General features: G+C 40.5%; 3 protein-coding genes and 1 long non-coding RNA gene across 11 annotated transcripts; 3 read left to right on the plus strand and 1 right to left on the minus strand.

The window, feature by feature from the left end:
• Nucleotides 1-35,075: 35,075 nt before the first annotated feature.
• On the plus strand, nt 35,076-37,070 carry MAP1LC3C (microtubule associated protein 1 light chain 3 gamma). The gene is made up of 4 exons (XM_037392080.1): nt 35,076-35,185; nt 35,294-35,349; nt 35,472-35,578; nt 36,553-37,070. Exons 1-4 carry the CDS (start codon nt 35,128-35,130, stop codon nt 36,761-36,763), a joined length of 432 nt encoding a protein of 143 aa, XP_037247977.1. The 5' UTR covers nt 35,076-35,127; the 3' UTR covers nt 36,764-37,070.
• Nucleotides 37,071-42,930: 5,860 nt separating this feature from the next.
• On the plus strand, nt 42,931-59,821 carry LOC119150512. The gene is made up of 4 exons (XR_005105088.1): nt 42,931-43,202; nt 44,658-44,746; nt 55,758-55,831; nt 56,097-59,821. It is a non-coding gene; the product is annotated as an uncharacterized LOC119150512 (long non-coding RNA).
• A 9,929-nt stretch (nt 59,822-69,750) lies between these two features.
• On the minus strand, nt 69,751-90,159 carry EXO1 (exonuclease 1). The gene is made up of 14 exons (XM_037392740.1): nt 90,035-90,159; nt 89,405-89,578; nt 87,079-87,198; nt 86,049-86,172; nt 85,136-85,273; nt 84,656-84,868; nt 83,205-83,392; nt 82,239-82,335; nt 81,419-81,635; nt 80,181-80,427; nt 78,520-79,006; nt 77,908-78,009; nt 73,561-73,754; nt 69,751-71,713 (listed from the first exon to the last, which is right to left on the minus strand). Exons 2-14 carry the CDS (start codon nt 89,563-89,565, stop codon nt 71,575-71,577), a joined length of 2,427 nt encoding a protein of 808 aa, XP_037248637.1. The 5' UTR covers nt 89,566-89,578; nt 90,035-90,159; the 3' UTR covers nt 69,751-71,574.
• Nucleotides 90,160-90,268: 109 nt separating this feature from the next.
• LOC119150212 lies at nt 90,269-105,658 on the plus strand. Of its 8 annotated transcripts, none has more exons than XM_037392549.1 (6): nt 90,269-90,495; nt 92,715-92,857; nt 95,410-95,480; nt 97,513-97,539; nt 102,065-102,206; nt 104,320-105,658. In XM_037392549.1, exon 6 carries the CDS (start codon nt 104,360-104,362, stop codon nt 105,317-105,319), a length of 960 nt encoding a protein of 319 aa, XP_037248446.1. In that variant the 5' UTR covers nt 90,269-90,495; nt 92,715-92,857; nt 95,410-95,480; nt 97,513-97,539; nt 102,065-102,206; nt 104,320-104,359; the 3' UTR covers nt 105,320-105,658. The 8 variants fall into 8 exon arrangements, with proteins under 8 accessions (XP_037248446.1, XP_037248448.1, XP_037248445.1 ...); XM_037392551.1 differs by lacking the exons at nt 95,410-95,480; nt 97,513-97,539 and adding exons at nt 98,187-98,285; nt 98,988-99,152; XM_037392548.1 differs by lacking the exon at nt 97,513-97,539.
• The last annotated feature ends 2,185 nt before the right edge of the window (nt 105,659-107,843 follow it).

A 107,843-nucleotide genomic window follows, 5' to 3' on the forward strand; every position in this document is an offset into this window, starting at 1 on the left:
TTTTATCTTCATTCCTTCCCTTAGCACTGTTTCAAAATCCCTTACCTCCCTGTGCTCCCTGAGGCTAGAATAATCCAGATGTCAGCACTGGCACTGCTGATACAACAGGCTGATAATAGTTGTTGTCTCTCCTGGTATGCTGTGGTCTGTCTTTTCTAGGAGCCAGACAACTAAGGCAAGAGTAAATTCAGTGCTGAAACACCTCTGAATTCAGATGCCAGTGAGACATAAAAGGTTTAAGCACAAGTATGTGAGTGCAGTTGTCTATAGCTCAGTGAGAAATAATCCAGAGCAGCAGACCCAGACCCTGGGGCTTTCCCGACCTTTGTAATGAGAGCTGGGGGTGCAGATCCAGCAGCCCCACAGAACTGTCACAGCTTCGCTCCCTTTTCTAGTTCCCTGCTGTTCCAGCTTTTCTTAGTCTACAGGACTTCTGAATGGCCGTCTTTGTTCCTAAGACTAGAAATCATATCATGCAGATGGAGCAAAGCCCTGCTGTGTCCGAAGCCACAGCGAAGGTTACGACAGCAGTCCTTAGCCCAGTCCAAGCTCTTGTATGCTGCTTAATCATGCTGCACTGTTGTGGCCAAGCACAAGAAGCTGGACTTGCTAACTATGAAAAGCTGGTGATAACTCCTGTGACCCGATAGCTCGAGGCCATACACAGACCCAAGTACCTGCCAGTGTGACATGTAATTCCCTCATCTTTATTACAGAGCTGCTGACCATGAAGCAACTAGCTCCCTAGTGACTGTAGCCAAGTAAAATCAATGAGGAGCAGGCATCAGCAGAGGACTGGAATAAACAGAACCACTTAAAAAGGAAGATATTTGACTGTAATGAATCTGTTCAACTGTGGAAGATGCATAGAAGGATTGAGATGAAGTTAATTGTGGTTCACTAGGTAGAGCTTCTTCAGCCTCTGCTTTGCTTTGGTACCCTGCTAGGTTGCACGCACAGCTGTATTAATGCATTTATACATTTAAGAGCCCTTATTCGATATGTCACTAACTGTTCCCTCTTTAGTTGCTAGAGGGGTGCCTTTTCTGTGCATGAGATCCTGGCTTTTGATAATTACTCTTTCTGACACGAGCAGGAGTTCCTCCATCACTCTATTACTTCTTTCAAAAGAGCTGGCACTTCAATACCTTTTTCTTTGCACCTTCTGCTAGCCAGACCCAATCTGATCCGTATGTAATTATTCGGGGGTGTGTGTGTAAAGAAGCATTACTACTGTGCCGTGAGAAAAGTGGAGAGCCTTCGTTCATTATGGAGCAGACAGCTGACGGTGACACAGACCAAGCAGAAGCTAGCCAGACATTTTATAGGAAAGCAGTCCATTTTATGCGCGGCAGTATGGACGGACCGTGAAGTCTCTTGTGCCACCTGCTGGCAAGCACCGCGAATTACAGCTTCCCAAGAACGGGGACGGTGTCGGCTCTTGGCTGGAATACGGAGCTCAGGTGCTCAGGTGCTGGAAAAACCCTGACAGCAGAGGTACGGAAGAATGTGCTGACACACCGAGCTGTGCAGAGACCCTGCATCCAGCAGAGCTCACATCCAGCAGAGCTTATCCACTCCAGTGTCTACACTCTGCTCTGCAGCATGCTGGCAGGATTTAGTTGCTCATATGAAACACTACAAAACCCAGAATTTTCTGAGGCCTTTGCAGACTTTGATTCCTTTCAGGCCCACGATCATGTCTGTGTGGTGTTCTTTGTTCTGGTGCTGCAAGGGATCAGGGCTTACCCTTCAGCTGTACAGCGTGGAGGGTTGCTTGCCTTTTCCCATTTTTCGTGTTTCTGTTTTGAGGTTATGCAGCATTCCCAGCCAGGATTTATCACAAGCTGAAGGAGGCCACCTCTTTTCATAATCTGTGCAGTATATCGTACTTATGTGTCACAGATCAGCATCTGAAACAGATAAATAAACAAGGGTGTATTATTAGCAAGTGCTTGATATGCTAGGACTTGGTCCAGAACCCACCAAAATTGTAATTTTTCCCTAGGAATTTTAAAAATGGTTGTACAGAAAAAAAAAATAAATAAAAATCAAGATTAAGTCTAACATCTGCTCAGTGTCTGTGACATATTCTGCCACTGAACTGTGTCCTAACTGATGAGCAAGTTCACAAATCAATGTGAAAAAGGCAGATAGAGGGTTGCTATTGGAACCTTCTCCTCCCTCTCCAAGCTGTGAGCTGGTAAGGAACACAGCCTTCTGGTTTGCAGCCCTCTTACCAGAAGGACCTAGTCATAGGAACTCATCAGAGAAAACTGACATTTCTTTGCTCTTCCTTCTTCTTAAAGTAATTTTTTGGCAAAGACATAAGATCATGAGTGATTACAAGGGGATAGGTACTAAGTGCTGTGAGTGAGGAGAGAGGATCCATGAGCAAGATTGTAGCAAGTAGTGTTTCCAAGGGTTATTGCAAAATGGCTTTCAAATATCCTTCTGCCACGTCTCCCTTTCTGATTTGTGACTGACTGAACTGAGCTTTGAGTAGCACCGAAAGGCAAAATTCAGCTTTACAGGATATAAGAAGAGGCAATGTCAGAGGAAGGGTACCAGGTTTCTACTTAAATTGAAGGAATATGCACCACCTGAGAGGTAGCAGAAATTCTGGTACACTGAAGAGCCAAGCTACTCTTTTTTTTTTTTTTTTTTTAAAGAAGGGATTATGTACGGATAATTTTGCCCCACATTACATTCCTCCCTCCCTACACACACATACCCAGACACAAAATCTGAACACCCACTGCCCTTTTGGTCCTCAGTTAGATGCCACTAGCTAGGGTTAACATCTCTGAATCCTTTTCTCCCCCATTGGCTGCACTGTAGCTCCCATCTTCCTTAAAATACTTCTTAGCCTTTGAAAGCTGTAGGTGGGCAGAACACAGCCAGCCAGAGTGTTTCTTCTCCTTTACTTTCACTGTCTCTCAGCTCACACAAAAAAGCTGGTGGCAAAGAGGAGGTGAGAGGGAAGAGCAAATTTGTCAGCAGTTCACATCTTTGTTCTTTACCTTGTCTTTCAGCCCATTCCTTCCTTTCCATCTTCTGTTTCTCACCCCCATCTACTAATAGGCACGTCAGTGGCCAAGGCTGAATGTCCTGTCATGCTCAGAAATGGTACTGAAGGTCACGGTCATTCCTGGGGTTGCCCACAATGAAGCAGTTATATGTGCTAAAGCCACGTATGTTGCTTTATGCTCCTTGCTCCTGCCTGTATCACAGCAGGATATCATTTCAGTAAAACTCTGTAGGTCAGCAGGAACAGGGAAGAAAGTCCTTATTATCTTTCTGAAGTTTTTGCTTCAAAAGCTCACTGGGGCAAGGACTATCTTTTTCATTACCTGACTGGGAGGAAGTGGCCTTGATTTCTCAGGCATCCTTAGACACTAAGAGCAAATACTGAACATTGGCAACCTTACAGCTGTGGGCAGCCAGAGACAGCAGATGTTCACCTCACATGACAGGTATGAAACATGTCCTCTGACCAAAAGTAAAATTCCTTGGCAGGAGGTAGCTGATGGCGAATGATCCCAGGAAATTAGTTTCAGGTGGAATTTAACCTAATGACTCCTGGAGAAATGCAGTGAAGGTGCTAAGACTTTCAAACTTGGAGCACCAGGTGGTTTTCTTCATGATGCATCTCACCAGCCACTTTATATCTGTGGTTTATATTTCTCTAGCTTTATTTCACTCATTAGTGTAAAATAAAATGTCTGACTGCTCTGAGCAGTTTTCCAAGAGGAGCTACTAACTGGATGGGAACAATAAAGCAGCTTGCTTATTTCTAGCATTTTATGAAGCTGTAGACTATTTCAAAGCCTATCGTGCTGGGAGTGAACCAGGCCACAACCCACTGCTCAACTGCTTGTGCTGTAGCAGGGTGGGACAAGATGATTGCAAGAGGCCCCAAATGATTCTGTGCTTCTGTGAATACCTGATTAAGGTATTTCACATTAAATTGGCTGCTCACTCAAATGCTTTCAGGTGCTGTTCCCAGCGTGGTAAAGCGGCGGAGAGCACAGACCCCTCTCCTCGGTGGGTTGGGGGAGTTGCCCCATGGCAGTGCCTGGCCGGCCCTCAAGGGAGGCCCTGGTGCGTGGCCATCCTATGTCACAGCCCCTCCGTGGCAGTGACTCCTTGCCCAGGGCCTGGCAGCTGAGGAGAAATAGCCGGGGCTCAGGCAAGCAGCGCCCATGGCCCCGAGGGCTTCAGCAGGGCAGAAGGGCTGGCACCCGCTGGAGCGGCAGCTGGCTGCTGGCCACCCCTCTGCAGCGCAGGCGTGCCCGGGATGGAGGCCTCAGTGTTCGCCTCTGCTGCAGTGGGGAAAGTTTGCTTTTGCTCTGTCTCCTGAACACTGCCTGGTGGTGGTGGGAAAGCAGCTTTGAGGAAAGGTCAAGAAGGAGGTTTGGGCCAGGTACAGTCTCCCCTCCGCAGCCGGTGAGGGCCTGGCTGGGGGGCGAGGGCCTCTGAAGGGCGCGGTGAGGTGCCCTGGGCCTGAGGGGAGCTGCAGCCTGGCGGGGCAGCGGGGCAGGCCGGAGGGGGGCTCTGGGGCTCAGGGACCCCTCCTGCAGGCCGGAGGAGAGCCCTGGGGGTCAGGGGACCCCCTCCTGCAGGCCGGAGGGGGGCTCTGGGGCTCAGGGACCCCTCCTGCAGGCCGGAGGAGAGCCCTGGGGGTCAGGGGACCCCCTCCTGCAGGCCGGAGGGGGGCTCTGGGGCTCAGGGGACCCCCTCCTGCACACAGGGTAGGGACCTGGTGTGTTAGGCCAGTGAGCCAAGGGGCAGCTGCCAGCCCAGGGTGGTGGGTACCCCTCTGCTGTGACCCTGTGGTGGCCGCATGGACCCAGCTACCAGGATGCAAGTGTTTGTGCCACGGTACAGACCCCATGAAAAGCCCAGCCCCATGTGTGCCTGGCCGTGAGTGGTGTCTGGCACTGGCACTCATGGACCTCTGGTTCTGGAAGGTTCTCTGCATTTAGCAGTTGTCACAGCAGTCCACAATACTCCTCTAACTTGGCACCTGCGCTCCAAATGTAATGGTAACTAACCGCACCCCCTCCTACAATTCCCAGCCTGGCCCAGCACACACTAGCCTTACTGGGAAGGCTGGAGTTTGTCTGCAAACTGTGGGTTTGAGGAAGTTTTGCAGCTGTACGTGACCCAGCCAGGCACTGCTGTGGGGTAGAAGCTGCTGTGGACGTGGGTGGTGGTACACAGCAGGGTACGGTGCTAGCAGAAAATCCACTGAGAGATCATCACTGGCTCAGGAAGGCCCTGTGTCTCTGGCTGTTGGAGACTGGGGTGTATTCAAGAAAGTATCACCGTGTGCATAACTTCTTCTGAAATTATTGCTGGGGCTCCACTTTTGGCCACTGTCAGATGCAGGGACTGGGCTAGAAGGACCTTTGGCACACGCTGTATGTGATTAGTCTTCTCCAGCATGACTGGTGCAAGGCAGTGAACTGCCTGCAGTAGAGCGGTGCATTTGATGAGGTGATTATTCAGCTCTTGTAAACATTCACAAGCACCACTGAGCTGTAAGTAAATCATGTTGGATGTCCCCCCTTCTCTGCCACATGCACTTGTGCTGTGAAGATAATACAAATTTCTGCGCCAGAGTCATAGCCTTGCTTAAAGAGACAGCGAGAGGAACCTCAGCTACAAGAGGGCAGCAGGGCTGTGGGAGATACAAAAACCATGAAAGAGAGTCCTCATAGCCTTCGGAGGTAGAGCAGAAGGCCAGTTCAGGCCTTGACTCACAGGGTGTTTTGCATTATGATTTACATACAGCATTCATGTTCAGTTCCTGGAGGAGGGATTGCCATCAGCAAAACACGCTCCCTTTAGAGGCTGCTAACCTTCAAGAAGTTGTATACTAACACTTGCTTCTCAGAAAACAGCGTTTCACCCAAACAGTTTGCCCATAATTTGAGAAACTAAGCAAGAGAACTGTTACAACACTGTACTAACACCAAAATATTTTTCCATTTTAGTAGCTCTCCAAACTGTTCTCTCCCTGAACACTACAGCATTTTTAATAGCCTGTGTGGATACTATCTATTGCAAAAGGGAAGGAACTATGTATGTTAAACCATATAGCACATCTAGTGAGCTGTGTCATACCTGTGTTTTGTAACATATGCCACTTTATAGACACTTCATAGACCTGTGTGACCCTTCCATGTAGAAGTAGTGTTAAAATAAGGATACTTAACCAAGCAGATGCTGTCTTTTAAGAGCTTTCTGATAAAACAGCTGAAAGCACTTTGGATATACGTGAGATCAAGACCAGGCAAAAATAGTCTATGCCACACTAGCAGCTGTCATGCCTGTATATCAGGAAATCCAGTTTTTTTCAGAGATAGCCTTGGAATTCCCCCTGAATTGTTACTGTATGAGAAACATAACCAAACTACAGTGCCAAACCAAAGTTTTACAAGTGAAAAGCTAATTAGAACATAAAACCTCCCACGGCTGCAATATTCATATGTACATTTTTATAAAAAATAAGGGAAAAATTGAATTTTAGTATTTTTGTATGTTCTTTTAAGACTTAATTTTCTTTGCTGTCTTCATCTCTGATGAAGCCGGGCAACAGTGAGTCACAATCATAAAATTTAGATTGTAAGATCACTTCAGAAGGAAAAGATTTGTTTACATAAACTAGAAGTAATAAGGGAATCTGTGCTGCTTATTTTCTAAGTCTGAGGCTCTGCTTTGCAGTCTGTTTTAAGGTGGAAGAAGAAAGGGGTTTTTTATAGATTTGTGTGTGCGTGCGTGAACAAGGACATTTTAAGGTATGTGAATATATCTTTCTTTTTTAAATTGCATTGGGGACCTTGAGATCCATGACAGAAGTGGTTCTCTCAAACTCAAGAACTAACAAAATTATACAACTGCAGTCAGTGCTGTACAGTAAGATGTGCGTTACCAGAACTATAAGGTACAATACCTCTTTTATCAGTGTGAATTGCTGCTATTTACAGACAACACAATGCTGGAATTGAGGCTCCTTGGTTCTTCCAGTGATGATAGATAAGGTCCGTCTACTAGTCGCTGTGCGTGGCAAAGTGTCAGGACTGAAGACACTATTAATTACTTGCATTAACACAGTCCCCAGTCATGCATGGGATCATTAGAATGGTCTTATTTTGGATTCACCACAGTCAAGAACCAAAGCTTTTGCTTTTTTTAATTCTGAGGGGCAGCATAGAGAACTGATGCCCAAATTTTTGAGCCAAACAAGAAACAGAAGGCAAAGGAGGAGATGAATGTGCCCAAGATGACTTAAAAAAGGATGCTTGCAGACATGCCTGACTAGCAGGGTTAATTCATGTGCAGTGTGTGCTGCATGTACCTACGCACATGTCCTGGAGTGCTCCTGAATTGCCCTGGGAAGATGGTGGCTGGGAGCGTGCTGCCACTAACAGATATTTTACTAGACCTGCTACCGGCTCCTTCATTATTCCCAGGACTAAAGGTGCCAGGAGCAGGTTATAGGCCAAAATAATTATTCCAGGGAGTGATAACAAGCTCACAGGCCCCAAGTCTAGCCCATCAGTACAGTGAAAATTTGTCAGAGGTCTAGGCTGCGTTCCCTGCTCTCCGAGTTGCAGTCCGTAAAGGGGTCTTGGCACCGCTATGATGGACATAGCAAAAAATACATCCTCTGCACTATTCAGTGGTAGCGGCACAAAGTGTGCTCGTCTGTGTCTACTGGCAGGAGAAACTAAGCTGCTTTAACAGTGCTGATACTCACAAAGCTTTTGGGTATGTGCAAGAGGAATGGGGCAGGTCGCACTTCTCTGAGTCACCTCGACAGTCTGTGAACTCAGAGCTTGCCTACAACAGTGAATACAACAGTTCAGATTTGTAAAGCAAATTTTGTTTGCTTTTTTGTGCTTTCAGTGGAATTTGTTTGGCAGTGACAGCTAGCTAGGATGTCTTTAAATGGCACATAGAACTGTAGAGAGCAACATTTGAGACTATGGCAATAAGCCCTTTTCCTACATCAGTCAATTCCGAGCCTTCACAGTAGAGAGTTATGGCTTCTGAGAATCAAGTAGTTTTCTCTTCTGCAGCTGTATTTGTCTCTTTTTCAGGTGGTTTCACAGTTAAGCAGGATTTCTTTGCCTCAAAGCCACAAGCTTTTCTTCTTCCCTTTTTTATTTCAGTTTAATTGCTCTCTGGATTTCTGAGGCTTTCCATTTTTTGAGATATGTGTCAACAATTCATATCCTTGGGATTCTTTTTTTGATTTTGTTTAAGGATATTGTGGAAACTCTCCCAATGCTGTAAAAATAATAGCAAAATCCTTATTACTCAGCAATCACTCTGGAAGAACCATTCTTTTGATTGTGCACCAGAAGTTGAATATTTGATGGTCCAGTGCTAAGGCCTAATGAAAAGAGTGCAAAGGCTAATGCAGAGGCCAGTAAGAGACTTTATGGGGCAGGAGCCCTGTCCTAGCTTTATCACATTGCAATGCTGGATGTAGATAGAATCCCTAAAACCAGAAGTGAAAGGCCAAAAAAACCCCATTCATGAGAGAAAGCAAAGGAAAAATCTGGATTTACATTCTGCTTTTACAGAAGGTCTCACTCATCCTATATGTGCAATCAATTATTCAAATAATTTGTTGACAATTTATATAATTATTTCTAATTAATCTTGATTAGACTGCTGGAATTATGTGATTACATCTAGATGCATGCATCATAAATGCAGGAGGTGCAACCTAGATGAGGAGGAAATGTCATCTTGTTTTTCAATTTATTCATTTGTGCTAGTTAAAAGGACTCAGGAAGGTTAATTTACATGATCCTAAACAGAGGCTCACTGAACTTGCCTTTATTACATTTCTTTTTGTAAGTTAAGTAGTAGAACTTAAATCTTCAGTTATGGAGACAAGAATTCACTGTGGGTTTTGATATTTAGGAGGGCTAAGAAACACTTTAGAGTTGTGTGATTGACATGCAAGTAATGTGACTACAAAATCAAGTCTGTAGTGCTAAGGTAAGTAGGAGAACATAACCATTGAAATAGGATCCGTTAATTCAAAATTAATTTGGTTTTAATCCGTTTCAGAGCCTTTGCCTTCCTCATGATACAAGTTTAAATTTCCCGTTTCCTTCTGTAAATTCAGCTGTGTACTTATAGTTGTTAGCATTTCACAATGACACTTTGTTTGGAAGGTCTTGATATGTATTAGGTAAGATACTGAAATGGGTATTTTGAACATCGTTATTAAAAGCCATGACAAAGCTACTGGGTTTGATTCTACTCCAGCTGAGAATAGTTAAATCTAGGAGTGATTGCTGAAGTCAAGTAATTCTGCAAGCAAAGTACAAAATTTATTATAAGGGTCTTTGATCAAGCCCATTTTTTATTAGAAATCTGCATTGATTTTAATGGCATTGTATCTAAGATTACATCTTCTTACGTGAGAGGACACTGCATCTAAACAAAATAGATCCTGTCCACCAGCAGTTTGCACTATTGGGCAAATTCCTACTGAAGTGGGCAGAAACTCACTGCCAATTTAATTCAAGACTGGAAGTATCTCACAACAAATTATTATTGCAGAAAAATCCAACTGGCTAGATAAGCTTTTGTTAATACTTAAATCACAAATATATTCATAGGTTTTATTTTTTTTGAGTTAACTAGAAAAAGATCACTTTCTGTGCATTTACAAATATATAATCACATTTTCATTTGTATCAACTTTTATTTTAAGTGTGTCAGGCTGCATAAATGAAGCCCACCAGGAAAGAGATCAAGATAGATAAGACCTACTGAAACTCCTTCTGCATTGTCTTTCCTCTGGAAGCCTTGCCCATGTTTACAGCTGCCTGATCATAGTACTTACCTGTCTAAACAGAACACGTTAAGTCAAACCGTAATGCTTTTTCTGAAGACAGAAGCCAGTACTACACCTGCTGTGATGCTAGAGTATCAGGAACTGAAGAGCGAAGAAGATTTTTCTACCAGAAGTTTTGACATGCTAGAAAATGGTTGTGCGACCTCTGCTGAGAGAGGAAAGTTCTCAACAGTTTCTAATGCTTGGAGTAATGAAAGCTTAGTTGAAAAGCACTCTCTGCAAACACGCCTCTCGCTAACTCATGCTGACCAGGAAGACACAGCATCAGTTTCAGGAATCTCTGAACTTCTTAAGGCTACTGAAGAACCTCAAGCACAGATTTTAAAACATGATCTAGAGATACCACCTCAAGCCAAAATCACATCAATACCACTTTCTTCTTTCCCACATAAGATGCAGCAAATAATGTCAGACAGAGCTAAAAATGTCTCTGAAGTAAGGCAAGCTACAGAACTACCAACTGTAACTTATGTATGGCCAGTACTCAAGGTGGAAGAGGCTTCCAGCCCCTTTTGGGACAATTTTCCAAAGTCTTCAGTACTAACCAGCCCAAACTTAACAAGACACTGTTCTAGGCCTGGTGTAGTAACTGAAGATATGAAGTGTTCCCAAATAACCCCAGTGAAACAGCTTGCACAAGAAAAGCTAGAGATAGCACGAACATATCCTCTTGTTGTAAAGTCATCTAACAGTGTTGTTTCAGGAATTTTAAAATCACTGACCAATATCAAGAGGGAGGATTACAAGAATATGTTATCATTTTCATCTGTCAGTCCTATTGGAGAGCAACTGGAAATTTCTCTCTTTAAGGAAAACGCGGTAGTGATATATAATAGGCAAGCCTACCTTCTGTATGTAAGGAGGCGTGAAGCTCTGTCACAAAAAATGGAAATACATGGCCATGATATGTTGCTTAGGAAGACCACGGTTTGGCTCATTACATGTAGTGCTATGCATGACGTAACGACCAAAGTTCTACATCCGCTGCTTTCAAGACAGTATGTTGTAAAAGAGAACATCAAATGTCTTACAACCTTTGCTCCCCTTCCACACCAAGGTAAAACTTCACATGGAACACATTTCTCTTCAGACGGGGTGACTACCATCTCTCAGCCCAAGCAATGCTCCCCTTCAACTGGGAAAAGACAACAGGTAGTAACCTCTGATGATTAGTTGAGTGCCTATGTATGGATAGTAAATTACTTTCCTCTTAGATATAGCTGAAGGCAAGGTGCCTTCTTCAGCCTATTTATAACAGGACAAGTGCTGTGAAAGATGAGTAACCCAGTTTTGATTTCACTTTTGTGGAGAGGCCAAACACAACTCCAGTGGACACAATCACTGTAGAGTAAATCAAAATAAGGCTTGCAGGTCTTTAAGACTTTACCATTTAAAAGGAAAATATAATTAAATAATGCTGAGAAAAAAATCCATCTTGTGATATATGAAGATTCTTTGAGTCTTTGAAAAGGACAAAAGCACTGCACTTAATGGGAGCAGCCTGTTTCTATTTAGAAAATAGCAGAACTGGGTTTATTACAATGGTGAGATATTTCCCAGGTGAGGAGGTGGGGGTTCTGAAAACAGCTGATGAGTGCCATCATGATCAAATTTTAAAGTAACAGTGAAAGAAAAGAGAAGGGCTGCTTGCAAGGTCCCTCCTTAATTAAATTCTCCTTGCAAAGCCACATCGCTGAAGTAGAGGAGAAAGTAGAAACAAGCTGTGAAATTAATCTGGTGTGGGAGGAAAATGGCTATCCATCAGATGGTCAAGTTCTACTCTTTCTTATTTCAGCTCCTCAGCAAGATTGCATTCCCATCCAAAGAAGGCTTGCAGAAAAGAAAAGAGAAAGATGCACGTCAGGAAGAAGACAAAGAACTAAGAAAGAAATTTGGTATTGTTAGAGATGTAAGAGTCTGTCTGAACAGGGTAAGTCTCCCTGAACTTACAGAGCCATCTGCACTTAAATGGAAGTTAACCAGCAGGACAAAGGAATGGGGAAACATGCCAAAGGTACTTAACTGTCCATAAAGGAATGTAAAGTATGCATCACCTTGAAGTGTTCATTATGCATCATTAGCACACTTTTCATAAGTTTTAAGTGTTTAAGCCCCCATCATAAAACATTTTCTATTTGAGAAGCTTGTGATGTTTATAAAGAATCACTTATGCTGGTATTTTTTATGTTGGGGCTATTGGTGGAGTCTGGAAACTGACTCTCTTTGCAGTCTACATTTGCTCCATTACATTCTGTTATTTTCTGCAGGTTTTAACTAAATCCTCTGGCAAGAATAGCGGATCTCACTAAAGGTAGTTTTTACCATAGTAAGTAAGATTTCAAACGGGAAAGCAGTTCTTCATTCAGGGAGAGGGAGATCTCTGCTCTTTTCATCTATAGTTCACATCTCTCTAGTTGCACCATGCCCTAATGAAGTGCATCTTTTTAATATGTATGTTTAAAATTATTTCTGATAACTGTTTAAAAAAATATGTCTAAATGCTCTGAAATAACACACATTTAATTTATGGCATCCTAGATAAATATAATGGCACATCAGAATTTCTATATATCTCTGTATATATACAGTTGTGTCCCTTTCAACAGCACGCAGAGTCATCACAATTGAAGTGGGGGTAAGAAATGAAACTACTATATATATTCACATTTTCCCTAGATGTGAAAGTAGTCAAGCCCAGACCTGTTTTAAGTAATATTTATTTAATCTACTCATTTGACAAAGACACTAATTTTGGAGCTTATCTTAAAATCTCCAATTCAGTAATGTGATGAGCTCGTGTTTATATTGATATTGAACATGATGGGTTCTTTTTATGATCTCAGTACTATTTGCTGTAATATATTTGCCTACCTGGCCAATGTGAGGCCATTGCGTGAACAGCACCAGAATCTCCTTGTGGACAGGAACAACAAAGTCTCAGTGTAAAGCACATTTTTGTTTTTCTCCTACACTGTCCAACCTAGATGATTCTTTTTGGAAAGCAAATAAATTATGGATTAAGTGATAGTTGGCTGAGGGTGTAGGCATTAATTGTCACACACTGGATCCTTTTTGTTTAACAGCAAACTGCCACTTCAGCCAGTTTTGCCAAAGAGAAGAACAGTAACTGGAGCAATCTCAAAGGAGAAGAATAAGTACATTCAAACCAGAGATGCAACACTGCACAGACCATGGAAAAGGGGGGAAGAGTTATTCTATGCATTCAGTGTGAGAGTCTAAAGAACGCCACACATCCTGCCAGACCTTCTTTTGGGAACAGCACTGAAAAAATCCTGTGCATTTAAGATGTCCCAGATGAATTTTCCCAGAGCAAAACTTTACTTTCTGTTTAGTGACAAGCCTTATCTGCAGATACACCAGTTGTAAATGAAACATCAAGATGAAAAAGGAATGTAAACAAGCTTTCAAAATCCTTGAAGAATGAGAAATGTCAGTGGAAGCAATACATAAACGCAAGCAGCAGAAGTGAAAAATGGTTCTCACTGCTCTTAAGTTACAAAACTTCAAATCAGTATTTGTGGGAGTGGTTGTTTGTTGTGCTTTGTACTGTGCTTCTGTTCATTGAATTTTAAAAAATCATCTCAGTCATTAGTTTTGCATTTAGTATTTTGAAAACACTGGTCATTTCTTCTCTCAGAACTTTTTCTATTGAGTGGGTCCCTTCTTACGGCCTGACTGTGTTCTCTTCACTAGTGGAAAAGTGATGGAGTTAGCAGGCTTCCACACTTGTGGGAGAAGCATCACCTGGTACATACAGAGAAACAGGCCCCCAGTACTTACAGCTGTTTGTTGTTTAAAGACCACTCACCAGAAGTCTTTACATAGATGCCTCTGGATTACTTATTGCATTAAGTGACACTATAGCTTATTATGTGTTATATTATAATTTCAGAAAGTTGATGTTTAAGTGGCAGGAATTTTACAAAGCTAAACCTTCCTTCTTATTTTTATTGTGGCTAACAAAATCCCAGTATAATAAAAACCTAAGCCTGCTAGTTTATTCCTCATCAAAAGCTTTGCCTCCAATATTCATATCTTGTGGCACAATGAAGAAATTGGCAACAATCTTTCTAACATAAGTCTTTAAATGTGATATCATTAAAATCTGACATACGGGCAGTTGCCTAAGAGAGTGTACCATGAACAGACAGAGGAACAGCCCTCCTTCGGTGGGAGTTTGCCCGTGTGGAGGCTGTGAGGACCACCTCAGTAGGAAAATAACAGCAGAGAATGGAGTCAGAGCTCTTCTCTCTTGGGGACAGCTGGCCATCTGACCAGACAGTCTCAATCTGCAATTGAAATAAATTTCAACTAATAACCATCTACCTACAAAAGACTTCCAAAAGCACTGAGTCAGGGATACTCACTAAAAATAAATTATTTTGCTTGAATGCCTGGGTTGTAAAGTAGGCAGTTGCTAATGCATGATTCTGAGTTTGTTTCTTACTTGGCTGCTGCCCCAGATTATTTGCTGCTAGTAATATGTTACACATGCCTGGTGACAGAGATCTTCACATTTGCTTTAAGGCTCGAATAAGTATTGTTATATAACATAATGTGGAAAAGTCCCAAACTTGTGTCCCTTTAAAAGTGGAGGAAACTTAACTGCATCCAACATCAATTTAAGCCAACAGAAATTCTCTAAGAGCAACAATACTGTATGGAAGCATACAGTGCACAAATCCGGGCAGACCATTTCAGAATTCCAGGATATACCACTGGAAGTAGTTTTATAGCGTCCTCTTGGCCTGTCAGTCTGCCCCATTCTGTGCTTGTTTCTCAAAGCTGATGTTCTTGGTACGTGGAACCTTGGCAGTTCAAGGCTATTTCACACTACCTCTTTGATAAAGGGGAAGATGTCTGTTCTTATTCTGCAGATAAATTAGTAATCGTTAATAAACTAGTATTTCTCCTAGATCTGTCTGTTCTCTCTTGGTCAGCCTGTAGCACTAAACTTCCAATTCTGTCAACTAAATGTTAAACCAGCATCACCCCACCTTCCCATGATCTCTGAGGAAGGTCTGCTTTTGTTGTCCCTGAATGGGAACATGATCGGCGTGCTCTCAGCATTCATGAAAATATACTATATCTTTTTGTGAAATATTTCAAGGCCAGGTAAAGCAAAATTGGCCAAAGAATATGATGAAAGAGCACAGGTAATAACTATTCTTTTTTTCTTCTCTCTTTCAATGAAACATCCATTGTAAGAAAATTAGTTGTCATTTTTCTAAAGTTTCTTTCCCAGTAAATATACCAAGGCAGATGCTTATGGCAATCAAATTTTGATGGTGCTTCTTCACCTATCCACATTGCCATTTCTCAACATGTGTCCCAAAAATAAAATAGGATCGAATACCTATGGAAACATTTCACATTTGGATTTACCCTACAACTGTTCTACACAGATGCTTCCACTTGCTAGACTTCAGCTACCAACTGTATTATTGGTAGATCTTATTAATGTTGTTATTGTGACTGCCTTTGTGATGTTTTCTGCTACCGTGTCTTTTTCTTTGCAGATTACATTCACTTTGTTACATTCTGTCATTTTATACACTCAGTGTTTTTGCAGTTAGAGTTATTCAAGTAATAAAAATATGCAGTATCTTCTCTAAAGTGTTGTTCCTTATTTCTGTCTTTCTCTGGTTTGCATTCCTTTCATGAAAAGTAGATTTATGATTTAAAAGAGGTTATGGCAGTGGGATTAACCTACAATTGTCGAATCTTGCTGAAGGCCCTTAAAATGCAAGTGCCTCTTGCTAAAGGGAACATCTGTGCAAAATGTTTTTGGTTTATACGCAAGATTTACAAGATGGGTAATAGCTTTTATCAGAGTAACTAGAATATCTAGAAAAACAGACAAGCATTGTATCTCAAAGTTGAATGCAAAGTAAGTACAATTGGTAAGGATATAATTAAATATATATTACCTAGATGATTCAATGTATAAAAAATAGTTTTCAAAGAGCAAAGGGGTTGCTGGTGCAAGAGAAACATGGTGAGTAGGTTATTTCCAGAGAGAAAGAGAATGACAGATATTGGAAGACTGCGGATAGTCGAGATAGGGGAGTGAGAACTACAACATATCATGAATGGCACAAACAAATGATGACCCAGAAATCATACTGTAACACAAAACCAGTACCTAAATTGTTTACCTGATTTTGGTATCCAGTACATTACTAATTTTAGTGGGTGGTAGTGTGTTTCATCAAAAGGCTTATGCTCAGTCCCATTGCCAAAGTACACAGGAGCTAACGGCAGATGTAGTCACATACCTTTGCTGGGAGCCTAACAGGCATCCTGGGGGCAAGAGTCCTTCATTTTCATTCACATGGTGACAAAGTCGAAAATGCTGGCAGAAAAAATAATTGCAAAAAAGAAGTGTTTTAAGACTGAGAAATACTTTTGTTCTGTTCGAGAGGTTTGAAATAATGTGCTGATTATCCTGACACCACAATTCTGATATAATTTGCAGCCAGAGAAATGCTAGGAGCTTGCCAGCTTGGGAAAACAAGAGAGTTCAAAGCCTGATGAGTAATAGGGGGCGAAGTTGTATGGAAAAAAAAAAAAAAATCACGTACATGACAGAGGAAGGTGAATCACTGACATCTTATGTACTGTGCTCAGTATTTGGCCTTTTACATTTTCAAAGGAAATGTGCACTCCACCAACAACTATTCTGTTTGCTTCCAGGAGTGGCAGAGCAGTGGCAGGGGCACCTTCACCAGGGTTTTATTTGCTTCCAGTAAACAAAGACCAGCACTCATGCTCCTGCTACTCTCTTCTGCTTCTCAGAAGCCTCTAGTTAGAATGTTTTCCACTATGCTGTCTCTGCCATTAAGCTTCCAGATAAGATGGTGTATGCATCAGTGGAAGGATTTATAATAAAATAATTACAAGAGTAGGAGGAACAAAAGTGAAAGGAAGCTTTCTAGAATTTTTACATTGACAGCTTAAGTTTCCAGTCAAGTACATAATAAATGAAGCATTTACACTGCGTAAAATCAAGATTAACTCTGTGGATTTCTTAAATCAAAATGTCGTTAAATCAAAAATTCGTAATGTGCCGTGGTAACGTCTCATGTATCTGCTTTCATTTACTTGCCTGTGTTTATGACTCCAGTCACAAATATTCCCAAGTCAAAAACCGTCTGAATCACTCCCGAGACCTCCATATTTGGGGAGTTACCGGTGATTCAAAATGAGACATTAAGTAAGTTCTTCCACGTAAACAGTTACCTCTGATTAGCCAGCCAACTACTAGAGCTGATGTTCACCACCTCTTGGTGCTAACTTGCTCACATGTGGTTGTTCTGTGCCCCAGCATCTCAGTACCCTGCAGGCTGCCTCTCCTCCATCACAGTGCAGGAACTCTTCGTCTGTATGTGCCTGGTATCCTTCCCACTGTGCCTACTTTGCCCAAGGGCAATGGGTGGCCTTGGCTGCAGGACATGAGTTTGGATTTGAACCACTGCATTGCCACCAGGATCTGTCATGAACAGAGTTGGATGCCAATTTTTCCGATGCGCAGGGACAGCATTACTGCCTTCTGCCATGAGCTGTCATCAGGACTTTGCCATTACTGCAGTCAGGCAGTGGCTCTCACCTGGAGGTGCCACGTGAAGCCCAGATGGTTACTAATCGGTTTGGGGTGGTCAAGTCTCTCGTAAGTGGAGCAGTATTTTAGGTCTCCATGGCTATTCTCCAAACTTTTTTCATCCAAACAGCACTTGGGAGCCATTCACGAAGGCACCCAAGCCTTTGAGTTCTATGGCTACCCAAACTGCAGTGGGGTCAGCGATGTTTCTCCATGTGCTCAGTGCCCATCTCTGGGCAACTATGACAACTACAACCTCTCCACTGCCATTGCTTGTTTTAGCACATGGTTGATTTATCATTATTGATTTTATTATCATCATTGATCTTAATAAGCTTCACCAGAAGGATGCTTGATGTCCATGGCTCCTGCAGCCGTAGCCTCAGACTTGAGGATGTTAATATCTTCTTTCAAAACAGAAATAGCCGTTCTTGGCATTTTCATGTCTGTTTGCACTGTGAAAACTGCCCTTTACCCCCATACAAGTGGCTGGGATGGTAACTGTGTCTGAGATGCTACATCTCCTCACAGATGGGTGTTCAAACATGCTGTGCATTCAGATCCAGAAGTGGGCTGAAGGAGAATGTGCTTAAACAGCAACGCCTTTTCCACTGGGTGAACGCAAGGGCTTCACTAAAGGGGAACATGTTTCCAACATTCCTCTGTGTCATCTTTCCCTGCTTTAGAAGGTGGGTTGAGGGATGCCCTCCTGCAGCCTTAGTGCTTGTCTGCTCCACTCGGTCTCCATGTGCGTCATTCAGCCTATTGTCCTTTAAACAAGCATGGTTATTCTGAATCTCTTCTCTGGGCTTCAGCTCAGGGCCCTTTTTGGCCTTCATATGTACTGCTGTGAGCCCATGCTGATGACCTGCTTCAGGAAACCCATGAAATCTTGGCCATGCCTGGGAGGATGCCCAAGGTGAGGAGCAGCTCAGTAGGTGGGCTCTTCAGTCCTTTCCTTGGAAGCTGACAGCGTCCCCATTGGGGGTGGGAAGTTTGACAGGGGTTAGGAAAAGACTGATTTGGCCACGGAAGACTGAAAGATGCCTACCTCTCTCAAGTGAGATGAGAGCTTCTGTACCACCACCCACACACCTCTTCTCATCTCTGGCTGAAACCGTTGGGTGAGGTCTGCCAAATTCCTGCCTCATGATGGGCAGTCAGCACCCCACAGCCCATGACCTCTTCACCAGGTAGTGCTCGCAGCTAGACCTTTTCTGTCCCAGAGAATATCTTTGTTCTCCAGGTGCGAAGCACTTAAAGGCCAAGTTCTCTACATGACTATCACCTGTGGGAAGACTAAAAACAGTTCAGGGTGACTGGTGCCCTTCCACTTTCCTGATAGGCCATCAACACCTCAGCACACCAATGGTTTGCTACCCCATAGAAAAGACAGACACACACAAGGGGGTTTGTAGGTTCAGTTAAAGGCTTTGAGTTTGAATGGCAGGAATGCCTCCAGCTGAACCGTCTGCCAGCGAGCTGAAGTGTTGAGACAACACAATTTTATTACTTGATGAGCACAAGATGGCTGATACTTTGTGAGAACATACACAGGGATAGGATCTCAGGGACCCATCAAAAACTTTACAAATCATGAACTGTGGAATAGAAATATGCTAGGAATGGGGAGGATCTAATATAGCCAGCAAGCTGAACTTTGTCCTATGGGACTTTGTCCTATGTCCTCTGTCCTCTCCCACAGGAGCTACCATCATCATTTTTCAGGATCTTGCTCTAAGAATTGCTGATGTGGTGTCAAGGAGAGCCAAGGTCTGCCCTCTGACCTGCTGAGCATTTTGAAGCCAAAGAGCACCTTTAGACCACAACTTTGATCATTGGTTTATGCGCATTTAAGGGGGACTGGGAGGACAGTTTATGATGCAATGAGATGTTCTGAGGAAGATTTCTTCTGCAACTCATAGCTCAAAGGCTGTTCCCTTTGAAGATTTGTGACACCTTGCAGTCAGACTGGTGGCATGAAGAATCCAAATTCTACCAGAAGGCTCACTCATCCCTCTCAGATCCCACCCCGAAGACAGGTATGAAAATGCAGAATGCTTACCTGAGCTGGAGTGCTGGCACAGGGAGCCATGGGCATGGGCCACAGTAGACAGTGGGCTTAAGAAGCGTCCCTGGATAAAACCCTGTCTGGAGCCTTCTGCGTGGTGCAGGGAGGGCACTGGGGGGACAACTCTCCTCTCGATTTTCCTGTGCAAAGATCCTAGGACTTAGGGCACAAAAGTCCAAGTGAATGAGAATTAGTAGCATCCAGGCAGTTAAAAGCTACATAACAAATTTTATTCATACCAACTTCCCAATTTTGTTCTCAAATTTAGGTGCGTTAAATGTTAATGGGAAAGTATACTACAGACACCCCTTCATCACTCATTTAATAGGCACAACAGAATGGACTTGTAAGCTACAGTTACAAAAATTTAACTGAATTACTTTCTCAAACCAACTAAGCACAGTAAAACAGCTGACAGCCAGTCTGAAGTTTGGAGGTGGAAGATAAACTCCTTTAATACCCTCATTAGCAGTGCTGGGAAGAATGAGTGAATTGTTTCCTTGAAACTTGCACTAGCTAATATTATACTGCATTCTCTATGGTGACATTTAAAATACACACGGTGTATAATAAACAAGACCACCTGAAAGTTTGGTGAGGGAGAAGACAGACCTGAAGAGCTACCTGGTAATGTGGTAGAATCTGCTGTCATGTAAGAAGAGGCTTAAGACAGGAGAAACCAGGTGAACATTTATTGCCTGTGTTACATGTGATGTGAGAGTGAAAGACCTAATCTTTGCTTCTAGCCTACACACTGTATAAATCTGTAAAATTGCCATATATGTATTTTGTGGACTTAAAAATCTATCTAGGCTTTTGACAGAATAAATTCCCTTCCAACCACAGTAGTCAGACTATTTGTTTCTGGAACTATATAACACCATCTGTTAAAATCTAGTCTGACTTTCCCAGCGATTTAGAGAAAAACAGTGTTAGGAGACACATTAGTAATTTAATGCAGATAATTCCCTTCTGCACTTCCCATTAACATCAATCACTATAGTCAAACTCTTTTGTGTACTGAAACTACCAAAGTCAAGAAGCACAAACATCCTGAGTTCAGAGGAGAGGATCCAAGGTTCCCGTTAGAGCGGAGGACAGCCAGGAAAGGGGGTTTCCTGCTAAAGTGAAACTTCATCTTTTTCAGAATTTGGTTTCAGTTTGAATCAGATAAAATCTTTTTTTCTTCCCGGTCGTCCAGTCAGCAGGAAGCTGCTCAGACACTGGAACAGCTCAGCCTCCATCCTAATACCAACAGCAAAGGCAGGTATCGGTGTCACTGAAGGCTGGGGCTTCCCAGACTCCCTGAATCCCTGGCCAGTCTCCCAGGGGCTGGCAGGCAGCTGTGGAGAGGGAGAGGGGGTTGCCTCAGGACTCTAGACATTTAGCGAAAGTTCACCGAGTGCAAGAAATTTTAGTCTCTAAGATGGGGAATCTATCAAATAAAACTTGTTGTGAGCGAGAATCTTAAAGATAATCTCTTCATCTGGAAGCTCTGCCTAAGGCGTCGGTTCTCACAACATGAAGGAGAAGGACGGTGGGTACAGGACCCGTGTCCTGCAGTTGCAGTAGCACTGACAGCAACGGGAACGGAAGGTTCAACTCACAGGAACTCCCACAATGTGCCTGAGTATCGGGAACCTTTTCCTGGTCTCCCTTCCAGCGTGACGTCTAGAGAGGGTGGCTGAGCTTCAGGGGGATGCACTCCAGAACCACTGCCCCTCGTACTGCACAGAGACATCGTACTGTTTCTTTTGCCCCTTCACAAACACAAGCATCTTCTCCACTGCTCAGGCTGGAAACTGTGGCAAGATGCTCCTTCTGTACGGTGTGCGTACGAACAAGTGGGCTCTCTCGCACTCAGCTGATGCAAACAAGAAGAAAATACAAATAATATCCCCTCCCCTCATTAAAACAATTACCAAAATATATAATTCTCTAACAGGTTTCAGCTGTTCTATTAAAATGTATATAATTTAAAATTATCTATTTGAATATAATTCAGCTATATTATTTTTTGAGATGTAAACGATTTTTTTTTGTTTAATTAGCAGTCCATGTGCTCTGTGGTAAGAACATTACCCTTTAGTATCAGAATAACGTCCTGCACATTGCTGACTTCTCCCAACACAGAAATGAAGCCAGGGAAAATCAAAGGCATTTGTTATCTTGATCGAGGGACTCAGAAATATTGCAAGATGATACTTCTAGTGCTTTTGGACTTTCCAGTGTTCTCTGGAAAGGGACAACTACCCTGCTGGGTAATTATCCTAAATAAACCATGCCTGAACCTTAGGCTGCAGCACATTCATCCTGTGCTGTTTCAACTTGGATCTGACATGCCGTACTGGGCAAAAATCATTTTGCGCTATGTCTCTTAAAGACCTTCATATAACCTTCTGCTAGGCAGACCTTCTACGGCCCTACTTTCTACTGTCAGCTGATAGAAAAAAATATTACTCACTGCATGTTTGGAACCCAGATCAGTCTGGAGCACTTTTGCATTTTGTTCATATCTTTCTGGAGGTGCAATGATCACAGAGAATAAACTTCCAGCTTCTAAAATGTCTTCTGCCTATGAGGCAAACAAACCAACGTCCCCTGGAAGTTTGACAGGGCAAGACTTTCTGCACCAAGCCAGAGGGTGACTGAAGCTTTTGGAGTTTACATTCTCTTCACGGTGTGGTTATGGTGAGAAAACAGAATTACGAAAAACTACACCATCTCCCTCTGCAGATGTGCTCCTTGGGTGTCTGAGTCAGCGCTGCTAATGTTATGGAAACCTCAATACCACCCCCATTTTTTTTTAAATAACCCTGAAAGGCTAATCAAAGAGTGCACAAAAATCTTTTCACTTGGGCACTCAGATTTAGAAAACAGAGGCAATACCCTTACCTAAATCAACAGTTGTATCTGGGAGCTGCAGAACAGCAGGGCATGCTGTGAAGAGGCAGGCCACTTTCTGTTGCTTAATTTGATCATCCAAAGTAGAAAAGATAAGATTAGTGGGGTTTTTTTCACACTGCAGAGGCATTTATAAAGATGAGTGGTATGTCAGACTGGGTGAAGAGAGGATGGTTGTCCTTTCCTATGGTACCGGAATGGAGGATCGTTGCCTGAAACTACTAACAGCCAGAAGGTTCAGAATAATGACATAGAGGTGGTTTCTCACACCACGTGTAGCTAAATTGTAGGAAACATTGTTAGCATCTTGTTGTAGATACTTAAGTATATAGCAGCACAAATTCAAAAGGCTGTTGGACAGTTTAATGGAAGTACATCTAAGGGTATCAAACATTATTCCCAGCTTGGGAAATTATCGCACCTCAAACGACAGAGGATGAACAAGTATCGTTTAGCCCCATAGTCTCTTCTTGACTTTGGTCAGTAATGGATGCATAATTTAAATACAGTGCATTTATACTAGCTACGTATGGCCATTTAACTGGCCACAACCAGAAAGAGAATAGGGAGGCTGGGCTGAGGTTCAGGCCTTGCTGCATGAAGGCTACTGCTACCACAGCAGCACAGCTGGGGGAGAGGAAAGAGAGAGGAACGGACCTGCCATCAGCACTGAACGGCATGTAGGTCAGCCAGGAGCATCACTGATGTGCGTGATTTACGCAGCTCTGGTATCACAGTGGAAGACGTTCTGACCACCAGGGATGTAAATTAAACATTGGGCTGAAACACAAAACGCAATGCAAAGTAAACCCTTAACTTGATGAGTTTTGCTCTTTACTCTTTTGCTAGGTGTCTGAACAGATATCAGTCTCCTTGATTTATTCATTATTCAAAGCAAAATACCTAGTCCATAATGCAAAAGGTACATGCACAAGTCACCGTGTGCAATTCTGGTTTTTAATGGAGAGATAGCCTTCTCAAAATCAGTTTTCCGTAGAGAATATTCATAGGATTTCCCCAATTCTAAGCATTATAAGCAATAGTATTTCAAGATATCAAGCATATTCCAAATGAGAACAAAGTAGTATTGTGCTAAACACTGCCCAAAGTGCAAATGAAGCATTTGGCACCTCTCTCCTGTGGACAGGTTAAAAATCCCACCAGAAGAGAAAGAGGCTCCAAAGGCACCCAGAAAGGCTGCAACACATCTAGGAAATTAACCCAGAGTCTCAGAGTGGAGCATTTACACAAGCAAACCTTTCTTAGAGTAATTCTCCACTGGTAGAAAAAGTGTGATTTTGTAACTATCACTGCATAGTGCCAGAACAGTAAAGCCAGCTCACAGCCAGCAGGCTGCCTGGGACTGGCCCAGGTTAGTTACCTGTACTTTCAGTTCTGGGAAAATTAAAAATAAACAAAAAAGAGCCACACAAAAATGGCAAAATGCCCAGCTCGTGGGGTTTAATGGTAAGAGTATTTTCACCAGCATTTACCAAACTGCACTGCATTGGAGGCTGTGTTGGCATGGGAGAGGAGAGGAGGTTTCATGTACTCGTATCCTGATGATGGGACTTAACTCTGCAAAGGACACCGAGGCACTGAAAAAGTGACACTGAAAACAATAAAGGGTGAAACATTCTGCTTTTGTTCCTCTGGGCAGAGGCTTGCTCCGGCACCGTCTATACCCTGGACCAAGTGTCCCACCACCACGCTGACGATCTACATCACGGTGACCCGCCCTGACATTTTGATTTTCTTAACACATGTCTGTTTTCATCGCAGCTTTCTACACGTTTTGATTCTGCTCCTGTTCAGGAAAAAAATGCCCTCAAAGGTAGTTCTGCTTGATCAAGATCTCTCCTGAGAAGAGACTTAAGGCTTTATGGAAGAAGAGGATCCAGACTGGGCAGTTGGCTCCCTAGCTCTTCTTCTGTGAATCCAGCTCAAGTAATTTTAGTTAGTGACTCTCTCGCCCCACTTCGTTTACTTTGTGACATTAACATGGTGCTAGATGCTAACTCACCGCTCTGGGGACATATGTTCGAGAGGCAAAATATGCAGTCATCTTTAGGCGGTTTGCCACCATCCTTCACCAAGCCCATTGCAGAGACAACTGCAGAAAGTTAGGTCAGAAAGCAGATTTCAAACCACGTTACACGAGGGAAACAAATGCTATCCAGGAAAGCTTTTACAGGTCTAAATTATAAATGATTCCTTGGAAGAAGTTTTATTTTGGAGAAGCGTTTGGTGAGATGCTACATTTGACCACAGACAGCTGGGCTGTTTAATCATTTAGTATCATTTACATCCATAGCAACTGATTTAATCCACTGTGTATATCTGACTACAAACCTTCAGTGAAAAAGAAGAAATAACATACATATATACATGTCTCTGTGTATAAGTAGATACTGTAATTGTATGTATTAATATATGTTTATATAAACTACTATACACACAAAGAGCTGCAGTGTCTGATATGATTACAGCATCTCATCTTACAATAAAGAAAATACAACACCATTTTTTGACTCAGTTCACTGAGGATACAGAGATTTCAAAGACAAGAAGAGTTCTTATGTTAATAGAACATTTCTTTTCAGCTTTTGCACTTAGCAATTGCATGGAGCTAATGCTACATAAGGGACAGGGATGATTGTCAAGAGTGAGTCTGACTAAATTGTTTTGATTGTCCACAGTAAAAAGATGATGCAAATGAATGCCTCAGCTGTTACAAAGCTAGCTTGGTTTCCCAGTAAGCTCTTAATGATATTTGTAAATACACTTCAGTATTAGAATTCAGAATTTCAGGAATATAGTATTCAACATAATTCAGCGTAGCACGATACTGCCCACACAAATAAAGGTAAGTAAGCCAGCACATGAAGAACTAAAGGAAAAGGTAAAGCTATTTGCAGGAGAGAATACTATAACATAGAAATGCACTTGATGAAATATTTAAGGATATATTGAAACAGAATAAGGAGAACAACTCTTGCATTTTCTTTCTAAAAGTTCAGTGTGTCCTTCTACAGTCAGATCACAGCCTTGAAGCTGTTTGATTTGAAGGGAAAATCACAGCCTATAAGCAGAGCCAATTTTAAAGATGAACGCCTCTGGCTACTGAGCCCAAGAGATGCCAAGTCTTTTAGGTAGCAGCATAAAACATCCATCATACTCCTGTAAGCAGCCAAGTGTGCATATGAGGGGAGAGGATTTACATTTGCCAGAAGGCTTCATGCCTGCCTGCAACCACTAGTGGGCTAGTCCAGTGGTCCCCTCTTGAAATTTAGGATAAGGTTGTCCCCTGCGAAGGATCACTGTTTTCTAAGTGTGGTCCAACCTTATGTTTGAGAGATACTTTTAAAAGCTAGAGAAAAAAATTACAGCTGGTGCTGGCCCTCTCTATCAAAAATAATGCTGCTTGGGGGAAACTGCACAGCAGAACTAAGGTGGCACTATCCTATGCATTTGTGCCAATAGTCTTCATTACAGACAAATTGATATGAAATATTGACAATAAGGAAGATCCATATCAGGAACCTAGTGCTGAACAGTCCAGATACAAGTTCTGTGAGTCATTTGATCCTTAAGTATGGGCTCCCTGAGGTTACCAAGAGGAGCCATTCGATACTCCCCAATTGCCATCTATCCCATTTACCTGTGCGTTTATATAGGCTGGGACTTTCACCAGGTCTCAGATCTGCTGCACTTAATCTTTCATTTAAAACATGGAAAAAATCCTCTTGATAGTATTTCCTATGCAGGATTCTTATTCTGCCGAGAGTCTCCCCTTACAAAGACAGGGGTGTCTGGGCAAAGGCCAGTCTCTGTTGCTGGCAACAGCTGTATGGCCACAGTCACCAACAATCACAGTTGTAGATCTATTTGTGCCTTCAGCTTTTGCCTGCTATACTGTGAAACTAGCATAGCACTGCTTTTCAAGTCACTGTTTGAAAGAGGATAGAGAACCTGAAAGCAAATAGGTAATGAAAGCCTTCTGCCTTCCAAAGCAGCTAGGTCTGCTCAAGAAGACAAAAGGCAAGACAGTGGCACGAGCTTTGCATTGCCAACACAGTCAAAAGCCCCCTCCTGCATACTCCATTTGTGGTTTAAGAGCGATTCATCCTGTTGTAAACATTGCTCACCGCAACCACAGTACTGCAAAGGCCGGGAAGAATGGGCTTGTCTACTGCACACATATTAGTCACACTAAAGCCTATGGATTGTGCAACAAGCCAGTGTTTTGCACTTTCGGGTTCACCACTCTGACCCCTGTTAACTCTCTCCCATCCCACCTGTATCTTACGCATACTGTTCCTCAGTGCTTCATTATAAGTCCATTTCCCATAGAGAAAAAAAAAATAAAAATAGCCTTGTACTGCTGACTAAGCTATACAAGCACATTCTGTATAACAGTTTTAATCCAAACTCAGGTTAAAGATGCAAGATAGGCTGGATTACATTGGTATGACCTATTGTGACAATTTTACTTGACAGCACTAAGGAACTGAGCAAACGTATGTGGTTTTGGGCAGAGGAAATCTGGCTGCAAGAGAACTGGGGCAGAACTCAAGCCTGTTCCTATGTGGCTGAGCTCCTTGGAGAGTATTCACAGTGCCTACTTCAGGTACGCAAATCAAGCACTCAGCATGGCCAACACAAAGGGAAGGACTCACGCAGAAGACAGCTCAGAGCACTGACACTGAACGGACCTCTGAAAGAGTTTCCTCTCTCTATTGACCACATACAGAACCTGAGAAGGCTGGACTCTGGACTCAGTCATCTCCACTTAGATTTCTGAAGTGGATTATTTTGAGCATCTGCTAATGTAGACGTCCAGGCTATGACTTGCAGCAATCTCCTATCAGTCCAAAGGACATAGCAGCATTTTTGTATTCAATAAATTGTTAGCGTTTCTACATGATTTTGTTCAGGCACACGAGTAATCACTGAGCTCCACCACACATTTGTTACACAGCTAAGTATATGATATGGCTCAGGGGCTTGGCCATGGTTCCAGGACTTGTTTAAGATCACACTATTCAGTAGAGGCATTAGGAATAGTTATCTAGGCAGCCCTGTTCTAAAATAGCTGAGCAGCATCCCTCTTACATCCACTAATTTTGGTATTTTTCCTAACATCTTACAAAAATCCCTAAAAAAAGGATTTCTAAGACAAAGTAAGTCTTGAATTTGTAGAGCAGGAACTTTATCTTTCCCTTATACTTACACATTTTTTTCTATCATTTTGGACCTCTCTTAAGTCTTCGACATTTCTGCTGCAAGCATCTAGAAGGACTTCAAGTCCCGAGACCACAGTTTCTGAGTACCTAATGTGAGCACCTGAAGCTTTTCATTAAGTGCAGGACAACTTCCCAGTAGGGCTCAGGTCTCTTTAACCTGCACCTGGAAAGGGAGGTATCCAAGGGTCCCAGCCGCTCCTGGAAACTCTGTGCATTGCTCTCCTGGTGAGGCATACTTTCGACCCCAAAGGAGCTCCAGTCTCTTGACCCTTCTGTCAGGCATTCCAGCAAGATGACAACAAAGCTGCCAGCTTCATAAGGACATGCTAAACCTATTTTTAAAATCCTCTGCTCTCTGTCAGTTATAACACCCTTTTTGAAGGTTAAAATAGAAACCAGTTTCCAGCATCTACAAACCAAAACCCAATAGTTACTTTTGGCACCATCTGACACATTCTTGGCAGACTCAACAGGGAGGGCAGGAACAGGCTGGACATAAAGCCACTGACACCCTATCTGAAAACAGCTCAGCCATACTGAAAAAAATGCTTTAAAATGCTATATAAAAGGAAAACCTCTTTGAACAAGTTTATCATCATATATGGACAAAATGTAACTTTTAAACCAATTTTTGCAGAGCACGGGATGCTGTTGCCTCTCACCAAGGCACAAGCACTGAGATCTGTACTCATAGCAGGAGCACTACACTAAAACCAGCAAGATAGAATGCAAATGTGCTACCAAGTCAAACAGCAGACACATTAACAGAAGAGGAAAATTGTGTTCCCAGAATTCCAGCCCATAACAGACGTCAAAAAGAGATTTATTCAAACAGATGCTCAGTAAATTCTAATCAGAGTTAAATTTGGAGCTTTTCCCTTTTTATCATGCCTTTGCATTAACTGTTGCTGTTACGCATGTGAAGTACCAGCAGTCCCTTATAATGAGCAAACATGCGCACTCTCCTAAAAATGCTGACGATTCAGCGACAGCGCTCATTAACCATCATTAACCAGGCCCAATCCCACAGAAGGACCTTGTTTTAGAGAAGCTCTGAGCAGTGTTATTCAGTTATTGCTAGCTGTAAAGCAGCCGTGACTATGGATAGCTACGATATTTTACAAAGGGAAATTCATTACCTGAAGCACTATACCTCTTGAAAAAACTTTCTTGTCCATGCAGAGGAACTTTTCTTCAGTTTCTCAAAAAAGTGACCAAGGAAACTGCATAGCAGAACATCATCAATTCTGTTTCATCTGTAGATAAAAAACATAATACATGCATCCTAGCAACAATAACAAGAGAGCAGATGATGGGAAAGGAGCATCCAAATATTTTTTTCCCCTTTTTAGCATCTTTCTAGACTTTGAGCTCAGCCCCTGCGGGACAGAAAGCTGGCAAACTGCTGGTATAGCAGCAAATAGAAAATCAAAGATGCACTTGCAGGGTCCTTGACCAACAGATTGCCAGCTTATGCCAGCTTTCCTTAAAAAGAGGCACTGATTTTTTTATTATTTTTTTTTCACATCTAGTTAGGATCTCCAAGTTGAGTAACACTTGCAGAAAATTACTGGGAATCCAGGTATCAAATTATTCTCAAATTTAAAATGCTAAAAAGAACCATGTGGACACTTCAAAACTGCAGAGGCTACCTCACTATAGCTCAGCCTACTCAGTGCTCTCAATATGGTTGAAAATTTAATGAATTAACTTGGGAGAGGTCTTAAAATCTTTAAATGGAAGATAGAGCACTCAAGAAAAGCAAATTAGTGCACTTGAAACCAAAAACTAGCATAAAGAAACTACTCCATCATAATGAGCTGAACACCAGCAGGACAGTAAAGGTAAGAAAGAGAGATCAAAGGAGTCTGTTCCTTTTGAGGAAGAGATATTTTAAGCTCAGAATCCCAAGCTCTGGTACAAAACAGCCACATAATCTCTCATGTAAAAGCAACAGAACTCATTTCTAATCCTTGTGGCTACACCAAAAAGCTATCAGAGGTATGATCTACATTGAAGATAAGAGTTAAAAAATCAGGAGACAAAGAAAAAGAACCAAAAGTACAAATAAACACTAGCCAGTCAACCCAGAAATACCACTGGTAACTTTTAAACTTATCTCAGCATTTTGAGAGAGGCTTAGTTTGTGATCTGAGTCCTATTAGCAGATGAGTTTGGACCATGAGTCTGAGATACAGGACGAAGCGTCCCCTAAAACGTAAGAATACTGCAGCTAGCTTGTTGGTATAAAGACTTACAAATTCAGAAAGCTAGTTACTGGCACACAACTACTTCAGGCTCAACCATGAGTGTGGGTTTGTATCTGCGTCACTGGAGGGCGAACAGACAGGTTCAGAGACGCAGAAGGGAAGGAGGATGCAAAGGATTCCCTGTCTGTAACTAGCCATGTTCAGGGAGCGTGCAAATATCCAGGATGGCTTTTTTAAAAGCCATTAAATTGGCTGGCTGAGTCTGACTGCTTGAGGGATTTTCAAACCCTTTGACTTGCCTATTTTATTTTCACTTATAGACAACCCTCATGAAAGCACATATTCAAGATAACTGTGCATAATAGTGCAGAACTTCATGGGCTTTCTCAGTGTGACAAATAAACCTTCATTTTGCCAAGTCACATTTTTTCCCCAGAACATCATCCTGCAGTTTCACTTCCTATTCAGTTTGGCTGCTTAAATAAATAAATCTCAGTCCCTCTAGCACTGTATCATTCATATTTAAATTGTTAGTCTACACATAACTGTTTTGTGCCTTCTGCACTTAATCTTTCAGCCTCTCTTCCTCACATATCCACTTGTGTTCAGGCTTATTAAGTGCTGGATGGAATCTATAACCAGAGCAAAGCCCTGCTTGTCATCCAAGTTTTGCTGCACTGGAATTATACTCAGTAGCACCTGCATACCGACGTGAAGAAAAGCTGAGCTCAGTTTATGGCATACTGGAGTGCTTTTCACCATGTAACAAGTGGAGCAAATCTCTTCCACTGGAACGTGAATCACTCCTAATGCCATCCACATTTTTACATTTACTGAGTTTTTCTCTTGACTAAGTCTGACCCTCGGGTTTGCCTTCGTGAGGCGTCGCACTGTTCAGCTAGCTTGGCAGAACAGACCAACAAGCTGCAGCCCAGCTTCAGGCTGGGAGCCCTGCCTCCTGCTCTCTGGCAGATAAAGCTTTGGCAATTTAAAATGCCCCTGCTCCAACCCTACCGATGTGCTGGGTGTCACAGCAGGCGTGGACACCTTGGTCCTTAATGCGCTGTGCATTAACCAAGCCGGGGATCAGCTCTGGGGCGCTGGCACGAGTTGCCCCTGCTGGGGGGGCAGCCCCCAGCTGTGAGGGGGCGGTTCGCTGTAACTGTCATGGCTTAAATTCCACCGGCTTGGGAGTCAGAGCTACCGGGTCAGTCTTACTCCTTAAACCTGACAGGGCTTCTAACCATGAGGGTATGGGAGCACCGGAGCGCTTATCCCTCTCTGCTCAAGCACTCTGCCTTTTATAACTTATTTTTCTTCTTGCAACAGTTGCTGGACAGCTTTGAAAATGTGCTTTAAGTATGCAGCATTCAGCTGTGTAAAGGTAGCTGAATAGGGATTCTCTTGTTTTTAAATACAATCACATATAATATATTGGTGTTTATTTGTCTACCTTTTTTTTTTTTTTTTTTTTTAATTCTGTAAGAGGCAGGGTGGTCCTGTGATTAACTCAACGCGTTTGTGCTCCAAAAATGTGGAACCAGTGTCATTCATGTCATAGTCTCCCTCATGAAACTGTGTTCAAAATGTTGCACACATTCTCTGCATTTTGGCTTTTTGCAGCTGCTGTGACTACTTCTACCTCCTTTTATCTTGTCGGGGAAATTCAGATTTCAAGTTCTTCAGAGCAGGCTTGGTTTTTTTCTGACCTGCTTGTATTTTGCTTAACACGGGGCGACTTGCTTATGCATACAGACCTGGACGATTTGAATGACAAATAACTACCAAACCAGAACAATTTGAGGAAATGTACTTTTTCTAGCTCTTCAGATCTTTTCTGTAACACTGATAAAGACTTTTTTCTGAGCAACGTGGCCATAAATGAAACAGAACAGTAAGAAAAAGGCCTTACATTAGAGCCCTTTCATCACTCTCCCTAATTCCCTACCCAACTTCCAAAAAATGCAGGAATTTGGGATGAAAAAAAAAAAATATGCAAGAAACAGAGTAAGCAGTGAAAACTCCTGAAAGCCTAAAATGAATTGGCAGGCAGAGCAGTCAGATTTTAGAATGGACAACTCACATGTGCTAGAAAATCTATGAGAGAAGCAGCCCCTCACCTAGTCAGGAAGCAAAGCCCTCGGTTATGACCAGAGTCCCTTCTCCCCTGTGGCAGCATCACGCATTCCGACTTCAGCAATATTCCTGGGATAAACCAAGTTGTTTGTCCTTTCCCAAGAAGTTCCTACCAGCTTATTTCAGACTCTCTTCATGTACTGTACTTCTGTCTTTCACAGGAGTTCCCTCCTTCCTACTGAAACTAAAACTCCACAGAATCCTCAGTTTTTGGACACTCTATACCCTCCTGTCCAGGGAAAACAATTCCCTTCCTAAACCACCTTGAGGCTACAAGACAAGATTTTTAATGTCTTCGGGTGGAACAGGAGGATGTGAAGGACATGGTGTTTCTTTGCTGCTTTTACATGAACTTCTTTTGAGCCAGACTCTGTATGATTAGATCCGTGAGGCTGGGATCATCTCAGTGTAGAGGCAGTGGATATACCAGCATTCAGTGACACGGCTGCAGACCCGGGGCTTTGGAAGAGGCTACGAATGTGGCAGTGAAGCTGGACCCGATAAGATATGCAAGTCCAAGCTTGTGCTTTAACGTTCAGGGACTCGCGGGACTCCAGGACTCCTATGAGTGTAGTCTGTGGACATTCAAGCAGGTAAAAATAGGCTAAAAATTCCCTTTGGTGCTTCCATTTCTATTTCAGCAGAGTTCTCCGAGTACTCCATTCTTTACACAAAATTGCTCTACAAGTTCCTTAATTATGTGAGAAAACCTTCCAAGGGAAAGGAAAGAAGGAATAAATTCCACATTTAGATCTGAAACTGGGTACTTCCATGCAAGAGCAAGTGCAAATGCTTAGCACATTAGACATCCCATTCTCTGCCTCCAGAAAATGTCACACATTTACATTATTAGTTAGCACATGCTAACTGAAGCCTGGGTTTGTGCTCACTCTTAGCTCTCACAGATGTTAGGGCTGATCACTGGGTCTGCTGGGAATTCTTTTTCTTTGGCTGATCCTCTTATCAGGTTTTCATTTTTCTCTCTAGCAGCTGCTGTAGAAGCTTATGGTTATGAAAAGAAACCCTCTTACTCTGGGAGCAGGGCTGCTGATGTCTGTACAGAGCCACACTTTTGTACTTCATGTGCAGCGATAGGTGACACAGAGAGCAGAGCACTGGTGTGGCACGTACCAGCAGGTCATAGAGCTTTCTACTGGATCTACTGGGCAGAAACCAGTGCAAGAACTGGTCCACTTCCTGAACAGCTTTGGGAAGCCCCAGGCTGACCACAACTCCAAAGACACACACTGTGATCCTTCTGGCTCCTTCAGGCTTTGTTCATGTGCTGGACGTTAGGTCTGTACCGTTTCTTTCCCCTTCAAGTTATTCTTCTATTCCTCTTCAGGCCAGTCCACCCTGCTTCTTCCCTCCTCTGCATCCAGAGTCTTCCTTCTCCAGGCTCCTCTTCCAGCCAGCCTCTCCTCATCCGGGCTCCCTTTGTCTCCTGGGGCCTCTCCTTGTCTCTTCTACATCCAGGGTACTATCTCTCCTTCCTCTGCTTCTTCCAGGTCTCTCTTCATCCCCTTAGAGCTACTTAGCAGGACCCAGCCACAGCTGCACATTATCCACGTCAGCCAACCCACCGCCCCTGAAGCCAGCCCACAGCTGTATATTATCAATGTTAATTAACTCAGCTTCATTCCTCTATAATTCTTCTACAGCTTCCCCAATCTGTCACCCCACCTCTGCCTCACAAGCAGACCCCCTGGGCTTACCTGCCCTGATGCAAAGGTCTGCTTTTGAGAAGGGGTTGTATCCAAACCATTCCAGTGTAGGCTCAAGTCCCCTCTCCAAGTTCAGAGCTCTTGCTCCTGATCCCCTCAAAAGCAAAGATCTTGTCTTCTCTGCAATTAAATTCGTAGTGCCACGTGGGGGAGCTTGTGCTGTGACTAAAGCTCGTCACTTCCAGATCAAGAGAGAAGGACAGCTCAGCAGCACTTCAGCCACTGGGAAGGCTGTTTTGGAAAGACTGGTTGAAAATCCTGACACATGGATGCATAGTGCACACGCACTTTAATAAAGGTGATCCTTTCCAAAGTGATCGTAGGTGACAGCCATCGGTTTTGCCTTGAAAAAGCAGCCAAACCCATAGCTCATAAAATATAACTCTCAAACCTTAGCAACTTCCAGTTGCCCTTAGCCTGGCAGATCAAGTAAAATGAAACCCACTCTATTTTAAAGGGATGAGCAAAGCAAATGAGTATTGGGGATCAATTCCAGCCACCCAACGAGATGATTTTTACACACAGCAACCAGCCTTGAGTTAACTTGACTCCTTGCTGAGCCTTGTTTGGCCGCAAAGCCATCCTGACAGCTAAAGTAAAAGCAGGTGAACAAGCAATCCAAAAGGCAGGGAATCTGTCTCATCATATTTGGCATCTAGATGGACCTGAAGTCTGCTTGGAAAATCACAACTGTGCCTTAGAGACAAAAACAGAGTTAAAACTCACCTCCCAAGTCATTCAGAAAATAAGCAATCCGGTAGCCTGAGGATATGAAAAATGTAAATTTTTTACTTTTTATTTTTCTAAAACCAAAGAAGTAGTTTGAAAGCAGTTTATAAGTAGGAAGAAGGTAACTGGCCTTCTGAACCGTCCATCTGGAAAGGGTAGACAGATGGAGACGGTCCAGCCTTGAGCTGCACCCTCCAACCACCCCACAGGGTAGCCAAAGACCTCTCAGAAAGCATCACATTGCCTTGCACGCAAACCATCCCGCAGCTGGGGTCATCGCCACCCGCGGGAGCAGCGCAGGAGAAGGATGCTGCTAGGATAGAGGGCGGCGGGCGCAGCAGCAGCACACCGCGCCTCCCCTTGGCGGCGGCGAGCGGGCAGGGGAAAAGGGGCGAGGGGAGACCGGAGCGCCCGGGGGCTGCCTGCTGCCGGCAGGGGCCGGCTCGGCACGGCACGGCACGGCTGAAGGCACGGCTGAAGGCACGGCTGAAGGCACGGCTGAAGGCACGGCGCAGCACGCCGGGGCGGAGCCTGCGCCGGCACCATAAGAGGCGCAGGGCAGCAGCGGCATCCCCGTAGCACGGCGGCGGGAGGATGCAAGCGATGCCCGGGGCGCCGGCGGCCAGGCCCTTCAAGCTGCGCAAGAGTTTCGGTAGGGGCTGCGCGGCGGCGGCGGGGCTGAGCGGTGCTGGTGGGCTGCGCGGTGCTGGTAGGGGGGGGGCTGCGCGCACGCGTAACTCTTGTTCTCTCTCCCGCGCAGCCACCCGGCTGGAAGAAGTAGCAGGAATCCGGGCGAAGTTCCCAACAAAAATCCCGGTAAATCTGAGTTTTGTTCTGGGGGTTGCTGCCGCTCTTGACAAACGTTTGGAACGACTCCCTAAAGTGTGGGAGTGGAAGGGGGGGACCTGGATGTTTTCTGTTTTTCTAATTAAACCCAGGTAATTGTTGAGAGATACCATAAAGAGAAATACCTTCCTCTCCTGGACAAAACCAAGTTTCTGGTTCCCGAGGAGCTGACCATGACACAGTTCATAACCATCATCAGGTATGCAGTGTTGCAGTGGGGCTGGTGCTGCCCTCCCAGCAGGTACTTTCTGGTGCTGTGCTGGAGCATCTGTCTTATCTGGTGGGGAGGAGGATAAAGGTGTTAGCACCGGCTTCCCTCTCTTGTAAGGCTTTAAAGAAAATCAACAGATGTTTTCACAGGTGCATTTGGGGGGAGGAGGGGGAAATGTGATTTATGCTTTTTTGGATCCATAAAGTCTCTTCCCCTAACCGTAGTGAGTATATACTAGGCTCCTGTTCTGCTTTCTTTGTGCCTGATGAACTTGCTGCTGGGGCTCTGTGCTTCTGTTCTGCTTACAGCTGTCACTGCCTTGCTCTCTTACTGTGCCTTGCTGAATTTGCTCAGGTTCAAAGTAACTCTTAGGTGTGAGTGACATGAAATGTGCTTCTGAAGTTTTCTTTTGTAAAAACACTACAGGGAAAAGTCTCCCAAAGTGCTTAGTGATGTTCTCTGAGAAAGCATGAAAGCTATGTGCTTTCAGCATGTTTTTTAGAGTATGGAAAAGATTTCTCTAGATGTTGTGGAAAAGATGCTTTTGGCTCTTGGACAACTTGGGTCCTGATCCCCATATGTAACATCTCTGAAAAGGACTCTTCTTTTGAAGATAGACTTTATAATAAGTGTAACAGACCATGCTGGAATCCTTTACTACAGCTGTACTGCAGAAGCTTTTTGTTTCTACTCAGCACTTTCACCCTGCTAATTGGGAGCCCAAAGCCCAGCCTCAGTAGCACTCATGGTCTAACAATGTAAGCCTTTCCTCCAAGCACAAGCCTTTCAGCTTCCAAACATACATGCTAATGAAAACGTTAAACCACATCATGACTTTACACAGCATTTCTTGTACACAGTTCATGCAGCTGCTCAGCCTTATGTCTTTCATAAACTAAAGTTGAAATCTTACTAGATTTGCTAAGGCTTAATCCTTTGTTTCTCCTCCCTTCTTCAATTAGAAGCAGGATGGCTCTAACTGCTACACAAGCTTTCTACCTGCTGGTGAACAACAAAAGCCTAGCCAGTATGTCCTTGACAATGGCAGAAGTGTACAGGGACTACAGAGATGAAGACGGCTTTGTGTATATGACATATGCTTCCCAGGAGATGTTTGGATGCTCTTTACTCGCTGCTCAAGGGGAAAACTACAGAATGCCTTCAAAAACTTAAGGCTTGGTCCATGTGCTGCAGCGAAACCGTTTGCTATGAATCATGCCTGTGACATGAACCTTGGAGATGCTCCTTCCAATGGGAGCTCTTGAGCTCTGTAGTAGGGAGTTATGACCCAAAAGCTGGCAGGACCAGCTCAAGGCAGAAATGGTGGTACACTTTTCCTAGTTAATAATTTGGATATATATTTTTATATTTGAAGACACTACAGGGTTTTTTTGGAATTGTATCTCCACTTTTGGCAATATCAGTCTTTGTTATGTAACTGATTTTTAAGGTGTCCTTAAAGCCTAAGTCTAAGAGTAAAATAAAGAAGCTTTTAAGTATTATGTTGTATGTTAGTTTTAATCTGGGGAAAGACTGTAAAAGTCTGTCTAGGAGAAGGTCCTAGAATGATTCTGGGAATTTGAACTCAATACCTCTTGAATGAAGCATTGCTTGCACAGCTCTTGAGTTTCTCAATGCCAATAACAAGAGGTCATAGAGGAGCAAAACCATACCTATAAATGGTTCTTAAGTTAGATACCTGAGCTGCAAGATTAAGCAGACTGTGCTAGAGCAGGGTTCAAATGCAGTGTTAGGTTTAACACCTGGGTAAACTACTGTCAGCTGTTGCAGAAAACACTGAATATCTGTGATACAGGTAACTACTTGTTTAAATAAGCAAAACCAACTAGTCGTCAGCATAACCTAAATGCAGATAGCATGACTTGAACTGTAGTTTAATCAAGTGCTCATCTGTTCTTACTACTAAATTCTGCCAGTCTGGCTGCTGTAGATAAACTGTCATGTCCATCCGCTAAAGCACCTGCTTGTCAGTTCCCCTGAGGGACTCAGTGAGCCTCTTCCACGGATGGATAGAGCTATGTCACATACCTGGTGATTAAGAGGTGTTCCAGTGCCTCTAGAAAATGTCAAAACTGTCATGTAGTGAGATACTGATTCATCTCAACATACAGACTTGGTTCCTAAACACCTATTAAAGGAACACTTGACAAGAGGCTTAGTCTGAAGTATAGCTCAAGCTATCTTTCCTGGTTTTCTCATATGTGAGGAATGTATTGGGAAGTTGTAAGTGTTCTGATTGTGCATGATCAACTTAAAACACCAGGTCACTTAAAAATCTGTCACAGTAGGCAGTTAATTAATCAACATCTGGCAGCCTTAGTTTAGGATTGGTCAAATTGTTACAATATGATGCAATCCTTCTGTGCAGTACCAAACTGATCTGCAGGATGATTAATGTAGGAATTACTAGACTGCAAAGAAAGAAGTGTTGACAGTATTTAAATTATGCATAAGGAAGGAATGTGTGTGTAAGCTCTTTGCAGTGGGTCTCTTGCAGTAACAATCTCTTGAACTTAAAGCTCTGAGCAGACCTGGGTTCAAGCCTCTAAACTAGGGGTTTTAGAGGAGTACCCTCTTTAGTGAAGACAGTGTTTGCCAACTCATGTTTCATGAGCTGAGGAACAAAGAAATCATTGACCTGACTGACTCTGTGGAAAGGCTAAGGCTATGTCGGTATAGGTTATGAAACACGTGGGCTTTGGGATCCCAGAATCAGTTGCTTGGATAGATTTCACTTATGCTTGTAATGGAAACAGTTTCCATTGCACAAATTGAACTCAAATAGTCATTTGTTACCAGCCCTCAGGGAAGCAGAGACACCTGCTTGGCAGGAGCACCACACAGCAATGCTGACAGCTGTGGGAACCTTGGGTAGGGGGAGCATGGGGACACCTCACTGTGTTCAGCTCTTTTGCTTCTCTAAGGGCTGGGCTTCTATTTTTGCTTCATTGGCTTCTCTGTTTTCCTGTCTTGTGTGATACTTGGTACATGAAAAGCACTACAGATTCTTGGCTGGAGCAATTTTATGTCTAACGGCCAACTTTCTTTGGTTTGTAATGTAGTGGCTGAGGTGTAAGTGTTGATCCCTCCAGCATTTACTGACATTAGGCTATGATGTCTAACAGGCTGAGTCAAGGACCAGCCAAAAAAAGTTACACAAGGAGAAGGTCAGTTGCAGGTAAAGAGCATCATTAAAGCCTGGTTTAAACTGGCCTGCTGAACCTAGAAAGAAGTCCCGTGAACTGGGAAAACTTCACCATTGGGGTAATAGTAACAGAGTTGCCATTCTACCAGGTGTTAAAGCAGATAGGACTAACCTTTGAATACAGTTTTCAAAAGCCTTAAAATAATAAACTACGAAATTAGATGTCCAAATAATTAGTTACCCTGCTCGTGGGTTGCTTTAGTATCACTAGAGGCTTTGGATTCAGCCTATCAACCCTTGAAGTGCAGGGAACAAGGATTAGAAAAGAAGCAAACAGAAAAACTTTGCTCTGAGTAACATAAGCAACTGAGATAACTGCAGCTACTTCCAATGCAGCTGCTGTTGAAGACCTAATATTTGCTCGAGCAAATACCTATTGATTAGAGACAGGTACATAATTTTTTGCAACAAAGGACACCATACTCTGGTAAGTAAATTCTATAGTTCTTCCCAACATACCCCCGATGTAAAAAACATAGCAGAGATGCCACTTGTTTGTAAAAGTATCTTGATTTCTGAATTACGATATGGACGTGTGTTCTTTAATATCCAAAAAATCTAACAGAGAAAAGGAAACATTCTGAGGATACTTCTGTTTCTGCCATAGACTACCGACTGAATCCTGGAAGGTACTTGGTGCTTTGGCTTCAAAGTCCTTACGTATGTACGTGTTCTGCTGAAGTAACTCGTTGGATTGGGTCCACAGCACTCAGCCCCATTTTCAGATATAAACCCAATGAAACTAAAAGGATACTGAATATAAGTGTGGGATGAGGACTGAAATTGCCCTTGCTGTTGAAGTCCTGTGTTTGGGTTATTTTGTTTGGTTTGGGGATTTTTGGGTTTTTTTGAGTATTGTCTAAAATAGAGTACTGGGGGAGTTGTGACTTTGATATAGCCAAGTGGAATCATACAGGAAAGAAAAAAAAATAAGCTCTGTTTTTGTGAGTTCACCAAGTACTAAAAAAGTTATGTTAATAACCACAAATACTGCTGGAGTTATTGAAAGGGAAGTAGGAAAGCAACTAAAATCTGAGGCTGTAACCTTGCTGCACAAAAATGATATTTTAATGAAACATGCCATTCCGTTCTGTAATGTATGCCTGCACAGTGGCGGCTCTGGGAACACGATCACCTTCTTGTTTTCAAGACTTGAGCAAACTTCAGTCCTGAGGGGCATGCTGTGGGCTGCGTGAGCTCTGAATGCTCATCAGGGCAACTGGAGAAGAACACAGTAGCAATTCAGAAAACCACTTATAAGCTCTTGGTTTAGTTTTTAAAAAAAAATGTCTTAGCAATGCATTTGAATTTCAAGTGGGTAGAATAATTTTTTTGTGTGTGTGTGCCTGCTAAGACTAGAGATTCATCTGTCTGTACTTTCCTTGCTACAGCTGATGTCCTACAGCCATCTACAAACACAGCTACAAGCTGTGTACCATGCTTTATGGAGTGCAAATTGACGTTTGTTGCTGCAAGGCAAACATGATAACCTCAGCTTGGGCTTTAGCACATAAGCAACAGCAGGAGCTTTCCAAACTGTTTGAATTTAAAAATGACTTCACATTGTGTGTGGGTAGAATAAATAAACTAATGAATGGGGATACTAATCTTCTCGCCCAAATACTGCAGGCAACAAGTCTTGTGAACATAGATGGGCTATTTATTGTTTTCCCCATGCTAACTACTTCCAGATGGTGGCAGCTTCAGGGTAAAAATATTTAAAATGATACACTGTTAAACACACTAAGTGACAGACTGGTGTCCTCCTCTTCAAATGAGGCTTTTGTTCGCTTATGTAAAATACAATATATTAAGAAGGTCAAATGAAATAATAGGACAGAATATAACTTTCAGCTTAAAATTGCATTGCTGTATTCCCTTTTCAAGAAAGTCCATATAAAAACTAGGGGAAGAAAACCAAAAGACCTAACAGAGAGAGAAACTATCTTCAGAATGCTGGTTTTTAACTTACGGACTATGAAGTGGAGGGGAACAGTAGAAGTGTTTTTGTGGAAAAACTTCCAGGGGATCCTTGAAAGGTGGTTGAGAAACGCAGTGTCTATATGCTACAGTACAACTATGTACAAAACTTCTAATGGCACAGACGCTCCCCTTAAGGATCACTGTTCCAGAAAGATTTCTAGACAGCTCTCCTGAATTGTAAAATAACCTATTCTTTTTCTGTGGTTTGGATCATTTTCAAACTTTAGAGGGGGAAAAAAAAAAATTCTGCCTACTGAGATGTGCTTAGATTCTTTAACCTTCCAAAGATGTTTTGTAAGGGTATAATGGCAGCTGTAGCCACTTCCTGCCCCCCCCCCCCCCCCCCCCCTGCCCCGATGTTTTAGGTGCCCCTTAAGAGCACAAGTTTCCTAGTTATCTGCTACTTGTTCCTATACAGTCCACAACAAGGAAAAGCAGTTAGGTCGTGTAATAAATAATGGCCTGGCCCTAGTTTAGAGGAACATGAATATAATTTTAATGAAGGTGGGTAACGCCCTTAAGGCTCACCTCCAGAAAGTCATCATCTTATCGCTCCCTGCCTCTTCTTTTCTGCCTAACACTTCTCTTGTGGCCATAATGTTCCTGTGGCACACGGCTATAGCAGCATAGCCTGGGTGGGTTTTGAAGAACATATAGCAAGCATCGATGCCAGAGTGAAAAGCAGTGCTGTCCCTGCCCCTGCAGCAGCAGACTCAGTGGGGAGGGGGTGTGCCTGGCTGGGTGCACGTGGAGTTTCCAGAGCAGGCTGGGGCTGAGGAGGGGCTGCTCAGGCCACTCAACACTTACATCATGTCCGGCAGAGACTGTAAAGGGCCTTTATGAGTATGCCTGTGATTTGTTGCAGGGTGGGCTTGGTCCATGGCGTTTATTTTTGCAATACTCCAAGACCCTGGCTTCGCTTTCTTTCTGTAACAAAAGCACGGTCTGGATCTTCATCAGGCCTTCAGCCCAAGCCTGTTACACGTCAGAAAGGTGGGAAGGCTTTCCATTACAGTCCTTGGGTGAAGCAAAAAGAACCGGGTTCATCTGCTGTCGATCGAGACATCCCAGGTAGACCTGAAGCTTATTTCCCGTTCTCAAGAACAGAGCCAAGACTTTACAGCCTGCCAGATGGATTTGCAGGGAAATCTTTAGGTCAGCTAACTGGTGGGTGAGAAGAGGGGATGGAGGGCCAGGGGGTTAAGCGTGTGCATCAGTGCTTCCACCCAAAGCAGCTGCAGCCACGTATTCTTCCCAAGCCTGCCTGTGACAGCTTGGAAAGCCTGAGCCTCAGTGTGACCTCACTAAGGCAACTCTTACACCATTAGCTCACAAAGAGAAGTTATGAGAAAGAAAACACGCACGCACATGCTCACAGATGGAGGGTGGATATAGCCTTTTCCTGAATAAAAGCGAATTCCGTCAATGGAAAAAACCACACGGGAGGGTGCTGAAAGGAAGACATGGCAAGTAAAGGAATTCTATTCTTGGCGCTGGCACTACTTCACAAGGCGACTTGGCCCTTATTCTGAGAACTTAAAAACTTAATGTCAAGTGATGGGTATGAGCATGGTCTCTGTCTGACCCTCCTCCCCTAAAATGCTGCATCTATGGTCAAAAATTAAAGTCAGATAGCGATATGCACTGCATACTTGAATGCTGACCGGCTGAGGAAGAGTAACTCATTTTCCAGCAGCTTGATACATTAGTCACCAACAAAATAAAACAGCCATCAATAGGAAAAACAGCTGCTGTGCTACAGGTGAGGGCAGGATCACCAGCTTAGTGCAGAGGCATCTGTGCTGTCTAGACTGTCAGGGTAACTCAACCATTGCAGGGGTTATGAAGATAATTTTGCTGTTCAAAACTATATTGGCTCTGTTATAAACCTGTCAGAACTGTCAAGAGAGGCCTCAGGCGAAATGCTGCATTTTCCTAGGAGGCAGCTGGATTTGGTTTAACCCTCAGCTCTTCCCAGCCATCCTCATGCTCACTGACTTTTGTTCCCATTCTTTTTTGGAAAGGGACCAGGCCTTCTGTGTTTGCAGAACCTGGTACAAATTCCAAGATTGCTGAAAACTATAATAATATGCCCTTAGTTGCCATGTAACAAACTTGTATGAGAATTCACAGCTGTTCTGTTATTGTAATTCCAGCCTGTGTTGGAGCCACAAAATTTGGCTGTGCCTCAGTCTCTCCCAGGCATCTAGCCCTCTGTCAGCTCTGGAGCAGCAGTTTAAATGGGATGGCTGAGGCTGTTACTGCTGTTTAGGTAGCTCCCCCCTTCCAGTGAATTGGTTGAGACAAAAAAGGTGTCACATCCCTCATGAATCAGCTGAAGAACAGCTGTGGCGTTTAGCCTTGCTCACCAGAGTGAACTATTTTTGCTACAGGCACAACAAGGTAGGTTAATGGGAGCAGCTTAATTTCATGCCACAGCTCATCCAGCTGATTTTGCCATGGGAAGAGGAGGAGGAGGATGCCTCACATGAGCTCATCTGGTGGCAGGCTGGTAAGGGGTGACAATCTCCAGGAGGGGGTTGGTGCAGAGGGGGGGTTGTTACAAGAAACTGAGGGGGGGAATTGCTGCTGGTATAGGTGGCTGTTGAAGGTTATGTGGGTCTGCAGGCTGGGCCATATCAGGACCTTCAAGGAAGGTTTTCTTTGGCTCTGACATCCAAGGCAGCTGGCCCATTAGGCAAGTGCTGAGCAAGATTACTGTCATGTGCTTGACAGAGGAGCCTCCTTTATAACTCGGTGAATAAAGAGAGGGGAAGACCCTGCTACAATTCCCTTTTCTCCCCGTCCCTGAAGAGGCTGAGCCCCACACTGTGCAACCCCAGTAGCTCCCACCTCCCTGGACCCAGCACAGAAAATGAACATTGTGCTTGCTAGAAGCTTGGGCTTTTGTAGGTAAAGCCCAGAGCAACAGTGGAGGCGTGTGGCTAAGGGGCTTGTATCCAGCCCCCAAACTAGACCCCCAGCCTACTTTTCCTTTCTGAAAATAACTACCCAACTGCAAGATCTGTGAGAGGCTTCAGTTTTACTAGTGGAAAATTTTGGCAAAACCCTATAAAATAAATGAAGCATTCCAGCAGAGGCTGGAGCATGCACTGAATACTGCCTGGAGCCATAGAGGCTGTGGAGCTAGGCTACCATGTCAAGCTTACCAGTCACAAATCATAGGGAGAAGCACTTATCCACAGGAGGTGGAGAGAAGAAGGAAGGGTCAAGCACTGTAGCAGACATGAAAGGTTTTATGTTTAATTTTCTGGAAAGATTTTCTTCAAAATATGGTTTTGCCAAGTATCTTGTTTCCCAATTCAAACTGCTGTTATTTTTTTCCCATCAAATTAATTTCACTTATGCTGGTTTGTCAGGAGGGAAAATCCAAATCTCAACTTATTTTATATGAGGGAAAAGATGAATTAAAGAAATGCTGTTGACTATACAGTTACACCTGTGCGACAGCCATAAAATTGCAATAGGTATATGGAAAACGTGCTCGGTAACACAGAAAAGGCAAAACAGGGGTTATTCTATGCTAGACATATCTCCTAATTTTAAAATCAGGTGGCACTTTCTGCTAATTCTTAGCATAGGAAGTTTTGTGTTTTGGGGTTTTTTGGATGCATTTCAGTTCCATATAAATGAGATCCACACACTTTTGGTAAGGCTATGATTTATGATCTTCTATTAGTGAATTATATGTTAATTGCAATACTGTGTGACAAGCTATAATACAGCACCTTATGGCACGTTACAAAAAACAGAGCATGGAGGTGCAGCAGGGAGCACTTTGCCAGCGCATGGAGAAAGTAAATCTGTAATAATTCATAATATTTTTTTATGCACAAGATCCAGAGCTGGCCAATGGTAATATGCAGAGTGGACACCCTACATGTATTTTTCATCAAAGAGAACAAGAAGTGAGGAAAATGAAGAAGGTGAGTAGTTAGAAAAGATGTAATTTATCAAAACGTCTCTCCAAAGTGCTGTAAATAAGCCAGCAGAGTTCCTGCAGGCTGAGGCTGTGATGCCTTTTTCAGAGCCTTCTCTTCCCATTAAAGCCTGTCTTGAAACAGTAGTGGCTTTAGGATTATGGCTTATTACTCACACAGAGCTCAAGAAATGTGTTTGGATTCTCATTTGGAGGAATAAGCCTGTCTTAAAGTTAGTCTTGACTTCCTGCATTTCCTGTCTAACTTGTCTATTGAGTCATTAGGTGATGACCTCATTTGGTAATTCAGGAAAAACTGTGGAAGAAGACTCCAGCAGTAAGCTCCTCTGCTCCTTCCACAGCTGTTTCCAAAGCACTCTGTTTATGAAACACACAAAACCTATACACACACACACACACACCATATGCTGCTGAAACACAGCCTCCAGTGAGGAGGGGAAGAGCCAAAACTACACAGTTTCTAAAACAAAGGGAGAAAAAGGGAAGAAAGTGATACATGGCAATGGAGTGAGGCTCTTGTTATTAAAAGTGCCACGTGACCGTGCTTCAAGGCATCCTTCAACACTTAGCATGAGGTGGGACAGAGGAGAATGAGGACGAATGGCTGAAACACAGTTATAGGAAAAAATCCACCTCAACATGTGCAACAGAAACCACACATCCTGACTGCTTGTTGATAATTATTTTCTTGGTGCAGCAATCCACAGCTTGGTAGCTAAAGCAAATACTTCTTTAATAGGTAATTACTTCTTAGTTCTCCTCGTACTTATACAGAGACACAGAAACTGTGTCCTACTCCATCTTTTCTGTGTAACTGGAGCCAAAGCTTAAAATGCAGTATTAGGGAAGGGTTGAATAGTTTCTTTGAAAGCACTTTGGCAAACTCAAACTAGGAAAAGACACAGCACCAAGCCACTAGCCAATTTTGTAGAGTCACAAAAAATAGTTTTGAGAATTACTTACCCATCAGCAGATTTATCTATGAATCACAGCAGAATTTTACTGAAGTAAGTAAGAAAATACTAAATCAAGGTTTCCTTCAGTATGTTTGCAGACAGAAGAGCAAGAGTACAACATAACTTGTCTATGCACGAGCTGTGAAGCTCAGTAGGTTATTGCTGGTAAACTCTTCAGAGGATGTAACAGTCAAGGTAAGAGGTGAGAGAGTCATGCTGCAGACTGATTCTTTTATGCTGTATGTGTTATCTATCTGTTAAGAAACCTTTGGGTTCTGAGATTAATACAATAAGGAGTACAGATAGCAGTGACAGCACCTATATTCAGGACATTTGAAAAGAAAATCCTTTGGACAGGCCAGTATTTTTCTCTACACATGTATTTTCTGACCCTTCAACTAGGTCCATGAGTACTCTTCATTGTATTTATGTAGTTATCAAAGTTAGTGTCACACTGAAGTCTGCAACACTACCTTAATCAATAACTGTATGAGATTTTTTTGAGCAATGCTGGATTATTCAAATAATAAAAATAGGTGCTTCAAAGTTATTCTTGGTCTAGTTCTGGGACATTAGAGGAAATAAATGAGATGATTAACAAAAAAACATCTACAGCAGGCCAGAATTCAAGGCTCAGACAGATCTCAGTGCTCAAAATATAAGTGTCTTTCCAGCTAATGAATCTGGCCCCATTTCTGTTTTACTAATTTTAAACAAGAGAATAATTGAACAGTGATTCCAAAACTGTAGAAGTGAAGTTCGAACAAATCCTGGTGCTTTGTGGGATTTGAAGGGAACATGCTAAATTTAATCAGCCTAAGCATCTTGTGTCATGGTTGCTAGTACACCTGAATACTTACGTCTACCAGTAAAGGAATCAGTGATATAAAAATCATGCTCAGAATCACACTTAATAATACTTTTATTTATACACATTTTCTTATTTCTGTCATATTCTCAGGAGTGCACCAGTTTTGGCTCCAGAATAAATTGCTGAAGATCTCTTTATTTAATTTTGACTATCAAGTGGGAACTCAGCATTTTATAAAAAACTATTTTTATAAAATACTGGAAAGAGATGTTTTCTTCATAACTAACTCCTTGATTACTTTGCACCAGAAGTCATGATTGCATTGCAAGAGAACACAAAGGAAATTATACATGTTGGAGGTCTTTCTCCTGACTAAAATTTTAATCATCTTCTTGACGTCATGGAACTTTACAAAGGTTTAATCAATGTCAGCTCCTGCCTTTTTCTTCTTAACCCTGTTTGCTTCACATCTGGGTTTAATCTCTGGTTAAACAAATCAGAATTTATGGAGCTTACCACACGAATTGAGAAGCTTCTTCTCTTATCTCCTTGTCTGCATATGAAGTATTTGCTAATAGAGCTGGTGCTCATCTATCACCCTTATTCCCTATGCCCTCTAAACAAATAAAGACATAAAACCAAAGGCAAAAAATTTCCATGTAATAGCTAGTCCTGTGTATCTTGTGGGTTTTGGAATAAGAAACATTAAAAAAAAAAAACCAAAACGTTGGCCAGGTTTTTTCAGGAAGAGTGAAGAGGGCTCTCATGAGTGCCTGAGCATTGTTCAAGAGGGATAAATGCAGAATACTCCGTTTGAACAGCAATAATCAGCTGCACAAATACAGGACAGAAAACAAGTGGCTGGTGGCATTTCTTCTTACAGGAATCTATGAGATATACTGAATCACAAGCTAAACATGAGTCAACACTATCATGCTGTTGTGAAAAAAGCAAACACCACATTGGGGTTTCTAAACAGGAGCAGAGCTTGCAAGATGTGTGAAACAAGCCGTCTGCCGTACTCAACAATGGTATGGCTTCAGCTGCAGTAGTGTGTGTAGTTCAGGCACTGCACTCCAAGAAGAATATGAACTAGATGAGAATTCAGAGAGTAATGACGATGAGCAAAGGTTTAGACTGTGCCCTATGACAAAAGATGCAAGAATTGAGGCGGTTTAGCCTCAAGAAAAAAAGGCTGGAAAAGGGACATGATATCCCTGACATACAAAAGGCTCTTTGAAAAGGAGAGGGAAGAATCTTTGCTTGTTTACATTGGCTATTATGAGAGGTAATGGGCTTAAATTACAGCAAGAAAACACTAGGAAAGCTTCCTATATGAAAAAGATGATAAAATGCTGTGATAACTTGCCTGGAAAGTTCTGGAGTGTCCATCTCTGGAAGATGAGTCTAAATTAACCCTGCCATGAGGCAAGGGGAAGATTTCTGGAGGCCCTTTCCCAGTCCTTGTTTCCTTTGGTTCTATGTTTTCTATTAAAACATCTTTGTTCCTTAGACATGGAAACATTTTCCTTGGTAGTGAAAGTTCTTAGATTATACTGCTGAACCGCACACACTTGTGTAATCACAGTGAAGGTGATGCAAATCTGTGGAGGGCATATGGGATCTTCTTATATTCTTCTTTTCTCTGAAGAAAAAGATAAGCCCAATAGATCATTGTAACATAGGGTGAGATGTGTTCCAGGAAAGCTTCCCGAATACTGACAGTCGTCACCACGCTGGGACTTCAACACTGGGGTGCGCTAGCCCCACTGCTTCTCCCGTCCTGTCTCTGTGCTCAGCTTCCTATATTTTTCATTTGCAACAGTGCCTCAATCAAGTTTACCACTCAAATACTTCTACATGTGTGCATGAGTGGAGCAAAAGTTGTGAGGGGTACCTGAGAAAAGGTTTGTGACACCATATGCTCAACTCCTACTGTCATGTCCAGCCCCTCTATGCCAAACCGACAAACCGTCTTTAAAACAGAATATTAATGCCAATGTGCCACAGAATACTTAAGTATTAGACAGGGGCTTTCTAGACCCTGCCCACCACCTCATAATGTGCTTCATCTGAAATATGGAGCCTCTCTATTTGGATTCTTGAATTATTCAGAAAGAAACACAACAACACAACTGTTATCAGATTAACTATGGCTGAGATGTACCAGACTAGTTAATATTTTACAGAGCAACAAACAGGGAATGAATTCATGAGCAGTGCAGATTATCTAAATGGTTTCCAGCAGCTCTATCAAAAACTCAACCTTTTCCACAGTCACCCCAGACCTCTACAACTCTCTGTCTGGCTTCTGGTTTGGTATCTGCCTAGTTCCTCAACTATATTATATATCATAATATTTTTTCCCCACTTTTCTATTTCTAAGAGGAATTTCATCCTCTGTTACTTGCTATAAAGTAGAGACACTGTGGGTTAAGTTTTATTGCCATGTGTGTTTGCCTGCGTGTGCATCTAATGCCTAAAATCTCTTTACAATCACTAGGCTGAAAACACGCAGGTTAACTGAAACCAGGTTTTCTTCACATGTCGCTACTTACCACACACAAAAGATGTACAGGCTACCTTACTTTCATGCAGTTACTTTCATAGGTCTGCTTTCAAAAAGTTTATATGGATGCAAGTGTGTGGGTGTGGTTTCAAAACAGCATGAGGTGGTTTAAATCCATGCTGCTGCTGGCAGTGTTAATGCCTGAAACTAACCTGACAGACCCCAGGTCCACGATCCAGCTGATCTCCCAGGAGGTCGGCAGAGCCCCTACAACTGGGGAAACATCTCTGATCACTTGGCCACACATGCAAGTGAATCCTATGATTAAGGCAAATTTTATAACTTTGTTGAAGAAGTAAAGTTGAAGAACAAAGTTATGCTCTGACTTTCCAAGGGTCAAATGGCAACTACGATTGCTGGACCATGAAAAAGGCATTGTTGGTATCACTTAAGACACTTGGAAACTCAAAAAGGACTAACCAAAAGCTAATATTCTGACAGTATTTTGAAAGAGTAAATGAATTAACAAAGGTAAACACACACCTTCCAACCTGACATCAGTAATGGTAGGACATACCAAGAACTTGATTAACGGAGCTTAAAAGGAGATTAATATTGATGCTAACGCATTTGCTGAAAATATATCTTGTCTATCAGAGTGTTTAATATGATTACCATTCAGGATTAAACAGGTATTGTTATTAACATGTTAAAGCTTCCACTTAATCTGTCAGATGTCTGCCTTGGTTACACAGCATTTTGACTATAGGAGCTAGAAAAATGCACTAGCTTATAAGCAGATCTCAAAAAAGCTCTTGAAAATTGGGAAATCACCACCAAGGAATTGTACTTCTAATTCAGTTCTGTATAGCCATGTGTCTAGGCCTGTGCTATTTTTAGCACAGCATTTTAACCAACAATCTAGAAGAAAAACATCCATCTTCCCCACCATAAATTTATCACTGAGAAAGCCTGCAGATTTCTCAGGGAACAGTGATAAAAAGTGAAGGGCAGGTCACTGGTACTTGGTGATGTGAAGGTGAGAACATACAGTGGTAACATAACAGCCACGTAAAAAGCCCGACTAGAGCTATAATTACAGGAGATGATCCTGGGCCTTGTCTTGTAGAAGAACATGAGAATAATCATATTATGGTAGCCACCGTGTGTGGCCAGTCATCAAAAAAGGTTAATACAATCCTTGGACATGTGTACAGGGAAAATAATTTTCATCTGACTTCTGCACCTGGCACTGGAATGGCTGCTTTTATGTTCAGCTTAATGCATACAGTTCAGGATTATGTTGCATCTTGGAGGAAGTTCAAAGAATTGCCAAGAAAATGAGTCAAGTATTGGAGGGTGGGGGTGGAGAGAGAGAGGTATATTCCAAGAACTCAGCTTATATATCTTACTTAGGACACGGATAATAGATAACTAAACTACTCTTTTTAAATCCTTCATAATTTAGGCAGGAATTGTTGATAAAGGGTTCTTCAGTCCAGTAGATAAATGTATGACAAAGTCTGATAGGTAGTTATTGGAACTAAATGAAGCAAGACTATACACAAAGATATTTTTTTGTTTGGTGAAGGTAACGCATGCAGGATTTCTTGAAGGTGAAGGTAATGAATTCAGAAACAGAACAAGAATTTGTTAAATGCAACAGTGGATTTTCTCTCTCCAGGAGTTTTCAAATCAAGATTGTATGGTTTTTGAAAAGTGATCTTTAGTTCAACCCCTTAGTGTCAATGAAATCTTCACAGCTGTTCTATGGTAAGATAACTTGACCTATTTGAAATCTAGCAAGAAGAAAATGGAAGAAAGAGATGGAAGAAAGGAGAAAAAAAAGGAAGAATGAAAAGAAATACAGAGTTTTATTGCATAAAGACCTTGTTTTGATAAAGGTCTCTCTATCTACTACAGTTTTGATGGTATCTTCCATTCCCTTTCTTGAGCCAACATGCAACATTGTTATACACGTCAAAGAGCAGAAAGAGTTCAAGCACACAGCTAGCTGCATTAGATGGGCTCGCCACTTGTGCCCTGCTGGTATAATCTGAGGTGTGATTTGGCATTCTCTCCCAGTCATGGCTCCAGAGGGAGACTATCACTCTCCTACTGCCCAGATACACTCACGTCTGAAAGCTGAGAGGAAACAAAGAATGTTTTGCCTTCACGTATTAGAATGACCTTGGGATCATCCAGAACTGGACATACATCATTTAACATTTCGATTTTCTCATGCCAGCTGCAGAGACTGAGGCTGGCCTGGCGTGTGAAAATACATGGGTTGGACAGACAAACTGAAGGGAGAAGTTCTATGTCTTTCCTACTTAACAGCCTGTGGCTACTCAAATATGAAAGATGGTACAAGTGTTGATTTCATACAAAGAGCAAAACATGTTTGTTTTGTGTAAGACTATTTCTCTTTCAGACAAAACCAGCAAATATAAGCTGTCCAGGGGAAAATGTAGTCTTTTTCCATTCATGACAATCCTGTTTATCACCTTTTAAACACACAAGTCCACACACAGTCACAGCCATATGCTCTGTTCCTTTTCTCTGACAGCTTCAGTGTGGCTGTTTTGCAGTTGCATTGCGTGAACTCCTCACAAGCCACAGAACCATTAGCTGAAATACAGAAGCATTAACATCCTTTCACAGAAGGAAGATTAGGGAAGGAATTAAAAGACAGGTACCATGCTTTGATGCTCACGATGCAAGACTATCTCTTGCATCCCTAGAAAAGACCACTCAACTAGTCTGGTTGTCTCACAGACACTAACATTTAGAAGACACACAAAACTGAATAATGGTCAAGATGAAAATTCTCCCTACAAGTGGAACCAGAAAAAAAGAAAGAAAGCCTCCTGAAACAGCTATTCCCTTGAAGTTCTGGTCCATCACTCTCAGATATAAATTCTCTTCAACTACAACTGTAATTCTTCACATGTTCACCTTAACATCTGTTTTGTTCCTATCCACAGATTTCTCTTTATAATATTCTTGCTACTTTCAAACACATATCCTCCCTGATGGCACTGGATTCACCAAAGTGTAGTGAGGCGCACAGAATCTTGCTGTAGCTAGAGTGGAACAAACACAAATCTCACTGCTCTGACTTCCAAGCTAAGCCCCAGTAATGAATCAGCAGAATACCCCCTGCCCCTCTGAGTCCTGAAGCTGATCTGCTGTCATCCCCCCCAGCTCCTCCCTTCCAGCTTTCCTCTTTTCTGAATCTTCCAGATAACTCCCAGCAGCTGTCTCTGCCTGCCTACACATGGAAACTTTGCCCTACGTAGAAAGCAAAACGTTTAATGGAGCCATGGTAGAAAAGACAAGTCAGTTTTAACCTAAAAGTAGCAGACGCTTTGTAGCCCTGTATTTTTGAACTACTCTGTAAGCTCAAAGAATCTTGGGTATTAAAGTTTGCTTTGGTTTGCCCTCTATGAGACATCAAATCTCACTATACTGTATTAGCGACAGCTGCTATTCCTGGCCTTATTCCACTCTCAAAATGTTTTCTGTCTTGAACCATATGTTTCACATATAGTTATTTAAAGAGTTTCACTAGCTAAGCCTGTTGAGATGAATCATCCCTCCTGCAAAGGTGTCGTGGGATATGCAGCAGAGTAATAAGAACATTAACTTGGTTACATAGCATAAATAAAATCATACATGTCAGTTGTGCATTGCTGTGATAGAAAGTGATGCAAATTAAAAGAAATCCTAACTGATGTGGAATAAGCTTTCCCAGCCCGGATTACCTAAGAGGCAGGGAAGATGTATCTTTAAACTACAATAGAATTAGGCTGGGTTTGTGCATATTAATTGCAGAGGCAGTGTCAAACACATCTCTGGATTTAACTGCTGATGTCTACAAGATTCTGAACTATTGTTTCTCTTCCTGCTCCAAAACTGCCAATTTTGCTGGCTTAGGGGGAAATAACCATAAAAACTTTATCTCAATCCCTCATTCAAGATGGCTTTTCCTGAAGATCTCTTATTCAATTTAACTGTTACCTACAAAGGATTTTAGAACATCTCCAGTGCAGTTTATAGTAAAGAAGCTTTTATGCATGCTTGTCCTTTGGCAGTATGAACCGATACGTACGAATAGATTTCTATTTTCTTCATGTCTACCTTTTATTCTTGCTCTCACCACATCTTACTTACTATGAAAGATGTAAACTTTATGCCAGAGCAGAACTCCAGCTTCTCTTCCAACATAAGCATCCAAATCAGCTGACAAGAGCATCATGCTCCTCCTCACACCTAGGTCTGTCCCAGGCAATCTGGAATGCCTTCCTTCAAGGGGCTACTGCATGTTCAGCCACAGTGGAAGGACTTCCCTACATCAACTCCAAGATGGTCTCTGGGCTGGTGGCAAAAGCACTTTCAACAAAGGTGGCAGATGTGTATCCTGATCTTTTTTTGTGGGCTATGATTACTGATGTAGCATATATGATAGGTATCCATCTCCACTTCTAACTGTGAAACTTTGAAAGAGAGATCATAAGCGATCTTCATGCAGAACTTGGGATGTATGACAGCTCCTCCCATTTCCTGATAAGGTGCTCTCCAGCTCTAGGTGCTTTTTTCTCTGAATTTCTGAGAACATGGTTATGCAGTTACTTCAGTTCACTATAAATATACAATGCTCCATGAAGGGGCAATCCTACCCACCTTTGCACCCTTGGACATTGCTGCTTCTTTGTAAGAACACTCACTCTTTTTGCTTCCTCAATACTAGTTTTCAGACAGATAACGTTCTTTGGCCTGATTCAAAGGATTGCTGTGTACACACTAGAAGCAGGACACAGAAAGCAGCAGGGAAAAGGCAGTGGCTTACTGGAGAGGAGGAGAAAAGACAAGGCCAATCTTTTCTGGCAGCAGTGCAGACATCTGCTTGATTAAAGTAACCCCATAACAATGGCCTAGGATGCCTTCTTATGCAGTCTAGGAAGTTTAGAACAAAGGCTAACCTAGCATTCTGGATTAATAAGGCTGGATTTAAAGTCTGGTCAAGCTAAGGCAAAAGGTCCTTTTCTAGATCTCTCCTTCATATGTTGTGAGTGCTAGACAACATCACTAGAATGCATTGGTTTGATCCTTTACCTGCCTCTTTATCCAAGAAATGTCACCTTTCCTAGACATTTTTGGAATGCCCAGCTTTAATGCAATGTATTCAAAGAAAGACAGCTTGTGAATTTCAAACACCGAACAATTACAAATAATGTTTTGTTTGAAAAAATACAGTCACTAAGGAAAAAAAGAAAAGAAGATATATTTCTGACTGAAAACAAATCTGCGAGACTTAACCATTTTCCAGCAAAATGAGTCCACTTTCAGCAGGCCACTTGCACACAAACAAAAAAGACATACGCACACACCCCACAATCTGTCATTCTTACCATCTTTTTCAGGGGTTGTTTTACCTCAGAGTAGCTGCAACAGATGCTTTGTGAGCCAGAATCTCTGGTCCATTCAAGCCAGGTTCTAGGCAAGCCTGGTGGGTAGAGCCAGGGTAGGTCTGAATGACACTCAAAGTCCCCAGGTGCTGCAACTGCTCAGGATACAGGCCAGCCCCTTGATTAAAGAACAGCTGGCTGATGCCTGGTTTCCCACAGTCCTGAAGTCCAAACATTAAATCTGCCCTGAAAAAAAACCAACAGAAAGTGTGTTCTTTCAGAAGAGTTCTATGATAAGTAATGGATTCTCCTGCAGCACAACTGGAATAGACTACTCAATGTACAATGCCACATCTATTTTTGGAAAATCACAGATGGAGCCAATTGAGTGATCTCACTGGCTAGTAATTTCTTTGAAATACTTTATCACATACATGAAAATACACTGCATTACATCACTTCAGAAGTCATCTTTGTTTTCTTTTTAATTAAGTTATAGTATTTTCCTTGATGTTTAAACTTCAGTATGTGTGACTTCAGTGGCATCATAGAAACCATTGGAAATAACTCTTTTTGTACCTACATACTCATGTAGTTGCCCAGCACTGCAGAAGATAATTATATATATGCAATATTTAGAGGTTGACCGACAGGTATTTAGGAATTATAGAAGATGCCTAAGGCTATTTCAACCTCTTCATCTCCAACACACATACAAGCATACACACATTCACATCTGAAATCAATATCACATATGGGAGACTGAAGCCTTCCAAACTGAAATTAGTGGCATTTAAATAAGAAACCCACAAAACCAAATCAAGAATTAATGCTGATTGCTAGAGCGTGCCAGCATTTCACAACAGATATAAATGTGGTATGTTTAACATTTTTGTGCTCATTCTCCTGCAGGGGCAGCTGAGGAATGTTCAGACGATCTCAACCACAGCCATATTAGGATAGCATTAGGTACACGTCTCAATTGCAGAAGCAGTTTTATAAGTTATACTCCAGACAATGGAGGCGTAGACATATAACTCACTGAGCTGATGCATTCTTGTGCGTCGTCCATTCATTTAGTATTGTACAGAATAAACATGCATCTTTGGTCTCCTGCTGAAATGCAACTGTTTTCCAAGAATATTGTTTTATCACCCAAAGCTAGAGGCAAGCAGAACTTTCAGGGCCAGGAGAGAGGGGTAATGAGATGAATGTTTGTTCCTGGAGTTAGGGCTGGGGTGAGTTCTAACTGGTTGGACATCCTTCCTGCTGGCTTTCACACATCTCTGTTATTCTATCCCCCTGTTTAGGTTTTCTGCTGCTGAACCTAAAATACATCAAGAGAGACAGTGATGTTCCTAGACCTCCTAAAAGATGAGTAATGGTAAGTTTATAGTCATCCTTACAAACTGAATTTTTGGGGTTTATGTGTTTATGCCATTCCTTTCTGACCATCTGTGACCCATTGGAAAGTAATTTTCAAGGTGCTTTCAGATGATTTCAGGAATGCTGTCTCCTTGTTACAGTGCAGGATTTGGATTCAAGGTACCCAAGTGCTGTTTTTGACTCTGACACTGGTTAACAAGAGAGCAGCAGCTAATCCTTTCAGCCCCAATCTTACAATTGTTTTATGCTTGTTTTTAAATGAGGATGAAGACAGTACTGCTGACCTCTGTTGCTTTGAGATCTGCTGCTGAAAACTATAACAGCTAGAATTGAACTGACTGCAACTCAGAAGTTACTTCCATTACAATTGTATGTGTCACAGTTACCATATTCTGTCAAGCTGGTAAATACTCCAGAAAACTTGCATCCTTAAGGAGATAAGAAGGTATGGCATAATACAACACATTAGGCAAAATACGATCATGATGCGATAACTTCATCTACCTGCCATGTCTGAAGGCTTCTAGTAGCACCCTGAGTAGGCAAGTCCAGCTCATTCATCTTTTCTGACTAAATGTATTTGTGACTGACTGGTAAGTGGTCTCTTCCTAGATACCAGGTCTCTAGAAGCACAAAGTAAATGCGAGTAACACAAATACTATGAACTCATCAGCACACAGGAAGTATAAAGTTCCAAATTTCAGCTCAGAAGGATATAAGTTTAAAATGCCCTTTAATCTTTAAGTACTTTTAATGTGCATATCTAATCATAATCTCCCTGATTGCTTATAGCTTGTGTACAGCTACAGTAGGTACTCTTCAGTGGATTTGTTATTTAGATCTCTAGAAAGGAGTAGGAATGGATCAGAAAGATAGGGCTGAAAACTCAACTTCAAAGTATTCGAAATTATTTAAAGATGATTGATATAAAAAGGAAAAATCAATTTCCTCATAAACATAGAAAGAATAACTGATTTGAAATTCTCTAAAACCACACTACAATTCTGGAAATATTAATAGAGCAGGGATAGGAAGAGGCCCAGACCTTACAAAGAATTAACAGCTATGACTGTGAGCAAAACTAATGCTTCTATTCAGTGGCCCACACAAAGACAATATGCAATGAAAAATTGGGATTGAGCCATTACCACCCTGCGAGATTTTCTTGCTGGTCTGAAGAGTGAAATGAAAACCTGAATGAAAATAGAATGCTGCTACTTATAATGTTGATGCTAAATATGCTGAGCTTCAACTCAGTTGCATTCAGCAACTAGCATCCTATGATCCCAAGTGGGCATGACCTACTGCAGATATTTGTTTAATATAAAATCTTGAGGAGATTCTAGAATTCATTGCTAAGTTTTCAGAACAGACCTAGAAGTTACAACTAACGTACAGAGTTTACTTGCGCTTCACATCTTTGCCAGATAGTGGCATTTAATTTTTAAACTGAAAATGAAATTTCGCCAGAAAACTTTACTGAGTCCTTAATCAATCTATTCAAGGAAAGTTACTTTTAGCAATAACATTGAATCTCCCCTGCTGCAGCACTTTCATTACTTCTTTTCCAATCTATAGTTTCTATTTTCTTCTTTGCAGAAACATTGCTCGTGGTTATGGGCTGACATCCCATCTTCCCTTAGCCTTCTCTTTAGACTAAACAATGCCAATTCCTTCCACCCTACCTCATGCTCCCTTCTAGACTGTTGCTCATTCTTTTTAGCCCTTTCTGGATTGTCTCCAGCACATCTACGTTTTTCTTAAAGTATGGTGCCCAAAACAGTACTCCTTGACACTCACCAATGTCATGGAGAGCACAATTACTTTACACACCTTGCACAGAATATTTGTACTCCAGGATCACTGTTTTGTTTCAGTTTGGCAATACTTGGTTAGTACAGGGAGCTTCTTTATTTATTAAACTGAAAAGGTATATTTGGAGACAATCTTTCTTTGTGAAAGCTAGGTTTCAGGTATAGTGTTGTGATCAGGGTCTTAAGGCCAGAAAGTTGTAAAAATTTGTTTTACTTTATTACAGGGCACACTAGAAAACCAGGAGTTAGCTCTGATTTACTGTAAAAAATGGTCCCTATTTACATGGTTTTCAGAGATGTATGGCAACTGTCCTATTTTGTGCTTTAATAAAATAGCAACAAATACTACCTAGCTTTCTAGACAGACACAGGTAGGGAGTTGAGAAGAGCTTTGCCTATGAGTATCAGGGATATGCACACTATTACAAAGTATAAAGCCTTGTTACCTTTATGTACCTTTGAGCTGAAACGCTGTTTCATTAAAGTTAATTGCATTAGAGTTAACTCAGATTTCACCATTAGCGGTAAGGCTTTCTAGGTAGCAATTTGTTGTTTACTACAAGTCTAAAAAAAGAGTCTTAGTTAACACTCTGTAGACACTAATGTGTAAATGTGTATCCTAATAATTTTTCAATAACTGATTACCCCCCCCCCCCCCCCCATTACTTCATTGTGTTTCCTTAAATTGCATAATAATTAACAAAGAGAATTTGGTACAAATCTTATTGGGACTTGCTAACAAAACATGAGGGTTAATCCCTGGTCTGAGAGAAGGTAGGAAGGATGTAGAACAGTACTAATGCTCCAATTGTAGATAACTTACTCCTTATTCTTCCACAGTTTTCTTGCATGGTATGAGCGAGTGACTTAACTATCATACGTCTCCTTGTTTTTCATGAGCTAGTTAAGAGAAACATTCTTATATTCCTTCCAAAGTAAACTTTTTTTTTTGTTTATTGTTGGACAAATTTCTGTCCAACAATAAAGACCAAGCAACTCTGTTGGTTATCTTCACGTTAAAGTAGATTATACCCACTTTGGTTTCAAGAATTCATTAAATTCAGGGTTGCAGTAACATTAAAATCCTATGCTCTGGTCAGTATTTTTAAACCAAATTTCAATTAACTTTAAAGAAGAAAAAAAAAAGTAAAAGCACACCCACTGGCAGAGCTTAGCTGAATCAATAAAAAGCACAAATAAATACCACCATATCTGTACCAGTGTGAGTTTTGCATACTCAGTTTCTGTTGTTAAAATATGGTTTAAAACACAAAGCTTTTAAAGCTTTGGGTAACAGATAAGTTATGGTAGTCAAAGTTTTAAGACAAGTACAGATAATTTATCTTTTTTAGTGATTTGGCTGCCATTCTGGTATTTCCTCAGCAGAAATAACATGTAAGGCTTCCCTTTGTTGCCCTAGCCCTCCATTTTAAATTTATTCCTATATTAAACCACCAAAATTTGTTTTGTTTCTTATCTGCTTTTTAAGCCAGCAGTGACAAGTGGAAAGAAGGAATTTTGTGAAATTTCTGGAAAAGTTAAAACAGTCTGCAGTAGCAATTTTCCAGAAATGAAGGATTGTTTGGCATGTCTTCAATGCAGTCCACAGAAGATTTTTGTAATTTCCTAGGGTATAGATTATTATTCTAATCTTGTTTACCCAGCCTTGAAGTTCATTCACTAATGTAATTGTATCCAAAGCAAAAACACTGCCTATTGAACTCTACAGCTATTAATTTCTGTTTTCATTCACTCTTTTCTTTCAAGTTGTAGACTTGCTTAGTAGTGCTGGTCCAAAATTGTAATAATAATTTCAGATATACTTATTCTAGCTTTCCTCTGTTATAGAAAAAGAATAAAATTTGTCTGCAGTCCCACATTTATTTTCGCGTGCAGAGTCATACAGCTATAATAAACACTAAGAGACTCCCAGACCAGATGCCAGAGAAAGTTCCATTGTACTCAAGACTCACTGCCTTCTGTGAATCAACATAGGGGTTTAAGAACACCAGTCCAACACACCGAATTTGTTTCATGTTTGCCCAGTACCAAGTGTAATAGGTCTTTGACCTCTGGATAATATTTGAGGAACAGCAATAAATACTGTTAACTCTTCTGTATTAAATATTACATGCAACATTTCAAGAACAGAAAAGTTAACAATGAAAGGTTTTCTTCTCATCTATTTCATTATTTGTATTTCATATACTTCAGACTTGCATAGTTGAATACCACAGAACCAGAAGCAATCACTGGAAGTCACTCAGGATGTGTCATAGATACAGGACTGTATCTGCTAACAATTTTTGAGGATCCACAAGCTTTCTCAGCATCCTCCAAACATCTCTTTATGTCACCTAATGCAAATTGTTCTCGATGTAGCTTAAAAACATTGCTTTTCATTTTATGCCAACAGACATAAGTAATAGTTTATTTCCTAAGTTGTTGCTATCCTTTATGCACCTGAATAGGATGAGGGATAAGGGGCTTTAGTCCCCAGACATGGCTGGACACACAGGGTTGCCATTAAGCTGGCCTCCTCTGTCCCTACAAATCCATTTGCAGGTATGGTTTCTTTTTTTTTAAGTCCACATTAAAGCTCCAATGACACAACCAAACCAGAAAAAGCCAAAACCCCCAAATCTGGGTGTTGTTTTTTTTTCTTTCTTCATTTAACTGCCACTATTTTGTTACATAACACACACATGAAATTTTGTGTGCTATAGTGTGCATTCAGTAATGCAGCATCAGCAAATTCAGAGCAAAGTTGTGAATAAACCAGGGTATACCATAGCTTAGCTCTGGTCACGCCTTGATTTGCATGCTGTACCTCTCAGCCAAAGTGATTGCACCCTCCCTCTCCCCAACCCTAAGCACAAGTTTTTAAACACTAGTTTGCCCGTGTCACAAATTAATTATCTCTTGAATACAGATTTGTGTAATTCCAGTTCCATATGGTTTAAATCTCTTCCTAGAAGACAGCTGATTGTGGCAGAGCACATGTTAGGGGTCACACACTAGAAGCCTGCCTAGTCATGCAGCACTGACAGGACAATTGCAATGATCCCAAACTTAAGTGTTTGTTAATCTAGGGTCACAATTTCCTGTGCCATTCAAGCAGCAGTACCTGCCTGAAAACATATTCAGTCTCCTGGCCACCCACCTTCCCCATGGAAGAAAGTTCACAAGTGCTCTATTCCATTCAAATTCTTTTCTCATCCTGATGTTGCTTTGCACTAATTTTATAGGGATGGAAAAAGGCAGAGACTGCAGCTCATTTATGCTGGAACACAAAATAAGGAGACTACTTGAACGTTAGAATGGCTAAGTTGAATTAGCAATCAACTCTAACACAATGCACTCTGAAACAGAATTTTCTCAGAATACAATGAACTGTATTTTGAACCTGAAGCAGCTTAGACCTAGTGCCAAAAGGTCTGACAAACAGAAACCCTGGTTGTTCCATTTATAGCTTTGTATCATTTAACCCTTAATGCCTTTGACAAGGATGTTCCTTGGCTATAACAGCAGACTTACAAAAGAGGATTAGAGTTTGGGGGTGGGGAAGTGGCAAGTCAAGCCACAAGAAAACATTGGGCTGCTGTGAAAAAGTAATGTGGTTTTAGGCAAATTGAGACCATCTGTCATAAAGTACACAAAGCGGGACTAAACCTCAAGAAACTCATTGTAACAAGCATTAGATAATGTGAGGAGGTTGGGAGTGCTGTAAAGGTCTGACAATCTTTGTGATGAACCCTATTCATTCACAGGGGAAAAATTAGCTTCAGATCCACAGACATCTGGCTTTCTAAAATTAAAGGTAGAAACTTTCAATTTTCCACAGAAGAGTCTCTTCACAATGGTGCTGTTCATTGCTTTCTTTCACTTATTTCCCATCTATCTCATCCTTGACTACATAAGAGCAGTGCAGAAGAAAACGAGTCATGACATCATTGCAGGGGATCCATGGTTTGATCCACTAAAGTTACCCATGGCCTTTCCCTTGCTGTATCTTGAGAGAATTTTAAAAAGTCAGAGGAAGACCTATGGAGTGGCTGCAGGGTAAGGTGGCCTGGTCAGAAAAACTGCAGATGAGTCCGTTTTAATGAAGGAGCCAGACCCATGTCACCATCTGCCATCTTATGGTTTGAGAATATGAAACATTTTCTAAAATACATCTCTCTTTTTAATGTGGTCATTGTGCAGGGACTGGGGGTGAGGAGATGGTAAAAGACTTGAATTGTGCTTTGCCCCTCAACACACCCTGGTGACAGCAGCTCTGATGGTCCCTGAAAGATAGATTAGATTGAAAAATCTTTTTTTCTAACCATACCCTGGTTTTATCTGTTACTATACTGAAATTAATGCATATATTACTTAGTTGCAATATACACCAGTGGACGTAAATGCACTTAAATGCAGTCGAAGAATCCATGTACCTGGGACATTCTCCTACTGACACTTTGGAAAGACTGAAAGTGTCCTCTGCAATTTACATTCCAGTTGAATATAAGCTCTCTCTTTCTATGTTAAAAACTGAGGTTGCAATTGTCTCACCAAGACCAAGTTCTGCTCTCGGATCTGTGAGAAGCCTGTCAAAGTGGTAACAGAGAAGACAGAGTTCAGCTCCCTGTGAGCACACATCTTCCAGTGGTAAGTTATGGGTGATATCATTCCAGGACTCTGGCACTGGCAAACTCTGCATGCCAGACACAGGAAACCAAGAAAAATAAGACAAACCACAGAAGCCTCCAAAATTGTATCATTTTTATAGTTTAGTGAGAAGATGGATGTTCTCACTGTGACTGACCTCCAAGAACTAGATTTTTTTAAGCCAATACAAATATTAGCTTATTTTTTTAAGTCTCTGAACATTCATATAACATGAAGGACAGGACAATCCAGCTTAGTTTTGATCAGCTTTTTAGACCATTATCCAGCCTTTACTTTACTTAGCAACTCCAGATCAGGAGAACAGTTTTGAAAAAAAAATTATACCAACTACCTTGTAAAATAAATAATTCAATGGTTTCTTAGACTTAGCAACCATAATCTCAGAAGTCAGTTTTCTATATTTTCTCTAGAAATTATTTATAGATAAATACTTAGGTTATTTAGTTCTAGCTAAAAAGTTTTTTAAAATGTTCATTGTAATTCCAATGAACATTGGAGGTCATCATATTTGCTAATAAAAAAGTTTTAATATACTAAAGTTAGCATTAACTAATTTTAAATGCTCTTGATTGGAGAAAAAATTGAAAGATGAACTAAAATTAGTATCTAGTTTAGCCAAATTACCTAATTGTTGAAAAAGTGATGATAATGATATAAACGTGGCTGCTAATTGATCTCAAAACATCCCCATTTGCACACATTAACTGTATGCCTTAACTGAACTATTATCTGCTGAAAGCATTTGCCAACTATTCTACTTACAATTATTTCTATTTGTGTCACATTTATGGTTTCTGTGACAGACATTTTTCCCAGTTTGGTCAAATTCCAAGCAAGAGAATAATGAACAAGACATCTACAGTCTTGATTTTCAGTAACATTACCTTCTGTATAAAATTTAGTATTATTTTTAGCCAGTGTTACTAGCCTCTATATAGCAACAACTGTTTCAGGACTTCCAGGTATGACAACAATGCCAATTAAGCAAATTAAGAAGCCAGTACTGCATTCTTGATTCTCAGAATCTTCCCAGATGAAGGCACTACAACTCTATACATAGCAAGTTTATACATGTTGACAGAGTTCCCTCTTTGCCTGATGAGTATAAATACAAGTGTGATATAAATATTTTCCTTGACTATAAAGAATTAACAATCACTAACGAAATTATTATTACACAATAAATATATGTGTAATCTGCAATTGAATGAATTGTAGGGAATCAATACTAGAAGGTGCTGAGCCTCCCTAAGGTGCCAGTTCTTAGCTTTCTGAGCAGCAGTATTCCACAGCCCTCATTTTGAGCACTCGCACGCAGAAGTGAACAGGAGGATTGTTAATCCAAGTACAATAGAGCAGAATCTCCTCGTCTACCACTCGGCTTTGCACCAACATTTTACTAGCTATATAGGAAATACTGTCATTAATATAAACAAGCATTTAAGCAAGTCCTTAACTACCGTAAAAATACAATGGTACCAAAACTTTTTTCTTTTTAAGAAAAGAGTAATTATTTCACTACAACTGGGCTCTCAGCTCCTTAGCTAATGAGAAGGAAAGCCATAAGAGAAGTGAATCATCCTTGTCCTGAGATTTGTGGTGAGCCACAACAGGACCTCCTGAAATGGGGGCCCCTCCATTAAATGACCACAGTGAGTTGCCTTGTGTGTTCCACTGTATCCTATACAAATTTAGATGTATCAATTCTCTTCATATACTTTAACATAACTCACAGCAGCATATAATCATGCCACTAAATGTATAGTTCTTAAATTTTCTTTGCATTAGTGTTGAACTGGTATTCTCCCAGTTGCATGACTGTATTTTAGTACATTGCATATGTATTTATCCTAATTCTTGCAGCTTCTCTTTGAGATAGATACATCAGAGATATCATGAGGACAATTTAGATTCTGGGTTTTTTGCATCCCTTCAACTCAACTGCTTGTAGTATACACAAGGATAACTCACCTACCAGAATAACACTTCATTGCAGTTCAAAACTGGGTCACTTTTGGATAACAGATTTAGAATCCATTTTATAGAGAGTTACAAACAAGTAACCAAGTAATCAGGCTAGTATTTGGAATATGCATCAAATCCTTTGTTTCCATCTCTAGATGCAAACACTCTTCAAATCTCTGCAGACTTATCCTTAGAGAGTAGGACTGGAACATTTATTTTCTAACTACACAAACTGCAAAACAAAGCATGGGAAATTAAGAAGCTTGCCCAAGATTACTTCAGTGACAGCAAGCAAAGCAGGAATTTCAATGGAATTCTCAGACACGCAAGCAACTTAAATATGCTGGTATACAAAATTGTTCCAATTTATCCAGCTTGAAGAGAAGCAGTAAACATCTGGAGTAAACATTTGAAAAAATGCCCTAGCCAATGCTATTCTTGATAACTTGGTTAACTAACCATGAAATACTGTTAGGATGCAATTTATTTTCTGTTTACTGCTTGCAATCCTTTCACTTTAGAGTATTGAATATCTCCTTTCCTAAAACCAAGATTAAACAAGTGTTTTCAAATACAGGGAGCAGGAAGGGTAATCGTTTCTTAAAAAATACTACCATAATGCTGTGACAGTTACCTGCAAGCACTGCAGGAATTAAAGATATACCGTCTAGACTTTTAAGTTTCTAAGTATCAATCTTATCAGCCTTAAGTTTTAAAGCCCTATTAAACAAAATAATGTATCACATGCATTTTCAAGTGCAATGGAACTGTGTTCCTCCCATTTGGCCAAATTTTAAAATTGTTTGGAGTGCTAATTGGAAAGAAAGGATATTATTAATGTTTGAAAACGTAGTTTAAAAGTGAGAAAGTAGGAAATTTCTTTGCTGTTGAAGCCCAAAAATTTAGTGGTCTGGGTAAAATTGATTCGTTAATCTCATTCATAAGCAGCTCTGAATTGGCATAAATAAGTTCACCGTAGGAACAAGGGGCAAGCTGCACAGTTGTTATTTGTTGTTACTATCAAATAAGGAATTTATTTTAAAGAAACAAATACCAACCAATGGAAGCAACCAAAAAACCCCCCTGAAATATCTTAAGATGTAAGCCATGTTTCTTCCCCTTGCTGCTACAGAGGTAATGACACCTTCTGGCAGTGCGGTGGTCAGACAAGAGCTTCTGATCCACTTCCAGCTGCAAAGAACTGCCAAAAAAAAATTAATTTAGCTTCAAAGTGGTAAACTCTACTATATTTCTGGAAGCTTTCTCACTCAGAGTTTAATACTGAGTTCTGCCAAATACTAACAGAAATCGTTAATGAGGAAAGATAATAATCATTTCTGAGAAATCAATAAATTAAGTCCAATTAGTATCAGGTTAGAATAATTACATTTAGTCACTCCCTTTATCTGTCAGCTACCTCATTTTAGAAAAACAAAATCAATCATGTTGAACTGGCATCCTTTAATACAGCAGACAAAAATAACACAAGCCAACAGACGAAAGACAAGCTAGATTTAAACTAAAAAGTAAATCCATCTTTTGAGTACTTATGCTCTTACAAGTGTTGCAATAATTTCTCCTTCACTGCAAATACTTAAACTTGATGCTTTCTAAAAAACAAACTCTGGTGCTGTCCGAGATACTGGCCTTGAAACAAGCTAAACAAAACCCTAATTTCCTGTTTGACACAGGCTGTAGAGTCGTTCATATTAACTTCAGGTTTTTTAAAGTAATGCAAAGAATAAAACTTCTAATCTTCCTAGATTCAATCTTATTGATCTAAGGGTACACTGACTGTGCCTCAAACATTTAAACCACCTTGCTCCAGGTCACATGGACTTTTCTAACACCGAACAGTTACTTTGAAGCCATTAAAGAATCCTTCCCAAAACAGGACCTCACACAGGTACATGCCATGTTCCAAATCCAGAATTTTACATCTGTTAAAAGTAAGATTTTGCCTGGAGCAGAAAAGTCTGGGGAGAATGAGAGCTATTGGAACAGAAACTATAATGCTTCACACAAGGCAAGGCTCCCTGACAAGCATTTTTATCCTACTGACCTAATGTTTCCTAGAGTCTCCTGTATAAGGGAAGAAAATTTGTAGTCCCACTTTCCACAGAGAAGAACCGGAGATCAACAGTACTCTCAGATGGTGCGTTTCAGGATGCATAAGCTGAACTCTGCAATGAAAGCAAGGAAGGAGGTCCTACTCCAAACGGGGCAGTAACTCATTTCATTCACTGCAGAATATTATTCTTCAGCCTAATGTGAAGGTGAAATTTTAGTTTTAAGTAGTAAGTGATCATAGATGAATAAAAAATCATAGCAGAAGTAATTTAGATGCAGCATATACATAAAGCATCAGATGTTAAACAGATGGAATGGTCTATTTCACTGCATTACATAAGCTATGCAGAGCACAGTAGAGGTGTCCCAACTTGTTTCTTAAAGAAATCATAAACCGTACCTCAATTTAACTTGTGTTCTTGTAAAATCTGACAAAATTCACTCCATGCCTATGTCTGCAGAATGCATATTCTGAAGAGGATGTAAACAGCTTTAAATGCATGCCTTAAGCACGGAAATCCTGTCTCTACTAGACTATTCTTGAATGGAAAAGACTGTTTATAGAATGTGTAATATTAAGAAAAATACCTACTTGATACCTCTCCTGCCATAGTACCAGAGGAACCCTCCCTATACTTATGACTTTGCTGTGCAAACATGTCAGGAGAGGTAACCCTTTCTAAAGTCCATCTTTCATTCAAAGCAAATATTGCCACATCAGCCTAAAAGAATTCTCTTAAACCTCTGAGTACTTCTGAAAAGCTACTTTTCTACCCCAGCTTGAAGGCTAGAAGTTACATATCTATATTTTTATAGATGTTTAAATGTGCATTTCTACAGCATAGTTACCTCCTGCTGAAAGTATTCTCCACCTCTTCCAAATTCCAACACTCCCTCAGTCCTGTTCCCTAGAATAGTTGTTTTGTTATTAACTCTCCCTGCTGTTTTTCCTTTTTATGCAGTTTTATCATACCATTTTTCTTCACCTCTTCTCTGTCACCTCTAAAGTTTTCATCATCCAGCACAACTTTTTCTGCATAATTCATTCTATTTCTGGCACAGTGCAGACACTTGGTCTCTGTAAAGTCATAGCCTGTCTTTTATTCCCTGTCCACTGTTGTAGGTATTCAAAGGACTATGCCATATGGGCTATCCTGCAGATATGAAAACTGGTGTGACTTACCAGACACCACCAAAAATAGTAGATAAAGGCCTTATCAGACCCAGAATCTCATAATCTAAAGCCCTTTCTAATAGCCTCGATATGATTTGGTTTTGCCATCCATCATTCCTATTTTTTTCTATGTCATCTGTATTTTACAACAGAGGTTTGAAGCCTGTATTTGTGATGGTTGTTCAAGGGTACTTAAACCTACATATTCCAGTGAAAAACAGTAATTCAACAGTAGCTCATCCTAACTGCATAGCACTTCTGAGCTAACAAATTCAGCTACTAAATCGTTTTCAGTCTTGCCTTCCTCTCCCTATACTTTTTCCTCTCCTATCCTTTTGCTGTCATTTTAAAGCTCTTAATCTTAAAGATTAATCTTTAAATCTTTAGATTTTTTTTATTTATTTATTTTTATATAAAAAAATAAATTATAACTATTTTAAAAAAAAAATAAATTTAAATCTTAAAAAAAATAATCAACTTAAAGACCTCTCTTTAAACTATATTGCCTGGTTAATGCCTTACCTACCCAGCTAGCATAAGTATTCAGACACCCTATCATTTCACTGCCAAACTCAAAGCTATGTAATAATGTAAGAAAGCAACATATAAAAAAAAAAATAAATAACTGGTACAACCAAATCCCAGGTTGCTGCTGCTAGATTCAGGCCGGTTATCAGTATAAAATGACCTCTACTGTTCAGAAAGGGATTCCACCCTTTTTCTTCCCTTTTAGGTTGACAATTTTAACTTGGTACCCTATCATTCCTAGAACAAGACATTGTTGTAACAATCAGCTGGTAGTTATTCTTTGATGCAAGTAGTAAGAGCAAATAATTGTCTCTTAACTTTACCACTTCAGAACTGTAACCTTCCTTGTTAACAACTTAATTAAAAGATGTTACTCAATACCTAAGGTCTGAATACCCTGAGCTTCTAGTACTTCATAAAGTAAGTTAAGTCAATAATATACAAAAAAACACCAGTGTTGCAAATTCTATCAAAATACTATCATTTAAATGAGTGACTGTTTTTACAACCTGTTTGCAAAGCCCTGTTCTTTCAATATTCTTCAGTCCTATAGAAATTATTAACCACTGTATTGATTCATGTGAGAAGGAACATGTGGTTAATAACCACTGTTGTAAATAGGACAAAATTATTTAAGCAGAAAGACTTAGTTGAATTTGGACAAGTCACTTACCTACAGTTTCAAAACCATAACTTGATTGAGATGATCACACTTTCACATTCTCTGCGACACTGAACATTTGCAGTTCGTATGACCACTCTGCTGAAGGAATGGCTAGTCAGCACTTTCAAAACTGAAGCTCGATTACTACTAGTAAATTTCGTTTTTCCCAGCCAGATTCACCCTTTTAATAGGATATATTGGTAAGAATACTTTGAAGTCATGCTGATAAAATTAGAGAATTAGTTATAGAAACTAAAGAAGTTAAGATTATTAGATTAAAAAGCAAACACACAAAGACATATGTCTCCAAGTTGCCATCTGCTTTCATTTCCTCCTACTCATTTCTTGTTTTCCAGCCACCCTCATATCCTCCAGCTTTCAAATGCCTGGTTTTAAAAACAATGAAACTCTCCCTCCTTCTCTCCATTTTTTTCTACCCTATTTTTTTTTTTTAAATTCAGGCATGTTTTATTTTATCTTTCTCCCTCACTGCATCATAGCCTGTAACAGTTTCTCCCATTTTGACACTGAATAATTTTTACTATGGAATATTACACTACTAAGTCAATTTTAACTTAAGAATAAAGCCTTGCACAAGTTCATTTGCATATGTTACTGTGTCTTTCACAAAACAAACAGCAACCCAAGAATTCCACTTACATATAAAACTTAAATACATGCTTACATGTATTATATACTTACATGTAATAGGCCTCTGCTAGCAGTTTTCTGAAGAAAATCCCCTATAACGTGAAGTCAGAACCCAAGACCTCCAAAGCACAGACCAGAAGCTATGCAGAAGTATTTTAAAGAAATCTACTTTAAGACTATACAATGTAATATAACCAAGAAACACTTTGCATGGATAATTCCACTCTTACCACTGAAATAGCACTCCAGCAATTTACTACATGATCCATGTCTTTTAAGGCATCATCAACTACGTTTTTACTCTCCTGTTCATACAGAAGTATACAGCAAAAGCAGCAAGGCACTAATTTATAACAAAATAAGCGTCACTATGGAGGTATGTATAACACTTGCTTTATTTCCCGATTCTCTCTTCAAAGAAGCTAGAGTAAAGGAATGATAGTATTCTCAATAAATGAACTACAAGAACAGGTAACGTGGTATTTGCAGGCAACAGAATTAGAAGAGGCAGTACTGCTTTCACACATGTAGCTTGCATGTAAGATGTCCTATATCCCCTTAAAATTACCCGTCCTTGAAAATACAAACACCAATAGTTTGTTTCTTCTGGTGATCCACTAAAGCAAGAAACAAGTGGCTTTTTGACTGAACAGGCAGACAACAGGCAAGGATGAAATGTACAAAATAACCTTGCAACTCCCACAGTGATAAACAATGGAGGACAATAGTTATTTTTGTTTTCTCTTCAAAACTTCATTTGGTCCTTACTGTGTGTGTAGCAACACAAAAATTAATTCTAGGCAATCAATCTATGACTGGAAACAGAAATATTTATCCCTGGCCTTTGTCACATCATACCAGAGATGATAACTCTTACTGAAGATCAATGTTAAAACCCCTGCTTTTCAGTAAAAGCCTGTGCTAGAGTATCATTGCTTCAGTTCTTTATATCCCATTACTTCAACATTTGTGTTGAAGGCAAGGGGACTGCTCCCACAAATGTACACACAGCCTACTCTTGTAAGCAGCTTCTTTGTAATTTAACACAGCCAGTCACTGTAGTTTCTATTTAAGAGAAACAAGTCCATTGCAGTTAAAAAATCTGCCTCTCATAAGTCGATTTCCAACTTTAATTTTTTGCTTAAAGCTCAACGCTCTCAGGAATGGAAAGGATACATTTCACAGGTTAAGATATCCTTTTGTACCTTCATCTGCTGCAGAGATACTATCCTTTCCTAAAAAAGGGGAAAAAATTTAGACATATCTTGATTTTTTTATCATTTATTTTATTTTTATTTATATCATTTATCATATAGACATATGAGTCAATATAGACTCAAATCCTCATTTTAAAGGTAGAAATCTGAAATCCCATCACATTATTTCATAATTCAGTCATCCAAAGCAAGGACCCTAGTCTTTCCCTGTAGTTGACTGGCTGTTGAAGACTGAAGCTTGGTTTATTGTGAGGACAAAGTTATTTTGTAACTCTTAGCTCTGAGGACTGATACTTTGTGTCTATTACTGGATAAGACTACAAAGATGGAAAGAGCAGGCAAAACAGAGGAACGCATTGTGTTTTTTCAGAGAATCTGCAGACCAAATATTTGTGATATTCCTTTCTGCAGTCCCCAAGTTATTCCCACCAATAACATGACTGTATTAAACAGCTAATTGTTTAGAGAGCAGATCTTACCTTGTAGGGAAAAGAAATAGTTATCAGTGCTGGAAGTATAGTGAAGGATGTTATGAACACTGAATAGCAGTTTCACTCCTGTCTTGGAGCTAGATTAGGCCCAAAGAGAAAGAAGGACAAGGCAAAAAAAAAAATAATAAATCAACTATTAAAAATTAAGACACAAACCTGCTCTGCTGCTGTTGTGCAAAGGCAAAGCCATAGCTATTGTAGAAGTCTAGATTGCCTGTGACCTACATAAGGTGCCCAGGGGCAGCTGAAAAAGGTTTGGACAAAGGTTTGGCATGAGAACTTTGAATGAGAGAACACAGGTATCTAAAAGATTTTATTTCAGTCAGTATAGACCTGTACCTTTCTATTCAAGCTTTTATAAAAGATGATAAATCACTAGTCAGACTAAAATACATAGGTGGTTTTCAAAGCATCTTTTCTATATTGATGAAATATCCAGAAGGTAAGTTTTGACAACGATTAAAAATGCATCCCATTGTGCACAGCATGCAGTTCATTGGAATATAGCTCTCTGAACATGACTGTGTTCCAGATGATTAAAGATGTCTTCTGTTTCTGGAGTGAGCTGTATATTATCTTTGATTGGAGATAACGGATCTGACTTTTTACAAGAAGGAAGTTTTTCATACTCTCTGCACAAAAAAACAAAGACAAAACAAACCCCAAGAATGTTATGATATTATATGTTTCTAATCACAGGCCTGTAAGAACACAAGGGTTAAAACAAAGCAAGACATCTCACCTAACTATCCCCTCACCTATAAATAAACCCAAGATAAAAATCTGTAATGGAAGGGTTTAATTTCGATTTCACTACAACTGCACAACTTCGCTAAATTGGTTTCAACTGTTCCAGTTATCCTGTGACAGAATGATAGCTATTAGCTTCATATTTGAAAGACCATATGTACCCCCATTCCACTCTGGATTGTACGTGCTTCATTAAACATCGAAGTCTTCCGAGTAACTAGTTTCATATATATCCCCCAAGTCTTGACATTAGAACAGATTAGTGTCCCACATGATTTATTTGCCATCAGACAATGTAATTCTCGAGACAAGGCTAATTTAGAAACATCTTAATATCTGAAAAAACCATAAACAATACTCAGAGCTAAGCGAGTCCTGGTAGTGAGAAAAAAAACTTCTTGTGAAATAAATGAAGAATCCCTTAAAAGCTAATATTAAAAGTACTTCACTTACATAAATAATATATACAAAAATATATATCCCCAGTATATACACAGAAGTTACAGTCCAGCCAAAACTGGATGAATAAAATGTGGATGTTGGGAGCTAACTCTTGCAATAATTAGCAGAGAAAAGTAACAGAGTGCCATCTAGGCTCACTCTGTTCTTTCTGCCTGTATTCTGATAAAACAAAATACATGAATTTTCTCCCTGTGAACAACCCCGGTCAGACATTCCCAAATAGGGGTCAAGCAATACATACACAAGCACTTTCAATTCCTCTTTGAAACTGTCATTCTTAACCTGCATTGAGAGCATAATATAACTTGAGAAATGTTAATAGAGCAAGTAATATTTTTTAAATAGAAATCAGTTCTATATTTGTAATAACCTACTATAAGGCCCAAACTTACTAAAATTTATTCATCTGACTTAACACGTGCTTACCAGCCTCACATTTACTACTTAGTACAAAAAGAATATTTTTCTCCTACTCACATTTGGTTTCAGTTTTAAATAACTAGGTCTTATTTAAATAATAAATTTTAAGTTGAGGTTGCTACTTGGAGGCGGGAAAGCTTTGCCACCAGAAGTTTTTACCTGAGCCCATGGAAATAGTGTTAATTTAGAATATCTAGACTTTTGGGGGGTGTTTATTTTTTCGTTTAGGTTGTTTTTTTAATATCATTGTCCTTCAAGTTCAAACCTTGAAGATATTTGCAGAAATGTCAAGTTAGCCAAGTCATCTGCCCAAGGGAAAACAGCAGCATTTTATAATGCACAAAAATGTCTCTTGTAACCAGAGACTTCAGCAAACAGAAATATTCCATTAATTCGCCATCATCTTGAAAAGAGAACAGTTCTGACAGTCACCGCAAAATGTGAGAGGCACCAAATTAAGTAGGAACAACCTTGTATTCAGTTAAGTGTGGCAACTTTTATGCAGCTTTTGCATTTAGACCAAGAAATGCCTTTTGGTATTTGACGTCAAACGATGATAATTTTCATCTAAATTATGTTAAACTAAATGCACTACTTCAGTAAATGTATTTTAGCAGAGAGGTTTTCCTAGTTAGAAAGAAAAAAAGTAATTGGAAGAGCATATTTACCACAAATAGTACTTCATGGTTATATCAAGCCTAGAAAATTAAAAATTCTATGTAGAAAATATCCATCTTAAGCTGTTATCTTTATTGAATTGTGTGGAGACATGTACAATCTGCTTTGAAATTTGTTTCTTTGGGAAAAAGGTATACATGGTACCAAGCATGGTGTTAAAGCAACTCACCTTTTAAACTGGAAGTTCTTGCGGAGTTCGCTAATGGCATCTTGCAGTCCCAGCTTATTTTCAGCATCGCAGTGATTTCTCTTCTGCACAGGTGACAGCTTCCTGCTTAATCCGCTTACCTTAGCTGGTATCAATGGCTTGAGCTTTGTTACAATATGTGACCCTATACAACTGGATTTACGTAAGCCAGGAACCTGTGAGATTTTAATATTACAGTACAAATGGTTAAAACAACAACCTGTACATAACAGATATTATGCTGCAAAGCTTATAATAAAGAAATAAAGTGCTTTACGTTATGGTGAGATAATGCAATCTGAATTGCCACAACAAGGTATATTTAGATAGCTTCACTAATCTAAAAAGTAGCATCTGGAATATATTAGACATAATGCAGCTGTAAGGACTGGCAAACTGGTTTCCATAGGTATTTGTATTCTAAGAGAAGGCAAATACACATTTGTTTTGAATGCAGTTTTTAAAGTCATTGAATATTTATTTTCTCATCTGTTTATATGAGAGCACAACAAAAACTTTAATATCAACTTTCAGATTTTTAAGAGAAGCTACTCGGGTATCACTTTGTGATACTTAGATTTCACAAAAAATGGAGTCATAAGCAGAGCACAGATATCAGTATGTTTATTCCAAGGATCATCAGACCTCTAGCTGAACCAGTTTCAGTACCTGAAACTCAAACCTGCTGTTCTTGGCCAGAATCTCTCTCTCAAATGCAACCAGTCTTAAGTTTGACCACGTCAATTAAAAGAAAAATACATTACTTCATCATATAATTTATTCTAGCTCTTCACCACCCCTGTTATTAAAAAAAAATGTGTGCCTCATTTTGAATTCACTTATCAGTTTCAAGCACTGAATCTGTTGGGTTTTTTTCATATTTACAAGTACATAAAACTCAAATTGACATGACCAAATTAATATAATTAGGTCAGTCAGTGTGACTTCTATACGTCACATTCTCATCCCTAACCACAGTCATTTGTATTTCTGTCATTTTTCTGGGGTCAATATCACGCTAACTGGCTGCCAGCTGTTCAGACTGCTATCACACTTCCTAATATGGATACAATGTTGTTAATTTTTACCTTCTCCAACTTCATGCACAGAAAGTAGTAAGTTTATCCTAACAGAAGAAAAACACTGAAGCCCAGTCTGCAAGATTTTTTCCTGCAAGTAGCCTAACACATTTCATAAACCAGAAGTTGTACCTATTGCTATTTAATCACTACAATTCTATTTTTCTATTTAATTCTGTACTACTTAATCAGTACAATTCCTGTTTGTACTATACGTGCATAATCGTAGCACAATAATACATGAAATGCACTTTTAAACAAAATTAAAACTTTCTTTGCCAAGTAAGTTCACTAGTGGCAAAAAGCCACAAATGCCCTATTCATATTTTCCATTACTTTTTTTTCTCTATTACATACACTTATCGCTTTCCCCAGTTTTGTGGGAAGCAGCAGTTCAGAAGCACTAGAATGTTTTACTATTTGAGCCATTCTGTCACTTTGTTGTAGAACATGAACTACTCGCAATGACCAGCTTTTAAGTGATCACTCACTTCTAGCCTGCTATATTAGCTTTTGTCTGTTATGAGGACCAAAACATAATTATCAAAATACCTGCAGAAGAGATGGTGACTGTCTACAGTTGTAAGAAGCTCTTATTTTACAGTTGGCTACTTAAGATTAGTTTAGGACACCTAGGAAATATAAGTATTACTTACAACCTATTTAGATAATGTTAAAATGAAGCATTTTACTTTAAATGAATAATCTTCCCTGTTTTGCTGGATCATCTTTAGAAGATGGCACAGCTCTGCCTACCTCAGGTGCCTCACTTAACTAATGCAAATAGCTCTTCCTCATCGAAGTATTTGCTATTGATCACCCAAGACTTTTATCTTGGTATAAAAGATATTGGCAACCTGTTCTTCAAAAAGAACTCTTACCTCTGTTCTTTCCAAAACATGGCATTTTGTCATCTCCCTACCACACACACCACACACTTGTTATATAGTTTTTTATTGAAATGACATTGTTTCTACCCAAATAGACTAAGCAGGTCTCAGAATCACAAGTAAAACTTCGGGAAGAAAAGTTTCATCTTTTAGCCTACACTTTAAACAAGAATACTGGGAAGAATAAAAATAAAATCCTGGAACTCCCTGCTTTGTAGTGTTTTGCTGTTTATTTATTGCTTCAGCCATTTTGCAACATATGTGAAGTCACCCATAACCTATATTTCTTTGTGGTACTGAATTACAGAGTTATAACTTAACTAATCCCAAAGTAGGCAAAGCTGCACGTTGAACGCCCACTAAGAAACTTTAAAACCAGAGCAGATTGCTCGTTTATTTTGTCAAAATTAGCCTCTTTGCTGGGCTCATAGCAATTATGGAAAATAATTAGCAGTGAAAACCACAGCTAGCATCCTATCACAGGAAAAACTACAAGGTCCCTGAGGGCTCATTATAGGCCTCTGTTAGAGAAAAACTTCTATTCACTTTGATATTAGAATTGACTAACTAAGCACTTCGTATTTTGGATTAGAACTATTGTAAGAGTTGCAGCTTCCCCACATTGCCTCCCCCAATTATTAAATTTCTGTGCAGATCAGCTATGTTATTCAGCTTACCAAAATCAGAATAACTAGTGTTTGAAGTGATTGACTGCTTCTTTCCTAGATCTGGAACTCATTCTCTTCAGTATCTTTTACTGTATGTAACACCAGTAAAGATTTCTCTTGTTTTGCACTTGCAATAAGCAATCCTAAGGGAAAATTTAGCCAAAAGTGGTACTCTCTCTCTTTCCACCTCCTCCCTCTTCAATTCTGGCTACTTGTTCCAACAGTCTCATTGGTGCTACAACTCATGTGAGCCTGAGAATCTGTGTGGGCTTGAATTCCAATATGATCCTTTCGGTTATTGTTGACCTGGCTGAAAACTAACGTGACAGTTTTCCGGTCCAACTCATTGTAAGTATTACTACCAGCACATAAAGGAAGTAGGGGGAATGCAGGGCCAAGAAAATAAGTGACAGAAGCTCTCCTACTAGCCATTTGCTAGTAACTAACCCTACTGTTCTTACAGATTTTTCAGCAGATTCTTATTGTCTGAAGAACTCCAAGCATCCTGAAAATTCATTTTTATACAATGCTTATATTGTCTCAGTACTTCCATTCTGTGTATCCCCAATATTTAATCTATTAATTCTCCCAATATACCTTTAGGGTGAGCAAAACAGTAAGTAAAACATATTAACTACATTCTTAAAAACAAAGTAATAAAATTCTCAAACCCAGGCTGATTTCGTTTTATTGCTCAGTTTTGCTCAGGAGAAGCAGGCAAAATGCTGATCTAATGAAAAAGCATCAGTTTTTATATTTGAGTCTTCTGAAATAAAAATGTTTGAATTCCAGCTTAAAACATCAGTTACTAACAATAACCACAAGATGCCACTATTACACAAAACACACGCCATTCTTGAACAGAGACGATTTTTACTGTGACTGCGAGAAAGAAGTTAGTAGGGGTGTACAAGAAAGGATGAAAGCATCTTCCTTTGACTCACTCATCTTTTGGCTAATTCTAGTGATAACACCTAAGGAGTTAGAACACTTTTAGCTGTTAAGATCTTAGAAGTTTTGTAAGCTAGGCCAACAGGCAAAGCTCTTAGAAATGTCAAAGACAAGGGACATAAGTCTAATCTTAGATGTCTAAGCAGCCACATACATCTATATACAGGTGCCCAGCCAACAGGAAAAGTAACTGAAATGCAGGCCCTGAAGGAAAACTGACTGTCCCTCCATACTGATTCATTAGTGTCTAAAAAAGCTTTTAACTAAAACAATTAAACAAGAACAGTTGACTAAAACCTTTCCAGATTTTGAAATCTGAACATGCTTTTTCTAGCCAAAGTGGAAGGAGACTGCTAAACTAGCAGATTTATTGACAAGCAATGAAATGATGTTGTATCTTGTGACTGTATCTCAATTATGAACATGACTACAATTCACGTCATAAACCCTGTATATTTAGCATGCCTGAAGAAAATCAGTTTTTTGCCATAGTGGGGCTTCCGATTTTATACTGAAGTGTTTAAAATGCCCAAATAAGTTGTAGCTGTGATATCACTTATAAGTGGCATGGTAATAGTTAATCTCAGCTCTGGTATAGATGACCAAGAATAAAGTTTTCTCTTGCCAGCATGTGCATTGCTCAAGACTCTCTCATTAAGAGTTCCAGAATGAACTAACAGAAAGCAAAAACTGATTTTCAGAGTTTAATAAAGCTTATAGTAAACTTAAAAGAATTCTTACCTTCGTCTTTATGACTGTATTTTTTCTGTCAGTTTGAACAGCAGAAAATACTGGAGACCGAGCACATTGATCATCAGCCAGTTTTAAACTGGAGTCAGATACCTTCATCAAGAGAAAATTCATTTGGTTTAAAACAGTTTGGGTTTCCCCTCCCCATGCATATTTTTATATCTACACATATATTCTTTATAAGGTATAAAGTTTTCAACAGTTCTAGGAACTTACACAAAAACCTGGGCTTATTTTCAGCAGGCAACACTAATGGTGCCACACGCATGCTTTCTGAAAGGACCTCTTCAGGGACTAACAAAAGCCGAGAACACCAACCAGTTTTGGGGTTTTGGTGCTTTTTTGTTTGGTTGATTTTGGTTTTTTATGACTCCCTGTAGTGATAGCAGTGAAAAGACTGAAGACAAACAAAACCCAGAGAACAGATTTGATTTACGCGAGTTAGCCATTCCATTCTACACAACTATGTTAAGCACTGACAAGTTTTGTTAGCACAACCTACATAATCTGTAGGGTATCACTTTGAAGAAAAGACTTCGCTGCCTGATTTCTTTTATAATTTAAAGTGAAAGCAAATGCTGAAACAGTGCCTAGTTTTCTTACTTCTCTATCTGAACTGTTGTTCAGTTGGACTTGCAGTGTTTCTGAAGACTCCAAACTGCATTCTGACGGCTCCCGAGACCTTTGAGACTCTGATGACTGTTCCAGTTCTGTTAAGGTGGAGGATTCTTCCTCTAATTTGCCACACACTGCCTCACTCTCCACTTGTACCCCATTACTCTGATCTTCCTGGGATACCACACAGTTGCTTCTCTGTTGGTGAAACTGCTGTGAACATACAGTATGAGATGGACCAGGATTTTCTGAATTATTTACAGGGCTGCTCAACCACTGAAAGCAGTTTTTCTGCATTTCTCCAGGAGGTGTAAAGACAGTCCTTGTTGATTTTTCAGTTTCTGAAAACTGAGAAACATCATCTGCTACATGTTTTACTTCCTGTTCCTGGCAATCCTGTTCAACATCTCGAATTACATCACGATCATCCTTCTCTGCTCTAACATCAAAGATAATTGCATCATTGAAGAAAAACCTAAAAAAAAAAAAGGTAAAGGCAAAGGAGAAGAAAGTTACTGCAATTAAGTATATAAACTTGAAAAAACAATAGTTGTCTCTGCCCATCAACTTTTTTTTGTTTTTAAGTGCACTTAGACACAAATTATTTTAACAATGGGCAAAGTCCTAGTCCCTCAGAGAGGCATTTAACTGGTAACAAAAAAAAAAAAAAAAGAAAAAAGCATCTGTAAACATGTCATTCATTGACTGAAAAAATAACAAGGTTCTTCATCTGAGGAGAAACACCTAGGAATCTTATGAAATTTAAAAATATTCATGAATTATCACAAAGCTAAATAGTAGTTAAGCACCTCTTTTCAAGGAAGCTAGAACCCATCTAGTTCTTCCATGCTATAGCAGCAACTCCTAAGAGTAAGTGCAAGTCAGAGTGTTTTAAGAAACTGAGCATAACCTACCATCACTGAAAAACTCTTAATTTTTGATGCAACATAACAACTTTCAGCTCAGGAAGGCGTGCCTTAATGCTAAAGAACATCAGTTTGAAGACTGTTCTGTAAAATTATACTGCTCTAAAACATTCAAATTATTTTAGATAAAAATTACAAAGTAAGAGCCATAATTGTGATAACATTTTGTAAAACAAAATTCAAGTAGCTGTGGCCAAATGCCACCAAAAAGCCTACATAGCCAACAAAACACAGCCAAAAAAAACCCTAACAGACCTGAAGTCCCTCTTCTCAAAGTGCTGGTGCAGAGATAAGGAGCATCAGCTGAATAGGAGGGGATAAGAATAGATAGCTGTTGTACAGTATGCAACACATTCACTAACTGCTTACATACTTGGCACAAAGCAGCTACTTTTTTTTTTTTTTTTAAGAATTATCATATGGTCTTTACCTGGAAAGGAAATATGGCTAATTCCCAATTAATTTTAATACCCAGAAGCTAGACTGTATTGAATAGTCCTACAGTCTTCATTTCTGCAGTAAAAAATTTTACATTATTTAATCTATGTCACACATAGATATCATGCCTAGCACAAAGGGGTCTCCATCTCAGCTCAGGTGTATTAATACAGTTGCATAAAACAAGTCTGACATAACCTGAATACTAAAAATGAGAAAAATGCTATGTCAGCAACCAGGGCAGTGAATAGTTATTTTGCTACTTAGTATGTGACACAAGCATACCTGCTTCTTGTTCCTGGAACAACTACAGCATCCTTCTCCTTGTTTTTCCTTTGTAGAAAGGAAGCAAATTTATTTCTAACTCTGGGCAGGGAGTCAGAGCTTTGAGTGACAGAATCCCCTGAAGAATCAAGGCTTTGTATTGCTGAGACACTCTTCTGGGCTTGACTGTCATGATCACTTTCCTTCTTGACTTTTTTTGCTGTTGAAAATGAGTATTGGCTCAACAGATCTCCATCCGTGATTTCTTCTAAATATAAAGACAGTTTAAGCATCACTGTAGAAGCATGTTCTAGAATTAACCAGTTATGAGACTATTGAGCATTACATATTTATGCTCACAAACTTAATCTTAGTAAGGTCTGGTAGGAGCATTCTTGACATTACAGTTCAGAAGCCTTTAACAAAGTTGTTTTCTAGTACATAGCCTTAAAAGAAACTTTCTGTGAAAAGATAGATGGAGTGAAGGCAGAATAGCTGAAATGAAACGCGATGATTGTTTGGGTCTGTGTTTTGTCTTGTTTGGTTTTTTTTAAACCATTTGAAAGCAAAACTAGATTTGATTTAAAGGCAGGTTTCTAAACTAACTACAAATTTTGATGAAGCAGGGAGCAGGAAGACATCAGTAGTAACAGAGGCAAAAAAAGAGCCTTAGTAGCATAATCAGAAAAGGAAGTAAAAGAGCATAGTACCCTGTCTATTACAAGCCCACGGTTTATTTCAACACATGTAACTTAATGGTGTAGAAGACAAGATAGCATAGATTTACTACAAAAAGTGAGAAAGTTGGAGTAAAGAATACCTATACAGGGCAGGGGATACAGGCAGCACTGTGTTAGAAGATTACAGAATACATTCTTAAATCTTCTGTTTAGCCAAATACTGGCTCTAAGAAAAACAGGCTATTTTCATTTCTTCACAAGCCATTATAAGATGGAAATGAAAACCACATATATCTAAAAATATACCAGATGGTATTAAATATGTCAACTTAAAATGGAAAACAACAAAGTTTTCTAGAAATTAAAGACAGTTAAAATAACTCCTGCTGAAAGTTTACTGCCATCTTTAATCATTATGTATGTTTTAATATTATGGCTTGTTAGGCTTGTAACTTTTTGAAACAGAATACAATCAGAGTCAGGCCTCTGAAATCTCATGCCATCAAGTCCAAGACAAAAATAATTTCTTTCCCCGCGGCCTTCTATGTTATTTATATACTTATTTTAATAAAAACATACCACTCCTCAGCCTTTTTGCCAAGAGCTCTTTGCCTGGAAGTTTTAGCCCTTTCACACTAATTATCTTCTCCATGCCTTTGGTTGTTGGTTTCTCTAGCAAATGTATTTTATGAGGAACGGTATCTGCATTACAGCCAAACTTGTAGTCTCTGCTCCAAATGCTATTTACATGATTAGCACATCTGTCATTCCAGCCACTACTTCTCTGCTGCACAGACTAAAAAAAAAAATTATTAAAAAACAAGGCATAGGTTTGTAGTTTTGTTTTCTATATATCATTTCCTGATTTAGCATATAAGGACATTTTGACATTTGCACAACTAGTGACATACTCTACACAAACATTTTATTTGGTATTCCCACATTTTTCATGCTTTTTATACAAATTATTTTCTTTTTGCACTGCCATGACATCCCCATATGGTGCAAGTGACTAACAACTCATCTCAAACAAAATTCAAAGTTTTAATTTTATATCTACTCTGAAAACTTCATTTGGGAAAATACTTTCTTCAGAGTTACATACTTGGAAGAATCCAAGTCTCTGAGAATTTTATTTTTAAATCAGTTACTTCTGTCAATAGTATTAAGGACTTATCAAAAAAGTCTGAAAGTAAAACAGACAAAGTCAGATGTCATGAAAGTAAGATTTTACCTGTACAAGGAATGAGAAATATGTGCATAGGAACATATAGTTTCTATTATAGCAGTGTATCTTTCACTGCCAAGTCAGTTGTGGATAACATTCAATCATGTTTCTCCATGAACGTGCAGACCCACATCAAAACCTTAATACATAACTTCAGAACAAAGCCGTTACCTGTGCAGTGTCAGGGTTATAATTATCAATTTGTTCCATTGTATCAATATCAATGTTGCCAACGGCAATCTGAAAAGCAGTATCATCACCAAAATGTCTGTTTCCATCATATTAAAGGAAAATATCTGAATATTGCATTAAATCTCAAGCACTGTAGCATGAAAGTTAGACTAGCTGTTTCCCATTTTGCTAAAAAGCATTGTTAGAATATCAACTAAAAGCATTAATACTACTACTCACGGCTCAATCTGATTCAACAGCAATTGTAATAGATCTGCAGTGCTTGGCAAATAACAAAAATCAAAAGGAAAACTGTCAATCAGCAGCAGGAAAGTTACCATCTTTCTCCTTCCTAATTTCAGAAATGCCAGAGATTAGGTGGCTTGAGGAACATACAAATCTAGTAACTACTTCAGCAGTCCCCCTTCTCTTCATTTTCCTGATCTTCCGTGCTGAGTTTATGCTGCATGAGTGCAACAAAATGCTACTTCATATATTCTATAGGAAGACACATCCAGTAAAACAGGATGTGCTTAGATTAGGGAGTGAGTAAAACACAGATTGCAAGAATTAAAATAGCAGAGATAACACACTTAACACAGGCAGAAACTAAAAGACTGTCATAAAGTGATTAAAAAAGGTTAAATGTAGCCTGTATTTAATGAGTTGTTTTCTATAAAAAACTCAAAACAAAAACACCAAAGAGCAGCAGTAACTTCTGCTTAAAACACTGTATCAATGATAGGTCACTCTGTTACCCCCTGCAGTTTTTAAAATTAAAATCAGAGCAAAAGAAAAGAAGTAAACCCCCAACTTCCTAAGATTGCAACAAAGCCAGGCTGTAGTCAACTGCTGACATACAATGAAAAAAACCCGTAAAGTACACCACAGACACAATGAAAAGTATAAGACACCACATCTGCTCATCCTTCTTTCCTCACTCTGCTGTTTCAACACAAAGGATACCGTCCTGCATAAATTAGCGTTTCTGGATCAATATCATCCCCATATGGATTCAGAGGAACTAATTTTCTGTTGACAGGATCAAAAACTAACTGATAAAGGAACGTATTATTGGCTCGCATAAAACCCTGTATGTATTCTTCTGGTACTGTTATATTCATCTTCAAGTATTGCCCCATTTTCTTAATAACCTGTAAAAAAAAAAATGCTGGTCGGTTTCATTTAAACACATTACACAAAAGGTTAAATACATTTCAAAATGTCTTGACTTGTAATTAAATGAAGTATGTATCCTGTTACAAAAGGCAGATTCAACTTCAACAGGGAAAGGAAAGAGGAAAAAGTGTTGTACATTATTTTCCCACTCTCAAGTTACTTGCAATCACATGAATAACAGCATTTAACTCTCTTGTCCAATAAATAAATAGAAAATTGCAGTGACAAATTACATGACAAATTAAGTGAAAAGCTTTTTAAATTATTAAATACTAGCATTTTGCTCAAAAAGAGATATTTTTAAAAGTAAATCATGATTTGTATGGAAAAAGTTCAAAATTCTCCTTTTACTTCCAACAAAAGGCAGCCAAACTAGTGCTTCAATGCCTGCTTTACACAATACAAAATATTTTAAACTCAAAACTGTAGTTCTTTGAGTACAGCCTGTGAGAGAAAAAAAAAAGGCTAAAGCATAAAAGTAACTTAAAGAAGATACAGTAAGTTAGAGTGCATATTTAAACACTTTTCTGGATTAGATTTACATGCCTCCAGGACAGCTATGTAAGATATTTTTCTTAATAGCTCTTAAAAATCTCTCTTCCTCCTTACTATCTACACAGAAGTTATTCCTACTCTCTTAGTCTCTGTATTTCCTAATACTAGATTTGTTTTCATTTCATACATTGGATAGGAAAAAAACCCCCAACACCAAGCTTACCTTATTTCTTTTTTTTGCACCATATGAAACTTTTCTTCCATAATGTTTTTACTATATAAATATCTGTATCCATATGTAATTAAATGAAAATGGGAATCAAATAATATTCCCAATCCCTGCCCATTCCACACACAGATAAAAGCACCCTTATGCTAAAGTAACAGTTCAATTAACAGTTCTAATAATGATCTGCAAAAACAGAAGAAAGAACAGGTAATAAGGGGGGGTGGAAATATTCAGAACATTACAAAAATTTAATTATCTCCTCAAATAGAATATGCCCTTGAAGGATAAGAACAATTAAGTTAACTTTGGCGTATTTCATTAAATATATAATAGATTCATCACTTTAGTAAGTTTAGCTCAGCATCCTTCGAAAGCACAGGTAAAAAAAAATACTTCTTTTCGCATTCTCCTCAAAATGGAGAAAGTCAAGAACCCCTCTTATTTTGAATTCAGTGTTCATTTCCTGTGTACTGCTATAGGTTCCCAGAACAACACAAAGCAAAACCAACTTCACCTTTGTAATATCTGGATTGTTGGCTAATTTTAGTAACTTGCATGCTTTGCCTAACCCAATTCCATGAATTGATGGGAGGTAGTCACAACCAGAAAGAATACACATGTAGCGGAATTTCTCTTCTGTAAATACGTTTCCAAGCTGCTTGCAATTTCCTAGTCGAGCTTGATCGATTTCTAGTCCATTTCCAAACTTGTCAATTTTCAGAAACACCTGAAATTAAGAGGAATTGAAAACAATATATATATATTCACTCATATAAACTATATATAAATATATAATATATATTTATATTCACTCATATAAACTAGCTTGTGGCACTTGGTAGAGACAGCAGAGGCTAAGTGCTATTCTCATCTCTTCCATTTCCCCAATTTACTGTAGAATAGTAAATCCATATATCAAACATATTTGGCGACTTCAAACTCTGCTTTTAAGATATCAGTGAGAGGTAAAGGCTATTAGTATTCTCTTCCATACCTTTTTACACCCAAAAGCTAGAAGATCAGAGTCTTCTGTAATTATGGCTTGAACCATGCCACTCTTATTAAGATAAGCCAACTGAGCATCAGCTTCATACGGAGCAACAATACAATCAACTCCCCGGGCTCGAGCAGCCTATATATAAACAAGAAGCGTACAAGTACTTTGCATCAATTTTCAGTAATTACCTTAAGATATCTGAAAGCATAAGAACATCTACCTTAAACTAAAACCGCAATCTTTTTAAACAACACACGCATCACCCTCAAAGCCTGGTATTTAGTATTCAAAACTGAAATTTCGAGTAGCTTAAACCTACAACGACAAGTTTACAAATCCAACCTTTCCTGTGTGGCCTGTAATACTATGCTTACTGGCACCTGACCACAGGCACCAGCTTCAAACTCATGCAAGTTATATTCTGGACCAAGGAAAACAGCACTGAAACAAATGTAATAGTATTTTGATAAAGATCCTATGGTTGCAGTGGAAGGATGGCAAAAATCTACTGAAAAGGTTTTTAAGCAGCCAAAATTTTTTCTGTTGTCTATTCTCAGGAACTAACTGGGAGGGAAAAAATAAAAAGAATATTTGTGTTTAGTCTTTGTGCAGAAAAAAGAGAACAGTTGGTATTATCAAAGTCAGTTCATAGCAGTAGGAAGAGATGTATTTCTATTGACATATCATCATTGTTTATGCAACTGGACATAATAAACTTGAGTGAAGTTAAAGTTTGTTAATTGCGCCTAACAATCCAATGTACGCAGGGCAATTAAAGGCTAAGGGGGAAATATTTTTCTTGCTTACATAGAAGAGGTAGTGAGGGAACCATATGAAGCAGGAGTAAGACATGCTACCTACTGCACAGATTTTTTACAAACTGTTGCTATCAACAGCACTGACAACTTACTTTAATAACTTCATGAGCCATAAAATGGGTAACATTTATACTGCGCCCAAAACACTCCCTAGCTTCCGACAGTCTCCCTTCCTGCAACAATTGTTTGCCCTTCAGAAGACTGGCTTGACGCTTCCTGAAAGAAAAATATCCACCAATCAGGTTATTTTTCACTTAAAAGAACAAGTAGCAGAAAGGGCTATGAAAGATAGGTAGAAAAAGGGGGGCGGGGGGGGGAGGGGGATGTTTTGCAGATAAACCCTTCCCAAATCTGTCCTACTACATCACTTTTTAAAACATAAGAATAACAAAGTCATTTTATTGACAAGGATGATTAGATTGGCATATTGAAATTTATATTGTTTTCTCAGAAAACAGCAACAACTCAGGAACTGAAATCAGCAGTGTAAAAGAGATGCACCCACTCTCAGGTGGCAGTAAAAAAGATTTAATAGAATTTGGGAGTATCTGACATAAGATACTTATTGGTTTAGAGGACAGATGGTATCATTTACTTCAAGTATTGGAAATTGTTTTCTCCACACTGAAGGAATCAGATGTCCCATGAGAATTTATAAATAAAAGCCACTAAAAAACCCCACCCGCTTCAGTGAGAAGTCCCATTATATAAGGACCCGACTCCTAGACTGAAAAGGTTTATCTGAGTATTTGTAGAGAAAGATGAAGAAGGTGGTGTTATTTTTAAATACAATTATATTGGGAAGAAATATTTTTGTCCCGAGATCACAAGAGTGGGTAAACTAAAAGACTTTAATACATTACAGGAACTAACGTTGAGGTTTACTTCCTTCCTTTATAAAAGTGCTTTCATTTATGAAATGCATTTCTATTTTTGGAATAAAACCTCTAAGAAGAGGTTTGTATGATTTTGAAATGTAAATTAAGTGAAATAGTACTACATTGCAGGAAAGTTTACCAGAGATTACTACTTAGCTGAAGTTCAAGGTTTTTCAATTTTGAAAATAAATTGTAGCATTAAAGATACTGTTTTGATTGCAAATCAATACATTTCAGTACTCACTCTCGTCGGGCCTTTTCCACTTCCTTCTTTGAAGGTAGGGTGCATCCATCAAACACCAAAATAGGTTTAATTCCAAATGAGAGGAGCATATCAACAAGTTTCATACAGAAAGCCACATAACTGCATCAACAGTAACAAAAGTAAGAAAAGAAAGATAAACTTTATTGTTAAGTAAAAGTCTACTGCATATTTTCTGTTTGCAGGAAAGGAGAGCTGTAAGTTTAGGGCTAACTATTGTTCAAGGAACTTCATAGGCCAAGTATTTCCCCAGGACCACAAACGAGTAAAAACACTTCCATGCTTTGTTTTTTGGCGGTTTTTTTTTTGTTTGTTTGGGGTTTTTTGGTTTGGTTTTTTTTTTAATTATAAACGCTCCATCTCCCAACTCAGAACTGGGCTGACTGCTTCCTACTCCTACACAAAATGAAATTAGAACTCAAGTACAATTCTGTTGGATCCTAATGTAGAAAATCAAACACTGCCAAAAACTTTGCAACTTAAAACATGGATCTTCTTTTTAGTTTCAGCAACTCAATTCACAATGGCCAGGGAAACAGGAGGCAAATGAGCACAGTACGTTGTCTTTCCCCAAAGCCTTGTGAAAGGCAGACTAAATTAACTTTTATAGAATGGGAGGAGTGATAGGATACTAAAACTTTGTGTAGCTATCCACTCTTCTCTCCAGATGGTGGGTACATGCTATGGAGATGGGCAAACCTCTTCCCATACTAAAAATACAGGCACAGTACTGAAAATATTCCGAAAGACAGGACAGTTGCTCAGATTTTACTAACAGTGAAGACGATGCATGGTCCAGGAGCCAATCCTCCACTGCCTTCCAAGCCTGACCCTTAGCAAAATATTTGTAGGGAATTCAAGACTTTGTGTATTCCATCAGACCTCTTATATCGTTACCTGTTTCTACAGATCCATATGAGATCATTTCAGCAGCAGCTCAGAACTAAAATCTAATAGCTGATGTAAACATCAAGTGCGTTACAATAACACTCAATGGGGGGAAAAAAAAATCAAATTTGTTTAAGGACGCTGCTTAAAACAGCAAGAGCAAGCTTTCCAGCAGGGAACAGGGAGGGGATGGAGAGTGGGACTTACAAGCCCTCAGAATCTAAGGATATGTGCACTGAAGCAATTGGCTTTAGAGCTACAAAACAAACTGAAAAATAACTATGATTTTTGAAAGACAGGATTGCACCTATATAATACCTCAGTTCAGATAAATTTTAAAGCGTGAAAGGACTCTCTACTATAGGTAAAGCTCTCGTCTAAGATCAGCAATAATACATTCATAGAAACAAGATCTGGTCATAAAATAGTCATGTAGTTAAATTCAAATATTTCCAAGTTTCCTATGACTATTAATGTATCTCCTGCCAGTCAATTTCTTTCTCAACTGAAGTGTATCCTAGTCTCAGGATTCTGAAGGATCTCTACTATCTTCAAAAGCAGGTAGCAGGGTTGGATGAAATGCTACCATTCTTCGTATCAACAGAAGCCGGAGTTAGAAGACTAATTCATTTGCAAACCACTAACTCTCCTCAAATCAAACATTTAATCAAAATTTCATAAGTGAAGTTTTATCTTGACTAATCAGTGCAGCTTTATTTCTGAAAAGATAAAGATTAATCTTCATCTAAGCCTATAGTCAAACTTAAGAAAAAAAAAAGTTCAACCCGGTATTTCAGATGGGTAAGAACTTCTGCAAGTCTAATCTAAGCTCCAAAGCTGAACTTGAAATATGACCAAAATTTCTGTTAATTTCCTTCCTTAGAAATATAACTAAGTGAAAAATCCATGTTATTTAAAAAGCTAGTCTTACAAAGAATAGTATGTTAAGAAAAAAAATTCTACACCTTATTCAGAGCACAACATATCTATTGGAATTCCTCGGTATCATTACAACTTTTGTCACAGCAGTATTTATAAAGTACCACTTCTTACAAGTAAGGGTCCTGAAAATAGTATTAAATGCGAAGCATGAGTAGCATCGATAGAATCTCATCAGATTATATCATAACTGAAAGCAAGAAATGCTGGAAAAAACCTAACTCACTTAACCGTTGGTGTTTTAATGGAAAATATTTTACAGTTTGTTCTTCCATGACATACTTCTAATGTTTATTTTGCACAGTTGGAAAGCTATTTACTGACAGCCAACATTTTCATTTCCATAAAAAATTCAACCGGGACTGAGAATTTGGAAGCAACAGTAAGAAGTACAACTCCTGTAACTAGTCTTTAGTTTAAGAGGCATCAAGCTATGAAATGTTGGGTTCATAAGAGGGCCGAGACCGAAAGAAGGACTTACAGATCTGTCGGCTCTCCTCGGGCCAGCTTTTCAGCACACGTATAGGCGCCCTTGTGCAGCCAGCAGTAGGTGTCCACCGCTACCGCCTGCCCTTTGTATTTCTTCACGTGAGCAGGCTCAGCAGCCTCCTTGATGAACTGGAGCAGGCCCTGGATCCCCATGGTGCGGCTTAAACTGCAGTGGGGAAAGCGAAAAGCGTGGGCACGGAAGAGGTGGAGGAGCCTCAGGTCAGGCTGCAGGCGGGGCGCTGGGCTGAAGCGGGGACATGGGGGGCGCCCCCACTTTCCGCCGGCCGTGACCGCGGGCCGCCTCTCCCCTGCTCCCCTCAGGGGCCCGCAGCGACCCCCCTCCCCCCCTCAGGGGCCCGCAGCGACGCCCCACCTCCCCACCCCCATTCCCATCCCCCGTTCCCCTCAGGGGCCCTCAGCGATGCCCCCCGCGCCACACCGCGACCTGTACCCGCCCGGGGGAGAAGGGGTCTCCGGCAGCTCTCCCAGCTCGGGGCCGCCTCCCACATGGCGCCGCCAGCCCCTCTCCCTCAACGCGGGCCATCGCCCGGAGAAGAGAGTGAGAGAGGCGGGCTGGGGGAACACGGTCACCAACAGCCGCAGCGCGCTGGGCAGCCCGTACCTCGCTGGGGGAGCGACGAGAGGCCCGGCCCGACTCGGCTCCGCTCGGCTCAACCGCGGCACGCGGCAGCCGCTCAGGGTTTTCAAGCAGCGCGCGCTCAGGGCACTGGCTCCGCCCCGGCGGGGGACTACAAGTCCCAGCATGCTCCGCGCGGGCGGGCAGGCAGCCCGCTAGGGCGCGAGCCCCGCCCCTGTGAGGCGGCTTGGCCCTGTTCGGCCCGGCCCCTTCTCCCGGCCCGGCCCGGCCCGGCCTGGCCTGTTCCCTTTTCCCGGCCCCTTCTCCCGGCCCGGCCCGGCCTGGCCTTTGGTGCCGCCGTGGGGGCGGGCCCGGGGAGCGGTGGGGGCGGGTGTTTGGCTCCCTGGCCAAACGGATTCTGAATCCCGGTCGTTTGGGCACCGCTCTCGTGTCGGTTACCGGGAGTTTCACAGAACCCTGTTTGCATTTGAAGCCCTGCAGGAAAGGTAAGGGTTTCAGGAGAGCGTTTCCCCAGCCACAGATGCTGGGGAAAGGACTGCTGAGGGGACGTGGCGTTCAAGGCTAAACCGTGCCGCCGGCTACTAGCAGAGGGCGTGCAGCCAGTTCAAGCATCTGCAAAAACATTACAACACATGTCATACACGGCAGTAGATTCAGTGCTGTAGCACTGAGTTGGCACATCCCGTGCCAAATTTCAGTTCTGCTGTCTCTGTAACTTGTAGGAAAATGGGAAAACGTTGCTTCCTCACGTTGGAACTGACATGGGTGTGTTTGAAAGCTTAGTTTTGGCAATACTTCTTAATACCAATTTTCTATAACCACTAAGTCGCTAGTGCAGAAAATGACGGTCAATATCCTGGAAAGAATCTGTCATCTTAGCATTCAGTGTTTATTTTCAGTTCTTTGTTTTTATCCTTGCTGTCTGGTCACAGTATACAGAGAAGTTTTTCACTTAGTTGTTAACAAAAAAAACCCCACCAAAACCCAACAAAACCAGCAGAGAAAACACCACATAGGAGTAAGAATGTATTTGTGTCTGTTACTTTGTGACCATGTTTATGTGTAAAGAAGCTAAACACCTGTGTGTCTGGTCTATGTAGGGATATGAGTAAGGAGCTTAAATCCAGTAACCATTAGTTCATACTATTGCTGTAGCTCGTGTTCCGAATGACTCATTTTGAGATGAAAGTCATACTGAAAAACCTATTTTTGACAACATCACAATGATTGCTCCAGATCGGTTCAGATAGAGCAGAGCAGCCATGACATGCTGTTGCAGACAGCATATGGATAACCACAATGAACATGAAAAGTATAAACGTTAAGTATACTGGGATCAAAAGGCACCACAGAATTTTGGCTGGACAAAGGACTGAGTTGTGCAGCTAACCCAGCGAGTGGGGAGAGAGAGAGTGCATGCAGGTCACTTACTACAAAGGAAGAGGTGAGCGACATGTTACAGCAATGAAACTCTAGGGTTAATGTAAGGATTGATAGTCAAAGTTAGAAATTTAAATCTGTATTTACATACCAGTATAACTACTTTCATTTAAAAAAAACCCTGAACATCCATATCACATGCTGAAATTTCAAGTGGCGCACAAGGGAATTTTACAAGAATCTCCCAGCTACACACAAAAAGGCATACAAGTAACATTTTTGCTTCACAGATCTAGTTAATGTTTTGGGACATCTCATGCATGGGATTGAGTTCCTATTTAACCATCTCTTGCACTATCTCATTCTGCCTATTTGACACATTAAACACGGTAAATCATAGTCTGGTAGCCAACACATGGTTTACACATACCACAGGCTTGGACAACAAGGGATTCTACAGTGCCAACCTTAATTTCTTCCTACTGGCAATGCACATGTAGAAGTGTCTCAGACTGAGCTTACGCCTAATATTTCTTTTCCTCAGGAAATATGTCTTCATGTATTGCTAAAGAGAACAAATGCAGTCTAGACACTGTAAAGAATGGGAGGAGAATTAGAGCATAAGAGAGACTATGCATGCAATACTGAATTATGCAGATTTTCTCTGCACTCATAAACCCCTGCATGTCTGGTTCATTTGTTGAGCTAGTACTCAGGTAAGACTGGAAAAAATACAAGGGTGTCTGCAAGTTTCCAGCTGCAAGTAGTGAGATCACTGGACCAGAAGTCTTGCCAACACTCTAAAATAAAAATAAAATAAAAATTACTACTGCACTGGAGTCAGTGTTTTTATTTACTGATTTTCTGAAATTAAAAAAGGAAGTGTGATGTTTAACTGCTTTATTATGCTGCTTTTAGTGGAGATCTGTGAAGCTGGTTATTGAATCCTGATTAGGGGACATGTCTGTCTCTATGAAGAGAGTTTGAGAAATCATGATATTGTCTTGGGACAGAGGAAAAGTCATAGAAATAAAGAGGAATCAAGTGCAGTACTTCACTTGAAATTTCACAGAATTTGAATATCTGATATGTTTGTAATTGCAAAAAGGAAACAACTTATTTCTATGTATAAACTTTTTTGTTCCTGAGCAATGTAATTGTACATGCCCCTCCAGGCCTCATAGAATAGCATAAACACCATAAATAACATAAATAAATCAATATTGCATAAATGAAACAACTAGTATGAATACAATAGCACAAATTCACTTTAGAGTACCATGAAAAGCTTTTTTTTTTTTTTTCTCCTCTGTTTCCTACACAGGTAGGAACCATCAGATGAGCTTACCCTTGTGTGATGTGTCTGACGTGTCCTGATGAGATCCTGCTCTCTCACTCCGAAAGGCCCAGCCAGACCTGGAAGTGAAGAAAACAGCTCTCCAGCAGTGGGCTGGTCAGAGCACACAGGTACATTTCCCACATCGGGGCCAGCGCCACTCACGTTAGCCACAGCACAAGCCACCTGAGACGTTAGTACTGCAGTTCCACTGCAAAGATTCCAAGTTACAACTGAACAACAGATTGTCTGGAGTAAAATGACCAACAACTGACGAGTTTTCAGTTTGCAAGATGTGATAAAGCTGCTGCTTCTTGTTAGTTAATGCAAAGGTATGCTTGCTTAAATTAAAACAAAGTTAGCAGCGAGAAATGTAGCTAGGCCAATATCTACACATAACAGTTAATTTTTATGGTTGCCATCTGTATAGTTCTTTGACTCCGTTACACAGTTGACTCAGTCAGCAGGGCAGAAAAGCAATGTTTCCAGACAGTGGACAGTCAGGCTTAAATTCAATGCATTTTGAAAAAAGCACATCTCAATTGTAACTTCTTAAAATATTGTGTGTGCACTGAGAAATGCATAGAAATAATTTGGCCATAGTGACAGCATAAGATGTTTTAAAGCTGAAAATATTGATTAAATTCCTCTTTAGTGAATCTTATTTCCCTCCATGATTCTACCTATATTTCACATGCTCCAGAAGTTTTAAATTCAATTGCAATTAGAATTCTATTTGGATTAGGATCACTTATCTTAAGACTATGTTCTTACATAAATTCTGACTTTTTTTTCCCCTCAAACTGCTGTGTTCATGGGGAGAACAGATAATCAGGGTAGACAATCTTATATATTCATATCATTCAAAGTGTCATATGCAATTCAATTAAATCTGCTTTTGACAGTTTTCCATAGATTACATTAAAAACAGTCATAAGGTGAGCCTCCAAATCAGAAGCATTGGAGCCAAGGAGCTTGTATTGAAGGAAGACAGCTACAGAATTCTTGCCCAGCTCAGATCTTCCTCTTTGATTCCTTAATCTGTAAGGGTGGGTGGATACCTTGGAGCTGAAGACTTAGCATGATATGCATTAACATTCAGTTTGTTACAAATGTCTTCAGCCTGATTATCTATGACCCACCTTCGTTACATCTCATAACTTTTGTAAGATCATAGAAGTTCTATATAATGGCTTTGTTGGTTTCAGCAGAGCTATCTTGACCTAAAACTGGCTAAAGATACTGGTCTTTAAGCTCAACAGTGTCTCTTGGAAGGAAGTAGTCAGATGATAATGCCTACTGGTGGACCTGGCAGTGCTAGGTTAATGGTTGGGCTTGATGATCCTAAAGGTCTTTTCCAAACTAAATGATTCTATCATTCTATAATACTTAGGTGAGTTATTCCTTTAAAGAAAACTGTAGTTTTGCAATTTTGTTTCCCATAGACACCAGGTGAAACTGGGAAGTAGCACAGCACTGTGGTTAGTTACAGGACTAATAATAATATATATAATCCTTTTTTTTTTTTCACAAGTACCTTATGTGTCTGGAGAATTTGCTAAGACTAGAAATTACTGTGCCAAATCTCTGTTGTATGTTTTCCATTTTCCTGGGCAGTTTTGTCGTAGTGACTGGCTGAATACATTTCAATAGACCTGCAAATATAAAGTGTAGCAGAAACACTTTGTTTCCTTTACAATTGTTTTGAATCGTAATAAAAAAGAAGAGCTATACAGAGTATAGCCCTGTTGACCCCTAATGGAAATGTAAGGTAGGTGCCCAAGATAAGTGTGCTGAAATACCTCTAGAACTGCTTCTTTCTCCATGCTGACTGTAGAGAGGAAATGGGATCACTAGGTCTGATGTAGACAACTAAACTTTACACAGCCAGGGTAAAGCAAAATAAATCTTGTCCTCCCTACTCACTGAAATGGACAAGGACATCTTACAGGTTTTTAGAAAACTTCCTTCCCTACATTGTCTGGTACAGCTGGAATTGGTTTCATGGGATAGATTAAAATACTTATATTTAAAAATATAAATTAAAATAACTAAAATACTTTAAAATAAAAAAAAAATGGCACTTTGCTGATGCTCACAATCAGAGCATCTTCTATGATAATAGTAGATCAGATGTCTGGTTTATAATATTTTTTGCAAAATTTCAGTGAATTCCCTAGTATTGCTACTATATTGTCTTCACTGCCTAAGAATGTGATCACTTTTATTTGAGAAAGTCTCTCTGGGAGTTAGTTGGACCATTTAATCAATTTGTTAGAGATCTGATTTCTTTCTGATGGGAAGCGGTATTACATTTACTGCACCCTTTATCTGCCTTTTATTGAAATTCCCACTTATGGTCAGCAAATTTTCACACTTCTTTTAGCTTAGCTAAGAAGCCAGGCCTTAATAGCACATGCAAACTCATGTGCACACTTGAGAGAGGTCTAGAGCAAAACATTCTTAAAGCTATATACAGTAGCAGAGGAAATGTTTTTAAAAGCTCTTCATTTATCAGGAAAATATTGTAGCAATAATGTTAGTAAAGTCATTAAAAACCTGGATTATTTAGTCAATATTGCAACTGCCATCTGCTTCAGTCAGTCCAGGCCAAGAGCATGATTTATGTGAGTGGTGCCTCACTTATCAACTAATTCAGTTAAACTGGTAATGCTTTTTGCAGGCTTCAGCCCCTGACAGTTGTGGAAGGGAACAGAAGAAAAGCCATATTAATTTCCAGCATCAGAATCCCAGGTAACCTCATTAGGCTGATCACAGTTCCGATCTGTTTGCTGCTGAGTGAACACAGCTCTTGGATTCATTTTCCAGGGAAGAGATCTGTGAGGGTGATTCTGGCATTCCCCTCCTGTGCAGACCTTACTGCTTTGGTAAGGTGTGTGCCTATCAGCTTCATGAGAATGTGGTAGTGAAGGGAGCACAGCTCTGCCAGATAATACCTTGTGAAGCTCATTGAGCTGAGTAATGTTTGAAACGAATGCCTGTCAATAACATGCCTGTCTGGAGATGCCATGATCATCTGACCTTCTCTTTGTGTCCTGGGTTTTTCCAGTGATGGCAAAGAACCATTATGTGTTGCCAGTGAACAGCAAGAACAGGCTGCTCATAAGTCACCTAATGGAAATGGGTGTAGGCATAGTTTATGTGACACCCTCCGCTCCTACTGCCAGTGAAAACCTCCTCTCTGCAATCATGGTGTGTTGCCAGCGTTTTGATTGGGTGGTCTGCTGCTTTGCTATGAGTTCTCTGAGTTTGCTTTGAGTGCTCAAGCAGTAATTCTCAGCTATGAGAAGGAGCACCCACAGCCAGTCCTCCTGATACTCGTCATAAAAAACAAATGTGTGTATCAGTGTCTAGGGGGAAGGCTGTCCACTTGTTCATGTTCCAAAAATCCTGAATAAGTGGGTAATTTATGTAAGAATGTTTAAATTGCTGTAGTGCCAGGCACAGACTCATTCTGGAGACTTCTCCTTAGTAAGAAGTGACAACCCTCTTTAGTTGCTAGTCACTGAGAAATAGCATTGCAGTAATATGGTAACCAGAAAGCGCGCTCTCATCTGCACCTGACACTGCTCTGCTTTGGGCCATTTTGCCAGAAAAGGAGAATAAAGCTGTGTCCTGCTTATGTCCCCATCCCTTCTGCTCGCTTCAGGATTGGTTTTCACTACAGGACAGTAGGTGAGACTGAAAACAGAACAGAGGACAAAACCATTTGAAAGATATTGAAGATAAAATGCTTTCCAACCCATTTTGCAGAAGGATGGATGGTCTGTTTAGATTTTTTTCCCAAAAAATTTATCAGCCCCCTGCTGGAATTTCATTACAATCCCTGCTTCCAAATTATTAATGGCTGAAGGGAGGGAGCAGGTGGGAGATCCTCTCTTGACTCCTCCGGCTGTGCTCCCTACCCTAAAATACAGGGTCTTCCATCCCAGTGAGTCCACAGGGACCTCCAACATAGTGGGATGCACAAAGGACAGAGTCACCATGCCCAAGGGGGCAGGGACATGAGGGGGTCATGGCTGGCTCTCCTGGCTGAGGGCACATGCTTTTCTGCTTCAATCTCCACTTGTTTCTTAACAGATAACGTGTTTGGGACTTGCCTTTTTTCAGTCTGTACTTCTAAGGAGAGAAGACTTACATGCTTATGCCTCTTTCCTGAATGTGTATCTGCAATAAATGTTGAAGCTGTGGAGTTATTTTCATGTATTTTGACAAAGGGCTAGAAGCCTTGAAGATACTCTGTCCAATTCATGAAAGTGTGGAGAGGAGTAGAGTGGAATAGAGTAGAACATTTCAGTTGGAAAGGACCTACAACAATAATCTATTCCCTCTGCCTGACCAATTCAGGGCTGACTGAAAGTTAAAGTGTGTTGTTAAGGGCATTGTCCAAATGTCTCCGAAACACTGACAGGCTTAGGGTGTCAACCAGCTCTCTAGGAAGCCTGTTCCAGTGTTTGACCACACTCTCTCTAAAGAAATAATTCCTGATGTCCAGTCTAAACCTCCCCTGATGTAGCTTGGAACCATTCCCATGGGTCCTATCACTGGATACCAGGGAGAATCGCTCAGTAGCTCCCTCTCCACCTCCCCTCCTCAGGAAGCTGGAGAGAACAGTGAGGTCGCCCCTCAGCCTCCTTTGCTTCAAACCAGGCAAGCCCAAAGTCCCTAGCTGCTCCTCACAAGATATTCCTTCCAGCTCTTCCACCAGCTTTGTTGCCCTCCTCTGGATGCATTCAAGGACCTTCACACTCTTCTTAAATTGCAGGGCCCAGGACTGCACACAGGACTCAAGGTGAGGCTGCACCAACGCTGAATACAGCCGGATAATCACCTCTTCTGACCAGCTGTGATGCTGCGTTCATGCACCCCAGGGTGCAGTTTGCCCTCTCTGCTGACCCATGCTGAGCCTGCTGTCAACCAGCACCCCCAGACCCTTTTCTGTGGGCTGCTTGCCAGCCACTCCTCTCCCAGTTTGTGCTGGTGCCCAGCATTACTCCATGGCAGCATATAGAGCTTAGCCTTTGGTTCATGCCATGGAGTGCCCTGGGTCTTGCTGCCCTGATCATGCAAACGTATGTACCGCAATTTACAGATCCCTGTCAGTGCAAGCTTTCCTTTGAATGAAAGCTGCAGAAAGGGGTGAGCCTGGGGCACTCTTTGGTCTCCTCTAGCTGTAAGGTTGACATGTGTGCAGGGAATATACCTAGACCTGTAAAACCTGCTTTTTGGAAGCAGACTGTTGTCTGTTTTTCTCCTACTAAAGGAAATGGTTTCCCTCTCACCTGGGAATCAGGAAGATACAGGGGGGAAAGGTATGTGTGTGTGTGTCAAGAAATGAGCCTTCATTAACTCTGTTGCTAACAGAACTACTTTTCTCCTGCCCCTGCTTGCCTGTTACATAAATGCATTTTGCCCTCCAGTGGTATTTTCTGTCTACAGCTGTAACCTGTGATTAAATCAAACTATGTCCAGTAAAGAACAGTCTTGCAGGCCTCTAAGGGAAATTCAGCTGTGCATGGATGCAGCACAGGTGGCTCAGTAAGTGGCAGTCCTGCCTGCTTATTAATCAACCAACACATAATCTGAATTAAAAGAATGTTGTTCTCATATCCAGGTAACAGATTTTTTTAAGGTGGAACCATTAGCCTGTGTAGATTGCAAGCAGAATAATGGTACAGTGATTATTTACACTTTACCTAATGATTTTCTCTTCAGAAGAAATAGGATATAAGTGGTGGCAAGAAAAGAGGTTGTGGAATAATCACATATTGCTATCTTGCACCTAATGAGTTTCTTTTCCATAATCATAAAGACGATTTTCAGGTGGTTTTGGTAATATATTTAATTTCTCTCTCTAGGGCTACAAGGAGGCCTTTAAGCTACAGACCTGGGGTCTGCTCCTACAGTTACCATTTAAGTTGCCATGTTTAGCTGTTTGCTGCTTTTGCATAGGCTCCACAAAATTCACAAATTTTCCACTTAGGGACTAGTCTTACCCATTTATAAACAGATGTATTAGTGACAGGATGTAGGTTTGGTAAAAGATTTGTATTATCTGGATTCATAAGTGGTACCATGAGAAATATGCTGAGCAGCATTCACTCTGATGTGTAAGAATTATATTAGCTAACAGAGTTAATTGTTGCTAGTTATTGAAAATCTTTGTGAAGCTCAGCTGTATTAGTTTTATTTATTTGACAGTGTATATTGATGTGTTCCTCCTTTCTTACTAATCTGTAGCTTACCAAAACTCAGGTAGCCTAAACAGGGATCATAAATTATATCAAAGAAGTTAAAGCAGATGACCAGCTGTAACAGAATGAAACAAGCCATGGAAGCTTCCAGTCAATAGTATGGATCAGCATAATGATTCAGTAACCAGTCTACCTTCCAGAGTGCTAAGGGGTATGTAACACATCTACTCCAGTTCTTGTTATTAACTAGCAGCTGATTCACCAGCCATGTTATTCTCCTTCAGAGAACAACAATTTCCAGGAAGGCAGAAAAGCAAATGCCTGAGGCAGTTACTGCTTCAGCTATGTCAGTCTAATCTATTCCTGTGTTTGTCAGTAGCCTCAGATCCTCACACAAGTCCACTACAGTGCCTTGTCTTGATAGCTTGGGCTGTTATGGATGTATGAAAACAGAGGAAAATGCAGTCTTCCTTGGTCTTTATGATACAGAAGAGGCATGAACAAGTTCTAGTTCAAATTGCTATTTACCTTCATAGCAGACTTTTCTTGTATGCATTGTCATTATGAGGATGTGTGAGCCACAGACATAACAACCAGTGACTAACTGTCTCCCTGAAACTTTAAATGCTTCTCTAATCACCCAGCTCTGATTGCATTAATTTTGAGTAGCCATAAACCCCAATGTCTTCCTGGGGCTAACAGCATATGGACACGTTTGTATAATGCATTCATGCTGTGAAATCTCCCTTGACAGTCTTGTTACTCATCAGAGGTTTGTCAGTGCTAAGGTAGGGATGTATGGGAGAATTAAGCTAGGGAGGAGTGTTATGGTTATTTGTAGTACAATCCCAAATCCACACAAAGCACCGCTGAGGTTTGTGAGATTTGTCAAAGCAAGACTAAGTAGCTCAGGGCCTAGCGGCAATTTTTACTTCTTTTTTCAAAATTTACCACATACGTGTCATCAAAAAGCATTTTCCTCAGTTCATATGCAAAGATCTAGGTATGTATATTTGCAGCAATAGTTTGCAGCTACAGCAACTGCATACTGACAAGTGGTACATGCATGCAGGAATATTACCTGTAACATTCACAGAATCCTGCGGGTTCAGTGTGTTTCTAGAGGTACTAGAATGTTAACTCCTCTGTCTGCATGTAAGGTCCCAATATTTTTTTTTTAATTGGGGTTGTGTGTAAATGTTTTAATTTTTAGAAGGAATACCCTTTTATAAAAAAAACACATAGAAGTAATTATTTTATGATATTTTTGCATAACTATCTGTAGAAGCTTAATAGGAACCTAGTTCATAATTTACTCTACAATGAGAAGCCTGAAATAAGATGTGGAAAAGAGGTGCATTTTTAAAATCAGCTGAACCAGTTTACAGTGATTAATACCCATGTATTGCCTATTTGATCTTTAAGAAAATATTGAAACAGACAGACAGTACATCCAATTTTCACAGCCTGTTCTGCACTCCTTACTGAAAATAATGCAAAGTGATACATAGTGAGAAGCAGAATGGGATCCTGCCAGTCAGTGACGTGTAGCTGTGAGCTGCTGCAGATCAGTACCAAAGTAAGCGAGAACATCAGGAAAAGAGATCATGCTATGCTGGGACATGGGTGCAAAACTGAATAAGCATCATGGAAGTCTGGATTTTGTTTGACTTTTGCATTTGACTCTACTTGGTTCATTCATTGTGAAAAAAAATCCAGTAGTCTGCCCCATCTCCCTCTACCTTTCTTTCATGCCTTTGTTCCTTATTAGAAATTGCCATATTCCCTCCATTCTTCATGTTGAGATCCTTCACCTCCTTCCTGTATTCCAAAGGATACCCCTGTCCCCACCCTGCCAATCTGTCCTTTAGTCTTTATTTTTCAACTCGGAGGTCTTTTCAGTTTGCAGTCTCCAGTTGTTTCAGTCCTTTTCTCTGCCAGGCATAGCTTGGAATGATTCTGAGTTGAAAGAATGTATTTTCTTGTCGCGACGGAGGGAAGACACAGTCACTCAATATGAGTGATCAGCAGACTTCATTTATTGTACCTTACAGTCACCTTTTATGCCTTGTTATAATTAGCTCATACATATTACAAAAGTTAAGCTCATTATTGGTTAGTTGCCTAAATACCAAGCCCACCCCTAGTTTCTCTTCTGTAGTTTTCTGTTCCCACCTGCAACATTCTTTTCCCACCGAAATCTTCCTGTTATTGTGTAACAAAAACAGCCAAAGACAGTGTATTTTGCTTTACTTCAGATAAACTGAGAGTGATGTGCATTTTTGTCCAGCCAGCTGGACTATGTCTATGAGACCTTTTTTCAGCTAGCCAGTTATCCACATTTTCTTAGCCAGGAAGAGATAAGAGATGGCTTCAAATGCTTAGGTGGCTGTGCACACAAACAGATCGTAGAACCATAGAACGGTTTGGGTTGGAAGGGACCTTAAAGACCATCTAGCTCCCACCCCCTGCCATGGGCAGGGACACCTGCCACTAGACCAGGTTGCTCCAAGCCCCGTCCAGCCTGGCCTTGGACACTGCCAGGGATGGGGCATCCACAGCTGCTCTGGGCAGCCTGTGCCAGCGCCTCACCACCCTCACAGTAAAGAACTTCTTCCTAGCATCTAATCTAAATGTACCCTCTTTCAGTTTAAAACTGTTACCTCTTGTATCCTATTACCTTTCCTACAGTGAACTGTCAGAAGAATTCCTAGACTTCCCCCAGAAGACCCCAAAAAACAAAACCAGAATTACAGCACCCATTTTTGCCATTAGGCCTCAAACCCCTCTGCATTACCAGTTTTGCTGCCTTTACTGATTATGTTACTATTTGAAGCTTACCTTTGGTGCTTGCTGCTTGTGTCAAGTTTTTTTAATCTCTAGAAACATACGTCAGTTTACAGAACAAAAGCATGATAAGCTTCTACCATACCAGTGAATATTTTTTTTCCCATTTGTGATCCTTCATTGTGAAATTATACAGGTGCAGATTAAGGCTCGGTGCCACGTGGCTGTTTGGCTGAGCCTGGCCTCTAGAGACCTCCAGGCCGAGTGACATGGTCAGTTCAGTTTCAGTTTCGAACGGGCAGAGGCAGGAGGAACTCTCTCTCCCTTTCTTTGCAGGCAAATCTTCAAAAAGTCCTGCAGGATTACTACCAGTTTAAACCATTGTGGAGTTATCTACAATCAACAGTGAGCTTGGAGCCTGTTACAGTTACTTTGTGCCGTATGCACGTGGACCTCACCCTTGTGCTGAAGAAGACAGGTAGATTTTCTAGTACTTTCCTCCTAGCTGCAGGTGCTTCTGTGCTTTTCTGAACACTATCCCTTTGAGCTAAAATCCTTTGGAAAAGTCCGTTTCACCATGATGAAGCCCAGAATAGCAGTTCTAGCCTGTATTACTGTGACTTAACATTTTTCCTCTGTGTCCCCAAAACTCTTTAAACCAGCCTGGGGGTCATCGAGCTCCTCCAGACTCTCCCAAGTCTGCCCAGAGCCTGAGCTGTGCCAGTTTGGCAATTACACAAAGCTCTCTGTCCATATATCTTTAAAGCGTGCTCTAGTAGTGTTAACAGCTTGATTCAGTCATTAACAAAAAATTGCAAAAAGCCAAGCCAACTGCTGCAGGTGACAGCAATCAATTTGGCAGGGTGGAAAGGGACAGCTGTGTCCTTGTATTTAAGGGGAGAGCCTGAGGCAAAGGAAACCTGAGTCCTGCTGAGGCAGGTGAGGAGCACCTGGGAGTTGGTGCTGTTGATTTATATAACTTGGTGCTGGGCCTTGTTCCTTGACTTAGACACTCTGTGTGTGCAGTCTGCTTTTCCAAGAAAAGGGATTTTGAATAATGCTTGAAAATCGTCCTTTCCCCCACATTTCTGGTAATGCAAATGGAGAACTAGCAGATGAATATTTGTGCCTCAGGGAAACCTAGGGAAGCATGAACTAACCAAGGACTTGGAGAAAAGCTTGTTTTAAACCAGTAGCTCAAGTAAAAGGACCCCTTAACTGAAAGGTCAAAAAGAAACTAAAAAAGCTGTTAGTCATGCTCTGCAGGAAAACTGTAGATTAGATTCTCAGGGATCAGATTCCAGTTCACAGACTTTTGCAGGACTTTCACCCCAGAAAGAAGTCAGGAAGATAGATGTTTGCTTTTCATGCACAGGTTCCTCAGTGCGGATCAGCTCAGTAGACAGCAGAGGTTGCCTCTAAAAAGCCAGCAGGGTTCCCTCATAGTGGGAAAAGAATATCTTGCTACATTATTTGGGTGAAATTGCCCTCTTCTTTTCTTAGAGTAGGCGGCTGATGGGAGGGTGCTTCCGTACGGCACCTTGCCTTCTCAGTCGTACTGCCTGCTCTCAGGCCAGATGTTGTGGACAGATTCTTGCAGATCTTCAGTTCTTTCTTACTCTTCCCCCTTGTCTGCTCCTCCTATCCTCTGCATTTCTGCAGGTGATGTAATGTTAGGGGCAGGACAGACAACAGGGCAGCCTGCCTCACCTGCAAGTGCATCTGTTTACATATTCCTCATCTGGCCTATATTAAGGGGTTGGAAGTTAAAAGTATCCTTTTATGATTCTGCTCTTCATTGACTTTATTCACCCATTTTACATCTGTCCAACACAGTTACACTCAAGACTCTGATCTTTCTAGGGATGTAATATCTTCAAACCAGAAAGCACTGTCAGCATCTTGCTGAATTCCAGCTTTCCAAAAAATGGCAGAGTTAGCCAAGGCTTAAAAATATCATAGTTCTGTTGAAGAGAATAGTCACTCCTTATTGCACTCACTGGTACCTATCTGTAATGCTATTAGATTAACTCAGCCTGGAGCATAGCTAGAGACAGAGCTTGGAAGCACTCAGTTTTTGTTGTCTGCTAGAGAAGCCCAGTGCTAGCCTGAGCTGCTATAGCCTCTAGTTTCTATAACCATGTGGATATTTCACAAAGGTCAATGAGATACAGATGTTACAGCAAATTTTGTTAAAATTTTCTTACATTTCAGAGGTGGAAAAAAGGGAGGCTTTGGTGGGAGAAAATTATATCAAGTATTTTTCTGGGATCTAGTGATTCTCTGGGATCAGATAGAATGATCAAATAGTGTTTGTGCTTTCTGCAAAAATGAAGGAGGCCCAGTAACCTCCCATTTCCCTTGCTCTGTTATTCTGGGAGAATCTTCTCTTTTGGAAACACTGCATCAGTTACATCTAACCATACTAAGTGCCCTGTTCATTTTTGTTTCTCATATAACTACTTTCTTCTTTGTGTGACAGGGAATAAAAACAGGTTAATCAGTTACTGGTTATTCCAGCAGCAGCTGAACAGTCTCTTATGTGTTCCCAGCTGTAAGTAATCTAAAATCTGTCTTTTGCTTTTATGTAGGTACTGATATATTCCATATTGCCAAGCCTTCCAGCAGCAAATGAAGAATATGACTTTGTTCTTCATTTCCATTATATATTTGCTTTTGAAAGCCACTGGCACCAAAGAGGTTATATTTGGTCACAATAATTTCACAGAATATCAAGTGGGTAACATGAACCTGATTCTCTCTGTCCCACATGGTGGGTCAATGGAACCCAAAGACATCCCTGATCGAGAAGCTGCCTGTTTGGATGCAAACACATCCTCTTGTATCTTCTCTCATAAGTGTCCGCCTGGAAGTAATCAAAATTATAAGAAATGCAAAGTGTCTACCAACCAAGACAGGTATACTATAGAAGTGGCTCAGGCTCTTGCTGAAGAAATTAATGAAATTACTGATGGCTTCTTCCCACATATTGTTATAAACCACCTACAGAGGTTCAAGATGGATGCTAACAGGGAAAAGGAAGAAGCCTCCTTTGGAATTCCCCAAGCAGAACAGTCCTGGGAAGAGTATATGGGATTTTTGACCACTGCAAAATCACAGATGACAGGGGGCCTGATTCTGGATATCCATGGACAAGCACATCCTGAACGGTGGATAGAACTAGGTTACACACTTCCAAAAACTTCCCTTAACTCAGGTGTCTTTTCTGCATCAAGTTCCTCAATTAGCTATCTAGCCAGTCAGCTAGTCAATGTGTCTTCTGAGAATTTAGTTGCAGGGAACAGAAGTTTGGGTAAATATATTGAAGAACAAAATAACAGTTATGTTTGCGTGCCTTCTCCGTCCAATCCTAGCCCAAATAACGGGAGCTATTATAGTGGTGGATATATAACAAAGACTTTTGGTTCCCGTAGTTCTGGTACTGTTGATGCCATTCAGCTTGAACTACCCCAGTGGGTGAGGGCAGCTGAAGAACGTCACAGATTTTGTAAAGCACTGGCAAGGGCTGTAATGAAATTCTGGCAAACTAACTACTGCAGCCAGTACAACCATGAATTTCTGCCGTGCTGAAAGAGGCTGTTTGGTTAAGATACTTTTCCGTAATACAGCTATGATCTGGAACAACTGATACACCTGGAACATGTAAGCCTGCAATATAACTGTGGATGCTGGTGGAAAGACACTAACCTGCAAAGAAATACAGAGCCATCGACATAGAGAAAATCCACAGCTAATACCAACAAATCATTTAACACACAGCGTTGTGCTCAATACAGCATCGAAAAGACTGCTTGAAGATGGGTGGATGTATTTGGAAGTATCACTTGCCTGGTATGCTTCTCTGTGCTCAATTTCTTTCCGGTAGCATCCTTTTTTCTTTAGCACACAATAAACAAGTATTCTTCTAATTAATTCCTTGCAGTGCAGTGCCTTAGTAGATTATCTTTTGAAAGAAATGAAGTGTCTCTGCTTTTCCTGTGACAGTTAAGAAAAACAATAGTATCATTGTGTAAAATGTTTGGGGCTAGGACCAGTTTCCATTTGGTATTTATAAACCCCCAGGAGTTGGAACTTCTCAAGTAAACAGTAATGCTGAGGAATGACACGCAGTCTGAACACACTTCAGGTTTCGTTAATTTAATGAATTATGGAAAAAGAAGTCAGAGAGCATTATAGCACTATAATTTTGTCACAGTTTAAATAACACAACAGTAAGGTAGTAACTGAATGGAAGGCTGTTAAAGATAACACAAGTCATGCATTTTTGACAGTTTTCCTTGCAGTGTGGTTCCCTCCTGAGAGCTGGTTCATTGATTTCATTCAGCATAGGATTAAAGAATTGGTTGTTACTGGGAACAGTATTACATTATGGATGGGTTGTTCTGCACAGTGGAGAGTATAGTGGCATAAGCAGACATGAGTACAAATCAGCTCTTGGAAAACAGGCAATTAATAAGAAAAGCGAAGGGAGCAGGCAGCAAGACTGAAAAGAGTGAAATTCAAAAATTAAGAACCTATGAAGTCCCAGCAGTGCCTAAAGGTTTGGTAAAAAGAAAAGAATGAGTAAATAGTTCTGAGTAAACAGTCAGTTCTAGGTAAGTAAATAGTCAGTTAATAAACCGAAGTGGGATATCTGCATGTTGCAAACACAGTAAAATATTTTAGTTTTAACTATAAACAGGGACAATACCAAAGAGAAAATCTTATGCAATTACAAAGCATAATGTGTAAAAGCATCAAAAGAAATGGGTAAGGATCTCTGAACCTGAACTGTTCATCTTAAATAATCTTTGAAGACTAGGCAGTTTTCAGGTAACTGGAAGAGGGCTGATGTAGCTGTCTTACAAAGGCAAACAGGACTCGGGGAACTGCAGGGGGGGTTACCTTTCGCATGCTAACTGCTAAATCACGGGGTGCATGAAGGGAACACAAGTAACAAATGGAGATTACACTTTTTCTGGTGCTGCTTGGTTTGTCAGACAAGTTCAGGTTTAGTTTTAACCACAAGGTTGGTTAGTGTGGTGGGTTGACCCTGGCAGACACTAAGTGCTCACCCAGTTGCTTGCTTACTTGTCCCAGTGGGATGGGGGAGAGATTTGGAAGAGTAAAAGTGAGAAAACTCATGGGTCAAGATAAAGACAGTTTTAATAGGTGAAGCAAAACTGCATGTGCAAGCAAAGCAAGATAAGGGATTAATCCACAACTTCCCATCAGCAGGCAGATGTTTATCCGCTTCCTGGGAAGCAGGGCCTCAGAACGCATAATGGTTACTTGGGAAGATAAACACCATAACCATGAATATCTTGCTTTCCTCCTCCATTCCATGAGCTCCTGTTGCTGAGAAGGACATTATATGGTATGGAGTATCTCTGGCCAGTTCAGATCAGGTGTCCTGGCTGTGTCCTCTCCCAGGTTCTTGTGCATGTCCAGGTTACTTGCTGGGGGTGGGAAAAAAACACTTTGAAATCCAGAACACAGCCACCATATAGGCTGCTGTGAACAAAATAAGGTTCATCCCAGCCAGACCTGGTACATTTGATCATAGTATTTTTAAATATACTCCCACAGGATATTTTGCTAAAAAAAGAAGCAGTATTACCCCAAAATCCACCATAGCCCTACAACAAGTTGAAGACAGGTAAATCGTTGCAAGCCATTGTATAGTCAGCTTATCAGAAGACAGTCTTTCCAAGGAGGCCAGCAGATCAAGCACTGTTCATTACCAGTAATATAGGAAAACCACTACTTTCCCCAAAATAGTGGGTAACAATGGCACTGGTTACAAGGATTATCCTAAATAGTCATTAAAGTGACACACTTGGCAAAGATTTGTACCTTTAGCCAGACAACAGATGATAGAATATGTATTCTGTGACCTGTGCCATACTGTGACATTGTCCTGGAATGCTAAAATGCCAGGAAGGATTCAGAGAATCATGACAGGTAATTAATTGAATATGAGCTCAGCATGCACTCTTCTGGCTTAGAGGATGAACATGCTCTTTGAAAGCACAAGCAAGGAACGAACAGGCAGAAACAGCAGGGCGCATTAACTCCTTGCTGTGTATCTGATGCTTATGAGATTGTGAATATA

The sequence above is a fragment of the Falco rusticolus genome, chromosome 6 (assembly GCF_015220075.1).
Source record: "Falco rusticolus isolate bFalRus1 chromosome 6, bFalRus1.pri, whole genome shotgun sequence".
NCBI classification, from domain to species: domain Eukaryota; kingdom Metazoa; phylum Chordata; class Aves; order Falconiformes; family Falconidae; genus Falco; species Falco rusticolus.

Excerpts from the sequence above, each read along its gene's own strand:
- MAP1LC3C (XM_037392080.1), top strand. The coding sequence starts at position 35,128 with ATGCAAGCGATGCCCGGGGCGCCGGCGGCCAGGCCCTTCAAGCTGCGC. Across the intron at positions 35,350-35,471 it reads AGTTCCCAACAAAAATCCCG|GTAATTGTTGAGAGATACCA; the intron begins GTAAATCTGAGT and ends AATTAAACCCAG. Across the intron at positions 35,579-36,552 it reads CAGTTCATAACCATCATCAG|AAGCAGGATGGCTCTAACTG; the intron begins GTATGCAGTGTT and ends TTCTTCAATTAG.
- EXO1 (XM_037392740.1), bottom strand. The coding sequence starts at position 89,565 with ATGGGGATCCAGGGCCTGCTCCAGTTCATCAAGGAGGCTGCTGAGCCT. Across the intron at positions 83,393-84,655 it reads ACAATCCAGATATTACAAAG|GTTATTAAGAAAATGGGGCA; the intron begins GTGAAGTTGGTT and ends TTTTTTTTACAG. Across the intron at positions 71,714-73,560 it reads AAGAACTTCCAGTTTAAAAG|AGAGTATGAAAAACTTCCTT; the intron begins GTGAGTTGCTTT and ends TTTTTTGTGCAG.
- LOC119150212 (XM_037392549.1), top strand. The coding sequence starts at position 104,360 with ATGAAGAATATGACTTTGTTCTTCATTTCCATTATATATTTGCTTTTG.